General features: G+C 40.9%; 9 protein-coding genes and 2 pseudogenes across 9 annotated transcripts in view; 2 read left to right on the top strand and 9 right to left on the bottom strand.

Annotated features, from left to right (window-relative positions):
• Positions 1–2381: 2381 nt before the first annotated feature.
• On the bottom strand, positions 2382–3458 carry LOC128118125 (trace amine-associated receptor 7b-like; annotated as a pseudogene).
• Positions 3459–10505: 7047 nt separating this feature from the next.
• LOC128118124 (trace amine-associated receptor 7a) lies at positions 10506–11582 on the top strand. Its single transcript, XM_052750627.1, has one exon. It carries the CDS (start codon positions 10506–10508, stop codon positions 11580–11582), a length of 1077 nt encoding a protein of 358 aa, XP_052606587.1.
• Positions 11583–20373: 8791 nt separating this feature from the next.
• Positions 20374–21411, top strand: LOC128118123 (trace amine-associated receptor 6). Its single transcript, XM_052750626.1, has one exon. It carries the CDS (start codon positions 20374–20376, stop codon positions 21409–21411), a length of 1038 nt encoding a protein of 345 aa, XP_052606586.1.
• Positions 21412–32706: 11295 nt separating this feature from the next.
• Positions 32707–33720, bottom strand: Taar5 (trace amine associated receptor 5). The gene has a single exon (XM_052750666.1). The coding sequence runs from the start codon at positions 33718–33720 to the stop codon at positions 32707–32709; it is 1014 nt and encodes a 337-aa protein (XP_052606626.1).
• An 8370-nt stretch (positions 33721–42090) lies between these two features.
• LOC128118178 (trace amine-associated receptor 4) lies at positions 42091–43134 on the bottom strand. The gene has a single exon (XM_052750660.1). It carries the CDS (start codon positions 43132–43134, stop codon positions 42091–42093), a length of 1044 nt encoding a protein of 347 aa, XP_052606620.1.
• Positions 43135–49895: 6761 nt separating this feature from the next.
• LOC128118122 (trace amine-associated receptor 3) lies at positions 49896–50927 on the bottom strand. Its single transcript, XM_052750625.1, has one exon. It carries the CDS (start codon positions 50925–50927, stop codon positions 49896–49898), a length of 1032 nt encoding a protein of 343 aa, XP_052606585.1.
• A 9305-nt stretch (positions 50928–60232) lies between these two features.
• Positions 60233–61213, bottom strand: LOC128118120 (trace amine-associated receptor 2). Its single transcript, XM_052750624.1, has one exon. It carries the CDS (start codon positions 61151–61153, stop codon positions 60233–60235), a length of 921 nt encoding a protein of 306 aa, XP_052606584.1. The 5' UTR covers positions 61154–61213.
• Positions 61214–67276: 6063 nt separating this feature from the next.
• On the bottom strand, positions 67277–67649 carry LOC128118745 (60S ribosomal protein L34-like; annotated as a pseudogene).
• A 13079-nt stretch (positions 67650–80728) lies between these two features.
• Taar1 (trace amine associated receptor 1) lies at positions 80729–89662 on the bottom strand. The gene is made up of 2 exons (XM_052750623.1): positions 89326–89662; positions 80729–82367 (listed from the first exon to the last, which is right to left on the bottom strand). Exon 2 carries the CDS (start codon positions 82248–82250, stop codon positions 81255–81257), a length of 996 nt encoding a protein of 331 aa, XP_052606583.1. The 5' UTR covers positions 82251–82367; positions 89326–89662; the 3' UTR covers positions 80729–81254.
• Positions 89663–95870: 6208 nt separating this feature from the next.
• Positions 95871–117028, bottom strand: Vnn1 (vanin 1). The gene is made up of 7 exons (XM_052751187.1): positions 116623–117028; positions 114329–114459; positions 107110–107302; positions 105631–105922; positions 104052–104410; positions 101055–101225; positions 95871–100102 (listed from the first exon to the last, which is right to left on the bottom strand). The coding sequence occupies exons 1-7, from the start codon at positions 116833–116835 to the stop codon at positions 99923–99925; spliced, it is 1539 nt and encodes a 512-aa protein (XP_052607147.1). The 5' UTR covers positions 116836–117028; the 3' UTR covers positions 95871–99922.
• Positions 117029–134405: 17377 nt separating this feature from the next.
• Positions 134406–144179, bottom strand: part of LOC128118744 (vascular non-inflammatory molecule 3) — an 11986-nt gene continuing 2212 nt past the window's right edge. The window contains exons 3-7 of the mRNA XM_052751576.1: positions 141502–141694; positions 139300–139591; positions 137729–138099; positions 136339–136512; positions 134406–134564 (exon numbers count right to left, since the gene is read on the bottom strand). Of these exons, the coding sequence (XP_052607536.1) occupies positions 134406–134564; positions 136339–136512; positions 137729–138099; positions 139300–139591; positions 141502–141694 (1189 nt within the window). The remainder of the gene's footprint in view (positions 134565–136338; positions 136513–137728; positions 138100–139299; positions 139592–141501; positions 141695–144179) is intronic.

Raw genomic sequence — 144179 nt, 5'->3', positions numbered from 1 at the left:
CCAACAGTGGAGGAGTGTTCCCCTTGCTCCACATCCTCTCCAACATAAGCTGTCTTCAGTGCTTTTGATCTTAGCCATTCTGACAGGTATCTCAGAGTCATTTTGATTTGCATCTCCCTGATAATTAAGGATGCTGAGCAACTCTTTAAATGTCTTTTGGCTGCCATCTTATAGAAACCAAGATCACCAGCCCAGGGATGGCACCACTCACAATGGGCTGGGCCATCCCACATTAATCACTAATTAAAATATGCCATGCAGCTAGAGCATATGGAAGCATTTTCTCAAATGAGGTTCCATCCTTGTAGATAACTCTAGACATAAAAACTAGATAGCACAAAGAATTACTTAAAAAAAAAAAGGAATTGCTTCTTTGAATGTATTGAACTAAATATTAGAGTTGCTTTTGAATGCAGACATTTACAGCATGCATCAGTTACTGTAAAGATTTTGTTTATGTACACTGTCACTCAAGTGAAGAAGGGACACTGTTCCATTGCTCCAGGATAAGTCACTCTCATTGAAACAGCTGAAATCAGGAGAAACTGATGATGTTTAATATCTGAGCTGAAGAGCTATGAGCAGAGGATTCAAGGAGTCTGAGGAGCCTTTAGTCATCTGCCAATCACACAAGGACAGACTTCCTCAAACACATTAAAATAAGAAATAAGGCAAGAGTGGCAGCTTAAGCCTCTAATCACAATGTTCAGGAAGCAGAGGCAGGGGGGTTGCCTGGATTTAAAATCCAATATAGGTTAGTCTGAGCTACAGAGAAACTGTTTCAAATAAAAATCAGATATAGTATCATCTCTAAGGGAAAGCTTTGCCAGTTTAAAATAGATCTGATAAAAAAAGACAGCAATCATTAATAAATACTCATGGAGTATGTCAACATAGAAATTAGAAAAAAAAGGTAAACAAGAACATCTTGGCGGGCGGTGGTGGCGTACACCTTTAATCCTGGCACTCAGGAGACAGAAGAAGGTGGATCTTTGTGAGTTCGAGGCCAACCTGGGCTACTGAGTGAGTTCCAGGAAAGGAGCAAAGCTACACAGAGAAACCCTGCCTAAAAAAACAAAAAAAAACAAAAAACAACACACAAAAAAAGAACATCTCAGTATGCATCCACAAGGCTCAGATTTTTCCTTTGCTTTTCTATTACATGTGAGGGTGCTTTGCTTACATGTATGTCTGTGCACCACGCGCTTGCAGTGCCTGCAAAAGCCAAAGTTGTAGAAGGGAAATAGAGTTACAAAGGGCTGTGAGCTGCCATGGAGTGACCTCTGAAAGAGCAGCCAGTGCTCCTAACTGCAGAGCTGTCGCTCCAGCCCCAAGGCTTAGAATTTTATGTCTTGTCTGAACAAAAGTAATCTAGATTAGAGTATGGAGTTTGTTTATGTTACTACTGTATACTGCTCTCTAATTTACTATTGAGAGAGTTATCTGTTAAACACGTAGTTGGCTTTATACAGGATAATTTTTATGACTAATTCAGACTTTTTGGGGGGTGGAGCTTTAGGAATACATTCAGGGATCCTTATGAAAATGTGTTTTCAAGATTCAGGGTGATGCATAATTTGCCTTTTAGTTTAGTGTTTTCCTCTTCTGAACACATTATTAATTTGACTCTTGTGTATAGTTTTGAAAACTTCTATAAATCTATAGAAACTTTACAAAATAAGTGAAGGATCAGCTAATTTATAAATTGCCTAGAAAAAAGAATAAGCATCTTTAAATCCTTCATTTCTACAAATGACAACTTGTAAAGCCTTTGGACAGTGACCACTTTTCTGGGTGCCTGTTCCCTAGAAAGCAGGTCACTGAACAGATGTGACCTTTGTGACACTGTTTTTCCTTCCTCTGTAAACAATCGGGTAGATGTAAGTTAATACATCAACTTTGTGGTTTATTTTTCTTGACCATAAAAATCACATTTTTAAGAGTGTATATCTAGGCCCCAGTTAAGAGAGAACCCTTCCTGTGAGGAAGAGACAGTCCATAAGGGTCTTTTTGTTTCATTTATGTTGTATTAGAAAAATACTACTAAAGGATTTAATGGCTATGTATTGAAAATTGAGGCTTAAAAAGTTTAACAAAAGACAACAACTAGAATTTTAGAAAGGCGGGAAAAGGGGCGACAGAAAACCAACCAACACAAACCAGTGCAAAACACTGTGGAAAATGGTTAGATCCAGGGTCATCTAGTTCCATTACATATAGAAACTAATTTTACATTTCTTGAAAAAGGCAGAAGCTGGATTTAACTGTTTCGTTCAGAGCTGAAGCATAATCCATGACTCTACAAGATAAGATGTGGCATTCAGTTCCCTTGGTGATGTTCTGTTGTGACTCTTTTTTCAATCCCCAACCAAACCGAGAATCTACTCAAGAAATAAATTGGTGGCTGAGGAATTCTCCCTCAAGATTTTGTCAGTGACAATCAGTCTGATGGCTTTTCGAAACCAAGGATAAAAGAAAGCATAAATCAAGGGGTTCATGGCTGAGTTGTAGTAGGCAATCCAAACTAGTATTTCATACACGTACGTGGGTGTGATGAACCCTAGGAAGGCATCAATGATGGAGTCAATGAAGTATGGCAGTCAGGAAAGGAGGAAGGCTGCCACTGCGATTCCCAGGGTTTTGGCTGCTTTCCTCTCCCTCTTGGCCACCCTGTCCTTGTAGCTGTCTGAAGCCTTGGCCATCTGGTCACTCATTCTCTCAATCCTCTGAGCCTGTTGCTTAGCAATGAAGAAAATTTTAGTGTAGACAGTTATCATGACAAGTGTGAGGATGAAAAATAGTAGAAAATTGATGAAGACCCAGCTTTGATTCATTGGGACTTGACAGCCTCCCACACAGGTGAGGGCAGTCACTAGATCCTCTAGCCCAGCTTCATTTGCCCCTGTGTAAAGGAGGGAAAAGCTGTAGATGATGGACAGGAGCCAGGAGAAGGCGATGCATTTGCCAGAAACAGATGCAGTGAATCTGGTGGGGTAGATCAGGGGGTCACTGACAGCAATATATCTATCCACAGAGATGAAGCACAAGTGAAAGATAGAAGAGTAACAGAATGATGCATCAAAACAAGAATGGAATTTACAGTAACTGTCCCCAAAGTACCAGCAGCTCTCCACAGACCTCACTGTACCGAAGGACATCACAGTCAGTCCCACCAAGAAGTCAGCACAGGCCAGGGATGCCACCAGAAAGTTGGCAGGAGAGTGCAGCTGCCTGAAATGAAGAATGGACATCATCACCAGGAGGTTTCCACACACAGCCAGCACAGCCCCAAAGCCAAAGACTGCATAGAGGATGAGGCGGGGGACGTGGGAGTAAGGGTTCTTGATGCAGGATCCATTCAAGTTCTCATAGCACAGCTGGACAGGTGTGGGAGGGACCAGGTCTTCACTCATGATTATTTCTTGATCCCAGACAAAACTGTTATCATCTGTAGCCATATACGCTGTTCCAAAAATCCTCAGAAAAAATACAGAATGTATAATTATTAATGAATTTTGTCCATCCTTCTCTTTACCTACACATCTTTACACTAGGCTTAGACACCAATTCAGATTTTCATTCTCAAACATTATTTGCTTCCTAATTCACAGTCCACTTCTTTATTACATGAATGCTGTTTAAGTTGATTTTAAATATTTTCTCAGCTTAATCTATTTCCTCACATCTCAAAGCACCAATCTATTCTGTGACACACATTTAAATCCCACCTTTTGTTAGCATTCTCATTCTTATTTAACTAACCTATGGTAACACCCCCCCAAGCACTTTTAACCCTCAGGAAAGCAGCCTAATGATGCCAAATGTAGTGTGTCTCTAGGACTGAATCCCCATGGTGTAAGGTAAGGCAAGTAAGAGCTTGCCAGTGAGTATGTTGTTTGTTCCACAACCAAATTTTCCCCTTCTAATTTGCTAGTGACAGCTGACCTTTCTGTATAATGTAGGTGAGCATAATACCTACCACAACTGAACTTCACCCAGAATTTGAAGCTTTGTTCATTTTATTAGAGCTCGCCTTTCCCCTTGTGAGAACTTTTACTAATGACCCTCACATTGAAAGTGATCAAAATTCTTGCATAAAAATTCTTTCTTTCTTCAGGTGTTGGTCTGTGTTAAAGAATTATGATGTGGAGTCATGGAACACCCAGTTCTCTCCTGCCCCAGCTTTAATATTTCTGATTTGGAAAAGTGAGGGTATGGACTGCAAGGATTTGCTCATGGAATGAAACAAGGGGTTATTATAACAAATAGAAGTTTCTTCTCTGTGTCCTTCATTTGATTTAATGAATTCACTGGAAAGATACTGTATTAATCAAATGTGGAAGGAATATTCATGGTTGGGAGTTGTCCAGTAATCAAAGTGCTGGCAGTGCACATGTCAGGATGGGAGTCTGGATCCTCAGCACCCTAATAAATGCCTGGTAGACATCAATGCTCACCTGTTATTCCAGTGCTCAGAAGGAAGACACAGTTGATTACAAGAATAAGTGGGCAGCTAGAATAGTAGTGTTGGCAAGTATGGGTTCAACCGAGAGACCTTGCCTCAAAAAAGAAGGGGAGAGCAACTGGAGAAGACTCCAATGTCACCTACATTGAGGAGAGAGACCTGCCAGCTGCTGCCATGACAAGCAAGATGTAAGGTATCACATGCCTGTGCATGTTATCACATGCCTGTGCACACATGTGGACATTCCTACACATGCTAAATATAATGATAGTATTTTCACTTATGTTTAATTGCAAACCGTCCATTTTATTATTTGAGATAATAATATAGTTTAGGATTTTAAGATCATTGTTTAGTTTTAATTGTATGAATTTTAGATGGCTTATCTTTTAATATAAATCTCAGGAATGAAGCATAATCTCTACAGGACATAATTTCAAACTTTTATTCCTTTCCTTACTTTTCATTTCTGTGACTAGTATCTCAAAACCTGTGTTTATATCTTATAGTAGTAATATTTTGTTCAAGACTGCCCCTGCAGTCCCACAACCCACGTATAAAATAATCACTCAGACGCTTATATTAGCTATAAACTGTATGGCTGTGGCAGGCTTCTTGTTATCTACTTTTCTATCTTAAATTAACCCATTTCTATTAAACTATAAGTTGCCACGTGGCTCGTGACTTACCAGTACCTTACATCTTGCTTGTCATGGCAGCAGCTGGCAGGTCTCTCTCCTCAGCCTTCCACTTTTCCCAGTTCTCTTCTCTTTGTCCTGCCTATACTTCCTGCTGGGTTACTGGCCAATCAGTGTTTTATTTATTATCCAATCAAGCAATACACGTAACATACAGAACATTCCACAGCAGCATCCAAAGAAATTAATTATAATTTCCTCAAGGATATGAGTAGCTTCCCTAGTAGTTTTTAATACAGCCCTACACCCATTACCATTTTAGGGAAAACTCCAGAGGTTCTGAATGGTGGTTCCTTCCAGAGGAGATTTGGTTTCCTTAGGGCAAGCTAAGTATAGGTGCAGTATTTTTGACTGGTGCTTTAATGCAATTTAGTAAATTTCTCTCAATTGCTACTTGAAGGTGGACAGTTAAAACATCCTTTTCCGCTTAGTTTCCATGGGTCTCAGCATGAGCAGATGCTGCTGAGAAGAATCTTTGACGAGTACCCCACTCACCTTCGTGTGTCCCTTCCCTATTTAATTTCTGAACCATCTCAGCTGTCTGGCTTGTTCTCTGATGCTTTAAACACTGTTCTGTGTCCACTGAACTTCCATTCATGTTGTCTGCATCAGGGTTGGAGTTAATCATATGTGGCCCAAGTTAGAAATTTCACTTTGCATCCCACAATTTTTAGTTTCATTTTATTGATTGAATTTTCCCCTTCGTGTAGCTAATGAGACATTGTAATCTTGATTTTGATGTCTCTTTTGTCTCAGAGCTCTCTCCGTTAGGCCATCTTTTCTGAGCCTTCAGAGACCCCAAATGGAAACACACACATGGAAATTAAAAATAAATCTTTAAAAGAAATGGTTTAAGACAGATGTTGTGGTACACACTTTGAATCTTAGTGCTGAAAAGGAAAAGGCAGACAGATCAAGACCAGCCAGGTCTACATAGATCTATGTCAGCAAGAGCTACATAGTGAGATCATATTAAAGCAAACAAACAAATAAATAATAAAAATAAATGAGTGAAATGAAAAGAAATGATTTAAACCTTTTAATAAAAGACCAGGAAATTAAAAAAAAGAATCAAATAATGAGATCGATTAATAATGAGATCAAATTAAATGGCTTCTGCATACAAGGGAAACAAGCAGTAGAATGATCCAAGAGCCTACACATGGGAGAAACATCGTACACAACTATTTGTCCAATAAGGGATTAGTATCTAGAAATATTAAAAATTGCAAAAAAAAAAGAAAGCCAAATGACAACAATCAATCAATCAATCAATCAATCAGTGGACAAGTGAACTAAAATGAACTGACCCTTCTCAGAAGATTAAATACAAATGACTAATAATTACCCAAGAAAAGTTCCACATTCTGAACCATCAGGGTAGTTCAAACCACAACTAAATGAGAAACCTGTTACCCAGGGAAAATGATTAGTACAAAAAAAAAGAAAGAAAAATAATAATAAAATAAAATAAAAATAATACTGGAAAAACTGTAGAAAAGGGGGAGTACTTACAAACTCTTGTTGAGAAAATAAACTAAAATAGCTGTGGGAATCAGTGAGAAATCTCTTTAAAAACTAATGAATGGGGCCGGTGAACTGTTCATTGACTAAAAGCACTTGCCAAGCTTGACAGCCTGAGTGTGATGCCTGGGATCTACTCGGTATAAGGAGAGAATTGACTCCTGAGAGCTGCCTCTGACTGCCGTACACAAGACAGCAAATGTGCAAGCCAAACTCCCACCAAAACAAACAAACAAATATATGTGATTTAAAAAAACTAAACAAACAAAGAACTGAAGAATGGAACTAATGGGTGATCTGGTTCTACAGAGCCTAGAAGTGTGCCTGAGAAAATGAAGTCAACATACAAAACAGACACCTGGCTTCCCATGTTCTTTACAGTTCTATTCTCAATAGCTGTAATAGTGAACTAACCAAGGTGTCCATTAAGAAACGGGTAGTTTTTAAACATGGTGTACATCCACAGTGGTGTATTGCTCAACCACTAAGAATGAAATCCTATCATTTGCAGGAAAATGAATGAACTGGAAGACAATAGATTTGGCAAAAATAAGCCAGGCACAGAAAGGCAAATATGCCATGCTCACTTTTGCTGGTGGAAACTAAAAGTCTTCCCTGTTTGAGCAAGCACCAGGTTGGTTCCTGGATCTCTGGGTGCTTCATTGTAGTTTGAAGGCTGTGCCCAGCAGCTGCCATAACGCTGCTAACTGAATATATTGAATTACACCGCTAACACTACAGATATTGTTAGCTTACCAGAAAAACAGAAAGTTGAGAAGCTCATGAATGTTCACAGAAAGAAAAAAAAAAATTCCCAGCGGCTGAAATCTACTATAAACGGTGCAGTGGGTCTGAGAAAATGCAAATAGGGAAGAAGATCAAGATGCATGAAAAGAGAAACCTCCAAGGAAAAGACCACAAGGCTCTGCTCCCCTACGAGCAGCGTCTGTCCTGGGCGGTGCAGAGAAGGACATACCTGGTAAGAGTGCTGTTTAACACAGTTCAACAAAAACTAAAGAGCAGGCTGAGCAGACCCAAAGACAGGAGCCTGGGAGAAACAGAAATGTTAAAAGCCACTGAAACAGGGAAAAGGAAAAGGAAAGTGCCAAGGAGATGTTACTGGTGACAGTTTTGCTGGAGAGCCCTCCTGGGAAACCACACATAAGAAAGTGTCAACATAGCCTTGCAGTGGTGACACACACCTTCAATCCCAGCACTCAGGAGGCAGAGGCAGGCGGATCTCTGTAAATTTCAGCTAACCTGGTCTATAGAGCAAGTTCTGTGACAGCCAAGGCTACACAGAAAAACTCTGTGTCAACAAACAAACAAACAAACAAACAAAAACAAAAGAAAACGTCAACATGACAAGTAACTTGTCCTGAAATTAAGTGAGTACACACACACACACACACAGAGGCACATACACACACACACACACACACACACACACACACACACACACACACACATGCACTCACGGACAAATAAGTAAATACATGAATAAATAAATGTAATAAAAATTGTTAAAAAATGACTTCAGTAGTAATGTGGACAACTCACTCAAAAAATACATGAATGACTGACATGACTATGAAAAATGAATTGGTTTTCACAGTTCTATAAATTTAATTCAAAACGTGTCTTTTCTCCTAGTATAAAATTAGCAAGTATTCTAAAATTACAATATTCTATGTTGATTCAACAAAGGGGCATTGGACATACTCAGATGTGCTGATGAGTGAATTTGTTTTAAATTCAGTTAAAGAAAATTTGACGTGACAGTTTTTATAGTATTTGCCGTATCTCAATATCAACGATGATTTTGTAAAATGACCAGATGTCATTGATGAGGAAAATCTCAGCAAAGACTAAGATGGAAGCTGGGTACAGTGCCATATACTTCCAATCCCAGCTCTGGAGAGAACGAGGCAAGAGGACTAGCCTGGGAGCCTGGGACTCAGGGATCAGCCTGGACAACACATCACAAGAGTCTAACTAGAAAAAAGAAAGACAGGAAAGGAGAATGAAATGGGTGATTATAAATTAGAGGGGGGGAGATGGATAGATAGATAGATAGATAGATAGATAGATAGATAGATAGATAGATAGATAGATGGATAGATAGACAGACAAATAGATAATAGATTAAAAAGGAAAGACCCAAGAATTTTATGAGCACAAGCAAATTTGTCTGAGATAAAATTGAGCCATACTCAGTACTAATTGGGCTGGATAGATTGGTTAAAAAAAAAGAGACACAAGGTTGGGGAAAAATGGGGTGATGAATCTGGGAGAGGGTGAATATGTTCATAAGACAAATACATGATGTAAGATTATCAAAGAATTAATGGAAAATTATTTTTTAAAAGTGGAGGAGAAGACTTGTCATTGTCCAGAGAATGCTCATATATAATAAATGGAATTGAACCTGTGTGAGAGCTAGTCACACAGCTATCATGTGCGGATCAGTGTGAAATATGGGCTGCAACAATGTGACCTTTCTACCATAGCCACCTGTTAAGAAAACCACTACTAAAGTTATGTTTGTATCTTCCTCAGATTTTTCACTAAGATATAAACATTCAGGTGCATGTTGCATATAAATAAAGTTATTATGTGTAAACCTTAAAAGGGGAGCCATGTTAAAATTTCTACATTCTATCTAATTTATTTTCAGTATACACTCCAGAGCTAGAGAAATGGCTTAGGAGTTAAGAGCATTTGCTGCTCTTGCAGAGGACCCCCATTCAGTGCCAAGTACCTACACAGTGGCTCAAAACATCTGTCACTCTAGTTCCAGGCAATCTGATGACCTCTTCTGTCTTTTACAGGCACCAGGAACACACATGGTGCACATATACACATTCAGGCACAATGCTCACATGCATAAGATGAAAATAAATATACATTATTTTCAATATTTCTCATTTACAAAATGAATAAAACAAGAGTGACTATTTTTATTTCTTTTTTTATTTATATTCTACTTTCTCATTATTCTAAGTCCAAGTCTTAAGATACGTAATTATTAGTACTAATTGATTTAACACCTTGTGTCTTTAATGAAAAAAAAAAAAAAAAAAGCAAAGGTGGAAAGCCAAAGATCATCTGAAGACATTTTAAAGGCAGTCAGTGTGGGAAGTGTTAATAAAAAAGTTCTTGTAAAAACACAATGGCAATTTCAAATAATTAATAAGAGAATTAGTATGGCTTACAAATCTGAACAATGATCTGGTCAGGGTAGCTATTTGTTCCCATCTTGATCTCCAGAAAAGATCTGATGTCATCACAAATTAGATGGGTGTGAATTTAGTTGTGGCATAAACATGCTGAAAAGTCTCTTACTTTCCTCTGTGCACTGTGGGGATTCGGTCTTCAGGGCTTTAGGTATTGAAAGTCATTAAGCTACTTTCCTGCAGGGAAGGCGTGCTCTGGGCATTCTTGGGTCTGTGAAGTTAGGTAAGTAATGCCGATAAAAGATGAGCACAAGCAAGCATCTCACAACAGAGCACTATGGAAGCCCCATTAGTTTCTCCAATATGAGGAAGTAGGTAATTCAGAAGCACATTTGAAAATTGAAATAGCATTGTAGGTAATAATGAAAATCGACAACTCGAATGTTAGGAAGAAAATAATGATGATAGAAACTGACACCTTGTCTATGATTAAGGAATTAGTTTTATGAAATGAAGGTATAAATATATCCTTAAACATGGCTATAAAGATTTACAGGTACAATGAGGGGGATAACTAGTGGGAATTAATTGACATATTTTATATCTTTTTCCAAGGATTTTTTGAAAACTGGAATAGTATACATGAACACGTTGGATGGCAATTTTCTCAGAGATCTAGCCAGAATCATGAGTGAAGATCTGGTCGCTTCCACATCTGTCCAGCTATGCTATGAGAACTTGAATGGATCCTGCATCAGGAACCCTTACTCTCCGGTCCCTCGCCTCGTCCTCTATGTAGTCTTTGGCTTTGGGGCTGTGCTGGCTGTGTGTGGAAACCTCCTGGTGATGATGTCCATTCTTCATTTCAGACAGCTACACTCTCCAGCCAACTTTCTGGTGGCATCCCTGGCCTGTGCTGACTTCTTGGTGGGACTGACCGTGATGCCCTTCAGCACAGTGAGGTCTGTGGAGAGCTGCTGGTACTTTGGGGACAGTTACTGTAAATTCCATTCTTGTTTTGAAGGGTCATTCTGTTACTCTTCTATCTTTCACTTGTGCTTCATCTCTGTCGATAGATATATTGCTGTCAGTGACCCCCTGATCTACCCCACCAGATTCACTGCATCTGTTTCTGGCAAGTGCATCGCCTTCTCCTGGCTCCTGTCCATCATCTACAGCTTTTCTCTCTTTTACACAGGGGCAAATGAAGCTGGGCTAGAGGATCTAGTGACTGCCCTCACCTGTGTGGGAGGCTGTCAAATTGCAGTGAATCAAAGTTGGGTCTTCATCAATTTTCTACTATTTTTCATCCCCACACTTGTCATGATAACTGTCTACACTAAGATTTTCTTCATTGCTAAGCAACAGGCTCAGAGGATTGAGAGAATGAGTGACCAGACAGCCAAGGCATCAGACAGCTACAAGGTCAGGGTGGCCAAGAGGGAGAGGAAAGCTGCCAAAACCCTGGGAATTGCTGTGGCAGCCTTCCTCCTTTCCTGGCTGCCATACTTCATTGACTCCATCATTGATGCCTTCCTGGGCTTCATCACACCCACGTATGTGTATGAAATACTAGTTTGGATCGCCTACTACAACTCAGCCATGAACCCCTTGATTTATGCTTTCTTTTATCCTTGGTTTCGAAAAGCCATCAGACTGATTGTCACTGGCAGAGTCTTGAGGGAGAACTCCTCAGCTACCAACTTGTTTCCTGAGTAGATTCTCGGTTTAGCAAGGCATTGAAAGGAGAGTCACAGCAGAACATCACCAGGAAAACTGAGTGCCCAGATCTTCTTCTGTAAAGTGAAGCATTATGCTTCAGCTGAGACCCAATCAAGTAAATCCAGCTATAATTGTTCCCTGATTAATACAACATTGAAATTCAATTGTAAAAGTTCTAACAGGACAGAATCCCTGGAATGGGGGGATGATGGGCCACTTTGCCTTTTATCACTGTGGTTTTGTTCTGCTTAGGTTTGTTCTGAGTTTCCCCCTATTTGATGGATTAGTAAACCTTTCCTTGTAGTATTCTTGAGAAAATTGTGTCTGTGTGTGTGTGTGTGTGCACATGTTTATGCATATCTCGTTCTCTGTTTATTGTTAGTCATATGTATATTTACATACATTTTAAACTATGGCATTTCCCCATTTCTATTAGTGCAGTCCCTGGATATAACATATCTTCATTCTTCTGTGGGTTTTTTTTGTTTTTTGTTTGTTTTTTTGTTTGTTTGTTTGTTTTGGTTTTTCGAGACAGGGTTTCTCTGTGTAGCTTTGCGCCTCTCCTGGAACTCACTTGGTAGCCCAGGCTGGCCTCAAACTCACAGAGATCCTCCTGGCTCTGCCTCCCGAGTGCTGGAATTAAAGGCGTGGGCCACCACCGCCCGGCTCTTCTGTGTTTTTAAAAAATATAATATAAATGTGAAAGAAAAACATAGGTGTCAGATGAACACACGGGTACACTGTGTTGTTCAGAATCGTGTGTCACAAAGTACAATTTCAGTCATGAAACATAGTATCAACGATGTTAGGTCAGTGGTTGGCAATGATAAAGAAAATTAACATCATAGGTAATAACATCCATTCACATATAAACAACCTCGAAATGAGTGTTCACTTCCTCAGAGTCAAAGGACATGAGGTTACTCCTAAATGTTATCTACTCACCAAGGACAAAGAGTCCCAGCCACAATTGTCAATTTGCTTAGAGCTCTTTGAAGTACAATGTATTTACCTATATATTATAGCATGACAAAATAATTGTCATGATGTAAAGTATAAGTGAGATTCACAGATAATGTAGACATTGGAAGGAGTAATTAATTTATAGTAATACAAATGCCTAATCTACCAATATTCTCATCCATACTTCTTAGTTCAAAAGTACCTTTGTTGTACAAGATGTTTTTCTCTAAGGCAGAAGGAAAGAAAGAAAGGAAGGAAGGAAGGAAGGTAGGAAGGAAGGAAGGAAGGAAGGAAGGGAAGAAAACGTATCAGATAAACTGTTTTGGTTATTAACACAAGTTCTGTCCATACATGAAACAAAACTATGATTATGACATTTTATACTGTTTGATCTTTCGGAATCTTTCAGTCTCTCCCTAACCAGAGTAGCACATTCAAATCCATTTATTCACCCTCAAATTAGCTGAGATAACAAATCGTAAGTTACTCACCATGTGCAGTAGTCTGCTATCAGGAAGAACAATGTGATCATGTTTGTGAATTGCATGCACCTCCTGTGGCCTATATATTTAACAACATCTTGGCAAGTGTTCTATGCATGAAAATTTAAGACAAAATTGATCCTGAGAGCCTTCTTGTACAGTAACCGAGGTTTGAGGACCCAGGTTGCTTATCCTGTTTATCAAGTTACACTCTGCCTTGTAATGAACCACACATATTTACTTCCCTCTCCTTGTTCATTTGCTTGCCTCCGGCAGGGATCTTCCACTGTGTACGGAATGTAATGATTAGTCAATGGATTTTTGCTGAGCAAACATGTTTTTTCCTCTAAATTTAGAAATATTTTAATATCCTTCTTTTAAATCCAGAAGTATTTACGAGAACATGCATGGTCACAGTAAATGACCATAGCTCAGTATGGATCCCTATGCATCCAGGTGGACATTGTTACAGATATACTGCATACTAACTTTCTGACATGTGAGTGTGAAAAGTCATAGACATGAATTTTCTTAAACTCATAAGTATAGGTTGTTTGTGGTTCATTCAAGGGGGGCAAGGACATTTGCAAATCAAGACTTCTTCCCACATTCTTTTTTCTTGTCAACCACCATACCATTATGGCAAACACAAAATATTAGACACAAAAGCCCATTTAGAATGATATGAAGCATCCTTCTCATGTAGGATTTGGTTATGACATTGTGATTCTGTCTTGGGAAGGTGTATAGGGTTACAGTCACATGTCTGCTGTTTTTGAATATTCACAGGGCCAAAGGTGGTCCTTTAGGAAAGGCCAATGCTCCTCATCTAGTCACAGCACAACCTCTCTTTTCTAAGCATTTCCTTGGCAGTCCTCATAAAATTATACCAACCTGGTTCTATGGATCCATGGCTATCTATTCTCTGCTCTAATAAAATACGTAAAATATTACAACTGTATTTATTCTTTAATTGTGAAATATTTATGGTATTTCTATTATACCAAATCTCTCAGAATTTTGAAAGCATATCTATTTTTCAAAGTGTGTGTGTGTTATGTCTGTGTGTGTGCTGTATCTGTGTGTGTTGTATCTGTGTGTGTTGTGTCTGTGTGTATGCATTGTATCTGTGTGTGTTTGTGTGTGTATTATATCTGTGTGTGTCTGTGTGTATGTGTGTGGTGCAGGCATGGGGGTATGCAGGTGCACACACACAGAGGTCAGAAAAGTGTATCCAGTGTTATCCTCTGTCACTCTCAGTATTACCTTAAGATCTCTCTCTGAGCTGGGAGCTCATTATTTGGGTTGATCTCGCTGGGGAGCCTGTTCTTAGGATTCACCTGTCATCGCTTCCCAGCACTGGTGTTAAAGGCATGCATGTCTGTGTTAAAAGCCTTTTACATGGGTTATGGAGATCTGAACTCAGGTACTCATGCTCTCAGAGCAAGTGCTCCTGTCTACTGGCTCTCTCCCTGGTCAGAAAGCATTCTTTATTGCCTTCTAATAGACAGTATAGTGAAGATGAATTTCATCATCATTTAGTCCTGAGTCAGCTCCCTCTGGTCCCTTTTCTAAGAAGTCTATGTGATTTCATTTCATAGTTATCTGAGAGTAGTGCCTGTTTATTTGTTGTCTGTATTCTGGTAGACAGGTTAATGATTTTATTGACATATATTTGTTATGTCTATTCGAGATTCACTGTGCTATTTCTACACATCTACAAAGCACGTGTTGATCAAATAAAAAACCTCTGTTGGTGATACAACCCCCATAATAAGAAATTATCACGAGTAATTTCTAATCTCCTTATTTTATCTTCTACTAATGAAAAAAGAAGACATGATGTTAATCCTCCTTTTGATGTTCGAACATTTCTTTAATCCAGATGAAGCCTTCTATAGGATTGATTTTATTATATTCACTCCATTGTTTTCTCTGTAGGCTCTTTCTGGGACATAGACTTTTTCTCTGGTTCCACTGAGAGGCAAGAAAAAGCTAGCTCTTAGTCCTGCAGCTGCTTCCTGCTCTGTGTGTTAGACTGTGATCCTTTCTTTGGTTTTTCAATCAGTTTGCTTCCACATGCTTTCCCTTACTTACATATATTGGGGAAGGGGCATTCTAAGAGGATTTTAGAAATAATATCAGTGAAACTATGTGCTCAAGGGGCTTGATAGGAGATCTTCAGATGGAGCGTAACATTTCCACTGCTGCCAGTGCTAAAGGTTGAGATGCTTAGCCAGATAATTGCAAGAGTAATTTATTTTATAAATATCTACTACTGTGAGTCCCCATGCAAGACTTTGATGCACTCACCCAGATTCTCCCTCTGTGGACTCCAAGCTTCTTTGTGATGCAGAAATTGAATGAACAGTGTTAAGGGGGAGGCATCTCAGAAGTGTATGCTCTCAGGTAAGGCCTTGCCTACATCTTGCCACTAGTGTATCTTCATGTATCAAATCTGATTACTGACCCAGAAACAAAGCTGTTACACTTTAAGGATGACTACATCAACAAATCACTTATTTTTATCATGTGGTGATCAAACAGGTGGAATTTAAAAATGACTTCAGTAATATTATACCATAGTTCACTGGTTTTGATTTTTAAAATTCAATGAGATATCTTGGTATGCAGTTGGACATTTTCCCAATATTCAGGAAAACCACACAGAATGGTCTTTGAGTCTTCAGAGCTAGTCTGCCCCCCTTCTAATTAGGAAGTGTGCACACATCTCTAGTTATGGGACAGTTTGAACTTGATACATTGCAGATGTAAAATGTCGTTACCATTACATCTGTTCATAAGTGGAAGGTTGTTCCAGTCAATCTTTTTCCCCAGTTTTTATGACTATATGGGAAGTTTCTATAGCTTGGTACTCAATTTCTAGTTTCAAAAGCCCATTCCAAAGTCCATTCTAATTGTTTTCATAATTGTAATAGCATACCTACTTAACACTGTTATTTTTCTGCCCTGGTTCCCAACTTCTTGTGATCAACAGTGGGAGAGATAAAGTCCGTTCGTTTATATTGCTTTTCATTCTTTCTTCCCCTTTCCCTTTTTTTGTACAGCCCTATTTACACCCCAATATAAGGAAGAAAGTAAAAGAGACTATGGAGAGCAGAGCAATGATTTTCTTTGTGTCTAATAATGTTCTTGATGGGATCTGCCATTCATGTGCAACTTCTCTGGAGAATGTATGTTCACAATAGATCTCTGGTATGGGTGGAACACTCCAGCAGACCTCTTCATGTTCTCATTTAGAGTCTGAACATAAAAAGAAACCATATGGACTTGTGTGCTGGAGGACATTCTGTCCATCACTCTACTGAATAAATAAGATGATTCAAGCTTCCATCTCTTTTAAGGTTCTTTATTCAATGGCCTTGATGACCCACTCTTTATTCATTTTGAGCAAATTAAGTTGGAATTGAGCACACTGGTAGCAGGAAAAGTGGAGTGAGAGGGAGAAGCCTTATGCTGCCACTCTCTAGAAGGCAATGTCCCATGAGCTCCATATGGCCTAGAAAGGATGAGCATCCAGGCTTGTTCCTTTCCCCAGGTTCCTCATTTAACAGTGCGTAAACTGTGCAGGTTACATCCTACAAGGTCTGAGGAGTAAATGTGAAGGGTTCAAATAAAAATAATCATGCCCCCAGTAACAAGGGAGTGGATTGCCTGTGGCAGAGCTTACTGAAGAGTTCATGTTTAGGCCATGAGACCAGTGTGATTTGGCTCAGAGGCAGAAGCACAGAAAATGCCGTACAAGATAGTACATAAGTACATAAGTGTGCGCGCACTCTTGGATGTGATGATGCATGTTTTAATCTCAGCACTCAATAGGCAGAGATAGACAGGTCTCTGTAAGTTTGAGGCCAGTTTAGTCTATGCAGTGAATTTCAGAGTATCCAGGGCTACATAGTGAGGACAGGAGTTGGGAAAGGGAGTGACTCATTTTAGATATTATGTATATGGTCACATAACTGTATGTTGTATGCATTTTTCAAACACTGCAAAATGAGGGGAAGTAGTAAACACTACTTCTAGTACAGACATTTCAAGCTCAGAAATAATATTGGGACTAAACTCTTATTGAAATTCTTGCCACATGTGGTAGTGCATGCCTCCCCAGCACTCGGGAGGCAGAGGTAGAGCAAGTGGATCTCTGTGAGTTCTAGGCCAGCCAGGGCTACTCAAAGAAACCCTGTCCTTTTAAAAAAAAAAAAAATATATATATATATATATATATATATATATATGTATATATATATATGTATATATATTTATTTATTTATTTTTGCATATGAAGAATTTTTCTATTCTTTGCCTAAAATCAGGCCTTTTGAGGGCAGACATTCTCAAGCAGGTGTGGATTGAAGCCCCGGTTCAAGTCCTAAAACTGAAGCTTTCAGTGTTCACAGTGACTAAACAAGCATGTGTGTGTGTGGCATCTGAAGTCTGACTAGCAGATGAGGAAGGAAACACTTGCTAAACTGCACTTGAAGGGAAAAAGAATGGTTTATTATAACTTCCCACTCTACTCCGAGCACCCACAAGCAGTTAATGTACACTTGGAGAAACACTTGTCAACCCTTGGTAGTGATGGAGAGAATCAAGTTGATTCAATAATGCACTAAGCCAGTGACCTTCTGAGGCCATTACCAGACAAGCTGGTTGCACGTACCCAATGCCCAGTGTTCTTCAGTGACAGATTAGTACTTTAACCTGCCTGGTGTTTGGTTACCTCCAGCCTCTAATCCGTAGAGAGGGAATAAAATGCTTCCTCTCATTAGCACCCTTCAGAGTTTGTGCTCCGCATGACCACAGGCCATCATTATCGCATCCTTCTCTTACTTTGGTCATAATGAGGACTATTTCACACATTCAGTCACTGGGGGGATGGTCTCATTAGAAATGTCTTGGAGGACCCAACTAAAGCTCAGGTGTAGAAATGGGAAGGAAAACTTCGTCTGATGTAAGAACCAAAAGTTTGCCTGAGAATCCTGTCCTTGGCCTTAGAGTCCTAAACCCGTGGGAATCAGGACTTCTTCCTAACGCCGCCAAACTATTTACTTAAGATGGTTTGGGGAGGACAACATTAGGAAAGTCAGATTTGTGCAAGAATTTTAGAGGCCTTGAGGCAGGCCTCCAACTACATCCTGCCTCAGGGTTGGGAGAAGAGCTGCTTACTGAGTTAGTAAACATGAAGTCACAAGTTAGCCTAGATTTTTCTGTTGAGCTTAGATGATGTTAATATAGAATAGTTAGAATTCTACAAATACTGGAGCATCTCTACATAGTCATATTCTAGGATCCCTAGGCCCATATCTGCCTGTTCTTATGCTTATCATACTATCAGGAGCATTGTCTTTTCCCTTCCAGTTCTATCCTCACAGGACCAGCTCTCCACTTATGATTCAGTGTTGCTTCGTCTTCAAGACCTCAGGCTTTATGATCATAGAGATGACAGGCACTTCATTACTTTATACCCAGTTACAGACATCCACTATGTTCTGAATAAACCAGTTGATAAATCTCAGAATGATAGAGGGAGCTATAAAGTTATTTCTCTACCCAATGGCAAGGATGCCAATGGAAAGTTTTTTCTTTACTGGAACATAGTGTCAATGGGAGGAAAGGGAATGTTTGTCTCCTGAGGATATATAGCAACATTTAGAGACATTCACAACCAGGGGATGAGGTTAGCTATTACTGGTTGTACATAGGAATGATACTTGGTGCCACACAACATATAGAATTGTTTCTTGTGTCTATAGAAGATAGATGGGGAAAGCCTGGCATATGGTTTTGTAACATAAGCAATTGAAATCATTTTAAAAAATCAGACACTAAGAAAATGTTAGGAGAAACCTGAAAGATATCTGAAAAAGAGTATTGATTTTATTGATTTGTGATCAGATAGCCAATAAGATGAAAAAGAACTATCTCTCACTCTTCATAATGTACCATGCAAGCTTATAAGTGTCTGCGTATCTCCAGCTCTGTACTGCCAGAGACTTTAACTCTTCATCCAGAAGATTGAAAAATATATTTCCTTGGTTTGCCCTGTTCCTTCTGCCAGGGTTGAGATGATGAACACAAAATCCATTTCAGAGTTCTCACTCCTGTGCATTGTTCTTTGTAAAATGAAATCTCCCTGGAAGCATGGGCAAAAAGGGCAGTTTTTAGTAACCACAGAGGAAAGTACACAGAGTGTTCACTGCAGATCTGTTGAGTGGATGGAGAGACTTTGCACACAGGTCCCTGGGTAGCAAGGGTTTAAGAGCCGAATTCATTTTCTCAGTAGTCTCTGAGAAAAGCTGCTGCATTTAATCCATGTAGTTCTTTAAGGCCTCCTTGTAATATATCTCTCTTCAATGTAGTATTTCCCCATAGCTTATTATCTTGCTGCTTGGTAGCCATGGGAGACGCATAAATGACTCTTAACAGGCTGGAGAGAGCCAAACTGACCTTTAAACCTTGTAGCACCATCATATCTCTTTAAAACCCCAGGAAGGCCGGGCAGTGGTGGCGCACGCCTTTAATCCCAGCACTCGGGAGGCAGAGGCAGGTGGATCTCTGTGAGTTCAAGGCCAGCCTGGTCTCCAAAGCGAGTTCCAGGAAAGGTGCAAAGCTACACAAAGAAACCCTGTCTCGAAAAACCAAAAAAAAAAAAAACCCAGGAAGGTGACCAAGTCATGACTGAGAAGGGGGGTGCGGTTCATGTCTGTAAACAAAGAAAAAAGCATTATTTGCCTAGAATACTTCATATTAATTAATGTAGGAAAGACTTGTTTTGTAGGCCAACTTTCCTAGTAATCACTGTTGAATATAATCTTATTGGTTCACACCTTGCCCTACTGGGATTCTGTCAAGGCGTTTTCCCATTGGTGATGTCTATTTAGCTGAAGGCCTGCATCCTTTAGGCAGTAGTTTAAGACATGTAACATGGAAGTAAATCCATAGGTGAGCCACCAGTTCCACAGCTGCATCCACAGTTACGCTGCTGCCAGAGGAACACTAGAGGTAAAAATAAAATATAAAAACATATTAAGGAATCAAAGAAAGCTTAACCAACTAAGAAAAAGACTCATTTGCTAATTGAAATTCAATTTTAGTAATTTTGGACCATGCAGTATTTATCAGATTTTATTTTGTTCCAAAGAATGTTTAGAAGTTATCAGAAGGTTTAAAAGTGAAAAATTATATTAGGCTTAACATCTCATAATATCCTCTGTCATCTTACTGGATTGATGTGGACTTCTTCCCCTAACAGTATTGAAAATTAGAACCCCTGAATCTTGGGAATCAAATGCAGATCTTCTGCCCACGCAAACAGCAGCAGCATGGGTAGTAACTCGTCTCCACCAGCAGTCCTACAGCTCTGCTATGAGAATGTAAATGGGTCCTGTGTGAAAACTCCCTACTCACCCGGGTCCCGCGTCATCCTGTATGCAGTCTTTGGCATTGGGGCTGTGCTGGCAGTGTTTGGAAACCTCCTGGTAATGATATCCATCCTCCATTTCAAGCAGCTGCACTCTCCCACCAATTTCCTCATCGCCTCTCTGGCTTGCGCTGACTTCTGGGTGGGAGTCTCTGTGATGCCCTTCAGCATGGTCAGGTCCATCGAGAGCTGCTGGTACTTTGGAAGGAGCTTCTGCACTTTCCACACCTGCTGTGATGTGGCATTTTGTTACTCTTCTCTCTTCCACCTGTGCTTCATCTCCATCGACAGGTACATTGCTGTCACTGACCCTCTGGTCTATCCCACCAAGTTCACAGTGTCTGTGTCAGGAATTTGCATCAGCATCTCCTGGATTCTGCCCCTGGTGTACAGTGGTGCTGTGTTCTACACAGGGGTCTATGATGATGGCCTAGAAGAATTATCCAATGCCCTCAACTGTGTAGGAGGATGTCAGGTAGTTGTGAATCAGAACTGGGTGCTGATAGATTTTCTTTCCTTCTTTATACCAAGTCTTGTTATGATCATTCTGTATGGTAATATTTTTCTGGTAGCGAGGCAACAGGCTAAAAAGATAGAAAATATTGGCAGCAAAACAGAGTCATCTTCAGAGAACTACAAAGCCAGAGTGGCAAAGAGGGAGAGAAAAGCAGCCAAAACCCTGGGAATCACTGTGGTAGCATTCATGATCTCATGGTTGCCGTATAGCATTGATTCATTAATCGATGCGTTTATGGGATTCATCACCCCTGCCTACATTTATGAGATTTGTGTTTGGTGTGCTTATTACAACTCAGCCATGAATCCTTTGATCTATGCTTTATTTTACCCATGGTTTAAGAAAGCTATTAAGGTTATTATGAGTGGCCAGGTGTTCAAGAACAGCTCAGCCACTATGAACTTGTTCTCTGAGCAAATATAAGCAAAGGCACAGAGGAACTCACAGGTATCCTTAGTTTCCTGATGAACTGAGTCTTTGAAGAGTCTAAGAAGACCCTTCATGGAAAAGAATAATGGCTGGGCACACTGCAAAGGATGAGTTAGCATTTTCTAGTTTTGCCCGGATGTGCATCTTGCTGCCATTTCTCTGAAAATATTAACTGGACCAATAAATGTTAAGTTTTTATTAGCATGCTACTTCAGAGCTGAGCATTTGACACTCCTTGCATTTAATTTCCTCCATCCATTCCTTCTTTTAATCCATGGATTTCCCACCTTGGTCCTCGTATATTCTCTGAAGGCATCGAAGATCCCCTCTGATGCTGTCCTCTTTTCTTTACAAAGCTTCCAGGCTGACCGTAGCCTGGTAACCATTTCATTTCATGTATGAATAGGTTTCCCCCAGTTCCTGCTTTCCTTTGATCTTTCAAATACAACTTACAAAAGGAGATTCATTGGCGAATATAATTGACTCAGTCTCATGAGAGATCCCAGAATGTAGGGGGATAGTCTTCAAATGGCATTACCTTCATCAGGCTGTAGTGATTGTCAGCCAAGTTACTGTCCTCTGACTCCATGATTTCCTCTCCCAAAATAGGAAACGGAAGCCACTAGACTTCCCAGAGTAGAGGCACTGTGATTATGTGGCTGTTCCTTCAGCTGGAAACTGGATACATGTGACGCATGGAATTCTGTATCAGACTTGTCTGTTTAGGTGCATGAAATATTTCTTGTTCATTAAGGAGAATCTCTTTCAAGTGAAGCCTCTAGTTTTCTTCAATAAAGTTTAATGACAATGAAGAATTTGTGTGTTTTAGTAGTCATGTGGAATATAAATTAACAGCAAGCATTCAAATAGTCATTGTTTTACTTTTTTTTAACCAAACATGAATTTTATGCCTTTCATATAAAGTGAAATCCATGTTGAATGCCCCAGAAACAGGTAATAGCATCCCCACTTTTGTGAGCCAAGACTCTGGTATGAAGCAGTGTTGTTCATTGCAAATATTTTTTTTTTTTTGGTTTTTCGAGACAGCAAATATTTTTTAAATAAATATACTCAGATTCTTTTCTCTGAATTAATAAAAATGTAGCAGTCTACAGAACAGTAAAAAAAAACATTGCTAGCTCTATATCTGATACAGGAATTGACACCTGGACTATATAAAAAAAAGAAATAATCTAAATAACTAAAACAAACAGACAAAAAACAGACAAGCCAGCTAAGAAATAGGCTAATGGGAGAGACAGTTGGTTCTCAAAAGATGAAGCGCAAATGGTCAATAAATGGTAAAAACAGTTCAACATCCTTATGCATCACTGAAATTCAAGTTTAAGTTACGTTGAGATTCGTTCTATCTTACCCCACCCATAATAACGAAAACTAAGAACATAAACAGCATAAGCTGCTGTTGGTGAAAATGTGGAGAAAGGGGAACCCTTTACACAATGCTTCAGGAATACTAACTAGTCTAGCCATACTTGAAATTAAAGTGGCGGTTTCTCAAGAAGGGGAGAGAGAAAGAGAGAGAGAGAGAGAGAGAGAGAGAGAGAGAGAGAGAGACAGAGACAGAGACAGAGACAGAGAGAGAGAGAGAGAGAGAGAGAGAGAGAGAGAGAGAAAACAAACCTCCCATGTGACTTCACCATACCACTTGTGGGTGTACACCTGAAGCACTTTGAATCAGAACACCACAGTGAAATCACACATCCATGTTTATTGTAGCTTTGTTTACAATTATTATTGTAACCAAGTATTATTGTATTCCAAGTCATGGAATCAGCTTATCTGCTAACAAATGAATGAATAAAGAAAATATTAGCATATGCCCAATGGAGTTTAATTCTGCCATAAAGAAGAATTTAGTTGAATCATCTGAAGAGAAATGTATACAACTAAAGGCAATCATGTTAAGTGAAACAACTCAAGCTCAGAAAGACAAACATCATGTATTTTCTCTCATTTGTGGATCCTAAACTTTACATAGATATAGAACATCATACACATGCATGTAGTGTGCACATAGCTACATATATACAGCACGAAAATCAAAATGAGATCAAAGTACTAGTGTGAAGAGAATGTCAAGGGAAGGGTATGGGGAGATGAATATGGTTGAAGTATATGATGTATTTGAATGGAATGTCTTCATGGAACTATTATGATATATAACAATTAATGAGAAATTAAATAATGAATTAAAAACAAGAAGAAATACCACAAAGGAATACCGTTAATAAATTCTACACTTAAGAAAACATGTAAGTTTATCCTGCCAACGATGTTTTAAATAATTTGTACGTCATACTCACATTGAACATACGTATCCACTCCCCTTCCCACGAAACACACATAATATATTCACGATCTTCAGCCTCCTATTGCAGAGTTTTCCCAAAGCCCTGAAACCAGCTACAGGTCTGGGATACAATGACCCCCATCAGACATAGGTGAGACATTGCTGACGTAAAAAACAAGTACGTCCACAGCCTAGCATAGAAAGGTTTATTTCTGGCTCACGTGAAGCCCTATGATGCTGGAGCGCTCTCCTGGGCAGCTGCCCTCACACCATGACTGCGGATCCCTTGGATTTCACCACTCATTCTTTACATCAGAAGTTTCCTTCTTGCTTCATTCAGCCTGAAAAGGACACACTGGGGTCTGTTAGGGAGAAGCCAAGCGGACTGCTCCACCTAGTGGCCAGGGCCAGCACGTGGAACCCCCTCGCCACCTTGCTTGATTTAATGAACGGCAGGTGACGGTGTGAAGGATTTTGAGAATGACAGCCAGCAGTCGTTTCGATAACAATGTCGTTGAAATATGGTGATTGTGGCCTTAGGTTTGGTGATTCAAGCATGTCTGAGCCAAGATGCTGGGATTCTTCTTGTTTCCAAAATGACTCCCGCCAAATCATACTCGTTCCTAGGTACAGGGGGCTGTGGGCGAGGTGCAAGAAGACAGGGTTTTCCTGAACCCTGACTCGGCATCTTCAGCTCCCTTGATGGAGGGAAGGGTCGGACATGAGGAGGAAATGGCTGTCAGGTGGGGAGTGAGCACTACATGAAATAACTCAGAAAATGAAATCTAAGCTGTTAAACTGTCCCAAAGGCTTTTCTCTACAAACCCATGACAGTAAGGCAAGGAAAAGGAAAACGGGCGAAAATGGCCGAGGTTTTCTCAGTGGTTTCCCTGCCAGCTTCCTCTTACATTTCTCCCTGAGTGTTATTCATTTACGTTTTGTTGGCCAATGAATCTTAGACTTGAGCTATATTTAAAAAAAAAAAAAAAAAAACTCTGCCTTGGCCATGCCAAAGACATGAGAGAGCGGAGCTACACTGTGGAGGGCAGGGGGGTACTGTGGTTGACATTTGCTCTACCAGAAGGCAGATGGACACTAGACCCTTGACTAGCCCCAGCATTTGACATTGGTCTCCGTGATCTCTGCGGGTTCATAATGTGAAGCTTCAAGCCCGAGTCCCATCGTGTTTAGAATGAAGTTCTGGCCCATCTCAAATTCTCTAACCACATTTTTTCCAGTCTTCCTAGCCATGTGTCCCCTCCCACTCCTCCTCATCTGATGGCACAGGCCATCAGTCTGATAAAGAAGATAAAAAGAGTCAAATTCTATTACAACCCGGAAAAGGTAAAAGGGGATTAAATGGTAGGTAAGAGTTAAGGTTGAACCCTACTGTAGCCTTGACCAAGGATAAAACTTGCTCCGGTCTCTTGGAATTTTGTTTGCTCTTTACAACAAGGAACCATATCTAAGTTGCCTTGAAAAATAGAGAAGTAGTGGTGTTCAGCGTGAACTGATACATCCAGGACACAACTCTTGCACCCAAGACTGAGGGATCATAGCAAAAGAAGGGGCAGGAAGATTGTTAAGAGCCAGAGAGACAGGAAGTTTGCTGTGAGATTATGTCTTATGGAAAGGACAGAGAAGCTACACAAGTCTCATGGGCATGGATGCGTAACTAATAAGGATAACACCAAAAGACATGATAACATGGAAGGGGAAATCTCATGGGGCCTCAACCCTAGTCAAAGAACTACAGGCAATTATGGAGCATTGATAGCAAGAGAAACAGTCTTCCCTGGGAAGAGCCCCCCGTTGGTTATTCAATACAAAATGGTCAGTCCTGAAACCATATACATACAAGTAACAGGACATGGACCGAGCAGGTTTGATATATACATATACCACATATATGTAATGTATAGACAGACAGACAGAATTGAGAGCAAGATATGAGAGCAAGTGGTAAGGAGGAAAGGGAAGAGAGGAAATGATGTAATAATTTATTTTCAAAAAATATTAACCCTTTCCCCAAAATATAGAAAAATATAGAAGTGAACTGTACCAAAATAATGATCCCAACCTTGCTGTTTCTGATTCTGTAAACATGCCTGCTTACTTTTAAAAACTGGAAAAATGAAAGTTCTGCTTTAAGTCTGTATAACCAACTCCACTACAAGAGAAAGCCCAGCCATCAGGAAAAACATCAAAAAGTAATGTTGTATCACCAATAAAAATAGGAAATACAGGATTGGGGTCCTACTGCTTATAGCATTAACTAGGATCAGAACATCAGCTAACAGTAAAGGGAGTTCTCTGTCCAGTGTAACTGCTGTCTCGGGGGCCTGTTTCTGTAATGTATCTATCCATCTACCCATCTACTAACTGTAGATGCTCTCCTATCGATACATCACTCACCCCTCCCACCTTTGCAAGGCTGGTTCTGATCATTCTCAGAGCCTCCACTTTCCTATTTTTCTCTCGGAAACGTCACTGTGGAGGACAGCATTGGCAACCCTCTCCTGCTTCACTATTTTCATTTTTTTCTTCAACCTCTTAACTGTATGTATTAGAATGGGTCACAGTCTTATTTTCCTGCTTCTTACGAAAGTTATACTTGTTTGTCTCTGATAAAGGTGTGTAAGCTACATTAGGACTTGCCAATTTGTCAACTTGATGGGCTTTAGAATCACCTGGGAGACACACCTCTGGGTATGTCTTAGGGAGTTTTCCAAAAGGATTAACTGAGGGGGGAAAAATCCAGCCTCAAAGTGTGTAACCCCTTCCAGCAGGTGGCTAAGATATGAAGGAGTTGGAAGGGAAGCCCTCTTTCTACATCTGAATTGTGTCTAAAGATGCTTCTGATACCCTCTGTTGACATCAGACTCCAGTTTCTTCATCCTTCCAATGTGGATGCTCTGTGGAGCTCCAGCTTTTCAGAGCTAGGTTGGAACTGCTGTGGCATCCTACCTTGCTGAACAATTAATCACTGGGTTCTCAGCCTCTCTGGCATGCAGATAGCTATTTTTGAACTGCTTAATTCATATCATGTAAATCAATCTAATACATTCTCTGTGTGTGTGTGCTGTCTGTCTGTCTGTCTCTCACTCAATTTCTTTCTCTCTCCTCCCTCTCTCCCCACATATATGTATATATAATACTGCAAATAAATAAAAATTATGGAAAGTTATTTCAAAAGACTTATTTGTCTTTTTAAATAAAATGCTTCCTCAAGCATGAAAAGACTGAGATCTGAGCCATCCATGTCTTTGTTTTCATTATAGTTAAATGTGTCATGTGGTAGCCAGTTAATCATATTCAGTGAAATCTTGAAAATGGTTACTATCTTGTACTCCTAAAAGGGGGCACTGAAGTCTAGACAGTAAAAGTCACATGACCTAGACTTTAAGGACAAATAGGATTCAGACTCAGGTCTATAGATATAGAGACTCTACCCTTTTCTCATCCCATAATCTTCCATAGCAGCTTCCAGGGATGGAAACCATACTGACTAAACCTTAGGAACATAGGAACTACAGACATGAAATCCTGGGACCTTGCTGTGTGCCCACAGTAGAAGTTCGGGTATAAGCTAGCTGTAGGGAGCTCGTGTTGATGCCAATTCAAATTACAGGAATGATGATCAAGTCTGCTTTGGGACTGAAGTTTATAGCCCGGACCATCGTGGTTAAAATTTTAAGAAACAAAAACAGAAAGAGAAGAAGTGTTGGACCCAAGCTTGTCAGAGGAAGAGGTACTAGTGACATGCTCCAAGAAGGCAAGGAATTCACTGGACCGAAGCAGCCTGAGTTAGTAGAGTACACAGCAGTGACAGATAGATCTGACCACATAGTTGAATAATGGCAATCTGTTCCATTGACCACCCTTGAAATTCAACTCAAGCATTGTTTTTGTCTGCCCTTTTGTGTTCAAAGTAGAAACTAGGACGCAAGTGCTCCCCAAGTCTCCACACTATTTTCTGTGGGCCCGAAGGAGCTTGTGTCCATGTCACCAGCTTCCTAGACCTCTGCCGCCATCTTTACTATAGCCCTCCTCATTCTCCTTCTCTTTCCAATTTCAAACTGCGTTGTTTCATTCTGGGGAGACTTCGGCCAGGTAGGACAGCTCATTTACTCAAACTGGGATCATTTGCCTTTGAATTTTTGTCTTTGAATAGTAAATGTAGCATAGCCTTTGCAAGCTTATATATAGAATTAAGTGCAAAGGCTAAAAGAATTCTGTACAGCCCACTACTTGCTATTCCTGACACTTCTAGATAGTCCTGAGCCTAGTCCTTCTAAGCAGACCAAACCTATTATATATCTATGCTCTCTGGTGAACACCTGGCCTTCTTGGAGCACATTATGTGGTTGCTTCTTCCTTTGATAATGCCTAGGGTCATCTTTTCTCTCCTCTTTTTGTTTGTTTATGTTATTTGATTGCGGCAGGAGTAGGATAGCCCTGCTTCAGTTGTAGGTGTATATCCTTCTTCCTTCTCATGTCTTTTTTCTCTGAGGCCCTGGCTGAAGATTCTATTGGGATCATCTGTCCTGACGGTGGAAGACAGAACTATAAGAACTGAGCTCAACCACGTATTATTCTTTAAGTTTCAGTTTGAGGGTGGCAAATGCCATGGCCCATAAGGCTTTGATTAAGACAAGTCATACAGCCGAATTCAACATGATTGAATCTAAAACATTTGCTCAGAGGGTGGGTGAAAGAACAGTAGGAGAGGAGAGTAAAATAGAGGTTAAGCGTGTAGAAGAGGTTGGCCTACAGTCTGTCCTGCCTATGGGATGTTCTGGGGTAAGGGTGACCTAGAGATTGAGGGAGTGTCCAAGCAACAACTGGTCTAGCCTAAGACCTGTGCCATGAGGAGTAAGCCTGACACTGCCTGGAGCACCAGGACCCACAGGCTGGATGACCCAGAGACCTAGGATAGAACCAAACACAACTAGAGAAAAAATGTCAATGAAATTATGCCTAACGATATTCTGCTGTACTTATAGATTCATACCTAGCCCAATTGTCATCAGAGAGGCTTCACCCAGAAACTGATGGAAACAGATACAAAGATCCTCTGATAGTCATTAAGCTGGGCTCTAGGAATCCTGCTGAAGAGAAGGAGGAAGAGATTTAGGAACCAGAAGGATCAAGGACATCACAAGAGAACTCACAAAATCAGCTAACCTGGGCTCATAGGGGCTCACAGAAACTGAACTGACCCTGCATGGGACTGACCTAGGCACTCTGCATGTATGGGACAGTTATGTAGCTTAGTCTTCTTGTGGGACTCCTAACAGTGGGAGCAGGGGCTGTCTCTGACTTTTTTCCTGGCTGTTGGGACCTTATTCCTTATACTGGGTCACCTTGCCTAGTCTTAATATGAGGAGGTTTAGTCTTACTACAACTTGATATGCTGTGTTTGGTTGATATCCATGGGCGGCCTGCCCTTTTCTGAACAGAAATGGAGGAAGGGTGGATTTGGTGAGGGGAGCAGAGGGGAGGGATTTGGAGGAGAAGAGAGAAGAAACACTGCAGTCAGGATGTAAAATAAATAAATTTTTAGAAAGGAGTGTAAAAGAGGAGTCACTGAGGGGTAACATGTCACTGGTGTTCAGGCCTGATGTTGAGGTGATGAGTCTCTTCTCTCATGAGTATACACACACACACACACACACACACACACACACACACACACACACACTTATGTATACTAGTATAAATATGCACTTCAATGTGTGACTTATTCACTCATACAGCCAGCTGTCTGAGCTACAATGGGTTTGACTTAGCTGAAGAAAGCAATATAAATAAATTGAAATGTGTATAGAGAATGAACTACTGTTTAGGGTCATACAAAACAAGGACCTTAGAATTTCAGATTACATTTTGAAATTTTATTTTACTACTTTTTTATGTAAATGTCATATGTGTATGTGTGTGTTTCTGTGTGTATATTCCACATGTGTGCAGGTGCCCATGGAGGCCTTGGAACTAGAGTTATAAGCAGCTATAAGCTGCCTGATGTGGGTGTTGGGAATTGCACCTGGGTCTCCTGCGAGAGCAACAAGTACTCTTAACCACTGGGCCATCTCTCCAGCCCTTAGACCATATTGATGTTTTGTGAAACGTATACACACACATGCAAAAAAATATGTAAGGAAGCACCTACACACACCACCATCACCACCACTGCCACCACGATTATACTTTTGACCTCTTCTCCAGTGAGATGCTCTTGATGAAGAAAAGCACTTCTCGGGTACCACCGTGTAAGGCATTAATGGTGATGTTCCACTGCTGTTGCCTTCTGCTTACATCTGAACCCAAAGCTACCATGTCTGAAAGAGTGCTTGGAATTCATGTTTAAAGGGGGAGTCCTATATGACGAAGAAACCTTTCTATTGATGGACCATATTTGAAGTTTTATCTGTCCCATTTTTTGATATGGGCAGAACCCGCAGTGAACTTAGCGATTGCTCTGATATTTGTCACAAACAGAAATCAGTATTCTCACATCTCAGTATAGCTGTTGCTGATATTGTGTAAATTCATTAATTCATCGCTACTTTGAATTTTAATAAGTTCATTATACCTGCTGGCAGAGTTTGATATTTTTACATATTGTTACATTACAGATGTGGCTATTTCCAAGATATTTTAAATATGTGTTTCAACATAATTTTTTTTTTTTTTTGGTTTTTCGAGACAGGGTTTCTCTGTGTAGCTTTGCGCCTTTCCTGGGACTCACTTGGTAGCCCAGGCCGGCCTCGAACTCACAGAGATCCGCCTGGCTCTGCCTCCCAAGTGCTGGGATTAAAGGCGTGCGCCACCACCGCCCGGCTCAACATAATTGTTTTCCCTTGGATTTCTGTCTTTTAAATTATTTCATCCACTTAAAAACTGTATTCTGAAGTGGGGTCCACAGTCTTTACTCAGAAGTCTATAGATCACAGAAGTCAGGGCACTTGCCTTAAGTGTAATTGATTCCCTCTTAACAGGAGCACAGAGGGATTCGAGTAATAATTCAGCAAAGTAGCACATCATACTGAGATCTCAGGAGAGGTTTTCTACTGTCCAAAAGATCCAAAGATGTTCGTCTCTTAACACCTGTAGTCATAGCATAGCTATATATGATTTTTAAATCTGGGTTCCACATATAAGAGAAACCAAAAGATGTGATAGACATTTACTTCTTTAAAGATTGTTATCTGAAAGTGAATCACTGTTTTTACTTAAACCGCTTAGTGGTTAGTTCTTTGTGAGTTTTAACATTAGAGTTGTTTAAAAAACACACGCATACATTCATGGTCTGTTTATTGAGATTGGCAAAACTGTAAACATATATCCATGCCTGTAAATATGAATGGACTCCAGAAACTTCAAATTAATTTACAAAGAAATTTTACAAAGAAGCAATTATTCATTTGCAAACAGCCAATGCAAAATATGAAAGCAGGGTGACTAGAGGTCTTTAGGAAATTAAAAAACAGAAGCAGGATGTACTCTTTTTTAAAAATTATTTTTGTTTATGTATATGCACCATGTGCATGCCTGATGCTTTCAGAGTCCAGAACAAAAGAGTTGGATCCCCCTGGAACTGAAGTTACAGACTGTTATTAGCTGCAGAGTGGATGCTGGGAATTGAATGAAGCTCCTCTAGAAGAGCAGTCAGTGCTCCTAACTGATGAGTCATCTCTCCAGCCCCCTTAGTTTCTTTTTCAGTTGTGATAATATATATAACCAAAGAGAGGAAATCTTGTTTTAGCTCCCAGTCAGTTATGAGGGTGTAAGCAAAGGTATCTAGATCTTGGAGCCCCTGATTATATTCTACCGACATTCAGAAGAGAATAATGAATATGTGCATGCTAATGCTCTACTCTCTTTGTACAGTCCAGGATCCTCAGACAGGGAATGGTCTTGCTCACAGATATGATGGATCTTCCTAACATTAGTTAAAGTAATGAAGATAATCCCTCACAGGCATGTCCAGAAAGTCCATCTCCCAGGTGATTCTGGATTTTTATCATTGTGGCAACACTAAAAATTATATCAACCTTCAGAATATAGCTAATGTTGACATCTGTGTGTATTTCTACTCCTTTTTGTGTCCAAATACAATGTGTAGATAAGGACATTTTGTCTTTTCATTGATGGAGTTTACCCAGGATGTACTCTTATTGGTAACAACTGCTAATGTATATTTGCTTCCATTCTCTCTGTGCATGGGGCTCAGGTACTTGCTTTACCTCTGAAAATCATGCACTGGGACTTGAGGGAGCACAGTAGATTTAGTTTATGTGATGCAGATCTAAAAGAATAAGGCAAGATGTGGCTAATTATCACAGAATACATTGCACATTTCAGGTTTCTCTTTTTTTTAATGAAGAAAATATTCCTTTAACAATATAAAATGATTCCACATTGAAAGGGACAGATATGGCCTCCAAACCCCTAAATAGTCAGGTTCCAAGGAGATGAGGATTCTAACATGAACATTTAAAGAAAGACACATTCTAAGTGTTGTACTCCAATTGTTGAGTATGGCATAAAAGTATGACTCAAGCATAGTTTCCCAAAGTTAGACTAGACACTGTCTTGTTTTCAGGCCGTTTTAGAGAGGAAATAGTGTGGCAGAGGGAAGAGTCAGGGTTGTGACCGGTGCACGTAGCATACGTAGGGAGGAACTTAGAAAGCAAACCCCAGGCAACTTCATCCTCTGCTTCTTAGTTTCTAGGAAGCAAGGATATTGAGGCAGGACATGTCCCAGGATTCTTGCTTACCTTCCGTGTATTCAGATGACTTTACTCAGCCCTTTCCCTACATTCTTCTATGAGAATACTTGGTGAGAAAGGTGTTTTACTTCTCTGCTGACTAAGTAACATGCTTTTCTTCTCCATTTAAGCCCTGGAGGCTGCCTACAAACTAGGGAAACACCATAGCCTATGACAATACTACCTTCCTTCCTCCTGCTTGAGTCAGTCACGAAACAAATCAATAGTCGGCGTCCGTGGTGAGAGGATCTCCCGGCTCAGGAGGAGTTTCAGTGCCTTCCTAAACCACCGGTAGGAGAAGACGTAAATGATGGGGTTACAGGCTGAATTGAAATAAGCAAACCAGATAAAGATATCGAAGACCAGGGGTGGGGTGATAAAGTTAAGGAGACTGTCAACTAGTGTGTCAACGGTGAAGGGGAGCCAGCACACAAGGTAGATGCCCACAGCAATGCCCAGCGTCTTGGCGGCTTTTCTCTCTCTCTTGGCGGCCCCAGCCAAGCTTTGGCTGAGGGCGCTGATCTGCTGAGCCTGCCTAGTAGCCACGACAAAGATCTTCACATACAAACTGATCATGATGAGGCAGGGAACAAAGAATGCAGGGAAGTTTAACCAGCCCCAGAACTTATTGAACAGCAGCTGACAACTGCCCACACAGGGCATCTCTTCTAGCCACTGGCGGAGCCCTCTCTCCACCACATCTGTGTAGAGAAAGAAGGCAGTGTAGGCGGCTGGTATCCCCCACCCTGCCACAATGTACCGGAAGGCTATCCTGACAGTGAACTTGGAGGGATAGAGCAAAGGGTCACAGATGGCACAATGACGATCGATGGAAATAAAACAGAGATGGAAGATGGAGGTGAGGCAGAACAGCGTGTCCAGGTACGTATGCAGACGGCAGAGGAAGTCCCCAAAGAACCAACAGCTCTCCACCGAGCGGACGGTGCTCAGGGGAAGTACCAGCAGACCCAGCAACATGTCAGCCAGGGCCAGGGAGAGCAGCAGAAAGTTGGTGGGAGTATGGAGTACTTTAAAGTAAGACACAGCAAACACCACAAACAAATTCCCCAGGACTGTGATCAGCACACCTACTGTGCAGGCCAGGTAGATGACCACCTGGATGACCAGAGGGTGGACTGTCCTAGGGCAAGACCCATTCACCTGGAAGCAGAATGCTGCAGGCTGCTCTCCAGCCCTCGGGAGGAGGACAGCTCTCATTTACAGATTCTGTTCTTCGGCTTTCTCTGGGATCTGGTCTCCTTTTCTACTAAAATAATAAAATTATTATATTTATTGTTTCTTAAACATGCACAGAACGATCTCAAGAAGAGAAAACTAAAGGGTGGTTGAGTTGATTGATCCTGAGTACTGGATCAAATACACCCTGAAAATCAAGTGTAGCATGGGACTAGAGGTACAGGACTTAGCTATGTTAGCTGGTCCATCAGACTGGCTCTTTTAAAACTACTGTAGATGATATCCTTAAAAGAAGAAAAGAGGATGTAGGCTAAATGTTTCCTTAAAGGAAAATGTGTCATAGTATTCCATATAAAATCGTAAAGCATTCTCCTTTTTTGATAAGGCACTTGCCAAGTGAGATTCAAAGTTTTGAGTCTGAACTAAGAGATAAATTAACTATTGTGAGCACATTGTTTTTTGGGAGAGAATATCTAGCCTTCTCTTTCAATAATTAAGTAAACTGACAATAATTCAGTAGGTTCAAGTTTTTAATTGTAACAACTCATCTCCACATAAGAAATCAGCAGACAAATAATTAGAAGGACAGAAAATTCCTTAATGCAGTTTTTTTGCACTGCACAGTTTTAAAAATACAACACATAGAGTGAAACTATCTGAGATGAGAAAATATTTGATTGATTCACACTCTACCAACCTGTAGAGTATGAAACAGGTACTGACACACTGAGCTGAGGACCTGAGGATGTAGCTCATCGTGTAGAAAGTTCTTTCTAAGTGTGTACAAAGCTCTGGGTTTGATCTCTGGCACCATCTCAACTTAGTGTGGTTATGCACACCTGTAATCTCATCAAAAGGGAGCGGAAGGCAGGAAAATCGTGGGTCCAGGACCATCCTTAGTACCACAGTAAGTTCAAAACTAGTCTGGGATACAGCAGACATGTCTCAAACAAACAAAATAATAATAAATGTAAAAAAATTTAAAGTAGACTGTGGGTTTCCAAATTACTTACTCAGGCAGGAATCAGTCACCCCATAAAAGAAGAAGTGTCTGTTTCAGGTGAACACAGACATGCACAGAGCTCTTTTATCAGCAAAAGTGACAGTCATGAGGCCAGAGGAGATTTTATATTCTCAGAAGAACCTGTTCCTCCCTGTGGGTTGGTACAAACAAACAGTGAATGTGTGCCAAGGGAGCAGGCCACGCTACTCACAGACTCCATTGTTTCCTTACCTTTTCAATACAGCAATTAATTAGGGATGCAGTTTAAACACATCGGGATTTTAGATTCTGCTTTTCACTCCCGTGTTTGGGACTAGCCACCAAGTTATACTCTGGTAGATAATTACTAGATATTTGCTTTAGATAAATGTCAGGGGTTTTAAAACCCTTTCAAACACTTGCTACTCTAGGAGTTCCTTTATACATTTCTACTGACATAAGAATAACACCGACTAACTGTTACTTGAGCAGTGGTAGAGTACACCAATAAATCCCTCAATCTGGAAGCTAAGGATCATAAACTTGACGTCAGTCTGAACTGGACTCAAAGACACTGTTTCATCTAAATAAAAAAAAGAGTAGATTCTTAAGAAAATGGTTCTGAAGGTTGTTGGTGACGTCAGAAAGACTATATAAAGCTACTTCAGAGAAAAAGCCAAGGATTCTAAAGGAACATACTAAGTGTATTAGAAACAGCCAGATAGTCAGGCGTGGTGGTGCACTCCTTTAATCCCAGCACTTGGGAGGCAGAGAGAGAGTTCCAGGACAGCCAGGGCTACACAGAGAAACCATGAACAAAACACACAAAAAAACGGCCAGATAAGAAGTTTTAAAAATAATTTCCTTTTTTCCCTTTTATTAAAAATAGATTTTTGGGGGTTGGGGATTTAGCTCAGTGGTAGAGCGCTTGCCTAGCAAGCGCAAGGCCCTGGGTTCGATCCTCAGCTCCAAAAAAAAAAAAAATAGATTTTTTTTCTCATATAATATATCTTGATTATAGTTTTCCCTCCCTCTACTCTTCCCAATTCCTCCCTATCTCTCCTCCCTTTCTGTCTTTCATTAGAAAACTAACAGGCTTCTAAAGCATAATAATAAAATATAGTAAGATAAAACAAAAGCTAACACATCACAATTGGACAAACAAACAGAATCCAAGAGATGGTACACACAGAGAAAAAACAAAAAAAAACCAAAAAACCCAGAGACTCACTCATTCTCACACTCAATAATCCTATAAAAACACTAAACTGGAAGCCATAATATATACACAGAGACTGTGCAGGCCCTGTGCATGCTGCCTCAGTCTCTGTGAGTTCATATGAGCTTTGATTACATTGATTTAGAGGACCTTGTCTCTTGGTGTCCTCCATTCCCTCTGGCTCTTAAACTCTTTCAGACACCTCTTCGTCAATGTTTTCAGAGCCCTGAGTGGAGGAACTTAATGGAGACACCCGGTTTAGGGCTGAGTGTTCCAAGAGCTGAATGTTTCTAATTATAGTTTTGATCTAAAAGAGCAATCATAGTAATCTGATAAAATGACGATTTGCATTCTCAGAATTAATAATAAAAACAACTGTCTTCAAATGAAGTAGTCATCCAGGTGTGTTTATGGACTACAAAACAACCCACCGTTAGTAGTGCCTCAGCTGCTAAACCCTGCAAGCAGGAAAATTTGGTAAGCATTAGATTACAAAGAGCATAGGCTCTGCAGAGAGGCAAATCTGCTTTGAATATCACTTCTAATGTCAGAGCTGTGGGATCCTGGAAGATGTTTAACCTCTCTGAGAGCAGCAGGTTCTAATCTGCTGGGCTTCAAACATTTAGAAAATTAAATGAAATACATTATACCACTGACCTGGAGCATAGTAGGTGATCAACAGTTGTTAGTTCATTTCTCTTGCTATTTTGCATGCTCTCTAAATTTGTAGTCTCTTAGGCATTTGCTTAAGTTTCCTCTTTATGTTACTTTTGAGGTGACTCTTTTTTTTTTTTTTTTGGTTTTTCGAGACAGGGTTTCTCTGTGTAGCTTTGTGCCTTTCCTGGAACTCACTTGGTAGCCCAGGCTGGCCTTGAACTCACAGAGATCCGCCTGGCTCTGCCTCCCGAGTGCTGGGATTAAAGGCATGCGCCACCACCGCCCGGCTTTGAGGTGACTCTTAAGGAATTTACATTTTATTGTAGCATGGTGGTAAATGTCTTCAACATGGGGACTTTCTGATGTCTTTCAAATATCCCCACTTTCTAATGCCCCCCACTGCATTTTGCCTGACCTCCTCTGTACTGTATGCATTGGTAGATAGTTATTCCTGGATTCCCAAAGGCTGCATGCCCTACTCATAAGTACTCTGTACTCAAATTCTTTGTACTTCATTTATAGCATTCTGTAAGATTCTTGACTGTCAATTCTTGCCTCTTCCCGGGGCCCCATCAATACAATCTTTATGAGAGGAGGAACAGAGCTTAAAGTCTCCCCCAGTACCTGGCATCCATCAGTTGCATAGGGAACATGGATCTGCTATGACGGAGGATGCTCCAGACAAGCTGACATGTTGAGGATGCTGTGAAGAACACTCTGTGGTGTAGCTTCTACCCGACCTCACAGGCACTGAGTGAGTTAGGACGAGATGCGCAACCCGGCTTAGAAGTTGGGCTGCTGCTCTGCAAGAGCTGTGTTGGCTACAAAGATCTATGGCCCTTGGAGCTGGCACAGTGGGCCCTGGAAGAGGGTATCAAAGGCACAAGGAGGATGTTGGTGATACAAGGGAGGAGCACACGCCTGAGGTTAGGATTTGTACTATAGCTTCACTTGACTGAGCTCTGTGGAACTACTCTTGGTGACAGACCTTCATCTTGCCATGGCTAGCATCATCTACATCAACCTAGTTTTCTTCTTCTCCTCTTTTTAAAACATATACCACGTCTTCTTCTTATAGGCATTTGTTCAAGTCTTTCTTAAATCCTTTCTAGAACAAGGAGTGGGGGTGGTTAGTGACAACGAATTCTTGGAACTAGCTGTAACAATTCAAGGGATACATCTCAGAAAGATAACCACACGAATATGAACTGTGTATACTAAAGATATTTCTGTGGAAAACTGTGAATAGTAGTAAAAGCTTGGAATAACCTGAGTGTCTCTAGTAGAGGATGGAGTAACTAAACTATAGTGTAATTCCTGCAACAATATATTTTGCCATCACTAGAACTAATCATATACAATGTGCCCACTGGTGCAATATTGGCATGAATGTTAGGTAATCAGCCACTTTCTGATGTGATCTGAGGACTGCTTTATAGATGTGAATGGATACCTATTGTAAATCTGGCTGAAAGTCCATGGCAGAAGAGGTCGTAGGCCCTAAGGAAGAACTTACTGCTGCTGATTTACTAAATGCTCATGTTGTCAAGCTGCACCTGAAATGTTTATGTTTATACTCATAGGTTTGTGTTTCTCTGAACTTGGTCAGAACAACTTATTTTCTAAGTAGCCAGTGGTTACTGCAGAGAGTTACAACTGATCACAACATTGGGAATACATGACTGACTGTTGTTGAGTGCTCAACTCTGAATGGAATATCCTATATCGTCTGCTCCATCGTGGTTCGTGAAATATCTTGAATGGCAGGGGTCAGAAGAGAATGTAAGAGCCAGAGAATGAGAAGGAGTGCTGTGAATACTCTCTTCTGGACATGACTTGAACATTGATCGTACTGATAAACTCACTCATGAGCTGAGGTTGCCTACAACAGATATGTACAAGACTGAGCCTGTCAATATTCTAGCATGAATGAGAGACGGACTCATAAGGCTTTACCTCTGGATAAAGAGCTATTGGCCTATAGCTTAGAGCAGCAGGGTGACAGTCTAGAGAATAAGACTAAGCTGTTTCCAGGAGGTGAAACGCAAAGATTCTCCCAAATGTAGATCACTAGAGGGATTGCCCCAGAACCCTGTCTTCCTTATCCTCCCTCCTCTTTCTATAAGCAAGTGTGTTTCCCAGAAGATCATTTCAAGGCTCACATGTGGGCTTCAGATCCACACTGAAGCAGCTAGCACAGGTTGTGTGGGAGACCCCTCCCAATCTGGGAATAGGCCCCAGAGAGAGGATGATCGTATATTCTCTTTACACTGAATAAGTTAGTTTTTACCTCTTTGTTCATATATCAGTCTGCTAGAATCAGAGCTAGTTTGGAACAGAGATGGACACCTGTTATGTCAGCACCCAAGAGGCTGAGGCAGGAGGATTAAGAGACCTAAGCCAGTCTGGGTTACACAGAACTTAAATGTTTTAATGAGATATGAAGACAAGTGTGGAAATTTAGTAGTTGGAATAGATTCGTATTTAAATCTTCCTACTCACCAAATAGATGTAGTTTCTTAGCAGATTGCCTGTGGGTTTCCCCAAGCCTCGTCCCACACCCGTGCAGCTCAGCCTGTCCTCACTGGCTGGCTGAACTGACTCTATTCTGACCTAGTTGCGTTCCTTTCTCTAAAGTTATGTCCTATGGCAAGTCATGTTGTGCAACTTTAGCTAGAAACTACATCTCCCAAATATCATTCTGGACATGATCCCAAATTAGAGGATCACATACAGGATGCTCTCAAGACTCAAAAGGACAAAAGAAAACACTGGCCATCATTCTGCAACTTAGCAGTAAGTTAATACTGTACTGGAGAGAAGGGGGAGCCAATGGGCTCCAGCTGAGCCCCGCACTTCTGTCCCGCATCCAGCTTGTCTTCCTGACAGCTGGCACTGTAGAGCACCAGTGGTCCTGGGTTTGCCATAAAATGTAGGAGCACAGGCCACAAAACACCAGCTATCCAGAGGCGACTGCTCACCACTGTCTTTACCAGCTCGTGTTCCAGCCCCACTTCAGTGCTTGTGAGTTCCTGCACAATCCTGCTTCCTCAAACAGAGCATCATTAGATAGCTTAGTGGTGTTTCTCTGTGGCTCTCATTACCTTCCCTAGCATTTATCTCAACTCTTGTGAAGATGCTGCCTCTCTTACTTAACTTGATATGTCTCCTTGACTTAAAAGGCACTGTCTCCACTATAGCCAAATGAGGCTGTTTTCTCCCTCTGTGCTCTCGAAGATTCCAGTGTCTGGATTTTCATAGCATCCATGGCCCTTCAGTCCTGGTAAGTGGGTGTTCCTCCCCATTAGGGCAGCAGTCCCTCAAAACTGGAAATTGTTTCACTCACCTCTGAAACACAAGCACTCAGAGAAGCTACAGGCAAATAGTAGGACTAAATAATGTTTATTAACCTTAATGTGTTTGGGTACAGAGCCATGTATCCATGGAAGTCACCAACTTTCTGGGATAATGGCTACTCTATCCAACCCAGAGGGGTCTTCTAAAGAGAAGAATTGGAAGATACATGGTATGACATTTCATTTCTGCTTCTATTTCAGGCATAGGAAGAGTATACCAGAATGTTCTGGAAAACACTTTAGTAATATTTATGGACATTGTTTTAAACTATAAAATTCCTTAACATAAGGAATGATTTTGACCTTGTTAGAGGCTTCTACCAGCCCCTTAATTTTCCTTTAGTTGGCCTTCTTGTAGAAAATGTTGATCTGTTAGAAGGCCTCAGGCCCCAGTTCCTCATATTGTCCCAGATTGTGTGTTATTTTGAGGTTCAATGGAAAGAATGATTATGTGATGAATGACTGCCCTCCCCCATTCAGTCACGTAGATTCAGTAGAGCAAAGGATCTTGTTGAACTACCAGAAGGAAGGAGGCCCACCATAGAAGGGAGTCTTAAACTGTCCCTGCAATTAATTATAAGAGGACATCTTGTACCTTCAAGACCTGGATTGAGGTACAGCCCTAAGGAACTCCCCTGTGCCTTTGGCTCTTTGAAAAGAAAGAGTACCTCAGCTTCTGGATGCTGCCATCGGCTTTCAGGGTGAAGGATATCTAAAGGATTAAATGACCTCAACCACAAGACAATAAACTGTGGCCAATCACCTCAAAGCCCAGTTTTCACTTCAACTATTGTCCTGTGATAATAAGAGTAATTTACTGAACCTTCTCTGTACCTTGAAGGTACTCTATTCAGATGATCAAATCCTCACCTCTGCAAGCTCAGATATTTAACAGTACATGCAGGTCAAGAGATTCCCAGGGGCTCCCAGCTAGGAATAGAAATGTTTCTTTAGAGGTGTTTTTCACTGAAGAGCAATTGGCCAGTGGAAATACTGGGCTAAGGGTAGATCAAAGATGAGAACAGGCTCATAAAGAGTTCACTTAAGACTTACAGACATGAACACCAGAAACCCCAAGTATCCTACAACACACTGTGATGGCATTGGCCAAGCGAATAGATAAGGAGAATCGACTTGACAAAAAGTGCTGATATCACTGCAGGAATTAGAAAAGAGGAAACACGATGACAAGGGACAATGTTAGTGAAGTTCATGTCTGAGAGAGGAGGAAGGTAGAAACAAAGAGAACATGGAGGAATGACATTCAGTGAGACAACAATGTCCCAAAGTATGGGATGGGGAAAAGAGTTCAGTTTTGTAAATAACCTTCACTTGGTTAACAGTTAATGCGCACACACACACCACACACACATACCAAGCAAACACATACTCCTGCCCCAACACCATCACACACACACACACACACACACACACACACACACACACACACACACAGTACATATGCTCACAGAATATATGTATACCAATATACAGCAAAGATGTACATCAAAAGAAAAAAGGAAAAGTGTTGCTAAGACTCTTTCGTTACTTCTTTAGCTCATTTACTGGGAGCCTAGTGTTATCAGATATGATGAATCCTTCATCAATTCTTCCTGAAAAGAGACTTAAATCTGAAAGTATTGATAACTGTCCGCTTCGTTTTACCTGCTCCTGTTGCATATTCCTTCATTTTGGGCCCCTGGTATGCACATGCTCTTTATCAAACCTCTCTACAAAAAATAATGGTCTCAGCAGAGGTTTGGATAATTAGAGATGGTACGTGGCTGTCAGTGATTGTAGAAAGTGTCTGTGTCTCCTTCCCTGATGTTCCAAGTTCAAGTGAGGACACTCTCATTAAATCTAAGCCAAAGGAGTAAATCCCTGAATTTCATACTTCAGGAGTCACCAGCGTTTGCTGGAAATTGGTTTTCTTGTTTGTTCAAATGAGTGTCCTATGTAGCAGCTCAGAAATGAACCACTCTGTGAGCTTTGGTGCACATACACACACTAGCAAAAATGACAAAAAGCACATTAGACCTACTGCTTCCTCAGGTGGCCATAATATCTGCTGGAAAATTTTCTCATCTAACTACCCAACTCCTTTAGCTTGGGAAGAAAGAGCATACAACATCATGTCTTTAAAAAGAAGCTAGGCTAAAGGAGGTTGGGGGCATTGCCTAAGAATGTGCAGGATGCAGGCTTGAGGTAGAAGATTCAGAACGGAAGATCATTCCTGTGACTATCATCCTCAGGGCTTTGCGAAACCAAGGATAGAACATGCCATATATGATGGGATTGAAAGTGGAATTAAAATAACCTAGCCAGAGGAAAACATTATACAAATCTTCAGGGGTTGTAAAATCAATGAAAGGGTCTATGATTGTCAAGACAAAAAACGGCATCCAGCACAACACAAACACTCCCATGACGATGCTCAAGGTCTTCGTGGCCTTGCTTTCCTTTTTGGATGTGACCTTCACCTTGCCTTCTGAGAGGACCTGTTTTGTCCCAGGACCTGTGCCAATCTGCCTGGCATGCTTTCGGGCAACTGTGAAAATGTGTATGTAAATCCCCACCATGACTGTCCCAGGCAGGAAGAAGGCTATGAAAGAAGCTAACACCCCCCAGAGCTTGTTAAATATCAACACACACAAACCTGTACAGTCAATGGCTGCAACAAAATCCTCAGCACCAATCAAATTTAATTCAGAGAATACCAGGCCAAAGGCAAAAAAGATGGGAATGGACCAACTGACAAGTAGAAAGACCTCTATGACAGGGACAGTGATTCTGGTGACATAATGCAAAGGGTCACACACAGCATAGTAGCGGTCAACTGAGATGAAGCAGAGGTGGAAAATGGAGGTGGTGCAGAGCATAATGTCACAGCTGCTGTGAACTTTGCAAAAGAGGTCTCCAAAATACCAGCAGGACTCTACGGACCTGATCATACTGAAAGGCATGACCACACAGCTCAACAGGAAGTCCGTGGTGGCCATAGAGAGAATAAGGAAGTTGGTTGGGGAGTGGAGCTGTTTGAAGTGGGCAATAGAAATGATCACAACCAAGTTTCCCAGCATGGTCATCACTATTGCTCCAATCATGACAAGGTACATGGCATAGACAACAAACGTGGGCCTCTCCCTCCTAAGGCAGGAATTGTTTGCCACCACAAAGCAAAACTGTACTTCTGGGGGCCTCCAGTTGTCAGGTGCATTCATTGTCTTTGTCTTGGGAAATGTATGAGTCCTTTTCAAAAGAGCTGTGTTTATTTCTGTAGAGAAAAAAATAAATAGAACAACAAAACCCTTAGTAGGACAATTGTCCATTGAATCTTAGCTAGCTTGCAAGCCTGAAGCAAGTTGTAAGTCCCTATGAACCAGGAAAGTGTTTTCTCTAAACCTCATGTGCATAGGAATCACTTGTGGATCTTCCTAAAACTTGGACTCTGATTCTAAGGTATGAGGTTGCAAGTTTGCAATATCACAACCTCCCAGGAGAGAACCATGTTAGTGTGAGGTCACACCCTGAGCAGGAAGGCAACTGAAAAATCCTGGATTGATATGATTAACCAATACCCATATATCCCAGGTAGAAGCATATGCCATCTTATTAGAGTCCTAATTCCATAAACTGATCAAGAATTTTTCCTGTCCAGTTCTATTAACCTATTTTCTATATTAAAATCCCTTCCAGAATGATCATGAGCAGTAGGATTTCAAATTAGATTAAATGATGGTTATAATCTGCAGCTGTAATGTATCTTTTATTAAACAATCTTTCCTGTGAACCGCTGCCTCTGCCACTGAAAAGCATTTCTCTTTGCCATGTGACGAACAAAGTCTGTAGAATTTAGAGTAAAAGTGTGGTCAAGATTGCAAGACTGTATGTACATAAATAAGGTCCAAAGTGAGGAAAAATGACTGAAATAACTAACAGACTCTGTAACTTTCATGGCTGTAGTTTCATTTAGCATCTGCATTCAGGAACTAGAGTTGTGGCTGAGGACCATCGGGGACATAAATTCCGAGTTTCCAATTGATAACAAATTTGATATACAGGTGTACATTGTTCAACCTGCCATTTTATACCTTTAATAAGCTGAAAACAATGGGGCTGACTCACCCAGGCTTTGACACAGGTTTGTTTTTCCAGTGCTGACTCTGGGCACATCTCTCTGGTAGCCAATGGGAAGCATTTGTGAGATCCAGGGCCAGATTGGAGAAATGGACTTTGGCCTGAGAACAGACTAAAATTCCCTGACCCCTTGGGAAAGTGATCACACAATTGCATCCTGAACCAGGTTTACATGAAGAAGACAGCACTGAGAACATAGAACCTTTGAAAACGTTTCTGTCATTAGCTATAATGCCTCAGTCTTTGTTTCCTGTGTCTGTGTATTATTTGGAATATTAATACTATAGCATATTTATTGGCTTTGGATGTAGAAATTTAATTTGTAAGTTTAGTACATTTTCTTTTTTAATTGTATCAACTGATACTGTAATTAAAATGAAGTTGAGATATTAAGCTGTAGGAAGTCAAATATAAGAAGCTCCATCCCAACACAGATAATCAGATCCACAGCATAGATTATTTGATTATGTATCGATTTGGGTCCCAAGCTATGAGACTAAAAATAATAAAATATTAAACACATGATTACCTCATTGAATAAATTAATGTTGCCAGGTAGTAGTAACACATGCCTTTAATCCTAGCATTTGGGAGGCAGAGGCAGGTGGATCTCTGTGAGTTTGAGGCCAGCCTGGTCTCTACAGAGCCAGTTCCAGGACAGCCAGGCCTGTTACAAAGAGAAACCCTGTCTCAAAAAACCAAAACAAACAAACAAAAAAGAGTAACTTTAGAGATAACCAAGAATCACCACAAAATTCCTCAGGTGTTTCCCACTACTTCTTAGTCACAAAAGTTTTATTTCCCAAATGAAACTTTACAATCTCCACTATGTCACTATACGGTTATTAACATTTTAAGTTTCAGTTTCGTCAAGCTAATGCTGAAGGAAGCAGGCCAAGGCACCTTGGTCTGAGCACCGCCTTTTTGACTTCAGACTCCATTTTACCTGTAGGCTGAAACAAAATTCAGGTTCCCAAGCCCTAAGGAGCTGAGAACCTTCCAATAGCTGGCCCACCTCCTCCATGAACCCTAGAAATCATCATTGTGCATCTGTAGTTCTTTAGAAACATCCTGGCTATTCCTAACAACAGAAGTTACGAATTCGTGAGACTGAAAAGCTTGCATTGTATGTTGATTTACAATGATGAACCGGTCAAGGGAGCCCATAATCTCTAAACCCTGATTGGTGAAAATTGTAACTGTGACTTGGCAACAAATACTTATCATTTTCATGCTTAAATACTTGCCTCAATTGGCATTCCGGGGTCACAGTTCACCTCCAGAGTCTGTTCTGCAGCCCTGATCCATCATCAGCCCCCTCGCTCCCCCGACATCTTTTGTGCTGCCCTGCATTAATTGCTCTTGTGTCTGCTTGGGCTGATTTGGAGCCTCTGACCACAACAATGCCTCAGAAAATTGAACTTACCTCAAGTTTGTAAAGTATGTTTTTGAGAGACGAGCTGAGGAGCCTAGCCAAGGCTGTGAGCATATTTGCAAGGACTCTAAGTGTGAGCTGCACCCCAGCTGGGGTTTTCTTAAAAACATGGAATGAAACACTTCTACCAGCTACCAGTATCTGATCTCATTCCTGTTGTATAGTTATACACACTAAGGAAATAGTTAAAGGTTCCACTGAGACAAAAGATAGAATAAAATATAGTTACATGTCCTTGGGAGATAGTTCAACAAATGAACATTAGCTGAAGACAGATTATAGAGTAAAACACACACAGTGTTTTACAATGCTTACCTGGGAGAATAGCTAAGGTAATGTCACTAAATCCCTATCCCAACCTCCTGACCAGCAGCTGTATGCACCACTCTGACTGTAGAATTAGTGCTTTGTTATTGGAAACTGTCAGGGAAAGAAGTGGAGATGAACTTTTGTGTACAATTTTAAAGCTTGAGATGATAAAGATCCTCCCTGCCCCCTCCACATTTTTGGTAATTGTCTCCAAATTTTAAAAAAAAATCTTTACAATAATTTTTAAAACAATAAAATAGGAAATCCTTCATAGTGTCTCTCTTCCACAATAGGAAGTTATTATTCTTTTAACCTGTAAGATTTCCCCCAAACTTGAGCATCAGAGGGGTAAATTAATTACCGTATTTCCCACCATCACTCAGGGAAGCATGGAAAATTGTTGGTTATTTCTTTAGGAAGTGGGAAGAAAGATTTGCCAATAATTCTGGAGAGGAGAAAGAATTGCAACTTCTTGGCTCAACGTTAGCTCCTTGAGGGAAAAGTTTACACACTAACGAAACAGACACGAGGACCGTGGAATACTGATTCTGGAAAGGCAAGATGGACATGGTATGCACACTTGTAACCCCAGCATTCCAGAGGCTGAGGCAGGAGATGACAAACTGGAGGCCAGCCTAGGGGACACAGAAAAATTAGAAAGAAAACAACATATTTCTCCAAGCTGAAAACGAAACAAACAAATGAGAAAAGACTTAAAACGATAGCATTCCCCAGATATTAAATGCCTGAAGAACAGCAATGTCTATGTACTTCTCTCAATTGAGAGATAGTATTCCACAACTCAATGACATAAATACATGGGGGAAAAAAAAACTAGAAGACATATCACGTCAGCTTTACCAGACATACTTTTTTATTTTAAGTGTTAGATATCTCAAACATCCCATGTTGGGGACTATCTGCAAAAACAGTGATTTCTTCTTACCCAGTGCTTCTGACTCAGGCAGTGGTTTCTTAGGTAGGAGAGCATGTGGGGTACCAGGAGATCTGCTCTCCCCATGCCTCCCTAGGATTACAGTGATCATTTTGAAATGTGCCAGTTTTGTTTTGACAGAAGTGTGGCTTCCCTCTATGGACCAATAACAGCAGCAACAACAACAACAAAAAGCCACCCAAAAACAAACTGAATTTTTTTCCCGTTTCATAATACAATCTCCTTCCTTTTACCGGGATTTGGTTCTCTAATAGGTAATTTAGAGCAACAGTTATTGAGCCAAGAATAACTAGTGTGCCAGTCTCTTACCAGGCAAATGAGCATGGTGTTCCCTCAGTCCTCTACTCCTCGCTCATTTCCCACTCTGTAATAGACACATAGGACATAGGTTCATGCTCCTGGGAGTGGTTCCTGGCAGGCTATGCGGTCCTCTATATTTAAGCATAAAATGTGCCTCTTGAGGCTGCATTTCCTGTCCTCACAGTTTGCAGCTGACCCCTTCATCACCTGCACTCTTCTGCCAGCGGAGATCACAGGAAGCCACCAGAGAATGGGCTCCAGAGAGCAAACTAGCTTTGTGACCTTATGGCTGTGGCCTCAGAGACAACTCAGATTCGTCTTACACAAGGTCAAAGGTGGACAAAGCGGGAAATGGGAAGGAGGAAAGAAGGAGCAGAGGAACACAGGGGGAGACAGAGAAGGAGGAGAAAGTGTAGCCCAGCAAATGTTCACCTTACCTCTTGTGCTAGATTATTTGCCTTTTTTAAAGATTTGTTTTAATTATGTGTCTGGATGGGATGGGGTTTGTGCACAGGAGTGCAGTTGCTCTCAGAGGCCATAGAACTGGCATCTTCCCGGAGCTGGAGTTATAGATAATAGCGAGCCTACTCATGTGGGTACAGGGAAATGAACTCAGGTCCTCTGTTTGAGCAGTGCACACTCCTAATCTCTGGACCAGGCCATCTCTCCAGCCTCTACTTGGCTCTTTGAAACAGGGTGTGGCTGTGCAGTCCTGGCTGACCTGAAACTGGCTAGGTAGCGTGGGCAGGCCTCTGGCTTGTGAGCAACGGAAAATACATCCCAGCATCAGTTCTTCACAAAGGAATTTACTTTGTAAACATTATCTAGCTGTAAGTTTTAAAACACCTATAATCCTAGTACTCAGGAGGCAGAGACAGGAGGATTGCCACAATTGCCAACTTGGGCAATATAACAAACCAAGTGTCTTTTCAAAAAAAGGGGAAGTGAAAAGAAAAACAGAGGAAGAGGAGGGTCTAGTCACAGTTCAGTGTAGAGATATGCCTTGCACACAGGAATCCCTGACTTTGATTCTCAACATGCCCTCACGAGGACGCATAGGAAATGGGACAAGTCCATCATGATGTGGATAGCTTCATAACTGCTAGGGAGCATGCCTCCATTAGAGTTCTGCACATTGTTTCAGATCATTTCCTTTAATCACAGAGACCACAAAATTATTAAAATTCAGCTTAAGTATTTCATTAAAAAATATAGAATCAAATTTTTCATATTTAAATCAACTTGTTAAAAATTAACTTTATTGCCTTCTAAGGAATTCACTCATGAAATCAAACACATTTGTAAGTAGAGATGATGGCATGGCCAGAGATGTGAAGATTTGATTTTGTGCTCAGTTGGGATGACAAGACTCATCTTTCCATGCTTTCCAGATTGAGAACACATAAATGTATAATGTGTTTTTAATTTTTAAAATGTTATGTGTTGGTGAGAGAGAGATATGTGTTTGTGATTGCTTGTGGATGCAAGCTTGTGCCACTGAATCCAATGTGAAGGTCAGCGGGCAATCTTTGGTGTTGACCTTCACCTTCCCACTTATTTAAGATGGGTCTCTTTGTAACAAGGGAAAGCCCCATTTCATGATATGTTTAACAGAGGACAGATAGTACTGCCACGCAGCAGGGTGAGGAACTTCCAACAAAGGAACTATTTACAAAGCCAAATGTGGATATTGGTTTAACAGAAACAGCAAGAGAAAGCCTGGTACCTAAAACCAATGGCAGTCTGGCATTCATGCTACACCAGAAAGGCACTGGAAGGGTACAGTTGCAGAATTTCCCCACATGGCTGTGTGGACACCACATGACCTTTTTCTGAAAACTATAGCAGCCCTGGGGCACATTTGCAGAAGACACCTATGTGGAAAGCTTGACTCATTAACCCTTCCTCTAACCACTGACCCTTCCTGCTGTTTCCCACTGGAGAATACTATGGAAACCCTGGGCAAAGAGGGCTCTTGAATGCAATCTGTCTGGAGTGAGTGGAGAAGGTCAGAGAGGTAACCAGCACCTAGCATGGGAACTAAGGTATTTAAGAGAATTGTGACAAACAAAGCAGTTCACTAGAGGCTCCGTCAAATCATACAAATCTTCCCATGAATTCCTAAAGCACAATTAGACAGGATCCAAAACCGTTAGCACTTTAAATTCTTTATTCTGAAGACAGTCTTTGTCTTGAGGGTATAAATTTATTCCATGTTTCATTTCATATTTCTTCTATACAGTTTTTTTATTGTTGTTGTTTATAGCAGACAGAGGTAACTCCACTCTGGATGCAAACTCAGTTAATCAATGAATTTATTGGTTAACTGGTTAAAGCTGTTGGAAGGAGCTTTTGGCATCTTACAGAACTGCATTTGCTGAAATGTCATAGGTAGACCAGTGTTTGCAGTGATCTGGTGTCTTAGTCACTGTTCTATTGCTGTGAAGAGACACCATGACCAAGGCAACTTATAGAAGAAACAGGTTATTGGAGTCTTACAGTTTCAGAGGGTGAGCATGGCGGTAGCCAGTAGACATGCCACTGGACCAGTAGCTGAGAGCTTACATCTTGATGTGTAAGCTCTAGACAGAGACAGAGGGACCTAACTGGGAGTGGCTGGCTATTAACACCTCAAAGCCCACCCCCAGTAACACTCCTCCAGCAAGACCACACCTCTTAATCCTTCCCAAACAGTTCCACCAACTGGGGACCAAGTATTCAAAGATATGGGCCAATAGGGGCCTTCTCATTCAAACCACCATACCTGGATTTGGAAGGATCAACATAGTGTCACTTTCTATATTCAATTCATATTCACAGTGTTTTTGTTTGTTTGTTTGTTTTCCTTAATGCGCTTCAAGAAAGAGATTTGTGGTTTCTGAATTGGAGCGAAATATTTTTCCTGACACTATATGTTCAAGAGCTTTGCGAAACCAGGGGTAGAAAAAGCCATGGATGAGGGGGTTGCAAGTAGAGTTGAAGTACCCAAGCCATACCAGAAGATCAAGCACTATGATGGGCGTGGAGTAGTCTAAATACGGATCAATCAAAACAGCCAGAAAGCAAGGCAACCAACATGCTAGAAATACCCCCATGACAATGCCCAGGGTCTTAGCTGCTTTCCTGTCCTTTTTCTTAGACAGGTGTTTTCTTACTTCTCCTTTTGCGTTCTCCGGCCTATTGCTGAGGGCTCGAGCATGTCGTTTGGAAACAATAAAAATTTTACCATAAATACCAACCATGATGGAGCCAGGCGTGAAGAAGCAGGTAGTGAACAGTATTGTCCCCCAGAACTTGTTGAATGTAAGTGCACAGAAATTGAAGCAAGCCACAAGAATCTCGTAGCTCTGCATACCGGAAACATTGGCCTCTGATAGAACTAAGCCAAAAGAAAAAAGGGCAGGGGCCGCCCAGCAAAAAGCCAGCAGCCTCTTGATCATGGACACCGTCATGGTGGTGGTGTAGTGCAAAGGATAACACACCGCATAAAATCGGTCGATGGCAATGGAACACAGGTGGAATATGGAGGTCAGGCTCAGCATCATGTCGAAGCTCGCGTGGAATTTGCAAAAGCCGTCCCCAAAATACCAGCAGCTCTCCACTGATCTCACCATGCTGTAAGGCATGATGACAAAACCCAGCAGGAAGTCCGTGGTTGCCATGGAGAGGATCAGGAAGTTAGTGGGAGAGTGGAGCTGTTTGAAATGTGATATGGAAATCATGATCACCAAGTTCCCAAAGATGGTGATCACCATGGCTCCAGTCATAAACGAGTACATTATCACACGGACACGAAAAGAGCGATTGGTGGGCGGACAGGATTTATTCCCAAATTTGGGGCAGCTGGATAAGTCTTCCGGAATGTAAGCTAGATCCATGGCGATTGGTCCTTCGAATTTCTTTCCAGGAGGAAGTCAGGGTTTCTTCTTTTCTTCAAATGATCGCAGTGAACTTCACCTGTCTGGAGTATAGCAATGTTCAAAGTCATCTGCCATCAATTGACTCTAAATATCGGTAATTCAAAAGTTCAAAATTATACCTACTGCGTTTATTTTCTGAGTTAGTTGCCACATTAGAAAAATGAAAAACTTCAACTGTTTATGCTTCCCCGTGTTGATGGTTTTTATTCTTGCCCATCCATCCCTCCCTTCACTCATCGTGTGTTTCTTTATGTACTGTTTTTTTTTTTTTGGTTTTTCGAGACAGGGTTTCTCTGTGTAGCTTTGCGCCTTTCCTGGAACTCACTTGGTAGCCCAGGCTGGCCTCGAACTCACAGAGATCCGCTGGCCTCTGCCTCCCGAGTGCTGGGATTAAAGGCGTGCGCCACTGTTTTATTCCTGTAATGAACTGGAATAATTTTTTGGTTGACATTTATCATAAGCAACCTCATTCGCAGAACTTGAACTACAGTAACTTTACATATCTTTCACCATCAAACTACTGAACATGTAAAATCTTAAGTCAAACCACAAAGTTTTTCCCCTATGTGTTTGTTCAAGAATTTGATTTCTTCAAGTGCAAAAATTCTATAGCTATTTTAGGCACCAGAAATAACATACTGCTAAGGAAAAATATTTGTAAGTAAACATTTCAAACAGTTTACCATTGGGATATTTTATTTCCCTATTCAAGCTGATAAAGCTGGCATGTCTGCAGACACATTTATGTGCCAAAAGTCAGACATATAATGCAAGATGTCATTATGCAATTAAAATATATTGGAAATTTACTGGACACATAAGAGACATAATGATATCACACTGAACTTTAACTGCATAACTTAATTTCCTTAGCCTTAAAAATGAAAATGTTGTAAGCTCTGCTTGAAATAAAAATTATGATCCAAAATTCTAACACAGAAAACAAATATTTGTACATGTCAATGAGTAACATAGACACTGCTCTTCTCTTAACGGGTTCTCCAATTTTAGGACCTAGAACTAACACTAACTGTGATTCTCTCTTTATTTCTAGTTCCACAGGTCAGAAAATAACGTTGAGTTCTATATAAACCATTAAAACGTCCTCTCAAAGCATAAAGTGGTAGCTCACTCCACCACTCCAGAGGCTGAGGCAGGAAGGTCGCCAGACTCTCAAACCTGCCTGGGCTACACGGTGGGTTCCAGAGACTCTGTCTCAGAAACAAACAAATACACAGACAAATAGGTATCTTTAAACACAAGCTCTCAGGTTTAAATTCTGTTTTTAAAGACTTCAAATCATTCTGAACCTAAAGGACAATTTTGTCTTAAGAGATTTGTGTTGATTTCTGTTAAACATGCTAAGATAAAAGCAACAGAGTGACGGTATAACTTCATGCGTAGTTTCATAAAATAGACTAAGACTATTATAAGTAGAAATGACAGGAAATGTGCTAGGAAAGATATGGTACATTTATTAAGATTTGTGACTAAGTGTTTTCTGTTTCATTCTCTGTACACATTTAAGACTGAAATAGGCAAGACGGCTTGGAAATCATTGCAGGACTCCAACTAAGGTGAAGAGAAGGGAAACATTTCTCCTATAAATTTGCTTTGTAACTATGTGTGGGGTTTATACTCATAACATTGAAAATAAAAAGCAGCAACAACTTCCAGTTCATAAATAAGCCTTATCTGTTGACAATGGGCAGGGATGTATTTTCTGAACATTTTTTGAAAAGCAGGTAGGAGCAGGCAGATTTTTAGATGACAGATTATTACAAAGGATGGGCAGAGGAACTTCTCTTCCATAGAGCAGGGCAGAAGGCAAGTAAGAAGTATGGTGAACTTTTCCCATAATTTGCATTAAATGTTGTTGTATTTGAAAATCAGAAGAACAGAAATATCTACTAAAATGGAGTATGGGAGAATGTGTTAGACATGGAGTGGGAAGGAAGGAATCGATGGAAACACATCTTCCATAAGGACCACACTTACCTTTTTTGGTTGATGAAGGGGAGAAACACACCTTGACTTGCAGGCAGGTCAGTCGATGGCCCTGCAGGTGTATCAAGTGTGTATTTCAATATCTGTTCCCATGGAAATTCTGATGTACACTCCCCTCCCCTCAATCTCTCACACTGCACCTTTAACAGTGATCTCCACGCTGTCTTGAAAATGTCTACTCTAGCCAGGCTGTGGCGAAACGACGTAGACCAGGCTGCCCTCCAACTCAAAAATCCCCCTGCCTCCCAAGTGCTGGAATTGAAGGCTTGGGTCAGAAGCTATTTAGAAAAACTTCCCCCGTTGGAATTAATCTTATAAGATTATTGAGGTAACCACAGAAATTAGACAGTGGTGAGTCCAGTTCTTCTGACGATTTCAAACACTCTTTTCCTTCTAGCACTGTGCCTTGTCTTAATGTAAATTTCTAGAGAAGTGAGGTAGCATTCCATTTATTTGCTAACCCTGATGACACAAAGCAAAGCCATCTTTAGGGCAGGAATCACTTGTTCAATTAAATAGTAAGACGTTAGCCCCAACACATCATCGAAACCTAATTAGTAAAGCACTCTGTCTCCTGGAATTCTTTAATCTGTCTTGGAAAATATTAAGATAATTGCACAACAGAAAATGTTGTTTAGCAAACAGCAAACAAACCCTTCCCTCCTACGGGCCCCCCACCAAATACAAGCAAAACTCAGAAAACAGTAAAAATTTTGGCTATCTGAAAGTCTCAAAACTACTTGCCCCAAATCTTTCTTCTTTTATATTGTTCTATTTTGCTTTTTGAGACAGGCTCTCACTCTGTAACGAAGGCTGGCTTGGTACTCACGGCAGCCCTGCTTCTTCAGCCTCCCTGGTGCTGGGATTACAGACACTAACTGTTACACCCACTACGCCAAATGTAAGTTTGTTTCATTGCATGGTCCCAGCTGTTCCATGTATATAAAATACCTCAAATCTTCAAGTGGCCACTGCAATTGCACGCTGGGACCAGTAGTAAACTCTAGCTCTCCCGGCCCCTTTTCCAATGAACCTCCTTCATCCCTTTCTGGCTGCCATTCATTACCGATTTATCTGGGCAACGAAAGTATTTATGGCCTCAGCCTGTCCTAATAAAAGTAATCTGTAGGCCAGCCTTGTTCTCATTTCCTGGAAATGGGCTTGAAACAAAAAAATCAGGCCACCCCCCAAAGACACATCTTCACAATGTTTGCTGCTGTTTGTACACTCATCGAACTGGACACGAACTATTTTAGATCATAGAGATCTGGTGTTTCTGGTGCGGGGATTCTGTGTGTTTGGAATGAGGGAGCAGTTCTGGGAAGCAAGCAGCAAAAAAATCTTAAGCAAATGCTGCATGCAGGGGAAGATATTAAAATAATGCATGGTATCCGGAAGTGATTCGAATAATAAATGTTATTTTTGTTAAAATGCCAAAGAAGAAAATGCATCTTAGCATTATTGAAATACCTTACAATTATTGAGTCATGCCTTATATACTTCTTTAACTTAGTAAAAACGTTTTATATGTTACATAGAAACTTGTAAACCCTACCAAACCAATTTTGATGGAAATATTAAAGCCTTTCACAGGAACACCACAATAATTATTTTCCAGTTAGGGAGACAAAACTCTACCTTTTCTGTTGCAACCCATGGGTAACACATTCTAATCCCCAAACGTTAGTGTTAGTGAAAAATGGTCAATTTGTTTCCAATTCCTTTTATGATCCAGTACCTTTCGTTTCTTAGAATGTTAGTTTCACCTCATTGAGTTTCTTCTGGTGTCTTTGGTGGGTGTGATGCAGGAAGTTCTGGAAAGTTCGGTGCAGAGAATTAACACCCCCTCATATATAAGTTTGTCTGTGCTCTCAAGAGGGCTGCAATGAAGAAGGCAGATCCAGGATGGGGAGAGAAGGCTTCATGCAGATTCCTGACATAATCGCCATTGCACTTTCTTCCCTCGAGGATATTAGAATAGTCCGTGGACTTCAGTGTCCCAGCGAATTTCAGTTGGCTTTTTCCAAATGAAGGACAGTAATTTCAGATCTGATGTCTTGGTTATTTGGCTTTCATTCTAGAAAGAGAATGTGCCCAAACTGCCATAAACTAAAAATACATGAAACTACACTAAATGCTAACTGATATCCAAGGCAAGAATAATTGTCTTTTTATTATTTATTTATTTACTTACTTACTTACTTACTTACTTACTTATTTCAGGCCAATTACAGTTTCTCCTCCCTCTCTCCTCTCCTCAACCTCCCCTCTCCCACCCACCCCCATTCACTCCTCCTCCCTTCTCTTCAGAAAAGGGCAGGCCTCCCATGTGTATCAGCCAACCATGGCATATCAAGTTGCAGGAAGACTAGGAACCTCTTCTCCTGCTGAGGCTGGATGAAGCAACCCAGTGGGAAGGAAGGGTCCCAAAAGCTGGTAACAGAGTCAGAGACTGACCCTGCCCCCACTGTTAGGAGACCCACAAGAAGACCAAGCTACATAACTGTAACATGTATGCAGAGGACCTACGTCAGTCCCATGAAGGCTCTCTGATTGTTGGTTCAGTCTTTGTGAGCCCCTATGATCCCAGGTTAGTTGATTCTATGAGTTTTCTTGTGGTGTCCTTGTCCCCTCTGGCTCCCATAATCCTTCCTCTGCCTCTTCCATAGGATTCCCCAAGGTCCGCCAAATGTTTGGCTGTGGGTCTCTGCATCTGTTTCCATCAGTTGCTGGGTGAAGCCTCTCTGGCAACAATCTATGAGTATAGTAGACTATCATTAGGATTTTTTTTTGGTTTTTTTTGCCAATTTGGAAATCAATATGGCAGAAAACTAGGAATTGATCTACCTCAAGACCCAGCTATATCACTCCTGGGCATATACTCAAAGGACACTCTACCATACCGCAAGAACACTTGCTCAACATTATTCATAGCAGTTTTATTCATAATAGCCAGAAACTGGAAACAACCTAGATGTCCATCAATCAAAGAATGAATAAAGAAATTATGGTACATTTATACAATGGAGTATTTATTATTCATCTGTTTAAAACTATGACACCGTGAAATTTGCAGGCAAATGGATAGAACTAGAAAAGATCATCCTGAGGTAACCCAGACCCAGAAAGACAAACATGGTGTGTACTCACTTATAAGTAGATATTAGCCATAAAGTAAAGGATAACCAGACCTCAATCCACAGACCTAAAGAAGCTAAATAACAAGGAAAGATCAAGGAGGGGTGGGGAACACATGGATCTCACTGTGAAGGGGAAATAGAATAAACATCACAGGTGGATGGAGAGGGGGTGGGGGGGTCTGGATGGGGGCGAGCATGGAACAGGAAGGATCAGGCTGGGGGAAGATGGTGGGAGAGAGTACTGGGAAAGACAATTGGAATGAGGGGTATCCCTGGGGTGAACTAGAAACCTAGTGCAACTGAAACTCCCAGGACTCTATGAGGGTGGCCCTAGCTAAGACTCCTGGCAACCGGAAATATAGAGCCTTAACCAGCCATCTCCTGTGACCAGGCAATATTTCCAGTGGAGACATTGGGACCCCAACCCAATCACATAACCTTTGACTTACAATTTGCCCTGCCTGCAAGACATACTGGGATAAAGGTGGCACAGAAATTGTGGGAATGGCCAACCAATGACTGGTCCAGCTTGAGACCCATATTATCAGAGGGAGAACATCCCTGACAGTGCCTGGAGGGCCAGGACCCAGAGGCTGGACAGCCCTGAGACCTAAGATAGAACCAAAGAATAATTGTCTTAATTGTTTGTTTTCACTCTGAATGAGAAGATATTGGTGTGGAAAGGAAGTATTTGTTTTTACTTCAATAATTTGTACCAGTTTGGCTCAAGTACTTGGTGGGAGGGGGATGAGGGGAGAGAGAGAAGGAGAATATATCAGACCATTTCATTTAAAAAAAACGATCAAGAGATGGGAGAGGTGTTCATGAGGTCCCACTGGTTCCTGAGGAGATAAAGACAGCTGATGGTCACTGGGGGAGGTGGGAACCATTTTCCTCAGGGTTATAGAAACTACTAAGTTATTCAGGCTCCAGTAAATAGCGCTACAGCCATGCATTTGCAGGTGAACCTAATTAAACACCGTAGATAGTGCGCGCATGTGCGCGCGCGCACGCACACACACACACACACACACAGAGAGAGAGAGAGAGAGAGAGAGAGAGAGAGAGAGAGAGAGAGAGAGAGAGAAAACAAATTAACAATCCAAAATGACAGTAAAATAGAGGAACACTTGACTTGCTGGGAAGAGAAGGACTTCATTGGGAGTGTGAAGGAATGAGTGTAATAAGGGATGAAATGACCAAATGTGTATTTGTATATGAACTCTCAAAGAATAATAAAAATGAAAACAAAATGACTAAATCATCTTAGGCTCTGTGATATTAGATTAGTTCGCATAACTGTACCTGGCTTAAATCGTTTTCTTTTGGAAATTTTTTTCTTATTTTTTTTATTTTGTGCTTTTAGTCTTTTTAACCATTTTACTTCCTCCCTTTGGGCTGTGAGGAGCCAACTTGTCAGAAGGACAGTGAGGATGGGAGGGCAGCTTCCAATCTAGAGAAAAGTGACAGGGCCATCTTTGAGCTGCATTTGAGTAAGACTAATTTTTAATCTGACTATTTAATAGTCATTCTCTCATTTTAATCTCTGTAATGAGCTAAGTTCAAAGCAAACTTGTTGAGTGTTATTTATAATGTTAATTGCCATGGTAAAAATAAATTAATTAAATAAAAATATTCCATATTACAAGATTCACATACATATATTAAAACCCATGTGAACACAGACATGTCTGAAATTAAAATTTTGTAAGACGGGGCTGGAGAGATGACTCAGCGGTTAAGAGCACTGACTGCTCTTCCAGAGGTCCTGAGTTCAATTCCCAGCAATCATATGGTGGCTCAAAACCACCTGTAATGAGATCTGGTGCCCTCTTCTGGCCTGCAAGGACACATGCAGACAGAATACTGTATATATAATAAATAAATCTTAAAAAAAAATTGTAAGACACTACCTTAAATTCATTCAGGGATTCTAATGTCTATTTCCTTCTAATTGTTTTTTTGTTGAGAATGTTGCTTACAGCTTGCACTACACTAAGATCCCTGGTGCCCACTTTAAAGAATAGATGGCTAACTTTTCAGGAATATTGGCATCACATTCATACCTTAAAATCAGATGGAAGGCTTTTAGGGGGCTATCATTTGTATGACACAGAAAGTGTCAAACTTTACATTTCATTTTTCCATCTGAGAAGCAGAAACATTTGCCAGCCCGTCTTGCTGGCACAACACACAGACTATAGCCCACCATTAATGAGTCTCAACTTGCAGTCAGCAAAAGGCAGTAAACGCCAAATAGAAAGTCACTAGTACCTGATCTTCCCTTTAAATCATGAGATTTATTTTTGGCTTCCCTCTTCCACTCCCATTCCCAATAAATATAGATATTGATCAAACAATGACGGATTCCAAACATAAGATATTTGGTATTGCATTTATTAATCATCACATCCAGTACAATACAAGCTATTCATAAACCTAGGAAGTCACAGAAGAGCGTTCTGCCGCCGTAAGTGGAGAATAGGCAGTGACCATGACCAAGAGAATGTGTTGATGAGAACTTTCAAGGGATCTGTGCCACTGTTACAGTTTTTCAGTTCTTCTTCTCTCTGTGTTTCATCTATTTATTTGTGTGTATATGTGTGTGCACATGTGTGCGCACACCCAGTGGCCCATGTGTGGAAGTCAAAGGACAGTTTTATGCAAGAACTGGTTCTCTCCTTTCCCCCATATGGTTTTATGCAAGAACTGATTCTCTCCTTTCCCCCATATGGGTCCCGAGATTGAACCCAGACTTTGTAGCCTGCACATTCATCCACTGAGCCATCTCAACCACCCTCCAAATCTTTATTTAAAAAATACATTTGATCTCACCACAGTAAAAGCTAGTAAATTCTAACCTTCAGCTAGAAAATTGATGCTTTCTGCTAGAATGTGGGGTTTTGGTATTATTTAGTTAGCAATAATTTTTACTTGTTCATGTTGCAAAAATCTGATAGATATGCTTAGACACTGAGAAAGAAACATTAAAAGAAGTTGTTGCACAAAATGTATGGTAATGACAGGAAGGAGAAATTCTCAAGTTCAGCTGCATTCTGATCCTCCTGAATAGAAAAAAAGGGGCAGGGCTAGAGATGCTTAGAGGTCAAACGCATTGACTGCTCTTCTGGAGGACCTGGGTTCAATCCCCATCACCCACTTGGGATCTCACAACCATCTGTAACTCCAATTCTAGAGGATCCAATGCCCTATTCTGGGCTCCAAAGGCACTGCATACACATGATACACAGACATGCATGGAAACTTAACACCTGTACACATAAAATAAAGCCTTTTTTCAAAAGGTGTTTGCATATTCTTTTTATTCCTGAATTTTTCCTCATCTTCTATTCCTTTTCTAATTTTTCTTCTTTTCTCCTAGTGCTATACAATGGCTAGAAAGAATTTGGGTACAAAGAGGGTTTCTCTTATTTCCCCCTTAAATACTAGAAACCAGGAGCCTTTTATTGTAGCCAAAATCTCTTCTCTCTGTCTCTGTCTCTGTCTTTCTCCCCCCCACCATACACACACATACACATACAACCTTGGGCAACTTCATTTTTTCTGTATTTTTTCCTTCAATCTGTCCATCTTAGAGTACATTATGGTAATTTAGGACTTGTACACAGTATTCTAAAATCAAATCAGAGTGATAATCAGCCCCGTGACTTCACCTGTGGATCATTTTCAAATACTGATAATTTCATTCTTTTTGGATCATTTTGAAATGTATCATAGTCACCCTGTTGTGCTAAGAAGTAGAAACTGTGTTGTTTTCGTACCCTTTGTTACTAATTTTTAAGTTAGCTTAAATTCATTATACAGAAGCCTCATTTTCCTACATACATTTCATTCGTTAAGCCTTTGCTGTTCAGTATTCATTATACATTATACATTTTGTATATATATTCACAAATATATATGTATATATATGTGTATATATATATATATATATATATATATATATATTAACTTTGGTCTTATTTATTCCCCTCCCTCAGTGCCCTGGCCATGTTCTCGACCCTCGCTTGCTGGTCTTCTGTCCCCTATTAGCTCCTTGAAGCAACCTCCTTATTCTTTGAGTTCCAGTCTGTGGTACACTAGTATAGATCAAGTCTATTGTGTTTCTTTTTGAGTAAACAGATTAGTATTATGGAAATGTGAGCTGAAAATTTTACCCAGCAAAATGTACTTCAGTGCTCTGCGAAACCAGGGATAGAAGAAACCATAAATTAAGGGATTACATGTGGAATTAAAATAGCCAAACCACGTTAAGGCATCAAACAGAATCGCGGGTGTGGAGAAGTTCAGGAAGGGGTCTAACAGAATGGTGAAAAAACAGGGAAACCAGCACAGTAAGAAAACACCCATCACGATTCCTAAAGTCTTGGCAGCCTTTTTGTCTTTTCTCATTTGATTATTTTGACTTTCTGGCAAGTTATCAATCGCACGAGCATGTTTTTTGGATACTGCAAAAATTTTGCCGTAAATCCCCACCATCATAGAGCTGGGAGTGAAAAAACCTGCCACAAACAAAGTCGTCCCCCATAGCTTGTTGAACATTACTGGGCAGGAACTGGAACAAGCAACCAAGATGTCATAGCCTTCAATACCATCAGCATAGGCCTCAGAGAAGACTACCCCAAAGGCGAATGCTCCAGGAACGGACCAGCAGACAAGCAGCAGCCGCTTAACAACTGGAATGGTCATTTTGGTGCAGTAATGCAAAGGGTGACAGATGGCATAAAACCTATCGACAGCCACTGAGCAAAGATGGAAGATGGACGTTATGCTAAGCATCAGGTCAAAGCTGTAGTGGATCTTGCAAAAAGTAAGTCCAAAATACCAGCAGTTCTCCACCGACCTGACCATACTGTATGGCATGATGGTGAATCCCAACAGGAAGTCGGTGACTGCCATGGAGAGGATGAGGAGGTTAGTCGGCGTGTGAAGCTGCTTGAAGTAGGAAATGGAAATGATCATGGCCAGATTACCAAAGACTGTGATAAATATGGCTCCTGCCATAAATGAGTACATGGCAACTCGGACCCCTAAAGACCTTTCATTTTCTGGGCAAGATCCATTTCCATATTCTGAACAATCAAGGGCTTCCTACAAAAAAGCAAGAACACATGGGCTTTTATCAGAGAACAGACCAATACTTTATTTTTATTTCTGCTTTTACAAACCAATTCAAGAAAAAATATAAAAGACTCAAGGAAGACAATTATACTGAAATATATAAATATATATGACATGTTTTTTCATTAATTTTATGATGTATAGAATTCTATAGAATAGATTAAAGTTATTTACACTTTTCATGACTCAAGTTTTACCACCCACTCCTACTTCATTCTAACAGGATCTGTAATTAAGAAGTTGAAGAAGGAGAGGAGACAGAAAAGGGAAGCAGGAGGGGAGATGATAAAATAAATTTATTAACGGCTTAACTCTAACTGAGTGTCCTTGTGTGTATAGAAACAGATAACTGCTAGAACATTCATACACTTCTTCCTCAGATGAACCTGGAATTCATCATCAGACTTGATTTGCTTGGCTTGTGTTGCCTCATAAACCTTAGGTTATTGTGTAAAAATAGTTTCATTCACATGTTCTATTGTTTCCTCTGTGCTTTGATTTTTTTCTCACTAAAGTTGTTTTAAGGTGGAAGAGTTACTGAATTACCCTTAATTATCTGGGAAAGCCATCCTCCTTAGCAAATCTCCAAGTATTAGCAAGCATCACACCATCCAGGATAGTTAATCAAATGGTGGAGGTCAGAGTAAGCTTTCAGGAGTTGGGTCTCTCCTTCCACTGTGTGGGCCCTGGGGATGGAACTCCAAGCATCAGGCTCAATTATTTTTAACTTAAAGCAGCTAAACAAGCTGTAAGAAAGGGAGCAACTGACACCAAGGGATGGATCCAAGGCAGTTTGGTTCCTCTTTTCCTTCCTACTCTGGGACACCAGGTCCACCTGCAGAGAAGCAATGGAGTGCGTGACAGCACGTGCTTTCACAGTGGTTTAAAGTAGACGAAGGACCCGTTCATACTCAAGACCTGGGTGTTTAGAAGCTACAAACAGGAGCACCACCAGTTACATTTAAGATCTCTGTCAGCTAATGCCACTATCGACGGTATTTACAGAAAAACAGGCCTATTCCCAATAAGTGGTAGTGGTGGTTAGTTGATTTGGTTTGGTTTTTTAGTTTTTGAGGTAAGGCCTCACATGGCGTAGATTGGCCTTGAACTTTTGATCCTTCTGCTTTCATTTCTTAAGGGTTGGGATGATAAGTGTGCACCAGAGTGCCCAGCATAAAAGAGCAATTTTTTTTCATTTTAGAATTTCTTATGTGAATATAATGTGTTTTGATCAAATCCATCTCTCATTCCTTCACCTCTAACTCCTCTATTCCCTCACCATCACTTTTTCCTCCCAGTTTCACTTGTTTTTTTTTTTAACCCACTGAATCCACATAGTGTTGCCAGGATGTGCATGGGTATAGGGCCATCAACTAAAGTGTGGGAAGCCTCTCAGGGACCACATCCCTGAAGAAAATCTACCTCCCCCAGCAGCCATCTCTTGCCAATAGCTCCATGGTTGGCGATGGGGCTCCATGACCTTCCTCCATCCATGCTGAGGTTTTGTCTGGCTTTATCTTGTGCACGCAAGAAGTTTGAAGTCAAGCATGGAATGGCCCTGTCATGTCTGGAAGACACTGTTTCACTGTAGTCATTCGCTACCTTTGACTCTTAAAATCTCTCTATATCCTCTTCTTCCATGGTGAGCCCTGAGCCTTGGAATAGTTTCATTGAAATCCTTTCCCCATACATTTCTAACATATATGTAATCAGTTCTTAAGCTATACTTATTTTTAGCATCTAAAAATATTAGTGTTCATATTATATTTCTTAGTCCAGTAATTCAAATAAAAATGTAACATAGGAAGGGGTTGAGATATAGATAGGATAGAAAGATGATAACAGACAGATACGCCATGCAGATAACTCTTTACTTTCAAAGTGAAGTGATTTTTAAAATAAGCCAATAGTTTTTTCTTTGTATTTCCTATGCTTTTTCCCCCTTTCTGATCTGAAGTGGGGATTCGATCCAGCGCCTTGCTCACAGTGAGCACACATTCTGCTCCTGAGCTGTCTCTACTTCATTTAGGGGAACACCTGCACTAAACAAATCGGCTTGTCCTCATGAAGAACTCCCACTCTTTTCCAAGATTCTAAATATTCTTAGGAGATAAGATACATTGTCAAAAGCAGCACATTGTTGTTTCCAAACGGATCTGCCTTTCAGCACAAACCCACAGTAAGCCCTGAATCTTCAACAATCTAGATACTTACACATTCTCTGTGCATGTAAACAGATGGAAAGGGGAATAAAACGTGTATGAACAGTGTTACTGCATTATAAGGTAGACATTTTACTACTTAACAAACACTCAAAGAAGAGGAGACACAGATCTTCCCCTTCACATCCCTTCTCCACATACCTGTTGTTCTCCAAAAGATGCCATTGTAGCTGCTTTGTGGAAGAAAATGTGTGTCTCCTCTACTGACTCTGAATGCTGATGTTGAACTACAAGACATGAACTGTGTTAACAGGGCTTCTTTATAATTTAACAATCAGTCTCAAGGGCGTTGGATACTTGTTAGGAGTGGGGACTCTTGTCCTTCTGAAGTTTAACAGCTTAAGTGACCCTGACCTATGCCTGCATCCTCTTAGGAGGCTCTGCTTACCTAAGTTTTCTTTTTTTTTTTTCTTTACCTAAGTTTTCATCACCCACAGCACTACCAATATTCTAAGACAGTTATTACACAAAGGCTATAAGAGTCAAGCTGAACTCCTTTGGCTATCAGTGACTCTCAATCCTGATTAGATATGGGTGGAATGGGTAATTCAAGGAGAAAAATAGATAGGTGTCCCCTGTCACTTTAGAATGACCAGAATGGTCACAGTCCATATTTTGTATCATATTTTATACTCACAGAGGTTTTTCCCATACACTATTTTCCTCTCTTTGTCTGGGGATGCAGCTCAGTGCTCCTAAGACCAGAGGATCTTGACTCCATTTATCATTTCTATAAGTAACTCTCATGACTATCTTCTCATATCTTCTCAGATACCATTTGTTTAAACCTCTTCACATCTAGTCACAGTTGCCCGTATTTTTGTTTGTCTTCTTTTCATATAAGAAAGCTCATTTTCTGCTGTTTGGATAACTTAGGGAAGAAAATATATTTCAGACACAGGGAGTGATAAGGCTGCTCATTGTGTGACATCAGGTTCCTGCTTGAGTTTAAACGGTGCCTGTTGTCAGTGACCTTAGCTATTTTGGCAGCTGCTTTGGATGTATGAAACTTGGATAGCTATATGGGGAAACTGAGCTTTGAAGGGTTTTAAAGGGCTCGCTGGCCTTCTGTCTCCTGGAAGTTCTTAGTGACATTTTAGCAAGAAATTCTGCATTTTCATTTTGTTTGATCCAGAGAGAATACATAAATGATTTTGATTTGACCTTTCTTGATAGCATGTTAAAAATCTCACACTACCCCTCCCCATTCTTTGTAGGCCATGAATCATACCTCTATCCAATATATCTACACTATATATACTCTGAAATACCCTGGTGCTTTTGTTCAAGTAACCATTATAACCGTTATATAGTAGCCCCGTGCTGAACTACAATGGCCATGTTATCTGTCTCCTTTCATCTTGTCAGGTATCATCTCACATCATTAGAAAGTGTGCTTGTAATATAGTGTGTAAAATGTAAAGTATTTTAAAAGAAAATTCACATGAATTTTTTTTATAAATGTTCTGTTTTATTATGTTGTTGTTAATCTCTTGCTGTGACTAATTTATGTTAAAATTTATGACGGGGATCCATATACAGGAAAAAACATAGTATACATAGGATTGGGTACTATCTGCAATTTCAAGCATTTACTGAGAGACCTTGTATCTTCCATAAACAAAGAACTGCTGTGTGTCATTTTAGCCCAGCTGCTAGAGGGAATACTAGACCTTTCTTGAGTGGATAGCTCTTGACAGGGCATAAGAAGGACAAATGATACAGAGTCATTATCAAAATCTGAAAGCAATATATGATTGGCCCCATATAATATACATGTCTAATCCCTAGAAAACTCTTCTGAACCTGCGTCTCTCACACTAAAGACAAGATTGACAAATAACATTTATGTGCTGACTGTAAATGTAATGGACACCAGCACTCTTTCTCTTTATACACCCTTGGGCACCAGAACTGCCCCCACTCCAAGCCTCATAGCCTGGCATTTGTGCATCTAAACACAGATGAAGGTGGGTCTGCATTCTTAGTCCAGGTGACTGTCTATTTTTAACACTACCACCTCATGGAAGCCTAGGAAGAGTGAATATTTGGATTTAGTTCCCAGGGAATATAAATGAAAGAGAGGCACTAAAGGAAAATGTAAATATAAATTCTGTAAGGAGATATGGACCAATTTTGTACCTTAAGCTAGAGTAAAAAAGTAAATCACTAATGTAAATGTTTACACTTTAATGGGATATAGGAATATAGAATTTGAAGTAATTGCAATTAATTGTGACACACATCTTTATTGCTTATTTGTTGGTGAAATAATGAACACTCCTGGTTGTGGCCTAGGATAACACTAGCTTCTATACATCTATATGCCCATCATTCAAGCAAATACTCCCTTTGACATCGTATTAATCATTTGTATTGTTTAGTAAGTAAATAAAGTACCAAGCATACTGGTATAGCTAAATCAATATATAGTCTAATTTGTTTTTAGAATTCCTTATAAAATGAATAACATTTTTTGTTGTCTGTTGAAATTTGTTTTTTTTAATTTATCAGTTAAGCTTTATGTATCTGTAATTCATTCACTTCACTACCATATAATAAATCTGTTTTTCTGTCCTCTTATTATTATGGTTATTTGAATTATTTCTGATTCTTTTGCTAATATGAACAATGCTTTCTGGAATACTCTTGGGCAAACCTGCTGTAGCATATACTCACGATATTTTTCTCATAAATACACATGGAAAAGCAATTGCCAGAGTCAAGAAGGATGTAGACACTCACTTTGTACAATATAAAAACCAATAACATTTGTTCTTGTTTGTCTTCTGTGCCCATGATAAACACTGTGACCAAAAACAACTTGGGGAGGAAAGGGTTTTTTTAGCTTTCCCTTCCAGATTACAGTCCATCACTGAGGTAAGTCAGGACAGGAACTCGGAGCAGGAACCTGCAGGCAGAAACCTCCAGAGGGATGCTGCTTACTGGCTCATTCCCAGGCTCATGCTCACCTACCTTTCTTAGATAATCCAGGCCCACTTGCCTAGGAAAGGCGCTGCCCAGAGTGGACTGGGCCATCTAACACCAATCAACAGTCAAGACAATTCTCCACAGATGTGCTCACTGGCCAACCTGGTCTGAGCAATCCCACCCCCACCCTCACTAAGACTACCTCAGGTGACTCTGGACTGTATCAAGCTGACAGCTGAAGTTAAATTGAGGCTGTATTCCAAACAGCTATACTGATTCATACTCTAACAATCAGGATGTAGAAAACTGTACTTTATACATATGAAATTATGTATGATATATGTAAAGTAAGACTGCAATTCAACTTTTTTCTAATAAACCATCTTTATCCACTTCCATCTGTTGAATACACCTGACTTTTCTCCATTGATCTGACATGCAGATATGCAGTACGTCAAAGCTCATATTTATTTCTGAGCTCTCTAATTTCATTTACCATCCTGTTTAATAATGGACAAATGCCACATTGCCTCAGCTATCACAGCTTTACAATGTCTTTCTACTTAGCAGAGAAAGACCCCTTCTTCCTCTTCTTCCTCCTCCTCCTAAAATCACCTGGCTATTTATTATCTTTTGAACATTCACCATTTTCCAAGTTCTGCAAAAGCTATGTTAGATTTCGAGTGAATAGCAATAATATCTGTGTAACATTGAATCTCCCCCTTCAGCGACATGGAGGATTCCATATTTACTTGGTCTTCTTTAAATCTCTTCCAATAAACTTTGCTACATATATGTCTTATACACGTTATAGCAAATATATCTTATACATATTTTTCAAAGACCAAGACTTGACTTTTATTGCTTAAAAAAGCTGCAATTTCGCTTTCTGATTCTGAGCCTGTGCTTTCAACACCATCACAACAGTTTCCTGCTCCTCAATAAGGAAAGCCTGTTTGATCCTGTCATGGACACACTTGGCACCCATGGAACCACTATAGGCCTTGCTGACATGGTTCTTTGTCTTAGACAATCTGATAAAGACTTTAGGTCTCACAGTACGAACCCTTCAGAGTCTGGCTGGGTACACACCACATGCAGATTTAGGTGCTTTCCCAACCTTCTTGGTATAAAAGTAAACAATCTTGCTGCCAGGGGTTCAAGAAAGCCTAGTTTGGTTAGGCTTTTTGTTTTGCATTGTAGGAAAGCCTACGACAGTATGTCAAACACTGAACCATTCTGAGTGCCTCTAAGCACCGTCCCAGGAAGAGGAAAAGGAAAGTGTCTTATACATATTTTAAAGTTTATTTATTTATTCAGTTTTAGAAGCACATATTCATCACTTGTACATTTTTGTGTCTGTGTGTACGCATGTAGCGTGTGTGCGCACATGTGTGTGTAGAGGCGTATGCACATGTGTGTGTGCTCGTGGAAGGCAGAATTTGAGGTTGGCTATCTTCTGCTATCACTCTGCACCTTATCTTTTGAGATAGGGTCTCCCACTAACTCAGTTGACTCACCAATGGACTAGACTGACTGCCCAGCAAACTGGAGATCACCCAGCCTCTGCCTCCAACATCGGGTTGCAGACAAGCATGACCATGCTCCTATGTAGGTGCCAGAGATCCAAACGCATGCTTGCACTGGAGACACTTTTCTGACTGAGCCTTCTCTCTCTTGTACAACTTTTAACAGTTTTATTCATGATGTTTGTCAAAGTGACAGATTAGAATAGGAAGTAATACAACATTTTTTTTTTTGAGACAGGGTTTCTCTGTGTAGCCTTGGCTGTCCTAGAACTCATTTTGTAGACCAGGCTGGCCTTGAACTCCTATGTTTTTTTAACATCATTATTTTTATCTTATTTCTTTTCTTTTTTATTTTTATTACCTTACAAAAACTTGCTCATGTAATGAAAACTCCAGGTCATTTACAGATGATATGAATGGCAAGTTCTACTGAATCTATAAAGACAAACTATTCAAGATACAGAAAATTGTTCATTTTCCAATTAACTTTAGGAAGCTAACATAAATTTCTCAATACAAAAGCCTGACAATAATCAAGAGAATAGGAAAATTAAAGTTTAATTTTACTCAGAAACACAAATGCAAAGGTGCCTAAATTCACAAATTATTTGTAGAAAAAATAAAAAATTTTGTCTTTGTTGCCTTATCCCAAGGACAAAAACATGGTTTAGTAGTTTGATATTAGGATATAATTTAAACATCACAATATCAGATTAAGGAAGAACAATCATTTGATTATTTCATAGGAACATGGTAAAATTAAAATTTATTAGTTAAATAAAACCTCTTAGCAAACTAAAAGAAGAGGCAGTTTATGTAACAAGATTAAGAACATTTATAAAAATGAGTAAGAAAACACAATGTGGAAGGCTTATGACGTTAGCCTGGGCAATTTTTTAACATGACCTCTAAACTGCATGCAAAAGCAGAAGCATACAAATGATATTATATCAAACTGTAATGCCTATATCAAGAGAGGCAATCAATAGAGTGGGAGGAAGTCTACAAGAAGAGAGAAAAATCTACCCATCCAATAAGTGAATGATGTTCAAAATACATAAAATGTACAGTAACAAGGAAACAACTAGTCCAATTTAAAACAAAAGCAAAATATTTAAATAGGAAAGAACTACTTCGTCTATTAAGACAAATTATTACAATGTCACTCATAATGTTCAGTCATAGGTCTGGACCGGAATTAGCCTGGGAGAGGAATGGAGATGGCCTTCACTGAGCCTGAGTAGGGCCGGTTCAGGCAAGTGCAGGAAAGAGTTATACTTAAGGCAAAGCTTCTGGAATACGCAAGTGAATTTGATGAAAAGCTTCCTAAAGACTGGGAGTAGCTTGTTCGCAGCCCAGGAGTTCTGAAAAAGATCTGGGTTTTCAGGCAATTTAGGTAACCTGATATGTCTGAAATGTCATAGGAAGAAGGTCAAGGGGTTCAGACAGAAAGTGGGCAAGGTAACCGAAGGATTTTCATGTTAGCCAGGAAATCTGGACAGTATGGTGTAACACAAAGAGGGAAATGCAGTCAGAGGAGGCTCTACAGCAGATAACCAGGTTGCATTTCAGATAAATCTGTGATTTCATGGAGAATGGATCAAAGTGAACAAGAACTACAGAACACAAGCCAGTCATGGGATTTATTCAGAGTTCACAGGAGAGAACACTTGGACTGCAATACATGACCCATGTGTGATAGGACATGTGGTGTGGGAAAGAGTATCAACTCCGGATTTCTAGGTGGAGCAATTGTAGGAGAGTGGTGGTGGTCAACAGTGTAGCGAGGTGGGGTAACCCGGTGATTTCATTGTTGGGCATACTAAAACGTAATGTTTGTCAATAGGCTAAACCCAATAGGCAAAAACATTGGTTTATTTTATATCTATTTTATATTTATATCCATTTATATTGGACACACACATGCAAAAAGAGAAATTAAAAAGGGCAATAAAGAGTTGGATCCCAATGACCTCTAAGGTCAGCCACTCAAAGAGAAAGGGCCGCATGGAATGCTGTGATCTGAGTCAAACATGATAGGGAGACCACGGAAAACTTCACCTCTGCAACTATGGCCCAGATTGACAATAGTGAAGTGAATTTGCGGAGAACAATTAGAATTCAAGTGAGAATGATAAATCTGAAGTGTGGACCATATGCTATGAACCATGTACTCCTGTGCATTACTCAAACATCTGTTTAATCTGACCTTAGTTTACCTCCAGAACACCCCACTTTATTTCCACAAAAGTTTCAGAGATGGAGCAAGCCTGGCAGTCTTTCTTCCATATTTCTAGTATACAGCTAGCACAATGGCTGACGTAAATGTCCAATGAATATATGCCACGTGAATGAATAGATGATGAATAAATCTTTGTGAGAACTCTGAAAACAATGCAGTATCCACTTAACAAATGAAAAACACTGGAAATGTGTTACATAAATGGGGGAGTTGGAGAAATGGTCAGATAGGCAAGTGCTGTAGCAAACCTATAACCCCAGTGTTGGCTCGAGCCAACCACTCTAGTCAAAAGAAAGTCAGTTCCGGTTCAGTGGGAAACCCTGTCTCAAAAATAAGGTGAGGAGCAACAGAGAAATGTACCTGATGTCAACACCTGGCTTGTACACATGTACACACACACACACACATGAGTACCTGCACACACACACACACACACACACACACACACACACACACACACACACACACCCAAAGTGATAAGAGAGGTACTATTGTGGTGTTTTGTTTCGGTTTTACATTGTTGTTTTTATTTTGCTGTTCCTAGTCATATGAACCATGGAAGAAAACCCAATTTACAATCTACATGTTTTCCCTCATTCACCAAACTCTCCACGATTTTCTGTACTCAGGAGAATAAACAGACAATTAAAAAAAACTTACGCAATTTAAAAAATGAAGCTATCCTCACCTTTCAAGCATATGATGTCATTAGCTGCAAAACCTCCTGCTTGTTTAAACTCGTCTAGAGAATTGCTAATAAGAGTAATTAAATGTGTTGGTTGTCTACTTACCAATGCCCACTGCACTCTATTTACAGGTTCACACTCTAAAGCTGCAGTTTAGTCCAAAGAGAGAAGTCTAAGTGGCACTTCCTTCTCATTTGATAAACTTTCGAGTAAATAGAGACCAGAGGGTGTCATTAACAGTTCTGTTTGGTGGCATCTTGACGGAAAACATTTTCATCTTCTAAGTCCCTGGGAGAGCAGTTGCCCTTAATGGAGATGGGAAAACATTTATCACAGAACTTCATTTGAGGAACTTAAAGGCTTAGGGGAATTCTCAAGCTCTTAAGTGAAGTCCAGGTGTAAAAGTGAGAAAGAAAACTTTAGCTGATGCAAACACTGCAAAGCAGTGACTGCCCCTCGCCTGCCTTTTCTGATGCAAAGGTGCTTGCAGAGCTGGCATTGTGAGCAAAGTTAGGGTCACCCGTGTGGGTAATTTTAGAAGTCTGGAAAAACCACTCAGCTGACATCAGGCACGCCTCAGTCCTAGTTGGCTGCCATAAGAAAATCCTCAACTAAATATTCATTTTGTTTGCTCATAAATAACATCTATTTTAAAATGTACAATTAAATTGCACACACTAAATGAAGTAAACTTTCCTTTCAAAAAGAGCATTGGTATTATACAGGCAAGTTTTAGGAATACTTTTGATTGTGTTTAGCTATTGTCTTGGTCACATTCTTCCCAGGGAAGTCCCTAAGAGTTTTTTGGGGGTTTTTTTTTCCCCATTCTTTGTGACTTTATTTCCAAACTACATTGCTTCCAGGTATGTTTTATATTCACTTTTCATTCTCTTAGGTAATTAACAGGCTAAACTAATAGACTAAGAGAGTTCATAAAGTTTTTAATTGAAAGACAAATGCATCTGTCAAGTGAGATCATTTCAAAAAACCTTTCTTCTGGGGCTGGAGAGATGTGTCCTTGGTTAAGAACACATACTGCTCTTCCAGAGAATCTGAATTTGAACCCAGCATCCACATCAAGTAGCTGACCACCATCTATATCCCCCAGCACCAGGGAGATTTGACCCTCTGGCTTCTGCAGGCAACTGTACTCGGGTGAACACACATACACATAATTAAAAATAATGAAAATAAAATTGAAAATTGAAAATCTCTTTGCTTATTATTATCATGTTTTCATAAAAGAGAACATCGTAATCCTGGAATTTAGTGGGAATGCAATCTTAGACAAAAGTTTATTCCACTGAATAATTTTCACAACGTGGAAACGTCACTACATTATTTTAATTGTGTTATTCTATATTGAACTACAAAATGGTTTTCACAGTCAACACAATCCTCAGCCCGGGCAGAACTGGGAGTCCTGAGCTAGACTGCCAAGGGACCACAGAGTTTAGAAATTTTTGATACTTCAATAAATAACTTCAGAAAATAATTTTTTCTCATGCTGGTTTAGAGATATTACATTCTATTAAACTATTGTTCCCCTTTCCTTGGCTTGAGCAAATGTTCATAAGAAGCTATGCTGCAGGCTTTGCAGCAAGGGCCTTCCCACAGAGGCTCACAACCAAGTCTTTCAAGTTCATTTCCAAGTATGTTGCAGGCTTTGCTATGCCATTGACATTTCACCCTGCTACATACACCGAGTACTTCAGAAATTTTTCTCTTTCTCCCTACATCTTCCTCATCCCCACCCCCAAATCTCACAAGATAGTCCATCCAACGGCTCCGAACTGGCTTCATAGTTCAGGCTGACCTTCAAGTTACAACCTTCCTGTTTTTACCTGTGGAGGACGGGAGTAGAATTCCTTCTGCTCAGATAAGCATGCCTGACATGTATGGTTCCTAGAAGAGATGTGTGCACATGCCCAAGGACTTGCATCACTGGTTAAAACTGCAGATTTCTGAGCATCAACCCAGTCATTCTAAATAATGTCACCACAGGTACAGCTTCAAACACAGACCTAGACAGCAGGCCTCAAACCAAATCTAATGAAACTTCAGAATGCACGGGGGCTTTTTATGGCACTGTGTATAAAATCCAGGGAGTCATATATGTTAAGTGGATGCTCTACCACTGAGCTACATCCACAGCCCCAGAACATATGTTTTAATAACTTCACTTTTAAAGTTAAAAAATGGGGTTGGGGATTTAGCTCAGTGGTAGAGTGCTTGCCTAGCAAGCACAAGGCCCTGGGTTCGGTCCTCAGCTCTGGAAAATTAAAAAATAAATAAATAAGTTAAAAAATATTCACATTATTACAAATATCAAGCTCACGTGGACACACCTTGCTAGGAATAAAGCTATGTGTTCCCTTTAATGGTCCCACAGTTTACTCCGCTTTCTGAAACACGAAAGAGGGTGGGGTTTGTAGCCTGGCACACTTGGCCTCCTCTCTGTTTCTAACGTTTACTAGCTGTGTCTCCTTCCACATCCTGTTACTTGTTCGTTACCTGATCTAGTGACTTCTCTCTAGGTGAGGCAGGAAAATTGAGCAGGCAGTGAGGTCCAGAAGGCCAGATGCAAAGCCTTACAAAACATACATGTAAGGAAAAGCAAGTTGGCAGAGAGGAAAGCTGGGGCATGCCCCCAACACCTCTTGCTGAGGCCGGACAAAAACTGGCTTCCACCAATGGAGCAGGTTCAGTGATGCCCCAGAGTTACTACGAGTAACCTACGGCTCATTACAATAGAAACTACGCATCCCTGGGTAGAAACTCAAGAGCCTCACAATGCAGGAAGCTACATGCAAAGCTACATGTAACCGACAGCACACTCAGAATGTCCGCTCTCAACTGCTGTGCTCTCTACCATGATGATAATGGACTGAACCTCTGAAACTGTAATCGAGCCCCCAACTAAATGCTTTCTTTTATAAGAGTTGCCTTGGTTGTGGTGTATCTTCACAGCGACAGAACAGTGATTAAGAGATGGATCAGTTCTTTCTTCTAAAATAAAAATCCTAGAACCAATCCCTCTGGAAGTGTCCTCTGAATCTTGACAGCCAAGATCACAAGAATGTAAAGAGGAGTAAGACTACGACGTCCAGGGGGACAGAGGGTATCATAGCATAACCAGCGAGTGCACAGACAAGTATTGTGTGAAAGGTGTTGGGAGTTCAGAGAAGGAGGCTTGCTGACTTTGGGGCTCTCTATATAGGTGATTCTCCCTACAAGTGTTTAGATGTTACCCAGTTACAAAGTGGATATGGGGAAGAGATGTTCCAGACAGACCTATCTGCTGACACAAAGGCACAGAGGGAGAAAGAAAGGGACCATGAAGGAAAGCTGGGATTTGAGTCCACACTTCTCTGTTTTCAAGGTCTCTGGATGTCTCTTTCTGCCATGGGCTTCTGTGTTTTGCTTTACCATAGCATGCTTAAGCACTTCCACAGTTTCCAGTCCACGTCCTTACAGAAGTACAGAACAAATAGCTGTCTGTACTTTGTCACAGCTCCAAAAACAGTAAGAAAAGTCCTTTTGGTAGATCATCTTCTTGACGTGAGTCTGAGTGCCCACACTATTTTAAAGTGCTCCTGTGGTAGCCAGGGTTAAAAAGCATGACTTGACCATACCACATTGTGAAACCACTGACCAGTAAGCAAAATGTAGAAAGGATCATCTCAGTTGCTGCGTACTTGACTTACACATCCATTGAGAGGACTTCCTGACATTAATGCATCATTGTGAGGGAACTAACTTTAAGTTACTGTGTCACTACCCTTTATAAATATCACAAGAACTGTATAATTTTCATGAGTGAGTCAGTGATGTTTTCCTCTTAGGAAAAAAATCAAAGACACATACAAATTAGACATAGGGGCTGATATGACTCACTATAGAGCCAGACTCAATAGAATGATACAGAATGGAAATCATAAATTCGCTGGTAATTTATGAAGCCTCTTGGAAGGAATTTTAGCAAAAGAGGAGATAAAGAAAAAATAACAAGGATCTGTCAAAAGTGAATTTTGCGGTCTTTGTCTGTTTTTACGACTGTGCACATATCCAGTGAGCTATGATCAAATGTTCTGAAAATTGCATGTGTATCTAGATTGTCTAAGTTATTTGGGTGTCCATTCCAGCTATTAAAGAATTGTTTTGTTATATGTTGTGGTCTTACTAAATTTTCAAAATCATGAGTGACTCAGAGAAGTGCACATCCATGCTCTGGGGTGTATCTTTATTTCTGAATGCCTTTCTCCTGACTCGTGCATAAAGTCTATATTAAAATATACTAAGGGTAGGTGTGGTGATGCACATCTTTAAACCCAGCACTCAGGAGGCAGAAGCAAGCAGATCCCTGTGAGTTCAAGGACAGGCTGCCCTACAAAGCAAATTCCAGGGCAGCAAGGGTTACACAGTGAGACCCTGTCTCAAAACAAGCAAACAAACAAATAAAATGGGGGCTTGGAGGATGGCTCTTGGTAAAAGCATTTGCTGAACAACCATGAGGACCAGAGTTCAAATTACCAGCACTCAGGGAATAACCAGATGTAGCCATTTGGGTGCCTGAACCCCAGAGTGGTAAAGGGCAGAAATAGAATTGTTTGGACTTCCTGGTCACCAGTCTATCTCCAGGGTCAGTGAGAAACGCTGTCTCAGGTACCTTCTCCACTATTGCTAGTAGTCTAAGCTAGAGTCATCCTTGTGGATTCCTGGGAATTTCCTTAGCACCAGGTTTCTCCTTACCCCATAATATCTCCCCCTATCAAGATATCTCTTTCATTGCTCTCCCACTCCATCCCTCCCCCAGCTGGCCTACCCTGGTAATCAGATTGGTGACTACCCTAGTTGTCATCATAGAGATTTCATTCAGTAACTGATGGAAGCAGATGCAGAGATTCACAACCAAGCACTAGGCCGAGCTCTGGGAGTCCAGTCAAGGAGAGGGAGGAGGGATTATATGAGCAAGGGGTGGGGGTAGAGATCGTGATGGGGAAATCTACAGAGACAACTGAACCAAGCTCAAAGGAACGCAGGAACTTTAGACCAACAGCTGTGGAACATGCATGGGACTGTACTAGACCCTCTGCATACGGTAGACAGTTGTGTAGCTGGGTGTGTTTGAGGGGCCCCTGGCAGTGTGATCAGGATCTATCCCTTGTGGTGATATATTGTGTACCCTAATAAAATTTGCCTGAAGATCAGAGAACAGAACAATCCACTAGATTAAACACAGAGGCGAGGCAGTGGTGGCACACACCTTTAATCCTAGCACTCAGGAGGTAGAGATTAGTCTGGATCTCTGTAAATTCAAAGCCACCCTAGACTACATGGGATTGACTCAGTCTAGGAGAGAAACAGAGCCAGGCAGTGGTAGCACACACCTTTAACCCCAGTATTTGGGAAGCACACACGCCGTTAATGCCAGCACTGGGAAGGAAGTGATGGCTAGGAGGAGAAAGGTATATAAGGCACGAGGAGACAGGAGCTGAGGTTCTTTCAGGCTGAGGAGTCCTAGAGGTAAGACATGGCAGTGGCTTGTTCCTTTGTCTCTCTGATCTTTCAACATTTACCCCAATATCTGGTTCTGGGTTTTTTATTAAAAGACCATTTTAAAATTCGTGTTACAATCCCTGGTGCATGAACTGGCTTCCTGAACCTCATTACCTATGGTCAGACACCTTGCTCACCCTTGATGCAGTGGGGAGGGGCTTGGTCCTGCCTCAACTGAACGTACCAGGTTTAGCTATTCCCCCATGGGAGAGCTTACCCTGTTGGAGGAGGGGACGAGGGGTGACTTGGAGGGGAGAGAGGCAAGGGGGTAGGAGGAGGGATGAAGGGGGGGATCTGTGGTTGGTATATAAAATGAATAAATAAAATAAAATAAAAACCATGAAGCTATTGCTAGACTAACCTTCATGATGACATCCTGAGAAACAAGTTCTGCTTTGATTACAACAAGGTTGAATTATAAGGGTCATTCTAGCTAAGACCAGTTATATACAGTACATCTAAGAATGATGTTATTGATAGTCCTGTTAGTTGGCTAAATGTTAGTGTACTGGAGTTCTGTAAAATCTTATGAGACAGACACATTTGCTAATTCGGCTTCTTTTAAAACTATAATGAGTTCTGAATTTATTGGAAGGATAACTTGCTTTGTGAGGTGAAAAAAAAATGCTTCTAAATATCCCTAGATCTGTTTCACATAAGAAACAGGATCTATCCCTGGTGCTTGAGTTGGCTTTTTGGGGCTCACTACCTGTGGTGGGACAACTCACATAGACTTGAGGCAGGGGGAGGGGCTTGGACCTGCCTCTACTGAATGTACCAGGCTCTGCTGACTCCCCATGGGAGGCTTTACCTTCTTGTAGGAGGGAATGGGTAGTGGTTTGGGGGGAGGAAAGCTGGAAGGACAGGAGGAGGGAAGAGGGGGATCTGTGATTGGTATGTAAAATGAATAAAAAAAGTCTTAATTAAAAAATAAAATAAAATAAACAGTAACTGTCAATGTATATGAAAGATCAATGCCAAAGCTTTCCCTACTTTTTGTCCTTTAAGACAAACATTGTTTAAGTCTGTGTTAACACTGTGGTTTTCAGCATTGCATACATGATGCTTAGTATTAAAGTTTGCAACAACTATCTGAAAGTTCAAAAAATAAAATAAAAAGAGAGAAGCCCTGTCTCAAGGGAACAGGGTGGAGAATGACAGAGCAGGACATCTGATGTCCTCCTCTGTCCTCCACCTGTGCATCTGAGCATCTCACATATGAACACAGACATGACACACCACGACACACACACATACACACACAAATATTTTCAAAATACTTCTATAGATCCAACTATTTGTGATGGAGAGAGAGAGCTCAGTGTTTCAGAAAATGTGCGGCTCTTGCAGAGGACCCAGATTCAGTTCCTAGCAATGATGTTGGGCAACTCAAATCTGCCTGTAATTCTAGCTGCAGGGGATAGAAATTCCTCTTCTTGGACCTGTAATTATGTGCATATGCGCGCGCGCGCGCGCACACACACACACACACACACACACACACACACACACACACACACAGAGTTCTGTTTTTTAAAATAACTAAGATAAATAATAAAAACCACTGTTTTAGAAAAAACAAATCATTCTTCATGTATCTTTTACATTTACTATCCAAGCTCTCGGCTGGTGACATTGGCACAGTTAAACAGAACGTGTGACTTGTCAAAACCCTCCGTGGGTCAGTTTGCCCAGTTTGTTCCACTTTCTGGCAAATATGTATGACTTTGCAAAGACTAGAGTGTTGATTTCCAGATACAATTTAAAATCATGATGGAACCTCCTAGCTCACTCACCTCTTAAAACAGAGCCATTATTAATGATTCATTTCCAACAAATGTCCTTGCTAATACATCACTACCTGACCTGGAATGAAAATGTATATGATGGTTTTAGTGGAACATGGAAAATGAAATTATTTTTTATCATAAATTGACTTAGAAAGAAATATTCATGCTGTTGTAATTGTTTTCTTGGAACAGTTGTATTCTTCTACAATAAGAGCTTTTCCATCGATATAACTAAAAGCTTTTCACGGAAGCCTACCTGGGACTCATGGGTCTGAGAAAGGCTGCACAACTCATTTTGGAAATGGACAGATTGGGAGAAGTCTGACTATGACCTTACTCGCATGAACTGAAACTCCACATCCCTTTGGCTCTTTCCTAATGATGATATGAAGGATCACAACCTGCTCACATTTATAGAGATTCAAATTCTGAAGAAAACTCTTCTGAAAAATTTTTTTAAGATTTATTTGCTGGGCAGTGGTGGCGCACGCCTTTAATCCCAGCACTCGGGAGGCAGAGCCAGGCGGGTCTCTGTGAGTTCGTGGCCAGCCTGGGCTACCAAGTGAGTCCCAGGAAAGGCGCAAAGCTACACAGAGAAACCCTGTCTCGAAAAACCAAAAAAAAAAAAGATTTATTTATTTATTATGTATACAGTGTTCTGTTTGCATGTATCCCTGCAGGCCAGAAGAGGGAGCCAGATCTCATTACAGATGGTTGTGAGCCACCATACGGGTGCTGGGAATTGAACTCAGGACCTCTGGAAGAACAGCCAGTGTTCTTAACCTCTGAGCCATCTCTCCAGCCCTCTTCTGAAAATTTTAACTTAGGTCATACACTCATCTGTTTAGTTAAAAGACCAGAGGCCAGGAGCCCCAGAGCCCCATGGAAGTTAGAAAAGATTCTGTCCAGTTGAAATGGAAAATCTCCTGTAAGCTCACTGGTTTCCAGCTGGAGAGTAGACAATCAAAACACAAAAAAATGTCTTCTGCATGGAAAGATATGGGTTCCATAAAGCTGGGACTGTGGTAAAGACAAAGCAGGCCTTTTCTCCTGTTTGGCTATCTCTTGAGAGTATTAAACCAGAGCCTACAAAGAAGCAGAAATGTTAAAGGGGTTGGTACTAAGTAAAAATGCAGAATTATGTGAGTCGTGAACTTGTTTGAAGAAAAACAAAGATTGATACAGATTTAATAAAAAACCTTAGTAGTCATTAATTCATTATTGTTCTATTCAATATTGTTCAATATTGTTCTAGAAATTCTGACTAAGAGCACAGTAAGGAATATGTATATAAAAACCTTAATGGCTGGATGTAGTGGCATATACTTTAAATCCCAGCACTTACCAGGCAGAGGCAGGCAGATCTCTGTGAGTTTGAGGCCAGCCTGGTCTACATAGCAAATTCTAGGCTAATCAAACTACACAGTGAGACTGTCTCAACAACAAAAAAAATAGTAATTACTTAAAAGTTAAAACAATATTAAGGATAGTATGCTTGTCTATTATGGAAACACAAACAAATCAAATGAAATTATATATAAACTTTATTGTATACCAGCAATAATGGTTACAATAAAATATATTTTTTCAATTTCATCCAGTTTATTACTATTAAATCACAGCTTATTGTCTTCTAGCCACACGTCTACATGACTGCACATAAATCCAGACAGTTATTTCTGGATCCTTGGGTCTTCATTTCTAGAGCCATAGAAATAATCTTTGAGAAACATCTTGGAATAAATAAAGAAAACAACAGAAACTCACTGTAAAGCGTAGAAAATTCTTCAAAAACATTTGTTTCCTTTTTGAAATTTAACAAACCAGTCTCACAAGGAAAGGAATTGAAAGTAGTGTTTAAGACTGAGGAGAAGCAACTTGTATTATAATGTACTACCTTCACAGGCCAGCTATACTGTTGTTAAAAGTGTACTAGAGCCAAATCAATTAGACAATATAATCTTAGAGTGCAGTATAACAACAGATGGAAGGATTGTGTAGTTTCCAACTGGTTTGTTTGTTTTGAGACAGGGTCTTACTCTGCAACCCTGGAATTTGCTGTGTTTGCCAGGCTGGCCTTCAATATAAGGCAATCCTTCTGCCTCTGCCTCTCCAGTGCTGAGATTACAGATGTACGCCACTATGTCTGGAGATAGAAGGATTTAATACATCCGTATGAACAGACAATGGAATGTACATGTTAGTTATTTTTTAATTAGCTACCTTTCTTTAATTTGGTCATGAAAATGTCACTGTTATTAAATAAATCCATATTTCTAGTAATGCTTAACTTGAAGCTAATTCCATAAAATCTATTTGAGAAATGCCTTAATTTCAAATCAATGTATATAATTTATAATATTTTCTGACTTCCTATTAGATTATCTAATTGGAAACCACTATTACTTTCCCTGCTTTCATATATATATACATATATATATATATATGTATATATATATGTATATATATGTATTTATGTGTGTATATCTGTGTGTATGTGTATATGGCAAATTCCTTCTAGTTTGTACCCTAAATTCAGTCTTGTGATTCAATTGCTGAATGAATAAACTACTACTGTCAATTCATAGAAGGTCTTCTAAGGGAAGGGACAATTCTTTTACATGTAAGTCTTTAATACTGCATTTACCACAGTTAAGCCTGCATAACAAAAATGTCAAAGACCACATCTACTCCATGCCAAATATCAGCTCATATACAAACATCAAAGTTTAATTCATCATATACATTTTAACTCAAATAACTGATTTTAAAAGTCCATAAAGTTGCTGGGTAGCAGTGGCACACGCCTTTAATCCCAGCACTCAAGAGGCAGAGACAGGCAGATCTCTGTGAGTTCGAGACTAGCCTGGTCTATAGAGACAGATCCAAGATAGGCACCAAAACTACACAGAGTATCCCTGTCTGGAAAAAAAAACTAGTCCATGAAGTTAATGCCTGTGGTTGGTTCACTATTTTCATAAATACAACCACCAACTGTTTTACAAAACAGTAAAATATAATGGTTTCACAGACTGCACTATAAAAATAACTTAGACCTAGATGAATCTTTCTGGAAAATTTTGCCAAAGATAATCATCTTCAATGCTCTTCTGAACCAGGGATAGAAAAAGGCATAAACCATTGGGTTGAAGGCAGAATTCAGGTACCCAAGCCAATTTAGTGCATCATTCAAAGTGGGTGGAATAGGATAGCCCAGGAAAGGGTCCAGGACCATGCAGAAAAAGAAGGGGCACCAGCATATGAGGAAAACACCCATCATAATCCCTAAGGTCTTGGCGGCTTTTGTTTCTTTGTTTTGTGGCGTTCTGTGTTTCTCTTCCAATCCAATTTGAAGATTCGTGCCATTAATTGACCTTGCTTGTCCTTTAGCTATGAAATATATTCTATAGTAAACAAATAACATGACAGATCCAGGTATATAGAAAGAAGTCATGAAGGCCAGCACTCCAGGTACTTTGCTAAAGAAGGCAGAACAGCCGCCCAGGCAGTCAACCTGTTTGTGATACAGTTCTTCAACTCCCTTTAAGTTCAGCTCCAGGAAGATCATTCCAAAGGCAAAAACAGCAGGAACACTCCAACTAATGGCGATCATCACAAAAACAGTCAAGGTATTGATCTTGGCTTTGTATCTTAACGGGTTGCACACAGCATAGTATCGGTCAATGGAAATGAAGGATAAGTGGAAAATGGATGCTGAGCTCAGCATAATATCGGTGCTGGTGTGAACTTTACAGAAAATTTCTCCAAAATACCAACAGTGCTCAACTGTTCTCACCATGCTGTAAGGCATCACCAGGCAGCCCAGCAGGAAGTCCACAGTGGCCATGGAATGAAGGAGCCAATTTGTGGGTGTATGAAGTTGCTTGAAATGGGATACAGAAATTATTACTATCACATTGCCAACCAGAGTGGCCAGAATTATGAGTGACATCAAGCTATACAGGGAAGCACGGACATCCCTTGACCAGTTGCTGTTCATTTGGGAAATATTAATATCGTGGCAAAGATGCATCACTGTAAATAACTACACATAGGCTAGTTTTTCCCTTAGGCTGCTGAGCAATCTTTCTCCAGAATCCATAGTTGGGTTAGAGTTCCATCTCTTTTCATTTTTTATGGGCATATATACCTGAGAGAAGTAAAAAGAAGAAGAGAAACGATTAAGTGACCAGCACCTTACTCATTCCTTTTATACCATATTTCCATGTTCTTGGTGAAGAATATCTGCTTCTGAAGTTTTATTCCCAAGGTTAGTTTAATGCTTCAATCCAAAGTATGTTTAATACCTAGTTGGAGCTGGACGTTGTGCTAAAATATAAAACTTGGAATGAAATAAAATCAGCACATAAAACCTCCATGTTTAAAATCCAGAGAAAATCAAATGATGATTTGGAAACAGTCTTTGTCTGAAGAAAGACAGAGTTGGAAGGCTTATACTCTATGGGCCAGATTTAAGTTGGCTGAGGATAGATTTAAAATAGCTTTTTGAGTATGCCCTGGTAAGATTTTCCATCAATACTCTATCAAAGTCATTCTTAGCCAACTTACTACTAGATTACCAAACTCAGCAGTAAGTCTTTGGACCACATTTTGCCTGGTATCTTAGTCACTCCTTCAACTAGATCCTTTCTGTGGTTCCCGGGTCACCATCCCTTACAAGTTTTGCAACTTTATAAGCTGCTCCTTTCTGTCACAGTTCCTTGTCCGTCTCCTCTCACATACCCCTGCTCCCTTCAACAACTTCTTCCCAGTTTCTCATGATCTTGTGATTTTAAAATAATCTACAAGCCAACAAGTCTCAATGCATGCATCTACCCCAGTCTTGCCTCCCCAACTCTGGCTTAGGATTTCTTGCCTGCTGGAAGATATCATCTCTTGACATGTCTAGATCAAGCTCTCCATCTCTTTTACATCACGTGCCTGAATCTTCCTCATTCTCTGCCCTGTACATCTTGGAGATATGAGGTCCACTTTGAGAGTACTTGATCCAGGATAAATGGGTGAAAATACTTGCCATGCCAGCCTGGTGATTGGAGTTTGATTGCATGTGGTAAAAGGAGGGAAAGACTCCCAAACGTATCTTCTTAATTGAACATACTTGCCATCACACACACAATTAATAATAATAATAATAACTCCTGAATTCCAAAATCTTGATGCAATTCTTTTTTCTCAGGCTAAACATACCTACCTGACAAAAAATTTATCTTGGCTCTCCATGGAAAATATGTCTAGACCTAGACCACTTACTGATAGCCATTTTAGTCCAAGCCATTATCTGCTAGACTACGCGAATGACAACTTCCCGAATGGTTTCCGTGCTATTTTTTCTGGTGTTCTTACAAGAGTGATTCCCAACCAAGAAAACAGCATTAATATGGAAGAGCATGTATTTCAATGTATATTTTCCTAGAATATTAATGTAATATAAAATAGTAATAACACAAAATATGGACTCAGTGCCAATCCTATGACCCAAGCAGACATGGGATCTACTCAGGGATTAGAGGTTGAGGGAAGTTGTACCGTGATGTCCCATGCCTACCCCTGTCTTGTATTAAGACCATAAATTTCAGTGACATGTACCCCAGGAATTGGTCTCATCTGCGTGCATGTGCGTGCTGCATCCTGCTGATCGGCAGCCCTCTGATAGAGTCATCGAGCCTCTCATTCTTCCGATTCTGAGTCCTGTTTTCATGTGGCTGGGCTATCACTTCTGTCCTGTCCTCGGAGAGAGGGTTACAAACGGACTTCTGTGATTTACACAAACTAGGTGACTTTTTTCATCACTGGTCAAGGCAGAGGTTCTGTGAAATTCAGGGAAGTTTTACAGCTTTCTGGGTGAAAACTAAGGAAGCAGTGATAGATTTGTGGGATTTTTTTTTCACTAATCAGAGTATAAATAAAACTTTCAAAATCCAGGTGTAAGCCGGGTGGTGGTGGCACACGCCTTTAATCCCAGCACTCGGGAGGCAGAGGCGGGAGGATCTCTGGGAGTTCGAGGCCAGCCTGGTCTCCAAAGCGAGTTCCAGGAAAGGCGCAAAGCTACACAGAGAAATCCTGTCTCGGGGGGGGGGGGGGGGGGGGGGGGGGGGGGGGGGGGGGAATCCAGGTGTAATCATTTTGGGAAAAACAACCCTGCTTGTCCTTGACACATCAAAGGCTGAAAGGAAAGCTTTCTCCAAAGCTGTATATTTTTTCAAATTGAACTTGCTTTTGGCTTATTCTAGAGTCCTGACATGAGCATTAGCATCTAAGCTAGGAAAGAATGAATTGGTTCCCTGTTCACTGTCCTTGGTAAAAGGTGAAGATTATGAAGGAACTCTATAGAAGGTTTATGTATATTTAATAAATGATATGGAGCAGAGGAGAATGTTGCTGTTTTTGTTATCAGGTAGAAAAATTCATTATAAACTGCACCTGGGAGATAGCTCGTCCTTAAAGCACAGCCTGGAGTTCAGATCCCTGGAATGCACATAAATACTGGTGAGAAAGGTATAGACAGGGGACCCCCAAAATAAGCGGCCTACCAAGACTCATCATATTGTTGAGCTCTGTGTTTGACTGAGAGATGCTGCCTCATTGAACAAGATGGAAGGGCTATTGAGGATGATTTCGAACATCAATCTTGGGCCTCTACAAGCATGTCTCAAACATGTCTCAAACATCCATGAAAAACAGGAAATTAAATAATAAGAAGAATCTATCATAAAGTGAAAGGAAAAGGGCCCCAAGCTTCCCCAGAAAGAGACAATCATTGAGTTAGAGTCATGGGTGAGGTGGTGTGAGGGTGGGGGGTCAAAGATCAAATGCAGCCATTATAACTGAGAACTACTGACAGTCAATTGAGTCTGATGAGCTTGCTGAGGACAACAAATCTGTGATATACAAAGGAGACAAAAAGGACAGATGAGAAAGTCCTACAGACCTAATGAGAATCAAACATTCCCAAATTATACAATTGTTAACAATTACACAACTGTTAACAGATACCTGTTCCTTAACTGCCGAACTTTGACATGTTGTAAGATCCCACCTTGCAGGATAGTGCTGCCAGCTGTGATGTGAACCCACCACATTGCAGGAGAAACACAACAGCTGGACTCTCCTGAACTCTCCTTCTCCGTGTCTCTCTCGCTTTCTTCCTTCAGGACATGTGCTGGTCAGTTTTATGTCAACGTGATACAAGCTAAAGTTCCCTCATCTGAGAGGAGGGAACCTCAGTCAAGAAAATGCCTCCATAAGATCCGGCTGTAGGCAAGCCTGTAAAGCATTTTCTTAATCAGTGATTGATGGGGAAGGGCTCAGCCCATCGTGGGTGGGGCCGTCCCTGGGCTGGTGGTCCTGGGATCTATAAGAAAGCCGACTGAGCAAGCCGTGAGGAACAAGCCACTGGATGTGGTGTGCTGTGGCTATGAGTCAGCACAAAATGACTGACACCAGATATCAAGGGAACCCGAAAGAAAACAGTAGTATATCTGCTATGGAACTATCTCTTATAGAATGCCACAAATGTGTAGGCTTTATCTGCACATGGCCTTGTAACAGGTCCCCAGACCTTAACAGGCCTCCACACTCCATGATGAAAGTACCATTCAGGCTGCAAAACTCAGCATGTAGGCAGTACCATCTGCCAAAATGAAAACAAACACATAATGCATCAAAGTCTGGGAAAGTCTCTAAATGTACTGACCTTGCTTCTTGGTTTCTATAGTTCTGCTTCTGGCTAACTGTTCTTGTTAACTGAAGTGTGTCAAACCTGAACATAGGTTTAAAGGTTGAGCCTTTTAAAAAAGACTCAAAGAAAGGCTCCGGACTACACTGGGATCCCGAACATCCAGAGTAGCCGCTGGCCCACTAACAAAGACTTTCTCTTGGCTTAAACCCGTGTCTGAGCAGTCTTCTCTGCTGCATACCCCACAAGTCTTGAAGTCACAGGTCTCTAGCCTTTGTCTCCACCTTCCCCAGTCTACCTGTCAGCCTGTGTGCCTGGAAATGAAATGTCTTTGTCTCCCTCCTACGTGCACTCTTTTCAACCACCCAGCCTCCTGTGCCTTCCTTTCCTAGCACTAGAGTTTAGGCCTCCCTTGAGTGAGAGAGCCATCCACGCCTAACATCAGTAAGGCCCTGGGAGGGAGGGGCAGGAGAAGGCAGGCAGGGAGGAAAAGTGGAGAATGGGGGAAATAAGAATAAGAATATCAAGCTGTGGCTAACATATCTACATTTGGGAAGCCAACGGGCAGGGAATCATTTTAAACTCTCAGAAAATGAAATGACAATTCAGCAGACCTATATTCAGCCATAATGGTGTCTATATGGATGGGGGTGGGGGGGAAAACAATCACCTCTTAAAAGAATCTCGGAAAACTCAATACAAAAAAAAAAACATTTCTGTAGAAAACATATTTTATAGAAGCATTTACATCTGAAGTCATGAAGAATAAAATCAACAGCAGAGAGTAATGTTTTCTCAATTAAGTTTGATTTTAAATAAACAAGAATTGCTGTCTGTGGTGGTGCATGCCTTTAATCAGGAGGCAGAGGCAGGTGAATCTCTGTGAGCTCAAGTCCAGCCTGGTCTGTATCACAAGCTCCAGGTCAGCCAAGGCTACATAGTAAGACCCTGTCTCAACAACAACAACAACAATAATAATAATAAAAAGAATCGCAAGACTGAAGAGAAGGCTCGGTGAGTAAAGCTCTTACCACCATGCTGACCTGAGTTCAACCTCTAGACCCACTCGGAGGTGGAAGGAGAGAACAGACTCCACAGAACTGACCTCTGACCTCTGACCTCCACACTAGCACCATGCCATGTGCACACACAGACTACACTTTTTTTAATTTAAAAAGAATTATGTTTGCATAGCATAAGGATTTTTAAATGAAAATATTAACTTTGAGGCTATTGGTGTATTTCAGTGTTAGAGTACTTGCCTAGCATTTGAGAACTTCTGATTTTAATTCTGAGCACTGAAAATTTAAAATTTAGCTATTTCTGTTAGTCTAGGGATGCTTGTGATTGAAAGGCTCAGGGAGTAAAGGCCAAAGGTTGGAGGTTAGCCTACATAGGGAGTTTGAAGCCAACCTGGGCTATATTATACTTTTTCTCAATGAATGAAGGATGAGTAAGTCAATTAATTCAAGGAAACCTTAATATTTACCTGGCACTCACTTTTTGAACTACTTTGATACCTCCCAGAGAGGAAGAGAGGTAAGTGGGAGTGAAGAAATTAAATTTTACCACGTTGGCATATGAGATGCTGTTTGTGACAGGTTTTACTATGTCCAGTCTAGAATTTGCCATTCTCCTGCTTTGACCTCCTAAGAACTTGGGCTGCAGGAATGCACCCAGACACCCAATTTTATTAGCATTATGTTAAAGTTTAAAATGCTCAGATTGTAGACTCAGTAAATGCTCAGTGTAATAGTTTTTATAACATTGAAAATAACTGAAATAGTCTGACTTCATTTCAGGTACATATCATTAGATATATGATGTATATTCAATAACGTGTTAAACATAATGGGCTGGTTCTTTTATCTAAAAGCATAGGAAGATGGAATATTATCTTTTAAGGTAAACAAAAAGCATTGAAACATGATTTTTCTCAGTGTTAGGTATTAGGGTATTTTAAAATCCCATATGCCAAGTTCATTTATAGTATTTTATATTTATATTTAATGTTTAATATTTAATAATATAATAAATATAAATTATTCCTATTTAACATATGTAGCATATAAAAATGTATTTGATATGCAATTACATAAGCATGAAAATAATTACTGAGTATTCCATAGTGTTTTCCCAGGGATGGTGAAATTGAAACTGAACAAATAAATACATAACAAAAACAGAATCAATCACACCAAATTTAGCAATCGATTTCCCTGGGCAATCAGTTACTCTTTCTTCTTTGTCTATTCCATAATTCCTTCTATGACTGCCTTACTATCATACCCAGTGAAGCGTATCTAATAATATTAAATGTATTATCTATGACTTGGTGAATAATTATTAACAAACTTAAGTCATTTGTTTCTCTTGCATCTATACTTCTTTTTATGAAATGTTTATCCCTTTACCTTTATATTTAAAACACACTTGTGCTAAGTTCCTGATTTAAACTCAGGTCTTGTTTTCTACCATGCAAATTTGGAAATGAAATTAGATATAAATTTAAGAATAATTCTATTTTAAAATATTTTACAGCTCTGTGTCTCATCCTGTATCCTTTATTCAAATGCTGAAAGTATTTTTGACAAATTCTTATTTTTACAGGAGGAAATAGGCATGGGGCTGGGGATGGAGCCTTTCCCAATGCTGAAATCATCATGCTTGAGAAGGAACATGACCAGAAGCCAAACATTCCCCTAATGCAGAGCAGGATAGGTGGCAAAACCCACTAGTTTTTTGTGGTTTTTTTTGACACATCAACACAGACAAACAAAAAAAATTAAAATGATTCCCCCGTAGGTTGTGATGAACAGGTTTCTGCTACTCTAGCAGGCGTGAGGTACATGAATGAAGTTTACCTGATACTTTAGTGGGGAAAAGATGCTCGAGTTAGTTGACCTAATAAAGAGCATGTATGCACACAGACACACACACACACACACACACACTTACATATGTATGCATGCATGCATGCTCGAAGTAATTTGGAATATGCCAACATTTTCTCACAAAATAATATTACTATCATAAATGCCTCAATTCATACTTTAACAATTTAGTATCCTACTTTGGTATAGGGTGACAATAAGATACACTTTAATTTCAAAACGTCTAAAATAATCCGTGACACTATCCTAATCAAGTCAAGCTAGCAACGCCTGTAACATGGAGCGCCTTGACTTCCAGGAGCTGCACAACCATGGGCTTCAGTCCTCAGGTTTCCTAGCTTTCTGTAGATGAAAAGTTGTGTGTAAAGCATATTGTCAAAAATAATTTTTAAAGCGTATTTCCTTTACTAAAGCAGCTGCTATGCAACTAAATTATAGAAACGTTGTTTATCATTGCACTAGATAATTCTAAATTCTAGTTTCTGAGTGAACACCAAGCAGTTGATGGATCTCATTACCTTTGGCTTTCCCTCCAAATAAAAGACGGCTCCGCACCTCAAGAGGGTGGGTCTCTAGGGTCCGCTCCAGATGGTGAGTGTCCACAGATCTATCTTCTCTGGAAAAAAAGGAACAGAACCCATGCTGGAGCCAACAGCAGAAATCCTGCCTTTGGGGGCAGGCTGCTCTCATCGGCCTCTTGTTCATCTGCTACTGCAGAGAGCCCACTACTGGTTTATGACGCTGGATAGCCAGCACACACAGAGAATGGCACGAATATTAAAATATGAAACCGATAAGCTGATAATAAATCTTTCTGAAACAAGCTACCTGTGAGCTATCAATACAGCAGGAAGGTGCTTGAATGCTGAGCCGCCACGCGGAAGTTCGCTGTGAGCAAGCCAAATAGCCAGGGTAAATATTACCATGACTTTAAAAATAAACCCAGGGATGGGCCACCCATAATCACAGCCATCAGCATTAGCAGAATATAAATGATATCACATATCCATTTTACCTGCCGTAATTGTTGATTGATCTGAAAGCAAAGGACTCCTCTATTAGCCACACATACAAAGGAAACAGCAAGTACTTAAAAACTTATTCATTACAGAAGCAGATGTCAGATATCCACCAGATGGATTTTTTTTTTGTAGTTTGAATGTACCGAAACCTAAAATACTTTACAGTTAGAAAATACTTTACCACAAAAGTACGATTTTGATATATTAATTACAAACTAATAATAATAGTAAAAATAATAACACTTTGAATGACTTTAAAGCTAAAAAGGAAATGTTTTATATTCTGATCCAGTACAGATGAAGGCAGAAAGCAAAAAGCAAGGGGCAAAGACTTCCACTAGAAAAAACATCCCTACCTTGTTTAATCATCTCCGGAATTTGCTATTTTATTCTCTTTCTTTTTGAGTAATGTTATAAACCATATCTAGACAATAATCTTGTCCTTGAGGTTCTATAGTCACAAATATTTACCTATCACCTTATTTCCATTCCTACATATAAAATTTCTAAATTGATCCTTTTCTCACACAGAGAGCTCCTTGACTGTAGCTAAATGAACAGCTGGAGCGAGGCTTCTCATCCATTTGAGACTGCAACCTTACAATGGGATGCTGGGATAGACTGAGTTTTACTCCCAGCTCTTTAGGCTCTTAACTCTCTCGACTTCATTGTGAGTAAAAGGTACATGCCTGCCCTTTAATTTAATTTTATTATATATGGGAAGTTGTGTGCATGTATGTTTGTGCACCACACGCTTGCAGGGCCTGAGGAAGAGGGCATTGGATCCCCCGAGACTGGAGTTACAAATAGTTGTGAGCCACTATGTGGGTGCTAGGAACGAAATGCAGGTTTTCTGGAAGAGCACAGATCTCTTAACTTCTGACCCCAGTGCTCTGAACCACTGAGCCATCTCTCCATTCCCCACCCCACCCTTTGATTTTGAGCTTTGCTGTTTTACTTGTCCTGGCCAAGTGAATGTAGACAGATATAAAGATTTTTCCATTTGAAACCTAGCCCATAGGGATGCTCATGTGTTTCTGAATGTCTTCTGTGCCATCACCCCAGCTAACCCACTGTCCAAGAAGGATGGAGACCTGAAGAGATACAGTACACAGCAGAGCCTCCCTAGCAGCCTCCACAGATAGGTGGGTGTAAGTTGCTCCTTACGGTGACTTGAATGAAAATGGTTCCCATAGATCCATATATTTGAATACTTGGTTCCCACTTGATGGAACTGTTTGGAAAGGATTAGGACTTGTGGCCTTGTTGGAGGAGGTGTGTCACTGGGAGGGGCTTTGAGGTTTCAAAGGCCTGTGCCATGTCCAGTTAACTCTCTCTCTGCCTCCTGTTTCTCAGTAAGGATGTAAGCTCTCAGCTACTTCTCCAGAATCATGCCCACCTACTGCTGCCATGCTCCCCTGCCATGACAGTCATGGAGTCCAATCTTCTGGAACTGTGAGTCCCAAATTAAGTGCTTTCTTTTACAAGTTGCCTTGGTTATGGTGTTTGGTCACAGCAATAGAAAAATAGCTAAGACACTGTTATTTTGAGTTACTGGTTTTTGTGGTAATAATTTATTAATATGTGTCATGGCAATAACTACTGGATTAATTAAATTTATGAAAGAACATAATTTAAATGTACTTAGAAAAAGTCCGTGGAGGAAAAGGATGTTGGAATAAAAACAAAATTTGAAGACACTATTGCTACTTATAATGGATTTTAATTTTTCAGTATGAGTAGGAAGTTTTGAATGTATTTCTTTGTCTTTATTCCTTCACTACAAATTATAAGAAGTACTGGGGAACTTAAATGGCTTTTCCAATATTGTGCAGCCATTCAATTATGAACTTAATCAAGAATCAAGCTACTGTTTGTCCAATGTCCAAACTTACATTGTTAAAGATATTTCTCTAGTTTCAGAGGACAACTTTTAAGGATGCTTAGTAGCAGATAATTGATAGACACTGTGGTGTTTGCAGATATAATTCAGGGGTAGAGTACCTGCCTGGCATGCAGGAAGCTCTGATCTCTAGAACCTCATAAAAGTCTCCATGGTTGTTCATGTCTGTAATCCATCACTTGGGAGGCAGAGGTAGGAAGATCAGAAATTCAAGTTCATTCTTGGCTACATAGAGAATTTGAGGTCAGTCTAAGGCTCTGTAAGTTCTCTGACTCCCAAACAAGTGGGGAAACAGTTATTTTTAAAAAGAGAAGAAAGGTTATTATGGTCCCATACACAATCTTAAATAGTAGAAAACTTTAGTAAAAACTGACTGAATGGGAGAGACAGTTAAGTGAAGATGGCTATCCTCAGTAGCTTTATTTTATTTCATTCAGATTTTCTTCTATAAAAGATCTTTAAGGAGAGTAAGAATGAGGCTCTCTACTGCATAAGGTTAGACTGAGGTGCCTGATTTGTCAGAGGAATATGGAGAGCATTTAGTAATGTCAGGAGACATGTTTGGCTGTCACCAAAGTGAAGTGCTGTGGCTGCATAAGGGCCATGGCTGAAGGTTTCGGCTTCTCCTAACCTGTGTCCAATGGGATTGGGGGGGCGGGGGGAGTAATCAGGGAGAATAAAAATGTTTGGACTCATGGCGGGGAAAGGAAGGTAAGAAAGCAATACTTTGACAGGATGAGAAGTCCAGGGTATAGAAAGAACAAAAGCAAGTCAGGAGTGAGAGGTTCTTCAGGGAAATGCAAATTAGAACTACCATGAGATTCCATTTTACCACAGTCAGGATGGTCAAGAGTAATAAAACAAACAACAGCACTTAGTTATGTCACCAAACAGGGATACGTTGAGATGGCGCTCAACCCTACTAACTAATGTTCATGGTGCTAGAAGATCCTCGGTATCAGGGGAGAAAGCTACTTTTTGCTGTAATATCCTTTCCTCCAGTCTGCTAAGAATGTCATAAATAAGTAGGGAGGAAATATCACTTACAATGAAACAAAACACCAATTGATTGAAGCAAAAATAAGGAAATAGATACCAATCTCCACTACTGCACTTGACATTTACAAATGGGCTTAGCTGTTCTGCTGGCATAAAAAGCAAACAATTTCATCTCCACAGAAACTGCATCCAAACCTCTTTGCAAGCTTGTCATGGGCGGTATGATTAATTATTTCTTGGAAACTGTGCCGACATGTCTCAGGCTTCTGAAGAATTCCCCGTGTCAGAGACTCTCCTTGTTTCTCATCTCCCAGCTTTGCCCAGTGCCGCTGGTAAAGGCTTGATCTGGATCTCTCCACCTGTCTTTCTCTATGGACTAGAGAAAGACACTTCTTTCCATTTAAGAGCTCTCCTTTCCCCACAAGGAGAACTCTACAGGCTCTATACTTTCAACAACTTTCAAAAAAGGCTCTACACTTTCAACAGATAAATGAAGATAACTATGCTCATAGGTATTTGCCATTAAAGAACATAAAGAAACCATCAGGTGTTCAATATATGAAGAAATGTCCCAGTGAGTACAGTTTTGGGCTGGTGGGAGAAAGGTTTTGGTTAAAGGATGTGACTTCAACTCTGTGATATTGCAGAGTGGGGCCTGCACTGTCCACAGCTGAATGCCTCCTCAAACAGGATATGCACATGTGGTTATTTCTAAACATACTGTCAAGAAGGCCATTGTGGCCTTGTGGGGAAAAAAAATCCCATAAAAAGACAAAACTCTCTTTACTTTCATTTTTAAATTAGCTTAGGAAGTGGTAGATACATTTTTATTAGGTTTTCAAGTAGCTTTATATCATGAAACCATTGCTTTCCAGAAATAGTATTCAGTTAGCATAGCAGTAAAATTGTTTATGGGTTTGCCTAGTGTGTGCCAAAACTTATCTATTGTAGAGTCACCTTTATCTTTATGCCAGTCCTGAGGTTCTGGAGGCATTATTCACATTTTATGAGACTGGCACTCACAGCAACTTAGAAATTGACTTCATCATTAAGTAGAAGTCCAGGAATCAAAGACAAACTAGCTCTAAATTGCACGTTTGTGTTGTCATTTTATCTCTTCCACTTGTAGAAATGACTAGAACCGTCCAGGTAGGTATCAGTCATCCCTGGTGAGTTCAGTCCCCAGTGGAGGGACTAGAAAAAAAATGGGCTTTTCGACTTGGGTTATAGACTAAAAGAAACAGACCTGCTACTTAAGGCAATGATGCAGTCTATCTGCTTCTTGACCAATCATAATAAACGGCATACTTCCTTAAAGATTGAGCTGTCATGCAGTTCAACATAACTAACCATTTTGATTACTAGAATATTTAGGTACAGAACCTTACAGCCATGCTCTTTGCATTTGGGCCTAACCGTGAAAAATACGTGGAGCCCTCAAGTTCATTCACTCTTTAGATATTTATGTGGCTTCCTCAACTGGAGCCAAAATATTACATTATAAGCAATTATATCTAATTGTATGTCTAGAGCATTTATGTCTAAATATCTTAGCATGTGTGTAATCTTTATATGTACAGAGCCTAACACAGCCCCTGGAATTTGTTAATGACTTAGTAATATCTACGGGATATTCATAACATGGAGGCTGAAATACATGAAGATAATGTGTATGTGTGTGTGTGTGTATTCAATTCAGAGCCCCAGAGATGTACCAAATGTTGGCAGATCTTATAAATCTCCTAAAACTCCTTTCAGGAAATAGATTAGCTGACTAAAGTCATCATGATGCTACTGAGTCAGAGACTTTCCATGAACATTCCAGGGTGGGGTTTTAGAGTATTGTCTGTCAATTCTTTGGCCATCATAAATAGAGTAGCATGTCAAAGAGATGGTCCAGCCATTAAGAGCATGTACTGCTCTTGCAGAAGACCAGCATTTGGTTCCCAGCATCTTCCTGGCAGCTCACAATCATCTGCAATTCCAATTCCAGGGGCTTCTGGCCTCCACAGACACCAGGCATGCATGCAGTACACAAACATACATGCAGGCAAAACAAATACATAAAACTAAATAACTTTAAAAAGAAGAACAGTCGGGCAGTGGTGGCACGCACCTTTAATCTGAGCACTCAGGAGGCAGAGGCAGGTGGGTGTCTGTAAGTTCGAGGCCAGCTGAGTTGACAAAGTGAGTTCCAAGACAGCCAGAGCTATTAACACAGAGAAACCCTGTCTCAAGAAGAAGAAATGTCTTAACATGGCACTCTGCTTGCCTATTTATCTTAGACGATGTGTTACCTCTTTCTGCACCATCCCAAAGAAATTACACCTTGAGGCTGTGTGTGGTAGTGTACACCTGTTACCTCAGCACTTGAGAAGCTGGAGGTAGGAGGATGTTGAGTTCAAAGCTGGCCTGGGCTGCATAGTAAAACTGTCTCAAAACAAATAAGAAGCTGCACCTTGGCCATTAATCTCTTTTTGTTGTCATTTTGTTGTTTCTTTGTGTGTCTGCTTGAGACAGTGTCTCATATAGCCCAGGCTGGCCTTGAATTCATTAGCCAAGGATAACCCTGAAGCCTTCTTCCTCCCTCCACTTCCTGGATTCTGGAATTGCAGACATGAACATCCACATTCAGCTGGAAGGTGGATTTACCCTAGCAGACTCTAATACAGTTGTTTGGTTCATACGGACCTGCAGAGGGCAGACTTCCACAGATTTCGGAAGCCTGGGGTTTTAAGTTGGGTTTCTTGACTCCAAAAGCCCAAAATGAAGTGACTCGGTAGGAGCAGAAGCAGCCATTTTACATTTTTTTTTTTTTTTTTTAATCTCTGTGGGTTGGAAAAGGTTGAAAGAAACTCCCAAGAGGGTGAGTTTCCCACAGTGTGTCATTCACATCTCTTCCTTGCGTCTTAGAAACTCTGAAGGCTGAGCATGGGCAGACTGCCTGTGGCAGCAACAGCCTGGGCAGCTGCAGCCATTAACAATACAGAGAAGGAGCGGGAAGGGGGAGGGGACAAGCCAGGAGAGGAGGAGGAATTGTGGGAAACTGGAGACACAGAGAAGAGAACCATGAAGTGCTTTTGTTGACCCTCTACTCATTCCTGAGCTGAGAACATGAAGTCCCAGGTGTATTCCCAAAACTTTAAATAATCTCACCATTTATTTACAAAGCAAAGAACCAAGACTCTGATAAATTATTACAACGGATCAGTAAAGGAATTTTGTTCTGGATTTGTCTGATTTCCAATTTCCAACTCCTAGCCACCATCTAGAATTTGGAAGAAAAATATCAAATAAAAGATTCAACTTTTTCTATAGTTTTTTTTTTTCTCCCAGATCCTCCAAATGCCTGAATAAAGAAACAAATATTACTGCATGCACAAGAACTTGACTCCACAGCCATCTATGGGTAGGTGAGTAGGAGAATCCCTCCACCCTCCCACAAGCACAAACAGAAATCCCATGAAAGCACAAAGTCAGAAACCATAATATATATAAGAAAAAAAAAGCTGTAAGGTTTAAAAAAAAAATGTCCAGACAAAGCATTATGAGACAAAACCCCTCCAAAAATACCACTGAGTTCACATTTTGTTGGCCATCTACTGCTGGGCTTGGGGCCTGCACTTAAGTGTGGTTTGGACTCCCTTGGAGAAAACTAATTTTTCCTTTGCAAGTAGTTGTCAATTGGAGATAGCTTCCGGGTTAGGGAAGGGGAATTGTGTTCACTTCCCCTCAGCACTGTGATCCCATTTGGTACAGACCTCTGCGGGCCCTTTGCATGCTGCCTCAGTCTCTGTGAGCTCATGTATATTGGTCCTGCTGTGTTTCGAAGGCCTTGCTTTTTGTTGTTGTCTGCCATGCCCTCTGGCTCTTACAATCTCTTGTCTCCTCTTCTTCTTCAGAGTTCCTTGAGACCCGAGAGGAGGAATTTGATGGCGACATCTCCTTTTATGACTGAGTGTTCCAAGGTCTCTCACTCTCTTCCCATTGTCCAGGTAGGGGTTTCTGTGTTTGAGTAGGAAAGTCTTCTTAAGGAGAAGTTAATGGCAGATGAGATAAAAATGGTAATTATAGTTTTCAAGCATTTCCAAATACTTAAAATTATCCTCATCACTAAAAGTATTGTATATATTAGTTGCAATCTCTGAAGGCAATTTTTTACATCTTTCTGTTAAATTACATGTATGCTTGGGAAGCCAATTCTAGGCTATCAGGTTTTATTTTCTTACTACAATGTTTTTATAATTAATCTTTACAATATCTACTTTCCTAGCACTGAGTACACATAACAGCAGGCTCGTTATTTATTTTCACTCACATTGTAACGGCAAATAAACCCTCATTTAATTGTTTTGGTAAAACAAGATAAAATTTTACTATATATAGAATGAAGTCAGCTGGTTTACCACAAATTTCATTAAATTAACACCATAATCGGTGATACTAATATTTCCACAACTCAGTTTAAAGTTTATCCAATTAACATGTCTACAATGCACTTGCCAAAACATTAACTGTTTATCACGTAAATTACCACCATAGTGACAGGTGGACCCTCTTTGCTTTGGCAGGGTGTCAAAGTTTGCAGAACACATTGACATCTAAATAGCTGTTCTAGATGATAAGAGTGTTTGCTAGCTCTGCGGTCCTTTCACCAGAAAGAGCAACTTCAAAACAAAATGAAAAGAATGCACTCTTACCGTTGGGGAAATGGCTCTGTCAGTGAACAGCTTGCTGCTTAAGTATGAGCACCTGAGCTCAGGTGCACTATACTCACATGAAAAGCCAGGCATGGTGGCGCATGCCTATAATCCCACCGCTGAAGAGGCAGACAGGCAAAACCCCAAGGCTTGCCATCCAGCCAGGCTAACCGACTCAGCAAGCTGCTTGCTAAAGGATAGCTTGTCTCAAAAAACAAGGTGGGAAATGATTGAAGATGATAACTTAACACTGATCTCTGACCTGCACTTAAGCATGCACATGCGCACTGGACAGACAGACAGACACACACACACACACACACACACACACACACACACATATGCAGGCTCACTCTGTTCACTCTTGATCGTTGATTTTTTATCATTGTAAACTTATCTTTCAGACCTGAGACATTTCTGTTCTTCATGTTAAGATTTTTTTTTCTCAGTATCTCGAGATTTTATTCTCTGTGACACATCAGCAGACATGCTCAACTCACTTTGATCTTTATTCCAGGACATATGCGTATGTCAATATTAATCATGTACTTTCTCCTTAGCCTTTAGTCTGCCTTCTCTCATACCCTAGCTATGAAACTAATGATGAGGAATGTAACTTGTCTCTCTTATAAAGGTAAAGATGCAGTTGAGACATGGCATTAATCACCATTGAGCAAGAAATCAGTATCTTTCAGGAGGGGAGATGGCTCAGAGGATAAAGCACCTGCTATGCGAGTCTGATGACCTATATTCAGAATTCCAGAATCCACATAAAATCCAGACACTGTATCATGTGTGCGGTAATACCAGTTCTCCTCTGGCTAGATGGGGGTGGAGACGGGAGAGTCTCTTGGTGGCTAGCCAGCCTTGCATACCAACAATGAATTACCAGCATAACACTGTCTCAAACAAGGTGGAAGGTAAGAATGACAACCCAAGGTTGTCCTATGACCTCTACACACATATACCCATACTCAAAAACAAGAGCAGGCACACACGTATATTCTCTTGCATATTGTACACATATTCTCTCTCTCTCTCTCTCTCTCTCTCTCTCTCTCTCTCTCTCTCTCTCACACACACACACACACACACACACACACACACACACACACACACACAGAGCAATACCATACTGGATCGCTGCTATGAGTTCCTGCTCTCTTTTTCAGAAGCACATTTTGTACTAGAAAATACCGATAATACAATAGTGCTGTATAGGTCATCCTCCATTCAGAGATTTTATTTTTAATTTAAAAGTTGCCCTTTTCTTACTAAGTGGTATAATATCTAAATATTTTGCTGTTACAAAAGAGAACATTTAGTGTTATATTAAACAGATTTTCAAAAATGGGAGTTTCTGGTTTCCTAGTTCTAGAAAGCTGTTCAATGATCTGGTGACTATACTGTCAATGCATGAACCACCTTCTCTGGGCGTCTGCTGGAGTCTTGGGGAGAGGGCCTTGCTTGACACTCTTACTAAGTAAGCCATTTTGTTCAAACCTTTAGATTTGAAAATGGGGCCAAGGAGCGAACTTGGTTGGGCTTGTTCTTGTTTGTTTGAACTTCTGTAATGGAGAGCTAAAGACTGGAGCACTTAAAGAGAAATGTTGTCCCATGATTCTGGGGGCCTGGAAGTTCAACACGTCAACAGGTTCGCTTTCTCTTGTGGCCCCTTTCCTTGTTGTAGATGGGCATCTTTTTCTGTGTTCCCACAGACTTCATGCCATGCTTGTCGTCCTAAATCTCTTCCAAGGACATTAGCCATATTGGATTAAAGTCCATGCTAACGACTTCCTGCTACCTCTTTTAAGTACGCCATTTCCTCAAATAGTCACACTCTGAGGCCATGGGAATTGAGATTTGAATTTAAGAATTAAAGGGACTGCAGGGCAGTAGTGTCACACACCTTTAATCCCAGCACTTGGGAGACAGAAGCAAGTGGATCTCTGTGAGTCTGAGGCCAGCCTGGTCTACAGAGTGAGTTCCAGGACAGTCAAGGCTACACAGAGAAACCCTATCTCAAAATATGAAAATATTAATAATAATAATAATTACAATTAAAGGGACAGGATTTGGCCCATAAGAGAATGGAAATGTATTGTTTAGATAAATACTTAGCAGCACAAATGAACAAACTCACTGGAAATCTTAAGTTTAACTGAATAAGGTGTCTGTCATAATGAGGTGGCAATAGATTCAAACCTCTTGTAAATATATGTTTTGATATTTTGACATGCCTTTTAACTGTCATTTTTATGTCTTCTGAATAAAACACATGTGATTCACTTGATCCAACAGCTGAGTTCCAAGACAGACCAATGTCCAAAGTTCTATTAATTTTCCTGCAATGTATCTGGGGTGCACATACCTCTCTAAAGAAAAAGGCACTTTATTTACTTACACCAGAGGCCATCGCTGGCAAACAGATCTTTTCTTCATCCACCAATTTTAAATTATTCCAAATAAAATAGAAAATGTAAAGATTCTATTAACATAAGTAATGTATAATAGGTGTTACAATCAGCATTATTATCATCAGCGAGTGTGTTATGAGGTCTGAGGAAGCATTCGAAGTCCAGTCCTTCTCGTACAACCTCCCAAACAGAGTGACTGTCAAAACAGGTCCAGATGTCGGCTTCAGGCTAAACAAACGCCCATCACTTGACACCTGATCAAAACATGGGAAAGTAGACAAGGTCTATTGAAGCTACAAAAATCCCACCGAACTTTTAATAAATAAAAGAAATAGCTTAAATTGATGGCCCGACTTTGTTCTTCAAATATTTAAAACGTTGCAGGGTGTAAGAAAATTTGAAGTGTGAACTGACACCAGTTCACTTATTACTTGATGCGTAAAACTGATTCCTGACCATGTACTTGTCTGAGGAAACACGCCAGGAATTAGCATGTAAAACAGGAGGTAGTCGTTTCTAGTCCCGCCCTTCCAGACCCATGAAGACAGGGCAAATAGAAACAGTGGGCCAAGGTGGGGTTTGGACTGCGTCTCTTACTGTCATGGGCTCCCCACAGCCCCTGGCCTCCCACAGTACACCCTCCCTGCAATCACTCTCGGGAGGAGAGGAGGCTGTAAGTGAGACCTGCACAGTCAGGGAAGAATGTGGCTGCGAGGACATACTGGGTTATGAAGCAAGCCGTTAGTTCTGGGCTTTGGAGGTTTTTTCTTCTTGCGAACAACCACTGTTGAATTCTCTCTCTTTTAGCTTTTCCCTCCCTCCTTTATTCCAGTAATCTTACTGGGCATTAAGCCCTAGGCCATCACTAACCCGAGATCCTAAGGGGCTTCTCTCTATTGAGATGGGTCCTGTCAACTATCATTGAATCTTCTTCCTACTCAACAGACCTTGAACAGCCCAGCCTCCTCCATAGAGTGCCCTCAATGAGCTTTCTTTCTTTCTTTTTAGGGGCAAAAAGGACATGCAGGTTATATTAATCTTCATGTAAGAAATCCAGTCTACTCAGAGTCTTTCCTGATCCTCCAAGACAATGTTACCCTTTTCAAATGGGGATATTTATATTTGGAAGAATTTGGGTTAAGATTTGATGTCAAAATGCCTCCTCTTCTCCTAAATTAATTGGCTACATCAATCAAAGATTGTTACCTGAAACTCCCCAGGAGCAAGCTTGACTTCACTCAGCAACACCTCGGGGAAGACATACTGGGTTCCAAAAGTGCCACTGAGGGAGAACATTTCAAACCTGGTGGAAGCTGTGTCCACTGAACTACCACAGGTGCGTAAATTGGTGGTTTTACATTTTAGCAGAGTACAAATCTAGACGAGAAATGAAAACGGAGATGTCCGAGTCAAGATGAATGTGTAATTAGCTTCATCTAGTCATCCTACAATGTAGCTATGTATCAGGAGTGCAATGATGTATGCCATGATATGTTCACTTGTTAATTATACCTTAAAGCTGTGTGAAGATGTTTTCGTTCACGCAATTTAAAGCTATCTACTTTTTTACAAATTGAAGTCATCAGATAGGGTAGATATGGTGACATATGCCTGTAATCTTAGCTCTCTGGAGACTGAGGCAGAACCGTGTGTTCACGACTAATCTGAACTACATAGTCAGGGACACATAATAGGAACCCATTTTTATAACAATCATAAAAGGAAGGGAAAGGAAGGAAGGAAGGAAGGAAGGAAGGAAGGAAGGAAGGAAGGAAAGAAGGAAGAAAGGAAAGAAAGAAAGAAAGAAAGAAAGAAAGAAAGAAAGAAAGAAAGAAAGAAAGAAAGAAAGAAAGAAAGAAAGAAAGAAAGAAAGAAAAAGAAAGAAAGAAAGAAAGAGAAGGGGGAGAGAGGGAGGAGGGAAAATGAAAAGAAAGTCAGTTGAAATGCCCTGTTCTAGAAAACTGCTTCTGCATCTTTAGCTGGTAAAATGTTTCTTCCTCATCAGAGTTATCTGGCTTATTTTGCTGAACAACCAATGTACTTAATTATATTAGGCCTCAATGCTTCCTGTAATGCACTGCCAAAGGTATCGACCGTAGATATTTAGGTCTATGAAGGATACCTCCATACTCCCATTCTTCTCACAAGCAGCAGCTCTAGAAATTTCCCTGGATCTGCAAATTAGATTAAGTTCAGGAACTTGAAACTCTTCCAGGCAAATGGACACACTACACACTATCACATGTCAGCCCCTGAGGAGCTATGTACTCACATGGCTTTCTACTCCACTAGACACTATATTTCTCAAGTGGATGGTTGACACTCACTTTTACATCATCAACACTGTTATGCATCTAGTAAATACTTAGTACTCAAATGTTTGTGGAGATGAACAGGCGTGGCTGCAATGTTTATAGAGTAAACAAAATGTCACCCAGTAGGCACAGTTCTAGCATTTCAGGACTGTCAGTCTCAAGTGTGTGAATAAATGTAGCATGTTGTGACTTTGATGAAGCCAAACAGAGGATGTTCTGGAACGTATAAATGAGGTTAATAACCTAGCTGAGAAGTGGCAGAGGTCCCGCAGTTGTGGCGAGCAACCTTTATGGCAAAGATAACAACTGAAAAGTGCTATGAAAGGTGAGCAGGTGGGAGCCACCATTGATAAAGGAATAAAATTTTGCCGGGCGGTGGTGGCGTACGCCTTTAATCCCAGCACTCGGGAGGCAGAGCCAGGCGGATCTCTGTGAGTTCGAGGCCAGCCTGGGCTACCAAGTGAGTTCCAGGAAAGGCACAAAGCTACACAGAGAAACCCTGTCTCAAAAAACCAAAAAAAAAAAAAAAAAAATTATAAATGTGTAGAGATCTTATAGATGCTGGAAATTTGGGGTAAATGCTAGAAACATCTCAATATACAGAATCCCGGAGCATGTGTAAGTAGAGGCTATAGGGACCATATAACAAGACTTTCTGGGTCTCCGATATTCATGCATTTGATTTGTCAATTACTAGTTTAGTGAGGAATTTTTCAGCAAGGAGATCATATAATCAGAAAAAGCACTGTAATTTATTCTGTAATAGTACAAGGAATAGATTAGATAGAGCAGAAACTATCAACAAGCAGCCCTATTAGGAGAGCACTGCAATACTTTGAGTGAGATAGGCTGAAAGCTAGACCAAGGAATCAAAGCATAGACTGTATCTGAGCATGCTGTAAGGGCTGGGAGATGCCTGCACCCTTTCTGCTAAGGCCTGGGAAATACCTGCACCCTTCCTGCTAAGGCCTGGGAGATGCCTACATCTCAACAGTAAAACCACTCTGGAAACAATCTTAGGGGCAACTCCATCTATACTAATCACTCAGTGCATACTTGGTGTTAAGTTCTTTATAAAGAAAGACAGGCATGGATGAGCATACAGAAAATGCCTAAACTTGTCTGTGCAGGATATGTATCCTAAGTACTACATTATCCTTTATCTGTGATTTGAATAATTTTAAAATTAATGTTGCCACTTCTCCGCTGCCCCTGCATCAGCTCCTCTCTCCAGGTTCCAACCTGGACTTCTTTAGATGATGAACACTGATGTGGAAGTATAAGCAAAATAAACTTTTCCTCCTTGTGGTGGTTTGAATAAGAATGGCCCCCATAGGCCCACGGATTTAAATGCTTGGTCACCAGGGAGTGACACTATTTGAAAGGATTAGGAAGGAGATGTGGCATTTCTTTTTTTGGAGGAAGTGTGTCACTGAGGGAGGGCTTTGAGGTTTCAAAAACCCAAACCAGGCCCAGTGTCTCTCTCTTCCTGCTGCCTGCAAATCTGGATGTAGAACTCTTAGCTACTTCTCCAGCACCATGACTGAACTCCTGCCGAAACTCTCCCAGCCATGATGATAATGGGCTAAACCTCAGAAACTATATGCAAGACCCAATTAAAGGCTTTCTTTTGTAAGCGTTGCCTTGGAGTGTCTTCACAGCAGTAGAGCAGTACCCAAGACACTTCTCAACTTGCTTTTGATAATGATGTTTCATCCCAGTAGTAGGAACCGTAACTAAAATATTCCTGAAATGAGATGTATTTTTTTCTGAAGCGAGATGTATTTATACCATACTAAAAACAATCTTCCATTGATTATCTGACGCCCAGTTTTTCCCAGCTGTGTGCATTTGATCTAGATAGAGACTTTTCTGACACTGACATTACCTGCAGATAATACTCCCCTTCCACGGTGTGCAACCCATCAAATGCCCCCAGGGCATAAACTTCATCAGCTCGCTTCTCAGACATCTGGTAGCTTAGATGACAGCAGAGATCGTTCTGGCAAACGGTGTAATTTCCTGTGATTCCTTTGAGCTCCACAAAGGTAAACTCATCGAAGAAAGCAATGCTCTGAAATTCCTGGTTTCCTGTTGAGGGTGCTTCTATACTGCTGGCGTAAGAAGTCCAGTTCACCGCAGAGTGACGTGGGTGGGAATCCAGCTGTGAGAGAAGGAGTTTTCCCTCCTCAGTTTTCCTGTCGTAGTGAAAGGCCCTTGGAGAATCCGGGGCGTAGATGCCACTTCCTGCAAATAAAGTTGGAAACAGGAAAATAAGGAGATTTTGTGTTTGCCACTTCTATCGAAGATTCATCATTCTACCCCCTCTAAGCAATACATTTCACTAATTTCTGTAATATATGCTGACCAGGAACAAAGACAAGAGGAAATCCATACATGGAACATGACAGTAAAGACATTTAAAAAGAAGATGTTCACATAAACTAGTTTTGAAAAGAAGAAAAGGGTGCACACTGAATAATATTAAATAAATTCAAGTTGAATAATATTAAATAAATATTCAAGATGAATAATATTAAATAAATATGCCAAATGGAGGTATGTTTTTTGTTGTTGTTGTTTTGGGTTTTGTTTTGTTTTGTTTTGTTTTGTTTTTTTGTGGTTTTTCAAGACAGGGTTTCTCTGTGTAGCTTTGGAGCCTGTCCTGGAACTCTGTAGCCCAGGCTGGCCTCGAACTCACAGAGGCCTGCCTCTGCCTCCCAAGTGCTGGGATTAAAGGCGGGCACCACCACCACCCGACTGGAGGTATGTTTTATTTTGGTGTTTATAATTTTATTTCCTTTGGGGTTTTTGTTGTTGTTGGTTTTGTTTGTCTTAAGATGGGGGTCTCTCAATATAGTCCATGCTAGCTGTGAACTCAGGATTTTCCAGCCTTAGTCCCAGATTACAGCTGTGTACCACCATACCCAGCTACATTTCAATAAAAATTGAATGGACAGCATATCACCAACTTAATATTCAAAATTAGGAGTTAGGCTGGAGAGATTGCTCAGTGGTTAGGGCACTGACTGCCCTTCCACAGGACCAGGGTTCAATTCCCAGAACGCATATGGTGGCACACAACTGTTTGTAACTCCAGTTCCAGGGGATCTGATGGCCTCCAAGGGTAATACACACATCTGCTGCATGGACATGGTGAATACCTACATATACAATGAATAAATAAATCTTTAATAAGTACTTTCTATAAAAAAAAGATAGACTATATTAGCTTTAAAAAAAATAGGAGTTGAAAAACAAAAGATGTACAAACTATTTTTTTTAATGCTCTTTTTTTTTTTTTTTTTTGGTTTTTCGAGACAGGGTTTCTCTGTGTAGCTTTGCGCCTTTCCTGGGACTCACTTGGTAGCCCAGGCTGGCCTCGAACTCACAGAGATCTGCCTGGCTCTGCCTCCCGAGTGCTGGGATTAAAGGCAACTAAAGTTTAAAGACCACATATTACCTACCTGTCATTCTTTTTGAGGGATGATGTATATTGGCTGCAAGGAAATTGACCCCCATTCCCATAGCCCAAGCTGAGTGGAATTCAATGGCTGCCAGATGCGGCAGAACATCCATCCAGGCGGTTGGGAACAGTATAGTGTCCACCTGGTACTCTGTCACCAGGGTGATAGCAGGATCATGGAAGAGTATATCGAAGCATGTGAAGATGCCAAACTTTCCAAACGGGGTGTTGAAAGTCACAAACTCAGGCTCCACGGGTGCATTGAATTGTTCTTCACCCATGAAAAGGTTTTGCTGTAATAAACAAACAATGCAGAGCAATAAAATTCTAGGAAGCTTCCCAGGACGCTACTCTACACGTAAAAATGTGTTCATTCAACAGTGCACATTTCGTCTGTGACCAGTCTCTATGGAAGACTGGTGCCTTAGAAAATCAGAGCCACTCCAATAGAATGGAGCCAGCAACTCCCTTCACATTATAGATGTATATTGGTGCACTTGTCTGTATAGATGGTGTATATGGGTGCATTTGTCTGTACAGATGGTCTTCAATCTCACAAAGTAACAGTGAAACAGACAACCATTGACAAAACACCTCACTATGTACAAGGAACTTCACTCCTTCCTCAGAGCTAAATCTGTCCCATAAGGCCCTTTTAATTCACCTTTGACTCATTACCTCAGGAGAGTTTTTAAAGTCAAAACCCAAAAGATGACAGAGTATAGCTCAATGAAGATAGCTCCAGGTGACTCTCACCTGTTGTGAAACATTAGTTTAAGATGTGTTACATTTGTTTATGCTATGGAATATTTGCTTAATGATGCAAAGATGCATTGCATTCTTTTATGTTGCATTTGTTTAACTCTGTGAAGCTGTGTTACTTTGCCTGTCTAAGATACCTGATTGGTCTCATAAAGAGCTGAACGGCCAATAGCTGGGCAGAGAAAGGATAGGCAGGACTGGCAGGCAGAGAGAAGAAATAGGAGAAGAAATTAGGCTCGATAGAGAAGAGAGCTAGGAGCAGGAAAAGGAAAAGAAGAGGAGGATGCCAGGAGTCAGCCACATAGCCACACAGCAAGCCACGGAGTAAGAAGGAAAGAAAGATACATAAAGAAAGGTTAAAAAGCCCAGAGGCAAAACATAGCTAAAAAGAAACGGGATAATTTAAGTTAGAAAAGCTGGCTAGAAAGAAGCCAAACTAAGGCTAGGCATTCATAAGTAAGAATAAATCTCTGTGTATTTATTTTAGAGCTGGGTGGTGGGGCCCCAAAGAGTAAAAAAAAAAAAAAAAAACCAACTAGGTTGCTGAGTGCACTGGGGATGCCTTGGGTCTCCTTGCAGGAACTGTTTACATCTAAATACTGCTTACTTTCTGAACTGTCACTACTCACCCTCTAAAGGCGGTTTATTGTTGTAAATAATAATTGTTCTCCTCACTTTTATTCCGTAGTCCCTTAATAAACCAATCAATTAATATTACCTTATGGTATCGCGCAACCAGTTTGCCCAGGGAATCGAACACCACGTCGGTGTTGTACTGGAAACGGCCGTCAGGAGGACACCGAGGGTCGCTAGTGTTGCACGGCTTCTTGTCTCCCATGTTGGCCACGACATAGATCGAATTGTTCTTGGCCAAGCAGCTGAGTCTTTCCTGTACCGGGGTGTAGCCAAATCTGGTATATGTCCATTGGGAGAGAATGTTTTAAAAACTCTGGATTAGCTTTTAACAAAAATCTATGGCTTGGTATATACAATGATTTCAACTAATGGGTGGGGGAAAAAAGGGATTAAAACAAGAGACTTAAAGGACACCAATAGTGGGAATTTAGCAGTAGAAAAATATTCTAGGGTTAAGAGTCCAGTCATATATACTTTTGAATCATAATATGTATCAAATCTATAATGTATCATAATATGTATCTAATCTATACATGCAGTGGTATATTCATTTTTTTCTGGTTTTGTTTTTTGGTTTGGTTTTTTGTTTTTTGTTTTTGTTTTTGTTTTTTTTGAGACAGGGTTTCTCTGTGTAGCTTTGGAGCCTTTCTTGGAACTCACTCTGTAGACCAGGCTGGCCTCGAACTCACAGAAATCTGCCTGCCTCTGCCTCCCAAGGGATGGGATTAAAGGCATGCACCACCACCCCCAGCGGTATATTCATTTTAAAATGTCTGCAGCATACCCTGGATATTATAAAGCAAAACCTTCCACATCCTGTTGATGAAACCAGGCCTAACAGAAGAAGCACTATGCCTGAACCAAAACTTAGAACCAGGAGAATGCTGGAAAGATAGCAGAACAGAGAACACTCTGGAATCTGACTCCCTACCTAGACAGAATCTGTCCTAACTTTTTGGAATTCTATAGTCAACACGTTCAAAGGCCCAGAAGATAAATGGTAGTTAATGTCATCAGTTCATTTCTAATTAGCAGTGGCTGTCCATCTCCCATCCCTAGCCTTGCAGCAGGAAGCTGTCCTCTCTTGGTGCAGTTTGCAGACAGCTTGGGAAGCAAACTGGGTAACAAGGACTCTGGACGCTAAATATCAAGGTCCTTGTCTAAATTCCTGCTTCTGAACACGGAGACACAGACAAAGAGAAAGTAATTTTTGTACACATGCTCCACTATTTAAAAACTTGCTCTTGCTGGTAGAATTGACTACCAGGGTATAAGAGACCACCTCCCTCCCCCATTTTGAAGAGGAATTACAGCAAACCTTGGGGGAAATAAGAATCTTAAGGTTGAAATATTTAACCACCAACAAAGAAACATATGACAACAGAGAAACAGCAAATATAAGAAAATGGCACTAGGTGTGGTGATATGTCTTTAATTCCTGAATCAGCAGTTATAGTAGTTATTACAAATTGGAGAGCAAGTACAGAAATACTGTTCCTGAAAATGTCAGAGTAGGGCAAGCTGCACTCTCTTGTCCCCATAAGTCTGAAAAGTTTCAATTTGCCTTGAGAAAGAAAGAGAGATAAAGAGAGACAGACAGAGAGAGAGGAAGACAGAGAGAGACAGACAGACAGAGACAGAGAGATGGATTAGGGATGTATCTCAATTGGTAGAGTGCTTGCCTAGCATGATTGAAATACAGGATTCTATCCCCAGCACGGAATACACTGGGTATGGTGACATACGTTTTAATTCCTGTGATTCCTGCGCTAGGACAGTCAAGGCAGGAGACAGAAGTTCAAGGTCATTCTCAGCCACATAATAAACTCAGAGCCACTTCAGAACTCATGAAATTCTGTCTTTTAAAAAAAAGGTTGAAGGTTGACTGGCCCAGAGGTGGTGCATGACTATAATCCCAGCACCTGGAGGCAGAGTTCGAGGCCGTTCTATAGAGTGGGATCCAGACAGCCAGGGCTACAAAGAGAAACCCTGTCTCAGATAGATACACAGATACATAGATAGATAGATAGATAGATAGATAGATAGATAGATAGATAGATAGATAGTTTAGACAGGTATGGTGGCATACAACTTTAATTCCAGCACTGGGGAGGCAGAGGCAGTCAGATCTCTCTGAGTTCAAAGCCAGCCTGGTCTATATAATGAGATCCAGAGCCAGGGCTACCCAATCTCAAAAACAAACAAACAAAAAGTTGAGAAATATGGGAGGACAAGTGCTGGGGGTTGGGGGTCTTTCTATATGCTGTGAATATATGTTGTTGCCATTGGTTAATAAATAAGCTGCTTTGACCTACGGCAAGGCAGCTTAGAGGCAGGCAGGAAATCCAAAGGGAGAGACAGGAAAGAGAAAGGCAGAGTGGAAAAGATGCCAGACTGCCATCCTAGGAGCAACATGTAATGGCTATACATAGATTAATAGTTATGGGTTGAGTTAAACTATGAGAGCTAGCTAGCAAGAAGCCTGCCATAGGCCACATAGCTGGTAAATGATATTAAGCCTATGAGTGGTTATTTTATAAGTGGCTGCAGATCTCTGGGAGTTTGAGGACAGCCTGCTACAAATTCCAGCAAGTTCCAGACCAGCCAGAGGTACACAGTGAGACCTTAAAGAATGTTAGATGTATCAAGAAAATAAGACTGTACCCTAAAACACTGACCAAAAGCAGTGAATGAAAACCCTCTCTATCCCCTACTCTAACAAACAGATGGAAAATAAGATGATCAGAAGCCAAAGCCGAAAATTTTGAATGATACACCAACAAACTGTGAAAGCAGACACTGAGAAAATAATACTCACTGTCTGAGACTCAACAAATTATGGTAGGGCAAGGAAACAGCAGACCTGAGAGAAATTCTACAATCAGCCAATTGATTGGAAAAGTAGAAAACACACGTATCCAAACTCCAAAACCCAGTTCCCCACTGAGAGATGGTATCTGGAGAAGAGAATCATATAAACTGAAATTCAGTGGGGTAGGCATACCTAGATGATGGTAATTGCAGGTACCCTGAGCTCAGATAAGAGAAAAAATTCTAGTTCCAAAGCAGACCTTGCCTTCAGTTGAGGTTGTTTCTGGGGTTGATAATCCACTCTTGGAGTAGTGTTGGGAAATGTGCCTGGTGCCCTGAGCATAGAGGCTGAAGGTTTAGGCATTAAACCGCACACCCACTGGGCAGTGAGAGCACAGGCCCTTGATCCCAGTACTTAGGAGGCAGAGGCAGGCTCATCTCTGAGTTTGAGGCTAGGCTGGTCTACAGAGTAAGTTCTAAGACAGCCAGGGCTATACAGAAAAATCCTGTCTTGAAAAACCAAAATATTGAGAGAGAGAGACAGAGACAGAGACAGAGACAGAAAGAAAGAGAGAGAGAGAGAGAGAGAATGAGAGAGAGGGAGGGAGGGAGGGAGGGAGGGAGAAAGAGAGAGAGAGAAAGAAAGAAAGAAGGAAAGAAAGAAAGAAAGAAAGAAAGAAAGAAAGAAAGAAAGAAAGAAAGAAAGAAAGAAAGAAAGAAAGAAAGAAAGGGGAGGGAGGGAGAAAGAAGGAAGGAAGGAAGGAAGGAAGGAAGGAAGGAAGGAAGGAAGGAAGGAAGGAAGGAAGGAAGAAGGAAGCAGGAAAGAAAGAAACCATACACCCTAACCCCAGGCCAGAGGGGAGGTCTGGCACCTCAACCCTACTACAATCGGTCACTCTTGGATTCTACAAACACTTCAATTGAATCAATAAGGGAGAGTTTGTGTTTATTTTGTTTTGTTTGATTTTTAATCCAACAACTTAATCCCAGTTGCACAGATGTCAAATGGAAAATACAGGATGCATGAAAAGCCAAGGAATATGACTCCTGAAAATCACCAACCCCACAGAAATGGCCTCCAAAGAGAAAGACCGGACAATGAATATAGGGCATGATTATAAGGACGTTGGAGAGGATTAAAGCAACAGACTCCTAAATGACATCAGAGAACAGAATTCAAGAGGACATAGACTCCTGATCGGAAGACAGAGATTATGGATAGCTAAATGAAATAAAGAAGGCACTACAAGATATAAAAGAGGAGGATATGAGCCGGGCGGTGGTGGCGCACGCCTTTAATCCCAGCACTCGGGAGGCAGAGCCAGGCGGATCTCTGTGAGTTCGAGGCCAGCCTGGTCTCCAAAGCGAGTTCCAGGAAAGGCGCAAAGCTACACAGAGAAACCCTGTCTCGAAAAACCAAAAAAAAAAAAAAAGAGGAGGATATGAAAGCCCTAGCAGCAGACTGAATCAAGTGGAAGACAGAATATCAAGGCTTGAAGACAGGAGGATGGCTTAAGACACCCAGACGAACAAATCAAAAATAAGAAAATACAAGCAGAACACATTAAAAGGCCAAATTTATGCATGGGCACAAAAGGAATAAAAATACATGTTAAGGGTATTAAAAGTATATTTATAAAATCATGACTGAGGAGCTAGAAAGATGGCTCAGTGGTTAAGAGTACTACTTATTGCATGTAAAGGACCTGGGTTCAGTTCCTAGCACCTCCATGGTAGCTCACAACCATCCATAACTACAATTCTAGGGCACCCTATGCTTCTTCTGACCTTCCCAGGCAGCTGACAGGCATGTGGTACACATATATATGGGAAGGCAATACTCACGCACATAAAATAAATAAATCTTTAATTTTTTTTTTAATCATAGCAGTAAAGTTCCTAAAGCCAGGGAAAGAGATGGCCACCCAAATGTATATGCCAAACACAGAAGACAAGAAGAGAGCTTCTCTATGTAATAGTATAGTTAACATACTAAATATAGGGAACAAAGAAAACATTTGGAAAGCCATAGAGAAGTAGCAAGTCATGTGTAAAGACAAATCTATCAGAATAATGGTAGATTTCTAAAAATTAAACACACACACACACACACACACACACACACACACACACACACACACACACACACACCAAAAACCAAAAACCAAAAAAGCATGGAGCAATGAACTTCAAGTTTTGAAAGAAAATTAACTGTCAACCCTGAGTACTATATCTAGCAAAGCCGTAGCTTCATAATTGAAAGAGAAACAAAACCTTGCCATGATATCCAAGCTGAAAGGAAGTCATAGCCATTAAGGCAGCCCTAAAGTAGACATTTGAAGGAATTTTACACACTGAAGCAAAATAAGCATGCATATGAATTTACAGTGAAGAATAAACCACACTAGAACAGTATATAAGCAAAGGAGGATTAGGAAAAGTGGAAAGTATCAAACATTTTAACAAGAAAAATAAGACAGTAAACCGGGTGATGGTAGCGCACACCTTTAATCCCAGCACTCGGGAGGCAGAGCCAGGTGGATCTTTGAGTTCGAGGCCAGCCTGGTCTACAGAGCGAGATCCAGGAAAGGCGCAAAGCTATGCAGAGAAACCCTGTCTCAAAAAAAAAAAAAAAAGAAAGAAAGAAAGAAAAGAAAAAGAAAAAGAAAAGAAAAATAAGAGAGTAATGAATTCATATCTTTGAGTAATAATTCTGAATGGTGATGATCTAAACTCTCTGAAAGACATAGACCAGCAATTTAAATTAAATACTAGGAGACCCATCTATATGATACCTCCAAGAAACACAGCTCAGATAGCTGGGGTGGTCCTCACTTTGAATCCCAACACTTAAGAGGCAGTGGCAGGTGGGTCTCTGAGTATATAGCATACTCTAGACCAGCCAAGATTACACAATGAGACCCTGCCTCAAAAAAAAAAAGAAAAGAAAAGAAGAAGAGAAGGAGGAGAAAAGGAGAAGGAGGAGGAGGAAGAAGAAGGGGAAAAAGGAGGAGGAGAAGGAGGAAAAGAAGAACAAGAAGAAGAAGAACAAGAAGAAGAAGAACAAGAACAAGAAGAACAAGAAGAAGAAGAAAAAGAAGAAAACTAGCTGAATAGGAGCATTCATCACTCTCTGCTTCCTGGCTGCAGGTGCAATGTGGCCACGGCCTCATCCTCCTTACCATGGGGTCTTTCCTGCCATAATAGACTGTACCCACTCAGACTGCGATACAGAATAAGCTACTCCTTCCTTCCTGAAATTGCTCCTTACTGGATATTTTGCTGGAGCAATGAGAAAAATAGCTGATTCTGAAGAGGAAAGGCAAATGTGGGCATGCTAACATCTTGGGTCTTGTTCCTCCTGCTAACTGCCTCTAAGACCTTAAGCAAGTTATCGGCTATCATCCCTCCAGACTGGATGTGATTCCCTTTGGTACTAGGAAATAGAAATAAACATTAGAGCATTGACTGGTGATCTCATAACTTATGTTCATTTTCCTGATAAATATATTCACAGGAGATGAAAATTAAACCAAACTTGGCTGATTGTGGGTCCGTGTTGAAGGCTTGGTCCCCAGTCCAAGGGAGTACTTAAAGATGGTGAAACTTTTTTTTTTTTTTTTTTTTTTTTTTTTTTTGGTTTTTCGAGACAGGGTTTCTCTGTGTAGTTTTGCGACTTTCCTGGAACTCGCTTTGTAGACCAGGCTGGCCTCGAACTCACAGAGATCCGCCTGCCTCTGCCTCCCGAGTGCTGAGATTAAAGGCGTGCGCCACCACCGCCCGGCGATGGTGAAACTTTTAAGAGGTTAAAACTAAGAGAAGAAAGGTGTGTCATTGGGGTGTATTGATGAATAGGTATTAGAACCCTGGCCCCTTCCTCTTTTTTTTTTCTTTCTGACTACCCTGAAGTGAATTAACTGCTCTGCCACGCCTTGCCACCATGATGCATGTTACCATAGGCCTAAAGAAACTGGGCCACATGACCATCGATTAAAACCTCTGAAACTGGGTCTCCTTTGAAGTTGGTTGTCTCAGCTATTTTGTGATAGACAGCAGCAGCAAGCTGACTACACAGGACCTGTTCATGTTTTCAACACCCTTTTCCAGGTAAAGCAAGTAGAGGTTCATAGTTGAATTTTTCATTTTTTGTGTGTGTTTATTTGAGAATTTCTTTTTTTTTGTTTTGGTTTGGTTTGGTTTGGTTTTTTTGGTTTTTTGAGACAGGGTTTCTCTGTGTAGCTTTGCGCCTTTCCTGGAACTCACTCTGTACACCAGGCTGGCCTCGAACTCACAGAGATCTGCCTGGCTCTGCCTCACGAGTGTTGGGATTAAAGGTGTGTGCCCCCCCCCCCCCCCCCCCCCCCGCTGCCTGGCTTGAGAATTTCTTATATGTATATAGTAAAATCTGATCATATCTACCCTCCCCCCTCCCTACAACTCCCCCCTAGATCTCCCCCAACCCGCTCCCTTCCGTAGACTGTTTTCTTCACCTGTTTGCATTATCACAGGGGATCCAGTTCACTTGAGGGTCTGGGATATCCTCTAAGTATGGGTAGATAGTATCCCTGGTGAAACGCATACCATATATACCGTCTTCTGGAGTCACAATAATGTGTGCACCCTGTTAGAAACGGAGAGTTAAAATATTTCTCGCTGGGAGGTGGTGGCACATGCCTTTAATCCCAGCACTCTGGGAGGCAGAAGCAGGCGGATCTTTGTAAGTTCGAGGCCAGCCTGGGCTACAGAGTGAGTTCCAGGACAGGCTCTAAAGCTACACAGAATAACCCTGTCTCAAAAAAACCAAATAAATAAATAAATAAATAAATGGATGAATGAATGAATGAATGAATGAATAAATAAATGAATAAATAAATAGATAGATAAATAAATAAATAAAATATTTCTCAAACAGGCAAACAATCAGAGGTGGGCTGCTGTGAGAACTGGAAATGGAGCAGCAAGCTGGGCGTGGCAGAGGAACTCAAGCAGTGGAGGCCAGCCTATACTACATAGAGAGTTCCAACACAGCCAGAACTACATAGAGAGATGCCATCTCAGAGAGAGAGGTGGGGGGGAGTCAGAGAGAGTCAAATAACCATTTGGGCACTTTTAATCTTATTCTTCTGTTTTCTCTATTTTGCTTTTTCCAAACTTTTTTGTTTGTTTGTTTTGTTTTGAGACAGGATCTCATGTAGCCCAGCCTGGCCCTCAAACTCACTGTATAGTTTAGAATAACCTTAAACTCCCGAGCCTCCTGCCTCCACCTCCCAAGCACTCAGATTACAAGTATACATCTGATTTTCCCAAGCGCTTTAATTTTCTACACCTGCCATTATCACATTGGTGACTTTTTTTTTAATGGCCACTAACAGCTGTCTAAGCCATTCACAGCTCTGTAACACCCTGCTCCCATTAATTATAAACCTATTTCTTCCCGCCCCCCCCCCCCCATCAAGCTCTCTTCAAATTTTGGTCAGTTGTGCCTGGCTGAATCTGGATTGATTCATAACCCAATCCCTGTTTTTGCCTCAGGATTCTCCTCCGCAGCACCCACAAATGTGATTCCTGCTCCTTAGGAGGGAGAACCTCATACGCGCAGGTCAGCAAGGCTCTCCCTTGCTAAGGTGGATCGGAGAGGCACCTTAAAGGTTGCCACGGCCTTTAAAGAAACAGTTGGACTAAGGGTGAAATACAATATGAACATGTAATAATCTTTTAAATTTTAATATATATAAAAATTGATTGGGTCTCACTGTGTACATAGCCCTGGTTGACCTGAGACTTGTGGGGATCTACTTTCTCTGCTTTCTAGGCACTGGGATTAAAAGCATGTGCCAAGACACCCAGCACACTGACATGTTTGTATTTATTACTGTTGTCGTACTTCACATGTCCCTGGTCTAGAACTGACCTATGATTATCTTACTTAAACCTGTCCAGCTAAACCACACTTATATTGTAAAGTTTGCTTTAAACTTCACATTTCACCCAACTCAGTGACATTGACAGACACTTTGATAGTGAAATTAAAATGAATGGGTGACTATGTTACTTAGTGTTCGGGGTTTGTAACTGGTTTAATTATTTCAGACTGTAAGCTGCAACTCTGTGGCCATACACTCTGAACTCGCCAGATCTTGTCAGATTGTAAACTTATCTGAACCCTACAAAGCAGAGCACAAAGACGTACTGAAGCTGGTATAGTCTAAAATAGCAACTGGAGGGGGCGTGGCTAGAGAGAGGGTTCAAGGCTAAGAACACCGGCTGCCCTTCCAGAGGACCTAGGTTCAAGTCCCAGCACCTACATGGCTGCTCAAAACTGCCTGGAACTCTAGTTCCAGAAGATCCAATGCCTTCTTCCACCCTCTGTGGGGACCAGGTACACACCTGGTAAACACAGGTACACTCAGGCAAAAACACTCACACACATAAAATAAAGAATAGCAACTGGGGTCCCAATCCTGGTTATACTTTACCCTCCATGTTTAGCAGAAAATGAAAACAAAAAAATGTTCAATATATGGCCAGTTTCTCAAAGTCCTGCTTAAAAAATGAGCAAAATGTTATTTTCAAACTTTGCTCCCTCCCTTTGTTAGGGGTATGTAATGGTGCATTTAATAATTTTGAGGTGAAAGGAATCTAATAAAACAAAGCATCTTCCTATGCCAATATTGTAAGCGTAACTGACTCTGACAACAACCCGGGTCCCTGAGAACCACCCCCACCCCTCCCCTGGCCCCATCCTTCTCAGGGCTTGGCACTCCGGAGAGATGGGCGCCCATACCTGCTTTGCTGCTGATACGATCGCTCCTTCCAGAAGATCCAGATTCTGATTCATTAATGCCAGTGCCTCGCTGGGAGACACGGGTAAGAGGGTGTTACTAGGCAGGATCACGGCATGCTCGTAAACAGCTGCAACAAAAGTGTCCAGAGAGCTGATTTTTAAGACACAGAAGACAGAAAACGCAGCACAAGCCAGCCACCGAGACGCACTCATGCTGAAGTCCAAAGACTGCTGAGAAACCAAAGCGTGGCTTGCTATTTATGTAAAGAAAGCACGGGTCACGTGTTTCCCAGACCTTGGAATCTTCAAAATAAACTTAAAAGGTTAACTGTGAGAAAACTTTGTCCCTGAAAGCAACAGTTCCAGACATGTCCTTGGTTCTCTAGTCAGGAACGCCAGAAGGGAACCGCGGTTACTTATCTTCTTCTAAGCGAGCCCCACCCATTGCCTGGAAGTCACACGTGAGGGTGGCTGGGACTGGAGCTCCAGTCCCTGTGGTTAGTCCCTTTCGGTGAAAAGCTTTGGAACTGTATCTGAATTTGCAGGGTAAACGTGGGTTATATCCATCTTTCAATTTCAGTCCGTCTCCAAAATAACTTTAGGATAATCCCTTCAGAGGGGGATGTCACAGAAGCTTTGATCAGAGTTCAGTGGAAGCCTGTTAGGGAAAGCTATTTCTTTGACTGGGTGGATACCTAACATTCCAAGCAACCCAGGACCTAAGAGTTAATCCAACTGGGTGTGTCCATCACCTAGCCAAAGGACCACCCCTCAGGAAGGCGGATTCACTTTAAACCAAGCTAAAGAGACAGAAAGAATAACCGTGCCTTCAAGAAATAAAGTGCTGAGTGCCTGTCCCCTAGGGCAGTTGCTCCAAAGCCACCTGGAAGTTCTGTTCACCAAGCTTGTCTTTCTGACTGAAAAAGGTGTGGCTTTCTTTTCTCTCTGTCTCTCTCTGTCTCTCTCTCTGTCTCTCTCTCTGTCTCTCTCTCTGTCTCTCTCTCTGTCTCTCTCTCTCTCTCCCCATCTCTCTCTCTCTCCCCTCCACCTTTCTTTCTTCCTTCCTTTCCTTTCTTTCTCTCTTTCTTTCTTTCTTCCTTTCCTTCTTCTTTCTGCTCTCTCTTTCAGATGCTGGCCAGAGCCAAAACTGCTTGCTCAACTTGTGGCCAACCTCCAAGCCTAACTCAAACAACCTAGCTTTGACTCTTCCTCCTCTGGGCAGCTTCTGGGATTTACAGTTTGCCTGCCATGGGGTTTTCTTGAATCTCAAATACAATTGTCTTCAATTTGTTGTTTGGGGGTAAAGGTAAAGAACACATTGTCAAGCCAAGTGTAGTGACACACACCTTTAATCTCAGCACTCAGTAGGCAGAGGTAGGTATATCTCAGAGAGTTCAAGACCAGGCTGGTCTACAAAGTGAGTTCCAGTAAAGACAGAGCTACATGGTGCAACTCTGTCTACAAAAACAAGAAAGAAAGAAAGAAAGAAAGAAAGAAAGAAAGAAAGAAAGAAAGAAAGAAAGAAAGAAAGAAAGGAAACATTGCACCCTCACATTATACTGAGAGAACAAAAGACCTTCTCTCTCAGATAACATGTGAGGAACAAGGGATCATGTGTACGTTACCTAGGACTGCCACCTGGCAACATACCACAAACTGAGCGGTGTGAATAACACAGGTGTATTGTCTCCTGGTAGCAAGGTTGACCTCTACTCAAGGCCATGAGAAGGGACATGCTCCTGTCTCTCCTTGGCCTGGACATGACTGTCTTCTTCCCGAGCATGTGTGGTAAGCATGTGTGCATCGAAATTTCTTCTTTTTGTAAGATAGTAGATGTGCCTACTCCATTCCAGTATGACCTTGTCTGAACTAATGACATCTTAAACCCTGCTTCTAAATAGAACATCACATCCTGAGGAACTGGATTTTAACACAGGACTTTTTGGAACTCCTACATTGTAGAATGTCAGCCTGTCTAAGTAGCACAAAGAGTCCCTAGCTTGACAATTTTGAAGTTATTAAGCCATCTCCATGTGACCACTTGACTTTCAGTCACACAGTTAAGTCCCAGTTCAGTCAGACTAGTGTTGGCCTCCTGTGGGGTTTCCCTGGCCAAGTGGGTAGGGACCTATATATTTTGCGAGGAGAGAAGAAAAATGGCAAGTACCTGCTATAGCCATGACCACTCCTCCTGAGAGGTCCTGAGAGCCGGCAGGAGGTGGAAGACAGTACAAGTATTGCAAGTAGTTGTTACGTAACAGTTTGTGAATGGGCACTCTGAGGTAAAAGTTGCAACCAGAATGAGTTACCAAAGAGTCATTCTGAGACCCACTAAAGTTCAAAATATTTACTTTTTTTTTTTTTTTTTAAAGCAGGTGTCACCATGTAGCAAGCTTTGGCTGGCCTGGAATTCAGGGAGATCCACCTGCCTCTACCTCCCAAGTGCTGTGATCAAAGGTGAGCACCACCACATCTGGCTCAAAATATTTTAAAAAGAATCTCCCACTGAGGTGTCTGTTCAAAATGTATGACGGTGTGCAAGGATCACCACAAGAGAAAGAAAGAAAAAAAAACTGATTCATCAGGAACGCCTTGAGAATTAGGTCACAGAACAGTCTGTAGCCCTCTGAATTGGAGAGAAAGGCAAAGAAAACAAAAGCTTTTAGGAGCAGAGCCTGATGCTGGAGCCAGTCCTTCAGGAACAACACTGCCTGTGGTGGGTCAATAGACAAAAGTGTGGTGCGGACTCTCTTGAGAGAGAAAATTCTGCAGGGAGTGGAGGGGTCTCATCCTTTTGTCAGTGTGAGTTCTGTCTCCAGGAGCCCTACCAAGTTTTCACAACAGACGGATCAAAATCCCCTAGTGCTTCCTGCGAGAAGGAGCTGAGAAGAGGAATGTGTTGTGAGCTCATCTTCCAAAAGGCCCAGAACCTTCCACTTTTATTCTCCTAATAAAAGGTCAAGTGTGGTGGTACAGCACTTGCGAGGCAGAGGCAGGTAGATCTCTGAGTTCCAGGCCAGCCTACTCTACATAGTGAGTTCCACAGCAGCCAGGGCTACATAAGAAGACCCTGTTTCCAAAACAAAACAAAAACTTTCAAGGAAAAGTGTTTCACTAGATTCTAATCCACCTGGAGAAGGGCAAACAACTCCAGCTCCTGTAACCTCTGACAGGAGGAAGTGCTAGTCTCTGCCTCCTCTCCCTGGTTCTTGTCTCAGGGAGCCACAGAAGGAAAATGAATGGGGGCTTTTAGAAAGCCAAGCAGATTGAGGAGAGACTTTGTGAAAGGTTGAAGCTGCACCACAGGACCAGAGAATGCTTCCCACAGCCCTGTGTGTCCCAGTGTATCAATCTGACATTCCTGGCCTATAACATAATCAGACGTCAAAGGCAACACTGAAGTTCTTGGGAGTCATGAACCAGACCTGAATTCGAGATCTGCCAGCAGCTTCTATTCAACTCCTCTACTGGGTTTTCAGATCCCCAATGTCTGTGATATCCCAGTGATCAGGTCTCCCACAGCCTGCTAAGCTGCTCCACACACATAGCTCCTCTGTTCACAGAGACTGTCTCTAGCAAAAAGACTATAAATGCAGAGCCTTGGTAGAAACTTCCAGGCTTCACCAGACTGACCTACAAGGATGAAATACATTTCTCCTCCTCCTCCTCCTCCTCCTCCTCCTCCTTCTTCTTCTTCTTTTCTTCTCCTTCTGTACAACTGTACAATGGTGTTTTGCCTGCATGTATAAGTGTATGAGGGTGTCAGGTACCCTGGAACTGGAGTTACAGACAGTTGTGAGTTGCCATGTGGGTGCTGGGAATTGTACCAGGTCCCCAGGAAGAACAGCCAGAGCTCTTAACCATTGACCCACCTCTCCAGCCCCAGCACATTACTTCCTGAAGAGAAAATGGACATCACTCTTTAGAATGGGGACAAGATCCCCCTAGGCTGGGAGTGGCACCCCACACCAACCATCCAGGTACTTGATAGGCATAGTCAAGAGGTTCACAAGTTTGAGAACAACCTAAACTCATGGTAATGCATTTAACTCCATTTAAAAAAAGAAAAAAGAAAGGAAGAAAGAAAGAGACGGGGAGAGAGAGAGAGAGAGGCTTATTCTCGTCTGGTCTTTGCTGAGAGAACAGTGATGACATTAACTCAGACAGCAGGTCCCAAAAGGATCTCGGAAACTGTTCCTAACCATGTAAGCAAACAGAACCATAAACTAGGGGAAAGAAATAGAGAACAAGAACTGAGTGGGGTCAACACTGCCACCTGCACTCTGAACCTGCAGAGCAACGTGGACAGGTGTGTACATGTTTGTGATGAAAGACTGGAGATAGGCCTCTGTGTCCCTGCTAAGCATATAGAGATGCTAGTCATAACTTCAAAGCAATCCTCTGATTAACTTCAGTGTGGTCCATAAAGTTGTTTGTCGTGTAAGAATAGACTGTTGACTTTTATAATGGTGCTGGGGACCAGACCCAGAGCTTCACGTAGGCTGTGTAAGTGGTCCACCATTGCACTCCAATTTTCAGGGTTGCCGCTGAGAGTTATACGTTCTTGTCAAAGGACAAAATGACAGTTTGTTTTAAGATCTTTGTTGGTTTTATTTTCGGTTCTGGAGTCAACCAATGCTTCATCCCATAAAAATTAGCTTCTTATGGACTGAGCAAGAACACCTGCGTGAGCTGAGGCTAGGAAGCTAATAAAGATGGGGTGGGTGGTGTTTCTTTTTTTTGTCCTGTTTTATTTTTTCCATTTTTTGCAAGACAAGGTTTCTCTGTGTAACCCTGGCTGTCCTGGAACTTACTCTGCAGACCAGGCTGACCTCTAACTCAGAGATCTGCCTGCCTTTCCCTCCCTAGTGCTGGGATTAAAGGTGTGAGCCACCAGGCCTAGCTTTAATAAAGATGATTTAACATAGATGTAAGCATGAGGATTAAGAGAGAAAGACACTCAGAAGAAAGTAACATATCCTAAAGAATGGGTGAGAGTCTTAGGCAAAATCCTGTTTATCTAAACGGGGAGAGGCTGCTGGCAGCTGGAACGGAACAGAAAGGTAGTCTTTCCAAGTCACTTTCCTCATCAGGTGTGGGCAGGCATACAGAAGTACGGGGGAGAAAGCACTTGGCTAGCATCAGATTGTTCCAGATGACTGCTTGGAGTAAGAGTTAAAACAGAGGATTAGTCACTGCCAAGAATGCTACCAGAAGCTGGCCTATTGGGTCTTTGTGGTGTCACCTTAATAATCCCGATTTCTCAGCGGATAAAATAAGCAATATGGTTTTGGCTTGGTTGGTGTGGAAGATTTTACTCAGATTTTTAGTCTGCTTTTGTTGGAGCGCAGAGCAGGACCTAAGTCCAAAACGGTAACGCCCTACATTTTTTCATTTAACAGCTTGAATTAGTTCTCACAAGGAAAAAAAAAATCTTCTAACTAGTAAGTTATACTCTGCAATATCAGAAATATTTGATGATGAAACCAGGAATGGTTTTGTTCTCCACAGAGTCTGGATGAGAGAGACACAACTGTGTGAGCAGAATCCTGCAAGGCTCATCATTTGTGTATAAACTGAGGACATGACTGCTCCATGGTATGGTTAAGCGGGAGGTTTTTATTGTAGAGATGAGGAAGGGAACAGCCAGGGCATCTGGAAGGGTCCAGAGCAGAGAGAGAAACAAGTAGACTGAACCAGTCCTGGCAAAGCTCATCATTTGTAAGTCATGGTAAATAAAGTGAAAATCATGACTGTAGTTTGTGTGTTGGGGCAGGGTGGGGGGTGTAGAGGTAAAAGAAAATTAAAAACATGGGTAGTAAAGAAAAAGGGCAAGGTGGTTTTGAGGAGATTTCAGTTCATTGTTTTGTCTTTATGAGTAAGAGCTGAGAAATGAGGCAAAGCATAGCAGTGCACACACCTTTAATCCCAGCATGTGGGAGGCAGAGGCAGACTGATTTCTGTGAGTTCAAGGCCAGGCTGGTCTAGGTAGTAAGTTCTATATAGCTAGGGCTACATAGTGCGAAGTGAGACTGTTTCTAAAATAACCAACCAAACACAAGAGCTGAGAAGTGATAGTGAGATCTGGGTTTGGAGCTCTCTTTAACAAAAGGCTGGCAGAAGTCTGCCTACATTATTGTGTATGTAACAAGGTGCAGGATATTGAGGATGCTGAGGTCACCATGACAGCCTCCAGACAGCTGTCTAGGGAGTCAAAGAAGTAGTTTAGATGGAACTCACATGAGACCAGAAGAAAGGAAAATGATCATGATTCACACGGACAAAGGAATTCAAGCCTTGGTTTCCTGCCATCTTTGGAGCTGAGGGTCATATAGCTCCTGAAGAAAGAACCTAAGCAAGACAGGACCAGGGAGTCCAAAAGCATTTTCTAGTGCCCAGATTCTTGCTGATTTCCTGGTACTCAAGTAGGTTATAGTGGGTAGAAAAAAACACCCAAGAAAGTCTAGAAATGCAGTGTCACTTTTTGTGGGATAAGAGGTGTCTCTGAACTCAGTGACCCTCAACTGTCATTGCACAACCCAAATAACTGACCTGCTCTCAGGTGAGCAAAGACCCATAACTCTTCCCAAAGTTAATCAATGACCAACCTGGATATGGACTCCCAGGACCAGGAAAAATGGGCTAAAGGTTTTTAGGGGAAAGGTAAGGTGGCCCTCAGGAAGTTCTGGGCAAGCACAGGCCACAATAAATCCCTGAGTACTACAAGGCAGTTGAATGAGGACTGAGTAAATTTAGACTACAGTAGATTCAGGAAATGAAAGGATTCTGAAGGAGATCATTTGTTTATTGTTTCATTTTAAGTATCTAGTTTATAGACTACAGTAACAAGACAATGGAACCATTTGCATGGCCACAAAGCATTCACAGTTACTTGATTCATGCCCTTGTTCTTTTTTTTTTTTGGTTTTTCGAGACAGGGTTTCTCTGTGTAGCTTTGCGCCTTTCCTGGGACTCACTTGGTAGCCCAGGCTGGCCTCGAACTCACAGAGATCCGCCTGGCTCTGCCTCCCGAGTGCTGGGATTAAAGGCGTGCGCCACCACCGCCCGGCTCATGCCCTTGTTCTTTAATATCAATTACTTTTTGTATATACAAAACTCACCCTGTATATTTATAAATGATGGATGTTAGGATTTGTCATCATGAGGGAAGGAAGGATGAGTAATAAATCAAAAAGGAAGTATGGAAGAAAGAGAAAGAGAAAGGGAAGAAGGTTAATTAATGATAGTGGCTCACACAATTAAGGCAACTGAGAAGGATGCTATCTAAAAGCTGGAGAGGATGAAGGCCAAAGGCATTGTTTGAGGGCCTAACAACTGGAATGCTCATGGTGTTGATTTAAATCCAGATCCGAAGACCTGAGCAGCAGACAGTAGAAGATCTTGTGTCCTGGCTCACAGAAGTGGAAAGTCCTTGTTGTCAATACCCCTGCCTTTTTGTTCTATTCAGGCATTCCAGAGGCTGGGTGACATCTACTGATACGGTGATTTTACTGTGCCTGTGACCAGGTGTATTTGCGCTCACTATTTGAGGCTATAGTCCATCAAAGCTGGGAAGACAAGGTGATGGAACCAGCACCTGTCAAAGGCCATGAGGCCATTTGTTCACATTTCATCAGACAGGAAAGCATGGATTGTCAGGCTAGAAGTAGAATGGGCCTATAACCCTCAAGGCTCACCCAGTCCCCTATCCCTGTGACCCACTCAGCCATGTCCTGTCTCCTAATGGTGACACAACCACCCAAAACATTACCATCTGCTGAGAACTGAGTTAAAACACATAAGTTGAGGTGCTACGGTGCATTTTACACCCAAACCACAGCATCTACTTACAGTGGGGAGAACCATTTACTTAACTCAGCCTACCAATTCTTTTGTTGGTGTTGTATTTGAGACAAAGTCTTATGTAGCCCAGGCTAGCCTCACTCTATGTAGCCAAGAATGTCCTTGAGCTCTTTATCCTCTTGCCTCTACCTCCTAGTGCTAGAATTTGATATTATACCAAATGTCAGACCACTGATTCTGTTGCGCTTTTTATTTTGTTTTATTGTTCAGATCAACATACAAAGTTTCATAATGGCATCTTTATGTGCATGTGGCATTACACTTTGTCCTCAATCTTTCCCCTCCCCTTTCCCTCTTACCTACTTCAAGTTGATTCACTTCCTTTTCCCAGTTCGTCCCCCTTTCTACCTTCCTTTTACATGTCATCAATTTTTCTAATCCCCACCTTCCTTAAGATCTCCCCCCCCCCCCCCGCCCCTTTCATGATTTCTTTTATAGTTTTGTGACTACACACAAACACAGAAATACTTTTTAATTTAGGACATGCATATGAAAGAAAATGCGGTATTTGTCTTTCTGAGGTTGCCAAATTTTGATTAAGATATGATTTCCAGATCCATCTATTTTCCTGCAAATGCCATAATTTCATTTTTCTTTATGGCTGCATAAAACTCCATTGTATTAGTAGCACATTTTTTTATCTCTTTGTTTGTTGATGACATCTAGGCTAGTTCCATTGTCTGGATGTCATGAATAGAACAGTTACAAAGATGAATCTCTGTGATATGAATCCTTAGGCACATACTCAAAGGTAATGTAGTTGGGTCTTGACTTAACTCAACTGGTTGGTTGCCCAACAAGCCCCAGCAACCCGTTGTCTCCCCAGCAAGATTAAAAACCTCGACCACTATTCCTTCAAAATATTTTTAGTCTGTACTTCCCAGATGGATGAAGATGTTCAATAAAGTTTCAAGTATGTATTGGCTATCCATGTTTTCTTCTTTTGAGAACTGTCTGTTCAGTTCATGAGCCCATTTATTGATTAGATAATTTGGAGGGTTTTGGTGTTTAATTTTTGTAATTCTTTTTATATCCTTGATATTTATTCCCTGTCAAATGCAAAGATTTTTCTCTCCATTCTTTTGTAAGTTGTTTTATTCACCCTAGTGATTGTTTCCTTTGTGATGTAGAGTAGAAGTCTTATAATTTCGGATGGTCCCATTTGTCCATTATTAGGATAGTTTCTTGTGCTGTTATTGGAGTCTAATTGAGGATATTCTTGTTTATTCATTTATTAATACAGCTAGACTAGCTGGCCAGTGAGCCTCTGGGATCTGTCTGTCTCTGCCCATCCCCCACCCCCAAAGCACTAAGCACTGCCATGCCTGGTCTTTACATTCATGTTGGGGATCTGAACTAAGGTCCGTGTGCTTGCACAGCAAGTATTTTGCCCATTGAGCATCTCTCTAGCCCCAAGTTACTTATTTTTGTGTATTGATTTTGTATCCCACTACTTTGCTGGAAGTATTTATCAGGTCTATGAGTTTTCTGGTGAGTCCTTATGCTCGTTTATGTAGAGGGCCATTCCATCTGCAAATAGGCATAATTTAATTTCTTCCTTAGCTATTTGTATCCTTTTTATTTCTTTCTCTGCTATTATTGATCCAGATAAGACTTGAGCGCTATATTGAATCATAATTAGAGAAGGGGCACTTGTCTTGTTCCAGATTTTTAGAAGGAATTCTGTTTTATTCCCATTTAATATAATGCTGGCTATGAGTTTGTCATAAACAGCCTTTATTACGTTCAGATATGTTCTTTCTATCCCTAGTTTCTTTAAGATTTTTACCATGAATTGAAGTTGAACTTTGTCAAAGGCCTTTCTTCTCTGATTGACAGATGATTGTGTGATTTCTGTTGTTACGTGTATTTATGTACTGGATTACACTTCTGTGACCATTCATATGAATTGAACCAACATCGTTTCCCTGAATGAGACCAACTTGGTCATTATAATATGAGTTTCTTGATGTGTTCTTACATTCAGTTTCTAAGGATTTTATTGAGAGCATTTATATGTGTTCATCAGAGAAAATGGTCCAGTTTTCTTTCCTATTATGTCTAGTATCGAGTATCACAGGTCAAGCCCCATAGAATAAGTCTTTCTATTTCTACACCTTGAGAAGCATTGGCAGGGAATTCATCTGGACCTGGGCTTTTCTTTGCTGTGAGATATTTTATTACTGCATCAACCTCATTGATTATGATGCATCTGCTTAGGTTCTTTATATCTCTTTATTTACTTTAATAATTTTATCGTATATATCTAGAAAATTATACACTTAATCTATATTTTCCAGCACTTCGAAATATTTTTAAGTACCTCCCGATGAGTCTCTATATTTCATTGGATTCTGTAGTAATCTCTCCTTTTTCATCTCTCTCAGGATGAATTTGGATCTTCTCTCTATTTCCTTTGATTAGTTTGGCCAGGGATTGATTAATTTTGTTCTCACAAAGAATACAGTTTTCGACCAATTTTATGTATTTGTGGTGATTTGAATAGGAATGGCCCCCACATTGAATGTTTGGCCCAGAGGGAATGGCGCTATTAGAAGGTGTGGCCTTGTTGGAGTATGTGAGACTTTGTTGGAGATGGTATGTCATTGGGGGTGGACTTAGAGGTCTCAGATGCTTAAGCCATGCCCACTGTGGCAATCTCTTCCTGCTGCCTGCAGAGATAGAACTCTCAGCTCCTTCTCCAGCACCATGTCTGCCTGCACACCTCCATGCTCCATGGTGATAATGGACTAAATCTCTAAACTATAAGCTAGCCCCAGTTAAATGTTTTCCTTTATAAGAGTTGCCATGGTCGTGGTGTCTCTTCATAACAACAGAAACCCTAATTAAAAAAATATTACTCCTTAAGTCTTTATTTCATTCGTTTTTGAGCCCATCTTCATTATTTCTTGCCATCTACTACTTTAAGGTTTAGATTACTCTTATTTTTCTAGCCCTTAGTGCAGTGATATCTATATGAGATTTTTATGACTGTTTATTTTGAGATGGGGAGTCTCTGTGTAGCTCTGGCTGTCCTGGAACTTGCTCTGTAGAGTAGACAGGCCTCAAACTCATAGAGATCTGCCTGCCTTTGTCTCTGGAGTGCTGGGCTTAAAGGTATGTGCCGCCACCACCTGATGTGACTGTTTTAATGTAAGCATCCATAGCTATAGCCCCTCCTCTTCACACTGCTTACCTGTACTCCAACAGTTCTGGTAGGTTGTGCTTTCATTTAATTCCTGCTTGAGTCTCAGAACTTTAAAATTTCCTCCCTGATGTGTTCAGTGGCCGTTCAACAGTTTATTGTTCATGGGCTAGAGAGATGGCTCAGCAGTTAAGAACAATTGCTGCTCTTGCAGAGGATCCAGGTTCAGTTCCCAGCACCCACATGGTGGCTTACAGCCATCCCTAACTCTAGTTCCAAGTGTCTGAGGCCTTCAAAGGCACCAGACTTGCACAGGGCACACATACACGCATGCAGGAAAAACATTCAAGCATGTCAAAACTTTTAAAAATCTTTTGTAAAGGTCTATTGTTCACTTTCTATGTACTAGTGTAGTTTCTATTGTTTTAGTAGTAATTTCTAGTTCTATTGCACTGTGATCTGATAAGATACAAGAGACCATTTCAATTCCTTTGTATCTGGTAAGACTTGAATTGTCCCTTCAAATATGTTCCTTTTTTAGAGAAGGCTCCATGGGTCTGTATCTGTTGGAAGGAATAGCCTATAACAAATAGTCTGTGTATATTCTGTAATATTCCGTAACTATCTGTTAAGTCTCCATGATATGCAGTGTACTTTAGCTCTAAGGATTCTTTGCATATCTATCTAGAGTTGGGAGTAGGATATTAAAATAGCCCACTATTACTGTATGTAGACCTGACATTTCATGTTCATTAGTGTTTAATTTATGAAAATTGGTATTTCCAATTTACAATTGTTACAAGCCTTTATGTACATGTAGTGGCTTTCCTAATCTCTTCTAAGTAGTTTTGACTTTCCATCTACTTAGTTAGACCCCATAAGAGCCATGCTAGCTTTTTATCAATTTCTGTTCACTTGATAGATTGCTTTCTGTCCTTTGACTCTTAGTCCATAGGTGTCCTCTACATGGAGACAACAAAACGTTGAATATAATCTTTTCTGTTTCTTAAAATGATTCTCCTGTTTTTTTGTTTTTGTTTTTGTTTTGTTTTGTTTTGTTTTGTTTTTTGGTTTTTCGAGACAGGGTTTCTCTGTGTAGCTTTGTGCCTCTCCTGGAACTCACTTGGTAGCCCAGGCTGGCCTCAAACTCACAGAGATCCGCCTGGCTCTGCCTCCCGAGTGCTGGGATTAAAGGCGTGCGCCACCACCGCCCGGCGATTCTCCTGTTTTTTAATATTAGAAAATTCCATACATTCATCTAATGTTTTTTGACCAAATCCACCCCCCATCCCCTCTCCTCCAATTCCTCCTCTATCCTCTCCATCACTTTCCCTCCTGATTTCATGTGCTTTGTTATTAAACCCCCGAGGTCACTTGGTGTTGCCTATATGTGTACATAGCAGTAGAACCATCAACTGGAGCATGGGTAGTCTCTTCAGGATCACACCCCTGTAAAAAAAACAGACTCTTGCTCTGCCAGCAGCCATCAATTTCTCAGGGGTGGGTTTCACTGAAGTAGGGGCTGCCCTACTTCAGTGCTGGAATTTTGGTTGATCTGATCTTGCACAAGTATGTAGATGCAGCTGCTATTATTCAAGTGTGTGATGGCCCTGCCATGTCCTGCAACTACTGTGTTGCTATAGAAGTCCACTACTTTTGGCTCTGGCAGTCTTTCCTCCTGATACTGTATGATGATCCCTGAGCCTTGGTGGTGAGGGTTATAGATATCCCATTTAGAGTTGAGAGCTCCAACTTGCCTTATTCTCTACACACTGGCCATTTGTGGATCTCTGTATTCATTGTCATCTACTACAAAAAGAAACATCTTGTGTCTCCTCCTTGGTGTGCTGAAGCATTTAAAAGGTTATCATAGAAAGACAATTACTAGCTCTTGTAATTTTGTTGGTTGGTTGTTGTTTACTTTCCCTCATTAATATTCTAGGTTTGATGGTTTAGTGTGTTGAACATGGTAGACTTTTCCCTAGATTTCTTTTTCTTCGTCTACTGTTCTGAAATGTATTCCTTCCATGCTTTCGTTAAGTGAGACTTAAGTTATTCTTCCTGTGATCCGTATTCCTTTAAGTGGTTTATAGTTCTTGCTTGCTGATCATGATCTACCTTAGTTTGTGCTCATTATGAAAGTCCTTTCTATCAATTTTAGGATTTGCTGGATATTGGTTGGCAGTTATTTACTTCCAGAACTTGAAACACATCAGCCCATGCTTTTCTGGCTTTAAGAGTTACTAATGAAAGATCCTATGTTATTCTGACATTTTGGAAGTCTTGAAAGTGAGTTGGAGTATTTCTCTCTTACAGTTTCTAACAGTTTTGTTGCCTTGACATGTCATAGAAATGTTCTTCTCTAGCCACTTCTATTTGGGATCCTAAATGTTTCTTGTATCTGAATGTCTTAGATTAAGGAAGTTTCTACCATAATTTATTAACTACATTCTCTATGCCTTTAGTGGTGGTACCTCTCAGCTCCTCCTATTCATGAATTTGTGTGTATGTGTGTACGCATGCATATGGTATGTATGTATGTATGTATGTATGTATGTATGTACACACATGCTTGCAGAGGCAGAGGAGCAGGGTCTAATGTTCTTCTTAATCACTCTTTGCCTTATTCCTATGAGGCAGGATCTCTCCTTGAACTTGGAGTTCCAGATTTTAGGCAAGACTAATAGGCAAGCCCCTAAATTCCTCTGGTCTGAAGCCTCCACCATGCTGGGTTTGCAGGAGCACACAAAACCACATCCAGTTTATTATGTGGACTTCAGTTTGAAGTTCCAGAACCCAGGCTGTCTTAGTAAGGGTTACTATTGCTGTGAAGAAACACCATGACTACAATAACTCTTACAAGGAAAACATTTAATTGGAGGGGCTTACAGTTTTAGAGATTCAGTCCATTATCATCATGGCCAGGAGCATGACAGCATGCAGGCAGACATAGTGTTGGAGAAGTAGCTGAGAGTATATCTTACAGGCAACAGGAAGTCGACTGATACTGGGCAGTATCCTGAGCACAGAAAACCTCAAACCCTGCCCCCACAGTGACACATTTCCTCCAACAAGGCCGTACCCACTTCAACAAAGCCTGCACCTCCTAATAGTGCCATTCCCTATGAGATTATGGGAGCCAATTACATGCAAACTTTCACACAGGTGAAAGCCAAGGATGATCATATGTACTTCTGTAGCATGAATCTTAAAGAGTCTTTATTAATAAAACAAACCCAGAGCCAGGTATTGGGGTGAAGCTGGAAGATCAGAGAACCAGAACAAGCCACAGCTACCCTCACCTGGCCAGCTTCTCAGCTGGTCTTGTTTCCTCAGACTGGATGCCTCTCAGCTGAACTATGCTGCTCCAAAGCCTAAAAGCTTAACCAGGCAAAATGCTTCTAGTTTCTGGTCTTCATGCCTTATATATCTTTCTGCTTTCTGCCATCACTCCCTGGGATTAAAGGCTCGCTTTCTGGGATTAAAGGCGTGAGTCACCATGCCTGGCTGTTTCCAATGTGGCCTTGAACTCACAGAGATCCAGAGGGATTTCTACCTCTGGAGTCCTAGGATTAAAGGCGTGAGTGCCACCATTTTCTAGCGTTTGTATCTAGTGGCTGTTCTGTCTCTGACCCCAGATAAGTTTATTAGGGTGCACAATATTTTGGGGAACACAATACCATCACACACTTCTGTAGCCCCAACCTTGGAGAAAGAAGAGACAAGGATCTCTGGGGCTTGCAGATATCTAGCCTGGCTTCAGGATCAATGAGAGACCATGTCTCAAGTGAACAAGGTGGAGAGTGACAGAGCAGGACACCCAATGTCATTCTCTGGCTTCTCCATATGTACCCACACCATGCACATAACCCTTCGTGTGTGTGTGTGTGTGTGTGTGTGTGTGTGTGTGTGTGTGTGTGTGTACAAAGACAGAAAGAGAAAGAGAGAGGGGGCATTTATTAGAATAGTTTACAGGCTGTGGTCCAGCTAGTCCAACAATGACTGTCTACCAACAGAAGTTTCAAGAATCCAGTAGTTGTTCAGTCCATGAGGCTAGATGTCTCAGCTGGTCTTCAGTATATGCTGAAATCCCTGGAATCCCAAAGAGTTAGGCTTTAATGACAGTGAAGGAATGAACTTGCTAGCCAGAGTGGGAGCAAACAGGCAAAAAGAGAAAGCTTCCTTCTTCCACCTTTTATATAGGCTTCACACAGAAGGTGTGGTCCAGATTAAGGGTGGATCTTCTCATTTCAAAAGATCTGAATTAAATGTGGATTTTTCCTACCTCAAAGATCCAGATTAAAAGTGGGTCTTCCCACTTCAAATGATTTAATTAAGAAAAATGAAAATCCTTCACAGGTATAACCAGTCATTTGTGTTTTAGTTAATTCCAGATGTAATCAATTTAACAGCCAAGAATAGTTATCACTAGTGCCTTCTTTATTTGTTGAGACAAATCTCACTATGTAGCCTTGTCTGGCCTAGAACTTTCTATATAGGCCAGGCTAACCTCAAACTCAGAGATCTACCCAGCTCTACCTTGATAGTGCTGGCGTTAAAGATATACACCACTGTGGTGGTTTGAATGAAAATGGATGGCACCCGTAGACTCACAGAGTGGCACTATTAGGAGGTGTCACACGGTTGGAGTAGGTGTGGCATTGTTGGAGGAAGTGTGTAACAGGGGTGGGCTTTGAAGTCTCAGAAGCTCAAGCCAGGCCTAGTGGCTCACTGTCTCTTCTTCCTGCTGCCTGCGGGTCCAGATATCCAGATGTGGAACTCTCAGCTACTCTGCAGGACCATGTCTGCCTGCATGCCACCATGCTTCCCACTATGATGACAATGGACTAAACCTCTGAACTGTAAGCCAGCCCCAAGGAAATGTTTTCCTTTATAAGAGTTGCCATGGTCATGGTCTCTCTTCACAGCAATAGAAATCCTAAGACAGCCATCATGCCCAGCTATGAGAGTCTCTTTTAAGAAACCAATAAAATAAAACCGAGATAATATTAAATGTAGGGATAGGAGACGGAAGGACACACCAAAAAAAAAAAAAAAAAAAAAAAAAAAAAAAAAAAAAAAAGATAGCTAAAGCTGAGGCAAAGAAAATATATTGCCCAATAGTAGAAAAACACATAGACAAAATTAGATGATTGTATGAAGGAAAATAACAAAAACATGAAAACATTTTAAAAATCGGCAATCTAGTAACCATGTAGAAAGTAAAAATGAAACACATGAGAAGATGAGGTGATGACGCAGCTTTGTCATCTACGGAAAGTTGGAGATGCCAGTCACAGGCACAGAGGCAGGGCAGGTTCCACTGAACATGTGGATTCTTGTTTTTCCTTTGGTTTACGCTGCTGCAGGGTCTGTATGGTCTAATGTCTGCTAGGATCCTTTTGCCTGGCAGCTGCTTTACTCTTTGCGCATCAGGGGCCTCTGCTGGCCACATTTGGTTTTGCAGTCTATGGAGTAAGAAGACTGTCTTAGTCTCCAGAGCAGAGCCCCGACCCCAGAATGATTGTTTTATTTAGGGGCGCCGCCCAAGGGTGCTGGGAGAGTGGGAAGCAACTGTAACACTACCATCAGTTCAGGCAGAAATCTGCCTTCGTACTTTCAAGACCTTCTGAGTGCTAATGAACCAGGTGGGAGGACAGAGCTGTGAGTATAATGCATGCTCTTGGAATTTCAGCATCCTCGGCCTCTAGAGTAGTAAGTAACTAACAGATAGCTCCAGAATTTGATCCATCTGCCAGCCTTGGGCTCAGACCATCAATCTCCAGGTTTATTCTCAGCTGGTGAGATCGGTTCCCAGAGACCAAAGATGGCGTTCTCGGGCATTTTGAACCCTAAACCAGCTTCACAGAGCTTGTAGCCTTTGGTCCATTAGTGTGTGTCTCTCCTGTTCTCCATGCCTGCTTGCCTGGGCCTTTCCTCACCCAGGGTCAGCCCACCAATTGTAATCTATCAGAAATTCCCGCATCACATACTCAGAAATGTTTAATCAGCCAACTGAGCAACCATGTCTAATTGAGTTAATCCATGAAAGTGACCTTCACCTGATGGAATCATTGTTTGGATTCAACAGAGCAGTTCCTGCGAAAGAAGCCCTGCTCTCCCTTAAATACACATTCTACATTACATATTTACATATATCTGGACATATTCATGAAAGCTGGATGCCACTCCAACTAACACATTTATGCTATCCCAAGTATGTGCATACCCGATCTATGGTAGCCTGTTTTCATTTGCTAATATCACAGTATTGTATATTGGGTACATTATAAAGAAAATAGGCTGATATTGGCTCACAGTTCTAGTTCAAAGACAAGGGTCCTCATCTGGTAATACTCTTTTTAGCAACAGAGTCTTAAAGTAGTGTAAGACATCACACGATAGGAAATGGTGCTGCTGTGTGCTACACCCCCCGACACACACACACCTTCACATTTATAAAGCCACAATATTCAACCATGGGTCTCCACCCTAGTTATTTAGATAATCCTCATCTTTCCCTAAAAGCTCACTTCTAAAAACCATGGCTGAATGAAGTGGCCCACTCTCTTAATACTTCATGATAGAAATTAAATTTGATAGTGCATTTTGGAGGGAACGAACCATATCCAGGCCATAGCATACCAATTGCTTTTTATTTTATTCTTTTGTTTCTTCATTTGGTTTGCCCTTTCAACAGCTTACATTGTATCTTCTAATCAAATACTACAGATGCTTGCCCCCTCTTTCATTTATGCCCCCTCTCTTTGCCAAGCTAATCCTGACAGTCCCCAGTGAAGGGGTTCCTTTGTAACTTCCTAGGTCCCTGCCCTAAGCGTGGAGGGTCCTTCTCGAACATTCTTCCATATAGGGCCATCACTAAGACAGGCAAAGGGACTCCACCTCGGCTTCTGAGACGTCCATCTCTTGAAACCTGAGGAAAGATAGCAAAGGATTAACTCCAATACCAAGCTCAGTTTCCACCAACATCTCCTTCTAGAAACATCCTTCCAAGAGCAGCATTGGGTGGTATAAAGCACACACGATTTGGTGGCAGAAGACCCAGCTTTCTGACTTTGGTCTAATTATAGAGAGATGGGGTGAAAATGTAGCAAATAATCTCTTTTAAAACTCATGAACCACTACACAACTATTGCTAGCATGAAAACAACTTCTCAACACTCCCATGAAGTAAGCTTCATATGCAGTGTTCCTAACCTAACTGAACTCAGGGTATTGTGCATGCTAGACAAAGCCTCTACCCGTGATCTGTATTCTGACCTCTTTAAAACACACTATTACTTTTTCAACACACTTATTGGTCTTGTGTGTGAGTGTTTGACCAGCATGCACGTCTGCTCACTATGTGCATGCTTGGTGCCTGTGGAGGTCAGAAGAGAGTGTTGAACACAGATCCCTTCGAACTGGAGTTACTGATTAGCATGAGCCACCATGTGGATATTAAGAATTAAACCCAGGTTCTCTGCAAGAGCAACAAGTGCTAAACCACTAAGCCATGTTTCCAGCTTAATTTTTATTTTATGTATACAAATGTTTTGCCTGCACATATGTATTTGCACCATATGCATGCAATGTCTGAGAAGGTCAGAAGAGGATATCAGTCCCTAGAAAAGGAATTACTGACAGAGTTGTAACTGGTCATGTGCATGCTGGGAGTCAATCTTGATCCTCTCGAAGACTAGAAAATGCTGTTAACAGCCGAGCCATCCCTTCAGCCAGCTCGTGTGTGTGTGTGTGTGTGTGTGTGTGTGTGTGTGTGTGTGTGTGTGTGTGTGTTTACATATATAGCTCTGTGTGTGTATATATATATGTGTGTATATACATATATATGGTTTTTTTGAGACAGGGTCTCTCTGTGTAGTCCTGACTGTCCTGAAACTAGCTGTGCCTACCAGGTTGGCCTCAAACTCACAGTGATCCACCTGCCTCTGCCTCCAGAGTACTGGGATTACATTTTTAAATTTTTATTTTGAGACTAGATCTCACAAAATTGTCAGTTCAGACTGGCCTTCGACTCACTTTGTAGCCTCTGCAGGCCTTGGACGTCTGTCCGTTTTACCTCAGTCTCCTACGTAGTTTAGAATGCAGGCTGCTGCTCTCCCAGGCCCAGCTTTGTGCTATTTAATGAACTATGCTTAACTTGAATCTTCTACATTATACAAAGGGTTATTAGCAATCTGTATTCTAATTCCCTTTGCATTTTTACAGAACAATTCACCCCAACTTGCCAATTCAGGATAAATACAGTCGGCAACTACAGCTTGCTCTGTTTCACAGTATTTCTCATAGACTGCAGAGGGCAATAGTTCAATACTGCCCCTTGCCCCTTCCTTCCTTCCTTCCTTCCTTCCTTCCTTCCTTCCTTCCTTCCTTCCTTCCTTCCTCCCTCCCTCCCTCCCTCCCTCCCTCTCTCTCTTTCTCTCTTCCTTCCTTTCTTTCTTTCTTTTTCTTTTTCAGTTTTGTTTTGTTTTTTGAGACAGGGTCTTTCTGTGTAACCTTGGCTGTCCTAGAACTCACTCTGTAGACCAGGCTGGCCCCTAACTCACAAAGGTTGGTCTGCCTCTGCCTCCTGAGTGCTGGAATTAAAGGCATGAACCACCACTGCCCAGCCCTTTATTTCAAAGATCATGATTATGTTCCTCTACTTCATCTACTCAAAGAAATTTGTCCACTTGGAGACTTCCTACTTCATAATATCTTTCCAGGGCAAGCTGACTCCCACTTAGGACAAGCTGAGGAAAAACGTAGTTCGTCCCAAAGGTGCCACTGAGAGAGAATTCTTCAAACTTGGTGAAAGCTGACCCCACAGGTTCCCCACAAGTTCTCAAGTTGGTGGTTTGACACTTCAGCAATGTGCATATCTGTGTAAAGGGGGGGAAAGGAAAAAAATAGTCATAATTCAGTTTCAAAGAATAGAGTTTCCATTTAAACTGTCACAACTTGTTAAATCTTTTGTCAAATTTAGTGGGACAAGATTATTACTCTTTTTTTGTTTGGTTGGTTTTTTGTTTTTGTTTTTGTTTTTCGAGACAGGGTTTCTCTGTGTAGCCGTGGCTGTCCTGGAACTCACTCTGTCGACCAGGCTGGCTTCAAACTCAGAGATTTACCTGCCTTTGCTTCCCAAGTGATGGAATTAAAGATGTTTGCCACCACCACCCTGCAATTATTACACTTTTAATAAAGGCAAATGTGATCGAATTTTAAAGGTCAGTGCTCTGGATAATTCTAATTTGGATTATTATCTAAGTCATTTGCTTTGGTTAAATTTTTCCTTTAACTCAGTCATGCAGCCAGATTCTACAGTGGGTCACAAATTAATTTAGACCCCAGTTGAAGATAGTCTGCAAAACATTTCTCTAAAGTAACAAGAGGATGCATAGACATTGCAGCCTTTTAAACCTGAACTTGCCTGCAGAGAACTCCTCAATCTGCTTTATGCCTTTCACCTTGTAGCCAAGAAAAAGAATTTGTTCTGGCAAAAAAAAAAAAAAAAGAACAAATTAAATGTTCGGTGGCTGCAAATAAATCTGATAAATACAACATTACATATTTACATATGTCTGGATACAAACTAACTGAATTTAATTCAATTTTGAAGGAAAAGCTATGATACCTGTGCTGATCATTTTATATTTAATTATTTGTGAACTTGACACAGCTAGAGTCAGCTGGAAAGAGGAACTTCCATTGAGGAAATGCCTCCATCAGATTGTCTGTAGGGCAAGTCTGAGGGGGTATTTTCTCCACTAAAGATTATTTACGAGGGAGGGCCCAGCCCACTATGGGTGGTGCCACCCCTGGGCGGGGGCTCTTGGGTTGTATGAGAAAAAAGGCTGAGCAAGCCCACAGGGAACAAGCCAGTAAGCAACATTCCTCCATGGGCTCTGTTTCAGTTCCTGCCTTGAGTTCCTGCCCTGACTTCCCTCGGTGATGGACTTGGTGATCTCCACAGTAAGCCAATTAAGTCCTTTCCCCTTTAAGTTACTTTTATTGATGGTCTTAACCACAGTAATAAAAACCAATGACTTAGACTAAAACATAGTCATCCGGTCATCCTAACACATTCAAGCATTCTACCTGTAAGTAGTATTGGCCTTCCACTGTGTGCAGTCCATCAAAGGCACCCAGCACATAGGCCTCATCCATTCGTTTCTCTGACATCTTGTAAGTCAGGTAACAACACAGGTCCTTTTGGCAAACTGTGACATTTCCAGTGCTTCCAGAAAGCTTGGTGAAGCTGAACTCATCAAAATAAAGCATCCCTGGGAAGTCTGCCTGCTCTGAGGAGAATGGCTTGATACTTCTGGCATAAGCACTCCAGTCTACTTCTGCAGCGGGGGTGGACTGGCGGGGCCGAGACTTCAGTTCTGATAACAGTAGCTGGCCGCTGTCTGTCTCCATGTCATAGTGGTACACACCGACAGCCTCTGGGCTGTAGATCCCACTCCCTGTGGCCAACATAGAGAAACACAAGTATTGCTTCCAAACTTTTGCTGGTGACAAAGAGAACATTCCCGTGAGAAACTAAACGGAATGTTATTAAAGCACAATGCATTTTTAGAAGACGTTATTGGAAATTCAGTCTGACTCTGCTTTCTGCATAAGGTACTGAAGTGATCATTTAAAGATTTTACTTTTTAAAATCTTTTTTAAAAAAAATGTTTCTCTGCCGGGCAGTGGTGGCACATGCCTTTAATCCCAGCACTAGGAGACAGAGACAGGCAGATCTCTGAGTTCAAGGCCAGCCTAGTCTACAGAGTGAGATCCAGGACAGGCACCAAAACTACACAGAGAAACTCTGTCTGCGGGGGTGGGAGTGGGGGGTGGGAGGGGGGGGTGGTGAAGAAAACAAAAAACAGAAAGTTTCTTCTTTAAACCAATTTAACAAGAAAATCAAAAATTCCCTGAAGTGTGAAGAATAATTTCAGCTCTCTGGTGATCTAATTAATGGATTTGGGTTTGAAATTTACCATAATTTGCCATAGTGAAAACCAGTCAAGAGGGAGTCAAGTATTACTCTTAGTGAGGATACTACCAAGAGTAAACTCTAAAACCAATTTAGCTTAGCTATTCTGTCATTTCAAGATTTATTTCAGTACTACTAATAGGTGGTCGGCTGGGACTTACCTTAGGTCTAGCATTGACCTGTTTGTTTGGTTTTTGTTTCTTTTAGTAACTTTGGTTGTAAGCCTAACCTTTTTTGGCCGCGCCATCTCTCCATCCACCACCACCTACATGACTTGACCTCTTTATAACTTCAATTTTCCCTCTTGAAGATCGAGATACTATTGACTTCCTTTCCTTACCATAATAAAGCTCCTTAAGCAGAAGCCTATGCTGCTAGCCAGGCATGGCAGCGAATGTTTGTAATCCCAGCCATCGGGAGGCTGAAGCAGAAGGATCATAAACTTAAGGCCTGCCTGGGCTGTATAGCAAGATCCAGTCTCAAAAATAAAACAACTGATTTCCTGTCTTCAGACAATAAACATGTAAATAAATTAATCAAACCTTAAGCAGAAATCCATAGTATTATTAATTTTATGGTAGTGAAGTTAGCCATCCAAGAAAAGTTTGGTTTGAACAATCAACGAGGAGTCCTTCCCCAAGACTGTCATTGTCACTTGATGGCTGGATGACTGGCCAGTTACCTGTCATGTGCATTGTGGTGTTGTGGGTGTTTGCAGCGAGCAGGTTGACTCCCATGGCTCTGGCCCAAGCTGAATGGAATGGGACGGCTGAAAGGAGAGGCAGAGTGTTGTACCATGCCGCAGGGTAGAGAACACTGTCAACTTGAAAGTCCTTCACCGTCACCACAGCGGGGTCGTAAGAAAAAATGTCAAAGCAAGTGAAGATGCCAAACCTCCCAAAGGGAGTGTCAAAGGTCACCAACTCAGAATCTTTGGGGAAATCAAACTGAATCTCTGGTTCGAAAAGATTGTACTGTCCAAGACAAGCAGAGAAGGGAGAAACTAGTAAAGAATGAGTTTGCCGATAGAGGTGGTCAATACCCACAAAATCTTTTCTTCCGTGTGTGTTGGTGTGCATATGGTTTGCAAAGATTTGCAAACATCGTGCCAATCATACCATCTATCTGTGAGTTTCCACATCGTGACATTAATCAAAACGCATTATTTTTAAGCATCAGTGAACAAATAAAATCAAATGACATCTAAGATGCAATATTTCTTCTACCTTTAAAACTGCAGAATGAAAAATGTTCACATTATTTTTAATGATTTGGCAGTATCTACGTGAAAGCACGTACATGTGAGTGTGGGTACCAATGGATCAGAAGAGGCTTTAGGTCCTCTAGAACTGAAGTGACAAGCAGTTGTGGGTTACCCAAGATGGATGCTGGGAATTGAACTAAGGACCTCTGTAAAAGCAGTGTGTACTCTTGAGCTGAACCATCTATTTAGCCCACAGACCAGATAAACTCTTGAGTCTCATAATTTTAAAACTGTTTCCACTGTGTTCTTTAAACATGAACAGGAAGCACTCCCTAAGCGAGGTGTAGCATGTGTGAATACAACAAACTTCATCACGTTTACTGTGGCCTTTATATCAATTAAATGAAGTTGACTTAAAGTTATTTTCTACTTTGGAGCTGCTAAGTCTTGATACTTACTAAGCTATTAGTAATCTTATTTTTTTTTTTCTGTCTGATTGTTGATTCCAAGTTGTAAGCATTGTATTGATGGCAGCCATGGGGGCAGGGGTGTGTGTTGGGGAATACTGAAGATCACTGAAGTTTCACAGCTCTTCATTCCCAGTATTTGTCACATCATTATAATAATAATAATTATTATTATTATTATTATTATTATTATTATTATTATTGGTTTTTTGAGACAGGGTTACATCATCATTATTCTTGTCAGGCACCCAAATGTGTCTTCCATTAGTATGGTCTCTCCTGAACCCTGACTAGTTAACTCCTGCTCAGGAGCAGAGCACTTATTCAGCTGAGTCTTCACTTGGTCTGATGCATGTGTTAGTGCAGTCTGGCATCAGCTACCCCACATGCCCGTGTTCCTGAGGCTCTGTTGCTCCTCCACCCACTTCCTCTGTGATACTGCGTCCTGCATAGAATAGTCGATGGGGTCAGGATGGGCCTGTGACCTAGCTGGAATGAAAGAGTGAGGAGACCATTGCATTGCAGAGTGTCTACGTAACAGAAATGCATGTTTCTGTGGACTTTGTTCATAAAGATAAAAATTTTGTGTTGTGCTGTTGTGGCCACATGACTGCTAAAAGGACATTTATCCTGAGCAAAAGCTGTTAGTAAGACCTAGAGGGGTGGATCATATCTCTGAGAAATGGACTGACTGCTCCTGGAATGAGATCTACCTTTTCTGTGATAAGTTTTTTTTTTTTTTTCAGTTATACAAATAAGGATAGTTCCTTTTTTTTTTTAAGAACCAGTTTCTGTTGGAGTTTTTGTTGCATAGTAGTCAAAAAGTTATGTTGAAATACATAGTAACTTAGTATTAAAGAATGACAAATTACATACCCCCAAACCCTCTGATACTAACTCAAATATGAAGCAACATTTCCCCTTCTTTCTCAAAAGATATTCAGTCTTTGTGAGTCTATTATCACATCCATTTTGACATTTTGCTATATTCTACTTTATGATTAACTCACACAGAGAATCCTTAATTGGTATACAAATAAATGAAATTGTCTTTTCAAGCAGAAATGGTAATGATTATGAGGTGTTTCTGTACCAGTTACATCTCCAGTATTAAAAAAACAAATATATATATATATATATATATATATATATATATATATATCACAAACAACAGAAATAAACTAAGTTTAGCAAAGGCATTGGTAATTCTTACCTTATGGTATCGGGCTGTTAGCCTACCCTCAGAATCAAATACCACATTGGTGTTGTATTGATAACGGCCATCCAGAGGACATTGAGGGTCAGTAGCATTACATGGCTTCTTGTCCCCAATATTTGCCACAACATAGATAGAGTTATCTTTGGCAAGGCAGCTGAGTCTCTCCTGCACAGGTGTGTAGCCAAACCTAATTCATCAAAATATCAAAGTGATACTATAGTTTGCCATTTCCTATAATGCAACAGCTCTAGGTCAAGAATCAGGAGAAAAGAATTTAAAACTCACATGCAGACTGGGGAGATGGTTTAGTCAGGAAAACACCTCCAAGTGTGAGGACCTGAGTTCAGATCCCAGAACCTGTGTAAATGCCAGGCACAGCATCATACGCCTGTAATCTTAGCAACAGGGAGATGGGAGACAGAGACAGACAGACCTGTGGAAGCTTGGGAGCCAGCTCGTCTGCCCTATGCGGCAGAGTTCCAGGCCAGTGAGAGACCCTATCTCAAACAGTAGTAGACAGTAACTGCACACCACCTACATCCAATGTTGTCCTCTGACCTCCAAATACACACTGCGTGCTCACATGTGCACACACACACACAGAGATGACATGTATATACCCACATGTATATACATACACACACAGAGAGATGACTTACCCACATGTATATACATGATCGCAAAGGAAAAATAAAAGTTGTTATGGCCAGCATAGTGTTTGTCTTTATGGTTACTAGTGTCCTCTAAAGTTCCAGGTGGCCCAGGAGGGAAGTCTAGAGAAGACTGAAGGGAAAAGAATACTCTTTCTTAGAGGGGGAAGAGAAGCTGTGCATGGGTTTGAAATGCAGCAAAACCCTCTATGAGAAGGACCTCATCTGTAACCCCAGCTAGAATATTACAAACTTGTGGCTATAAACCGTGGTTGAAAACAAAGTACCAAGTGGCAGAAAATGGTTGGTCCTGTGCAGGTCATCTTCTACAGGGAGCAAATGCAGCGTTGTGCAGTGGGGATGTAAACAAATAGACAGTGCATGGGCGTGGCTCGATTTTCTCATCCAACAAATCAGCTTCCTTTCTGTCTTAGAAGGTTCTCATGGAGAAAAGCACACATCATGAAATAGTCTTTATGTTTATCCTAGAAATAGGAAGGGAATGTGGTGAGGTGACATAGAGCTTCAAATATTTGATGTCTCTCGTGTGAGGGATATATGCTGGGAATAGAAATGTACTCAACAAGACAGATCAGAGGCCAAAGTCATAAGGAGGAGGATTTCACAGACTACCTTTCATGAATAAATATATGTTAGACATTATAATTTTCAGTATAATGTAGTATGCTGACAAATCTATTAAGCTACCATGGCTTAATGCAAATGGCTGTGATATATATATATATAGATATATATATATATATATATATGTGTGTGTGTGTGTGTATATATACATATATATGCATTTGTTCATGTGTGTGGGTGTAGGTGCACTTGTGGGTGTGGGTGCACATATGTACGCTTGTGGAATCAGAAGACCACCCTGGATGCCATTCTATAGCACGAATCTTAAGGGTCTTAGTAATAAAAAGAAACCTGGAGCTAGGTATTGGGGTGAATGCTGAAAGATCAGAGAAACAGAACCAGCCACAGCTACCCCACCTCGCCAACTTCGCTGCAGATCCTGTTTCCTCAAACCGGAAGCCTCTGAGTCCTCATCCAAATGGATCTCAGCTGAACTGCTGCTAGAAGCCTAAAAGTTTAACCAGGCTCTAGTTCCTGGTTCTCATGCCTTATATACCTTTCTGCTTCCTGTCATCACTTCCTGGGATTAAAGGCATGTGTCATCATGCCTGGCTGTTTCCAGTGTGGCTATGAACTTGCAGAGATACAGATGGATTTCTGCCTCCTGAATGCTAGTATTAAAGGTGTGTGTGCCACCATTTTCTGGCCTCCATATCTAGTGGCTGTTCTGTTCTCTAACCCCAGATAAGTTTATTAGGGTGCACAATATATTGGGGAACACAATATCACCACACCATTCCTCAGTCACTTTCCCCATCCCTGCTTCTTCTCACACAGTATCTCTCTCTTTGGCCCAGGATTTCACCAAGTAAGAAAGCTAGGCTGACTGACCAGCAAACTCTAGGAATTTGAATGATTCTGCTTCCCAACTTGCCATTGCCAAAATTTCAAGTGTGTGTTACTGTTCCCAGTTTTTTAAGTAGGTTCTGGGGATCAAATTCAGGCTTTCACACTATCTTGGCATGCACTTTATAGGCTGAGCCCACTCCCCAGCCCGCAAATGGCTTTCTTTAATTCTACTTAACCTAATTACTAATTATGCAGTCTTAACTCTCCCTTTCTTCTCATAGTTAATATGCAGATAGTGACACCTACTGTCATTAGTGAAAGACTGAATACACATAGCACACCAGATACAGCTCTCGGAATTCAGTAAAAGCACAATGCGTAGCTGACACCTCTTACAGATTTCTGTAATTGTGAGGAGACGAGTAGAACAGTGACATGTGCATGCTTGTGTATGTGTGCATGTGTGCTCAATTGTGTGTAAGTGCACACATGTGGGAAGGTGCATGTACGTATGTGTGGGTGTCCAGGTGGATGTCCAAAATCGATGCTGTGTGTCTTCCCTGATCATTCTCACAGAATCTTCAGCAA

The sequence above is a fragment of the Peromyscus californicus genome, unplaced genomic scaffold, assembly GCF_007827085.1.
Source record: "Peromyscus californicus insignis strain IS unplaced genomic scaffold, ASM782708v3 Scaffold_22__1_contigs__length_63687245, whole genome shotgun sequence".
NCBI classification, from domain to species: domain Eukaryota; kingdom Metazoa; phylum Chordata; class Mammalia; order Rodentia; family Cricetidae; genus Peromyscus; species Peromyscus californicus.
The sequence above is the reverse complement of the archived record's forward strand: the minus strand, read 5'-3'. Positions and strand labels throughout refer to the sequence as shown.

Excerpts from the sequence above, each read along its gene's own strand:
- LOC128118122 (XM_052750625.1), bottom strand. The coding sequence starts at position 50,927 with ATGGATCTAGCTTACATTCCGGAAGACTTATCCAGCTGCCCCAAATTT.
- Taar5 (XM_052750666.1), bottom strand. The coding sequence starts at position 33,720 with ATGAGAGCTGTCCTCCTCCCGAGGGCTGGAGAGCAGCCTGCAGCATTC.
- LOC128118124 (XM_052750627.1), top strand. The coding sequence starts at position 10,506 with ATGAACACGTTGGATGGCAATTTTCTCAGAGATCTAGCCAGAATCATG.
- Vnn1 (XM_052751187.1), bottom strand. The coding sequence starts at position 116,835 with ATGAGTGCGTCTCGGTGGCTGGCTTGTGCTGCGTTTTCTGTCTTCTGT. Across the intron at positions 114,460-116,622 it reads TCGTATCAGCAGCAAAGCAG|GGTGCACACATTATTGTGAC; the intron begins GTATGGGCGCCC and ends CGTTTCTAACAG. Across the intron at positions 104,411-105,630 it reads TCCCTCAAAAAGAATGACAG|GAAGTGGCATCTACGCCCCG; the intron begins GTAGGTAATATG and ends CTTTATTTGCAG.
- LOC128118178 (XM_052750660.1), bottom strand. The coding sequence starts at position 43,134 with ATGAATGCACCTGACAACTGGAGGCCCCCAGAAGTACAGTTTTGCTTT.
- LOC128118123 (XM_052750626.1), top strand. The coding sequence starts at position 20,374 with ATGGGTAGTAACTCGTCTCCACCAGCAGTCCTACAGCTCTGCTATGAG.
- Taar1 (XM_052750623.1), bottom strand. The coding sequence starts at position 82,250 with ATGCATCTTTGCCACGATATTAATATTTCCCAAATGAACAGCAACTGG.
- LOC128118120 (XM_052750624.1), bottom strand. The coding sequence starts at position 61,153 with ATGTACTCATTTATGGCAGGAGCCATATTTATCACAGTCTTTGGTAAT.